The sequence below is a fragment of the Ipomoea nil genome, unplaced genomic scaffold (assembly GCF_001879475.1).
Source record: "Ipomoea nil cultivar Tokyo-kokei standard unplaced genomic scaffold, Asagao_1.1 scaffold2826, whole genome shotgun sequence".
Taxonomy (NCBI): Eukaryota; Viridiplantae; Streptophyta; class Magnoliopsida; order Solanales; family Convolvulaceae; genus Ipomoea; species Ipomoea nil.
The window spans coordinates 4,895,001-4,997,500 of NW_017619254.1; the positions used below are offsets into that span (position 1 = coordinate 4,895,001).

At 36.0% G+C, this 102,500-nt stretch overlaps 12 protein-coding genes across 18 annotated transcripts; 6 read left to right on the forward strand and 6 right to left on the reverse strand.

Annotated features, from left to right (window-relative positions):
* The first annotated feature begins 2,983 nt into the window (after positions 1–2,983).
* Positions 2,984–6,938, forward strand: LOC109158844 (glycosyltransferase-like At2g41451). Its single transcript, XM_019306736.1, has 11 exons — positions 2,984–3,423; positions 4,005–4,154; positions 4,281–4,333; positions 4,761–4,869; positions 4,962–5,096; positions 5,174–5,218; positions 5,319–5,506; positions 5,660–5,801; positions 5,895–5,941; positions 6,291–6,378; positions 6,497–6,938. Exons 1-11 carry the CDS (start codon positions 3,061–3,063, stop codon positions 6,761–6,763), a joined length of 1,587 nt encoding a protein of 528 aa, XP_019162281.1. The 5' UTR covers positions 2,984–3,060; the 3' UTR covers positions 6,764–6,938.
* A 332-nt stretch (positions 6,939–7,270) lies between these two features.
* LOC109159266 (deoxyuridine 5'-triphosphate nucleotidohydrolase-like) lies at positions 7,271–8,220 on the forward strand. The gene is made up of 3 exons (XM_019307364.1): positions 7,271–7,556; positions 7,648–7,739; positions 7,842–8,220. The coding sequence occupies exons 1-3, from the start codon at positions 7,375–7,377 to the stop codon at positions 8,084–8,086; spliced, it is 519 nt and encodes a 172-aa protein (XP_019162909.1). The 5' UTR covers positions 7,271–7,374; the 3' UTR covers positions 8,087–8,220.
* Positions 8,221–8,281: 61 nt separating this feature from the next.
* On the reverse strand, positions 8,282–11,388 carry LOC109159264. Of its 2 annotated transcripts, XM_019307363.1 has the most exons (3): positions 10,875–11,388; positions 8,843–9,500; positions 8,282–8,788 (listed from the first exon to the last, which is right to left on the reverse strand). In XM_019307363.1, exons 1-3 carry the CDS (start codon positions 10,969–10,971, stop codon positions 8,509–8,511), a joined length of 1,035 nt encoding a protein of 344 aa, XP_019162908.1. In that variant the 5' UTR covers positions 10,972–11,388; the 3' UTR covers positions 8,282–8,508. The 2 variants fall into 2 exon arrangements, with proteins under 2 accessions (XP_019162908.1, XP_019162907.1); XM_019307362.1 differs by having other exon boundaries at positions 8,282–9,500; positions 10,875–11,386.
* Positions 11,389–19,039: 7,651 nt separating this feature from the next.
* LOC109159324 (protein IQ-DOMAIN 14-like) lies at positions 19,040–21,680 on the forward strand. Of its 2 annotated transcripts, none has more exons than XM_019307454.1 (6): positions 19,040–19,285; positions 19,396–19,485; positions 19,589–19,864; positions 19,976–20,177; positions 20,265–20,392; positions 20,714–21,680. In XM_019307454.1, the coding sequence occupies exons 2-6, from the start codon at positions 19,408–19,410 to the stop codon at positions 21,224–21,226; spliced, it is 1,197 nt and encodes a 398-aa protein (XP_019162999.1). In that variant the 5' UTR covers positions 19,040–19,285; positions 19,396–19,407; the 3' UTR covers positions 21,227–21,680. The 2 variants fall into 2 exon arrangements, with proteins under 2 accessions (XP_019162999.1, XP_019163000.1); XM_019307455.1 differs by having other exon boundaries at positions 19,042–19,285; positions 19,386–19,485; positions 19,976–20,173; positions 20,267–20,392.
* Positions 21,681–21,742: 62 nt separating this feature from the next.
* Positions 21,743–24,009, reverse strand: LOC109159325 (glucan endo-1,3-beta-glucosidase, acidic-like). The gene is made up of 3 exons (XM_019307456.1): positions 23,843–24,009; positions 21,864–22,869; positions 21,743–21,777 (listed from the first exon to the last, which is right to left on the reverse strand). The coding sequence occupies exons 1-2, from the start codon at positions 23,919–23,921 to the stop codon at positions 21,911–21,913; spliced, it is 1,038 nt and encodes a 345-aa protein (XP_019163001.1). The 5' UTR covers positions 23,922–24,009; the 3' UTR covers positions 21,743–21,777; positions 21,864–21,910.
* Positions 24,010–34,762: 10,753 nt separating this feature from the next.
* On the forward strand, positions 34,763–38,099 carry LOC109159043 (cytokinin dehydrogenase 1-like). Its single transcript, XM_019307037.1, has 5 exons — positions 34,763–35,890; positions 36,329–36,456; positions 36,619–36,879; positions 36,972–37,234; positions 37,317–38,099. Exons 1-5 carry the CDS (start codon positions 35,230–35,232, stop codon positions 37,645–37,647), a joined length of 1,644 nt encoding a protein of 547 aa, XP_019162582.1. The 5' UTR covers positions 34,763–35,229; the 3' UTR covers positions 37,648–38,099.
* Positions 38,100–38,153: 54 nt separating this feature from the next.
* LOC109159042 lies at positions 38,154–42,714 on the reverse strand. 4 transcript variants are annotated; one of them, XM_019307036.1, is made up of 7 exons: positions 42,569–42,714; positions 41,146–41,201; positions 40,917–40,976; positions 40,386–40,723; positions 40,133–40,186; positions 39,492–39,698; positions 38,154–39,292 (listed from the first exon to the last, which is right to left on the reverse strand). In XM_019307036.1, the coding sequence occupies exons 2-7, from the start codon at positions 41,198–41,200 to the stop codon at positions 38,438–38,440; spliced, it is 1,569 nt and encodes a 522-aa protein (XP_019162581.1). In that variant the 5' UTR covers position 41,201; positions 42,569–42,714; the 3' UTR covers positions 38,154–38,437. The 4 variants fall into 4 exon arrangements, with proteins under 4 accessions (XP_019162581.1, XP_019162580.1, XP_019162579.1 ...); XM_019307035.1 differs by having other exon boundaries at positions 40,082–40,186; XM_019307034.1 differs by having other exon boundaries at positions 38,154–39,286; positions 40,004–40,186.
* Positions 42,715–44,410: 1,696 nt separating this feature from the next.
* LOC109159041 (calcium-transporting ATPase 4, plasma membrane-type-like) lies at positions 44,411–52,987 on the reverse strand. The gene is made up of 7 exons (XM_019307031.1): positions 52,448–52,987; positions 48,662–48,716; positions 46,537–48,530; positions 46,301–46,459; positions 45,664–45,835; positions 45,287–45,585; positions 44,411–44,998 (listed from the first exon to the last, which is right to left on the reverse strand). Exons 1-7 carry the CDS (start codon positions 52,616–52,618, stop codon positions 44,696–44,698), a joined length of 3,153 nt encoding a protein of 1,050 aa, XP_019162576.1. The 5' UTR covers positions 52,619–52,987; the 3' UTR covers positions 44,411–44,695.
* Positions 52,988–61,587: 8,600 nt separating this feature from the next.
* Positions 61,588–62,577, reverse strand: LOC109158785. Its single transcript, XM_019306677.1, has one exon. The coding sequence runs from the start codon at positions 62,575–62,577 to the stop codon at positions 61,588–61,590; it is 990 nt and encodes a 329-aa protein (XP_019162222.1).
* A 6,543-nt stretch (positions 62,578–69,120) lies between these two features.
* Positions 69,121–88,124, forward strand: LOC109159315 (coiled-coil domain-containing protein 94 homolog). 2 transcript variants are annotated; one of them, XM_019307442.1, is made up of 10 exons: positions 69,121–69,324; positions 69,614–69,931; positions 70,476–70,625; positions 70,769–70,903; positions 71,019–71,084; positions 71,443–71,493; positions 71,607–71,726; positions 71,978–72,062; positions 72,742–72,976; positions 88,115–88,124. In XM_019307442.1, exons 2-9 carry the CDS (start codon positions 69,734–69,736, stop codon positions 72,933–72,935), a joined length of 999 nt encoding a protein of 332 aa, XP_019162987.1. In that variant the 5' UTR covers positions 69,121–69,324; positions 69,614–69,733; the 3' UTR covers positions 72,936–72,976; positions 88,115–88,124. The 2 variants fall into 2 exon arrangements, with proteins under 2 accessions (XP_019162987.1, XP_019162986.1); XM_019307441.1 differs by lacking the exon at positions 88,115–88,124 and having other exon boundaries at positions 72,742–73,158.
* LOC109159314 (zeatin O-glucosyltransferase-like) lies at positions 73,062–75,003 on the reverse strand. Its single transcript, XM_019307440.1, has one exon. It carries the CDS (start codon positions 74,675–74,677, stop codon positions 73,247–73,249), a length of 1,431 nt encoding a protein of 476 aa, XP_019162985.1. The 5' UTR covers positions 74,678–75,003; the 3' UTR covers positions 73,062–73,246.
* Positions 88,125–94,867: 6,743 nt separating the features above from the next.
* LOC109158653 (zeatin O-glucosyltransferase-like) lies at positions 94,868–96,553 on the forward strand. The gene has a single exon (XM_019306545.1). The coding sequence runs from the start codon at positions 94,900–94,902 to the stop codon at positions 96,337–96,339; it is 1,440 nt and encodes a 479-aa protein (XP_019162090.1). The 5' UTR covers positions 94,868–94,899; the 3' UTR covers positions 96,340–96,553.
* Positions 96,554–102,500: the final 5,947 nt, after the last annotated feature.

Genomic DNA, 102,500 nt, shown 5'->3' on the forward strand with positions numbered 1-102,500 from the left:
TATTGATTGAATAGTTTTTAATATAATCTCATTATAATTTAATTATATAAAGTTACGTCATATAATACATTTTTTAATTAATATTGGTCATTAATTTAAGAGGAAATTAATTAATATTGGTCATTAATTTAAGAGGAAATAATATATTTGGCTATTGAGTATTTGAGTTATATATCTCTTGTATAGACCTAATCCCTTTATGCATTATTGATATGTTAATTATTCCCGAAGAAGTAATTTGACCATTTCCAATTTGTAGTAAGTTTATTTAACAAATTTAGAGTTCCAACATTGTGGTGATTATAGGATTTATAGTGTAGCCTAACTAACCTAATAATCAAAATAGTAGGCCTAAGAAATCAACATTTTGGAGAGCCAGTTTGATCCAAACTAGTTGAGAAATTAAGCTGGTTGGATGAGCCAAGTTACACTGCATGAATCATAATAGGGCGATTTTATTAATCATTAACTGAACTAAAATTTTTATTTTTTTTATTATTAATCAATCATTTAATTTAGTTAACCAAATTTTTGTTTCGAATTAACGATTAACTAAAATTCTTAAAATATTTAATCATTAATCGAACCAAAATATTTCGGTTAAAAATAGTTAATCAAATTTTGTCAATTTGGTTGAATAATCGATTTTTCACCAAATTATGCACATCTCTAGTGCCACCTAACTGAACAGGTATGTCCACAAACTATATATAACAATGTCAATCCTATTTGCAACTTGTTATTATGGTATAAATAAATGAGTTTTACAATAAATATATCTTTGACTCCATTCATTATCCATGAGTATCTTAATTTCACTATGCACCTCGCTACACTTTATAATAGTTTAGAATTGATTGAAACTGTCTGATCTCCTTGTATTTCTTCTTTTTTCAGTGCTTAATATATCGTTATCCGTTTTTTTATTTCTAAGTATTCTTCCGGTCACACTATAGATGCGTTATTATGCCTCAATATTATTTAATTATTTAATATATCAATAAGAAATTGTTTACTCTTTAATATGTTACTGTTTATTTTGATCAGCAACGGAAACTCGAATATTTAGCTTCAATATAATTTTTGCTATTGATGGAGTGAAAATAAAATCAAATTTTCATGTTTATCTCTATCACTATGTATTTTTGCGCACAATGTGCGAAGGCTTGAGCTCAATTTTAAAATTTATAAAAATATTGAAGAATATATGCAAAAAAATTATTAAGAAAAATATTTTAAATATATTATTTTTAATCCATCAAAGTTATATACTTATATACATGTAAAAATCCTATATTTTGAAAACAAATACAATTGTAAATATCATAAATTAATTATTATCGTGTTATTTTGTTTATGATGACAAATTAAGAGAAAAGTGTTACATAGACCACTGAACTTTATTTAAAAAGTCAATTAGACCCTTAAATAATTTTTTAAAAACTGCAATTAAACCAATAAACATGCTATTTTGAAACATTGAAGTCCAAAAATCATTTGGTAACCTATAATTACAAGTTACATATGGTTTCGACGACCCTTCCACTATTTTCCTACCAATTCGGTTGCGTTTGGAGGAGGCAACCGAATTGGTCGCTTGCTCCAATTGCCGAAGAAGGCGACCAACTTGGTCACCTCATCCAAACGCGATAAGCGGCCATCTGGTCGTTGATGATTGTTGTCGAAAAATTGTGGAAGGGTTGACAAAATCCTAGGTAACCTGTAATTATAGGTTACCAACCGATTTCTGAGCTTCAATGCTTCAAAATAACATGTTTATGAGTTTAATTGCAATTTTTGAAAATTTAATATCTTAATTAACTTTTTGAGTAAAGTTAATGAACCTGTTTGACCCTATTTCCAAAAAATAATAATAATAATTCAAAAATGTAAACCAAAGTATTGAGATAAAATTAATATAATGGCTAACAAATATGAAATGATTAATTAGGTTATCGTGATATTTGTTATAATTAGTTTTAATTTATGTAATACAATGACCAATAAATATACTTTAATTAGTTTTAACAAAAACAAATGAAATTATTATATTTAAGCGGGTGATTTTTTCAAGCTAAAATGTATGGAGTAACATTTTAATCATATACTACATTGTAACAAAATCGTGCTAAAAAAAACAAGGGTCCACACATAATATTTGTAGATTTAAACTTATTTTATTTTTTAATATAAATTTCATACAAGGAGAATATTAATAAAAGACCAAAAGCTTTACTTCAATAATTATTGAGAGACAAAAAATAGACAAAATAATAATAATAATAATAATAGAGAATGAGTTTATACTTTGATTTACAGGAAAGGCTCACAATCACTATCCAAATGTGTACTTCAAACAAAATTCGCATTGTGACCTTAATCGACAAAGGAAATAAGAAAATAAACAAATTTAATTTGTCTACATACTCAAATTGAGAAGGTCAATAAAACAATCTCATTTTATATAATTGTTCTATCGTGCACCAGGGCGCATAATGCATTGTGCGTCTTAAAAATTCACTGTTTCGTATGTATATAATTATAGAGTAGAATACACATAAACTCCTAACATAATACACATAATCTTAACCTAATACATAATACACGTAAACTCTTAACATAATATACATAAACTCTTAATATAATACATATAAATTTTTAGAGTGCACAATGCATTGTGGATCTTGTGCACGATATAATTTGCCCATTTTATACTCGAGATATAAGATAAAATTGGCCAATTTTCCAATTGCCAAACTGTAATGACACTTAAAAGCCGGCAAAGAAAAAAAGAATTAGAAAAAAGAAACAATAAGGTTGGGAGTAAAGGAGTATAAAATACATGGACAAAACGGCTCTTCCAAGTTCCAAGCTTTGTCATACGTCCGGACTGCAGTTTCAACCCTCTCTCTCTTCCTCTCTGGTTAATGGTTATGCATGCCCATACATACACACACACACACACACACACACACACACAAGAATATATGTAGAAATTCTATCATAAGACACAGCACATGAAAACATTATTCCTGCATTTTCTTTGATACTTCTTCATCAATGGCGGGTCTTTTCACTCTGAGACTGAGACCCAGACCCACCTCATCATTATCTTCCTCCCAGTCATCTTCCACCGCCTTGGCTTCTCGCCTTCTCTTATTCCTCACTCTTCTCTCCGTGTGCCTCGCCGCCTATGCATTCATGCTGCAATGGAGGGGCGGGTTGTCTGACCCGACAACCCAGTGGCTACCCTTCGATGATCACCTCGTCTTCACCCAAATGGGCATGTCCAGGCCCGCTCGCCGCTCTTCTTCCTCTGACTGCGACGGAATTCTCACCCCGACCCGGACGCTGTCGTTTCCTTACTTCAGGGATTGGAAATTCAACGTCGGGTCATCTTCCGCCCCGGATATTCGCCCCAAGGTTGCTCTTGCATTGCCGTTTCTTCAGCTTTCTTGAATTGATTTTTGATCTTGTGTAGGTTTTGATCACTTTTAACGTAAATTATGTGTTAAGTCATATATTTCTATGTATAGAATTTGGATTGATTTTTCGAGGGCTCATACTTGATGCCATAAAAATTCTGTCTTTTTTCTTTCTTTTTCATTTTACAGATCATTAGAGAAGCATGAATTGGGAATGCCGTCGGCTCTGTTGTATTTTTTCTCTTGTTTTTTTAGGCATTTCTTGTTGATTTTACATAATGTACTAATTTCATGCCACTATACATATTTGGTTAAAACAAAGCTGGAACTTTGTCTGTTGCATCATAGATTGATGACGCTTATAATTACTCATCTCTGGGGTCCACTCGAATTCTTGGCTTTCTACATAACTTTTGAAAGTTTTGGTAGCTTTTTGGTTATGACAACAGGCTTGCTAATTTTGGGTTAGATGAGTTGTTGTGTAATTTGTTTAAAAATCATTTCCTTTTCCCGGGGCGATGTATCAATGAATTTGTCCGTGTCAGGAAATCTTCTGTTCACTATGAATTTTGTTGTCAGGTATGCATCACTACGAGCACGTCTGCTGGCTTGGAGCAAACACTGCCCTGGATATATTATCATAAGGTTATTGGTGTTACGAGTTTTTTCCTGTTTGTGGAGGGCAAAGCTGCATCTCCCCATGTATCCAAAGTCCTAGAATCTATCCCGGTGAGTGTGAAATCTTAGCTCTCTAAAACATGCCATTCTGCCATGTTAATCTTAATGTTTCTGCTTCAATGTGTAAAGTTCTGTTCATGTCTACTTGACTTTGAAAAATTGCTCCACTTTTTGCAGGGAGTAAATGTCATATATAGAACAAGAAAACTACAGGAACAACAAGAAAAAAGGTTTAATTTGATTCTCTATTTGCGTTTACACGTATCATAAACTTGTGCTTTGTAATTTCATGATCAATACGGGTAAACCTCGCCTTGTGACCCTAGCCGGCTCCAAGAAAGCCAATAGGCCACTCCTGTTGGGAGTCGAACTTATAACATTCTGGTTACCAAGTCAACAGCTTAACCAACTTGGCTAGGGTTGCCTCCATCATGGTCAATACTTTTGTTTCTTTAATACATGGTAGTTGGTTACCTTTTAATTTCTCTATATGTTAGAAAGAATTAGTGTACACATTAGACCTTTTGGGCACTGAAACGAAAGGTTTCATTTCCTAGTTCTTCTTCATAATGAAACATTATGTGCTTCATAGATCATGCCACAAATCTCTACTAGTATTTATTCAAATTATTGATATATTCCTTTTGTTGGTTTTAGCCGGATTTGGAATGAAAGTTGGTTGTCGGGCTTTTTCTACAAACCTTGCAACTACGAGCTGTTTGTCAAGCAGTCCCTGAATATGGAAATGGCTATTGTCATGGCTAGGGTATGGTCATATGATTTTCTTAAGAATTTTGTTTAGATTTATTGCTTAATTTGATCTTGAGTTGAAGTTATTTTCCTCGTAAATCTATAAAGGAGGCCAATATGGATTGGATATTCCATTTGGACACAGATGAGCTAATATATCCGTCTGGAACACGTGAATTTTCTGTGCGAGAGCTCCTGTCAGCTATCCCTGCTGATACCGATCTTGTTATATTTCCAAATTACGTAAGTAAATTGCATGCTCTAACGTTTTTATTATTGCTTGTGGTTGATCTCTTAGCTAATGAGAGAAAGCTTTTCAGGAGAGCAGTGTCGAGAGGGACAATATAAAGGAACCATTTAGTGAAGTAAGAGTTCTTTCATTCATTTTCTCTCACTCGAGGTTTTATGCTATTTTCCTCTAGTACAAAATCATATTTTCTTCTTTTGGGCTGTATGCATCGACAGGTATCAATGTTCAAGAAGAATTTCGACCACCTTACAAAGGAAACATATTTTGGAAATTACAGGGAAGCAACCCACGGTAACCCGAATTACTTTTTGACTTATGGAAATGGGAAATCGGCTGCTCGTATCAAAGATCATCTTCGTCCTAATGGCGCTCACAGATGGCACAACTATAAGAAGATGCCGGTGTATGTTGATTCTTCAAAATTATATATTGATTATATATATCATATGCACTACTATACGATTTTCTTCCATTTAAATCGGACCTATCTGATAGTCTTCATTTGCTAATTATCTGAGATAGTCTTGGTAATATGTCGGTTTGCTTCATCTTGTAGTGAGGTGAAATTGGACGAGGCAGCTATTCTGCACTACACTTATTCCAAGTTCTCAGATTTGACCTCGAGACGAGATCGTTGTGGTTGTAAGCCTACGAAGGAAGATGTTAAAAGATGCTTCATGCTTGAATTTGACCGAGACGTAAGTTGTAGTGAATCATGTTTATATAGGCTATGATGCTACAGAGAACTCTTTCTATTCAAATTTGGATCCTTTACTTGTTTTATATTACAGGCATTTATAATAGCTTCGACTGCAACGGAAGAGGAAATGCGTTACTGGTAAATGATCATAACTATGTTTCTTCACTATCACGTTTCTAAATTAATCCATGGCTGAAGAAGTTTGGGTCCGTTTCCCGTTTTGACTGATCGAGATCACTGTATCAGGTTTACAGTTACCCGGTTAATACAATTGAAACATGTGCTCCATCTCGACTAAAAGCCTAAGCTGATAGTTGGATTGCACATTAATGGCTATATGCTCAACAAATACCCGGTGACGTTTAAGCTATCATATGATGAGCTGCAAATTCCTGATTTGCGTGATATCCTGTCTATATATCATATGAGATATAATTTCAAGATCACACACACACACACTTTTACATTTTGGATTTCTCCCTTTTAGGTACAATGAGCATGTTGTTTGGGCAAATGAAGAAGTTAAGCGTAAACTTGTAAAAAAGGGCATTTTGACACGAATATATGCTCCCATGGTAAGATCACACGTAAATTTCCAGGAGTCAATAGTTAGGCTGCTCGGGTCATTTATCCACGTCTAAATAGGAATGCGGGATCAATCTCTAACTGCCATTTATAAAATTGGTGCGACAGGTTATAATTCAGAACTTGAGAGAGTCTGGGGTTTTCAGTTCTGTGATTGCAGAGGCCCAGGGAGACATTGTGAAAGAATCTTTGTTGTCTACTGAGAAAAATGTGTCTGGAAATATGGGATCCAGGAAAATTGGCCATAGATTGGAATCTCAGGCAACTGCAAGGAAAGCTCTGGTTTTTGGAGAATCTGAATCTGAATTTGAATTTGGTGCAGTTCCACCAGAGTCACCTCCCACCATGGATGACATTCTTCTCCTTGACATATAGTTTTCTGGATTTGGAAAAAATACAACACTGAAGTGTGAAGAGTGTACATTTAATTTTACAGATTTTCAGGCTTAGATTATAGTCTTATTAGTGAGGTATAGACAAGTGTTCTAATTCGGGGCTTTACTATACACATTCTGCTTACACAGCACTTAGTGATCATACCATTTCTACATTTTTCCTTGTGAAAATTAATATATTTCACGCCAATTTCATAGTAAACCAAAGTTTTAAATCATGTTAATTTTTCGAAGGAAATACTATGTGTTCTCTTATTTTCTACTTTCAATTTTCACTTTCACACACAAAATCTCAATGTATACTTTTGTATTGAGACCCACATAAAAATAAGTAATTTATCATAGTCTATTACATCAGAGAGTAAGATTTGAGAGTTACAATAATTTGAGGAATACTGGGTAAAATTTGAAAAAAGAACCGGAATGATGGGAAGAAATGGCGGGAACATTTGGCGCCACTCCGATTTTTCTGGGCAAATCCTCCTACATAAAGAGGACGACTCTTATTATGGATTCATTTCCACGTCTCTGCAAACCCTAATTCCACTACTACTCTGCTCTTCAGCCACCCTCCCTCACGCACGAACAGTAATGGCCGAAAACAACTCTCCAGAGGCAGAGGTGGGAGAGCCGACGCCCAAGATTCCGAAGCTCGACCACCATCAAAACGGTGCCGTTGCAGGATCCTCATATTTCAGAGTCAAGAAGCTCTCTGAGAAAGCCGTCTTGCCCTCTAGAGGTTCACCTCTCTCCGCTGGCTACGATCTCTCCAGGTTCGTATTTTAAGTTAAAAATCTCTCGGATTTCAATTCAATTCTTCTGATTTTAAAATCTGATTTCAATTCAATTATTCTGATTTTACAGTGCTGCTGATACTAAGGTCCCTGGTAGGAGCAAGGCCTTGATTCCCACCGACCTCAGTATCGCCGTATCGCCGGGAACCTATGCTCGTATTGGTAAATCAATCTCATAAAGTTAAACATTTTCTATCATCGGAAACTGGATTATTTATAAAACATGAGAATACTGATTTGTTTTGTTTTGTTTGGGAATGATAGCGCCGCGATCTGGATTGGCGTGGAAGCACTCAATAGACGTGGGAGCAGGCGTGATTGATGCCGATTACAGAGGACCTGTTGGGGTGATATTGTTCAACCATTCTGATGCTGATTTTGAAGTCAAGGTGGGTGATAGAATTGCACAGCTCATCATTGAGAAGATTGTAACGCCGGAGGTTGAGGAGGTTGACGATCTTGATTCCACCGTTAGGGGATCCGGCGGCTTTGGATCCACCGGAGTTTAATGCTATGCTAGTAGCCTAGTAGTACTAATAATAATGTCTGTCAAACTATCACAACTATTGAATATCTTTTCCGGAATGTAATGGGAGACGATGGAGTTTTTCTATATATGAATGAAGGTAAAAAGTTATCCATCGTGAAGAAAATGAAACTCAGAATTGCATAAACTTGCATTGATGAGGACAGACCAAGCAATCTATAGCCATTTTGGCAAAACCAAGATGTTCATACTTTCATACATGGATGATGAAGAATTGAAGATAATAAGATGTCCTCTTATATAACTAGGATCAAAATGACAAAATCTCAAAACCAAAATTGCTAATATAGGGGGCAATAGCATGCATGCCTGCCTACGTCGAGACGCTCCAAAAAATTTGTATGAAGAAGATATAAAGAAATAAGAATATTTACTACTCCGTATTCACATAACTGGTTTCTTCCAGCTCCACGCTTGTCCAGTTTTTACCCAAGCATGGTGACTGGCATGTCCAAAATTGTTGGCGTCGGTCCACTCCCTTGAAGGACATCTTTTGCCTTTTCCGTTCCTATGATGCTCATTCCAAGAGTTTTTATACTTGGGGGGTATATATCTACCTCCATTACCTCTCTTAATGTCTGAAAAGCTGTTGTAATGAGCAATTCCCGCTTTCAAATCAGTACAATTTTCTTTCTGTCCCCATTCCCTCGACTCATCCCAATCACCTGCACATCCATTGCCCTTTCCTGAACCCCAATTTCTACCTTCTGAATTTTCAAATGTTTCCGTCTGATAATCACTGTTCCAACCGGATCCCCATCCGGTGTCTCCTGTGATAACACCATCTTTTTCCAGGTTTTGAGAATCTTCTTTTCGCTGTTCACCTCCCCACCCAGTGTATCCCATGACCCCTTCGTCTTCTTCCAAGCCCCATTCTCCATTCCATCCACTTTGTTTTGTAGTCTCGTTATTCTTCCACCCGTGCTCCCACTGATCTTCATGATTATTCAAAGAGGAATTAGTAGCTTTTCTAAAGTTCTCTTCTTCACCCCAACCAAAGGCTGAGAATGCATTGTTCGGGATGAGGGCATCGCCAAAAATGATCACCGGATCATGTTTTTCATCTGGACCAGTGTCCGCAGGTTTGCAATCAAGGTCCAACAGCATATCGGGATCAACTTTGCAATCCCAGTCTATTTCATCTATATAAAGATCAGGATCGGGCAAAGATATGTCACATGGAATGCCATGTAGTTGTGACCAGAATCGATTCTTCGCATTTTGAAATGCCTCTTCACCGGCAGATGAATCCCACTTTACCACATTGTCAAAGAGGAATGCGAACTTCTTCATCTCCAATACACTTTCCCAATCTAATAAACCAACAACTTTGCAGAATGATTTCTCCCATGAAGGTACAGTTCGTTGCCAGCTACCTGAAAAAAAAAAGTGTATATAAGCTTACCACTCAAAAAACATTATTAAAGAGAGAAAATACAGCAAATCACTACAATATATAAATGCCTTTAATGTACTATGACAACAACTATGTGATGGAAGTAAAGGGCAGAAGTAACAAAATATACAGATAGAGGAATGTTCTCAAGTATGGCTTTCTGCCTGCAAATTCAATGACATTCCCCACCCCACAGTTTTACGTTAAATCTCATCAATTGACATTGCAATTCTGAAATTAAACTTTAAATTCTTTGTCAAAATCATATTATCATCATCAAAACTTACAAAACGCATTCAAAACCCCCAATTCACTACCTTGATCACATACTTATGAAAAGACAGGCATGACCCATTCATGTAGCATATGAACCAGGCCAATTTACTGCTCTTGAAATTCAAGTAATAAGAATGACACAGAAGAATGCGACTTCAAGAACATTTCTGGTCACCTCTATGTTATGGAGAAGCCATTTGAGGAGACTTTAGAGTTGAATTTACAGAAGATGATTCCAAAATCCAAACCACTACTCTCTACTTTTGCAAATGGGTTTCAGAAACACTACTTTAATTAGTGTTCACTAAAAAAATATTAAGTAGAAAAGGCTTCAAGTATAAGATATTATAAAGTAGAAGAACAAACACAATTGTAGAGCATATTCAAAAAAGTAGTAACAAGTTTCAGTCTTTCAGATACAACCAAGAATTATCAAGAATATCCTGTTCCCCGTCAATCCCTGCAACATTTTCATTCACTTCCAACCTCCCTCTCCAGCCCTAAAATAAGGGTCAGGACACAAATCAAACAAGTTTCCGCATGTTCAAACTATTCAACAGATTACCTATGGCCTATCAATGTGATACCAGCAGATGCTAGTACAGTTTGGCAAACATGCAAATCCAACTTAACATAATTATAAGCTAAATCAAAGTTTAAAGAAAGACACATTATAGATCTTATATCTGCAAGCCATGATCCATCACCAGACCAATTAAAAGAAAACATTCAAAACTAAATAGGGGGACTTGAAGAAAATGACAAAGCAGGGTAAGACCAATTCAACACTGGGAAGTACAACTTACATTGGCTTAAAGAAGCATGTGAAAGAACTAACTGCACCCAGAACATTACACAAACAGGTAAACTACATCACAGTTGGGAAAATAATAGACAGAGCAAAAGAGAATTAACAAGAAATATTCGAAATACATAAACATTTCCCCAATCACCCACAAGATACCCATCATTTTGACCTAACCGGATTAATTAATGATGCAAAACATAATTGTGAAACACACAAGAACCGCGAATTGAGTAATCAAACCCAAAAAAAGACGAACCCTTTTCATCATACCTTGAGGTCCACGAGGCGGCCTTTTGCTCTGTGATTTTCTTGTGGAAACCTCACCCCACTGATCCTCACCCCTCTGCACTCTCCTCCTGTACTCCATAATCGCCCAACCAAACCATCAACCACCCAAAACCTAGTGAACCAAGAAAGGGTATTGGAGAATTCCCCTAAGAGCGAACCGGCCTGTATTATTCCAAGAAAATTAAGACCCAAACTACCAGTACAGAAACCGTGGCTCTCTCTCGAGTAAAACCCAAAAAAAAAAAAAAGAGGAATTTTTGGAGTGAAAGTAGAACAGAAGTTCCGTTCTTTTGTCGTCTGAACTGATCCGAATGTAGTGTGATCGCTCGCAGCGGAATAAGAACCGATAAAAATTACTAAAAAAAATAAAATAAAAGGAGAAAATTAAAAAGTAAAGGAAAAAAAAACGATTAGGAGTGTTGTGGTTATGCTTTTCTTTGTGCGTGTGTGCGTACTTGAGGAAAACATGGGACGAAGAAAAATCTAAAAGTGGATCACTGTTGTTGTGTTGACGGTACTTTACAAAGCTACATTTTAAAGCAAGAACAGAAGCATTTTTTATTTTCCTTCTTGGCCCCCGTTTTCGATCAAATTACGGTGGTTGCCCTCATCTGCCACGCCGTAGGTTGACTAGTATGCTCACAGGAACGAAACGCGCAATCAAACACCTTTTCGGCGCCAACTCGACGCGTGTGAGTACGCTCTCAATTTTTGCTTGAATCATAACCACAACGGAGAAAGAATTTTAAATTGAATTTTCAACATGAGAATGTTTTGCAAAGCGGATGAAAGAAGGTTATGTAATATTTTCCAAATAATATATATTATATATTATACACTAAGGTCTTAATTAAATTGTGTAAGTTGACTAGATTTATTAAGTGGGCTGATTGGACTGAATAACTAGAAGTTTTATTCAAACTCTGTGCCTAATATAAACTTGGATTGATGTTATACAACATTATTGATTAGATAGCACATACATACAAATACGGTACTCATACTACTCAGAGAAATCTCAATTGTGGCAAATAATATGGTCTACCGTTAAGAAGCAACACAAGAGGAACCTCAATTGTGGTTGGAGATCAACACGGCTACGCTTCCGCTCTTATACGAGGTCAGATCTCTCGTATACTATTGTTCAGTATAGTTAGATTATTCACATTTGGTATCAGAGCCTTCATAATCTCTGCCTGGTTGATTGTTATTGCCTAAAAATCAACATTAATTTCATATACATTAAGTGTTTTTTTTTTTTTTTTTTTTTTTTTTGGTATATGCTTTGGTTTACAATTACATTCATCTTAATTCTTCAAAATATGCATACATAATATGTCTATTTGGTTTTGATATAATTAAGCAAACTGTTATGTATATTATGAAATTATTTGTAATTGTTTTTTCATTCGGATAAAATTAATTGTGGTTGTTTTTTTGAAAACAGTAAGCACATAATTAATTACCATTGATTTTGGGATGTTGGAATTATTTTTTCTCTGATTGCTTGAGTTTGCCGGAGAATTGTCGGGATGGTTATCTTTGGTTTCAGGCGTTGGATCTTGGGCGGAAAAATGGAGGTCAGGGCACTGGTTCCGAGCGCACCTCGTCGGCGACCTCGGAGTTGGTTTCGGACGCCGCCGGTGCACCATTTTCCGGCAGCCACCATTAGTTCATGGTTTCAGCATGAGGAGACGACTGTGATTTTGCTTAAAGGCCACGATGGCTGCAATAAGCGTTGCGTGCGTCGCCGTGTTTTCGTTCGCGCTTTTCGGGTGATGACGAGACTTGCAGTTGCGGCGACGCACGATGGGCAACGTCGCGGCTGAGGGCGGTAGGCGGCGGACGTCGGCGCTGCGAAGAGGAGAATCGACGATGGTGAAACTAGATTCCCGGCGACGTCAATCATAACGGAAAGCACCCCGCCCTTTCAACCATGACAACGCTTCCTTACATGCGCCGCCAACGATTCCGTCATGAGGGGTGATAGGCAATCCGACAACTGAGAAATGAAGGCTGCAATGAAATTGCCGTCGTTAAGTACAAGTTAGTTTGGCGTAAATCAAAGTTGTCTTAATGACTATTATAAGAGTATAAGTGCATGAGTGAGTAAAAGGCAACCCATGAAGTGGGCAGGGAAGCCTATTTTTATTCTACAAGTGGCATCTTCAATAATAATGAGTTTTGCGTGATTTCTGAGAATTTGAGGTGTCAATTAGGAGAGAGAAAATGAAAAAAAATTAGGAGAGAGAGAATGAAAAAAAGAGAGAGAGAGAAGAACAAAAAAAAAAAAAAAGAATTTGACAATTTTTTTAAAAAAAAAACAAATAAACAACAGTCCATTATGTGCGCGATAATTGCGCGCCACATGTAAATTGTCTCTGTTTTTTTTTTTTTTGAGTTCTACCACATGTACTCCCTAATTTTACTCTCTGATGTGACAGATTCTGATAAGTTATTTTTTTATGTGGGTCACAATACAAATGTCTACATCAAATTTTGTGTGTGAAAATACAAAATAGGAGTACATGTAACATTTTTTTTTCTCTTATCTCACACATTGAGAGACCCACAAAAAATCAACTCAAAAAATAATCACCACATTTATTAAAAAATCAAACATCAATTTTTACTATTTTAAAAACCATGTAAAAGTCCTATTGGAAATGCCCTTAACCAAAGATATGATAATTGGTGGCAAGAGAATTTTACTTGGCATGTTTTCATTAAGGAGGACGGTAGCCGTCACGTAAAGCAACACGCATGCCTTATCACCGATTCACCGGCATGTCAATCCTAACTCCTAAGTCCCAACTACTTGGTAGTCCGACAATCCTATAGGTCCTCACGATTGACTAATCAAGGAATGAAGAATGATAAATCTGATAACTCTTTCTAGGTTCGTTAGCCCTCTGGGCTTGCTCTATTGGGCTTTATTGTGCATGTTATTGTTGTTGTATAAAGTTATAAACCCATTAAATTAAATACATAATGACCCTGTTTGGTAAAAAATTGGCCTATAAGTCAATTTTGACTTATTTGATCACTATTTTTTTTTTTGAAAATTATTTGATCACTATTGATTGTTTAATTTAGTTAAAATATCAATATAAATGTTTGATTAATTAACTTTTTGCAACTCCAAAAGGCTAAAATTCAAAAAGCTACTCTAAGTAACTTTTTCAATTAGCTTTTTGAGAAAAGAAATTATACCAAACAGCTATCAGCTAACAGCTAATTTACCAAACACTTTTCTACAATCAGTTAATATTATCAACTATTCATATCCTCTAATTAACACAATCAGCTAACAGCTATCAACTATCAGCAAACAGCCATTTTTCCAAACAGGGCCAATATATTTCATGATTTATTGATTATAATAATAAAAATAGTATTTGCATCAATTTTATTAAATACCCTAAGGGAAAAATGACATTTTTAAGGGGGAAATTGAGATAGCATAAGGACATGCAGTCTCAAGGCAATTATTATATTATTGATCACATTGTATTATGGACCCTTGTAGGCTAGTAATCTAGTATGAAACGACCTTTAGATTATGTGTATGTAGTTAATATATTATGTACTTTTAATTAATAAATTGTGTCTACTACAATTATCATATTATGTGCTTGAAGCTAAGTTAATAAATTATATACCCGTGAGTCCTGTGATTAACATAATATGTATTTTCAATTTATTTATAAGTACATAATATGTTAACTGCATGCACATAATTTAAATGTCATTGTTGAACCAAAATACACAATACAAGGTGAACTCTGATGTATCGTATAATTTGTCGTCTTATGGAGGTTGGGATGATGTGTCTCACATAATTACTAATGAAAATTCGGGCCAATATATAATGTAGTTAGCTTTTATATGGTATATAATTAGCTAGGGTATAGGTTCGTATCAACATGCATACATGTGTATATGTAGTGTTTAGATAATTTTAACTTAATAATAATTTTGAATTGATGAATAATGTGTATATATTTTAATAATATTTCTCATTTGAAAATTTAGTTTTATTTATTTTAATTTTTTAATATTAAAACTCACTTTTTAAAATTAAAATGAGTTAATACTAAATTCAGTATTCGACTATAATGAACTTTTTTTAAATTTAATTAGTCCTAAACAATTTTTTTTTTTTTTTCATACTTACAATCCATTGTCTTCACAAGGTTTGGGCCCACACAACAGTGAAATACATTACTATTCATGATTGGTAAGAAGGAGAGTGATGTTTTGAGTTATATCAAAGATAGAAATCCTAGTGTATACAAAGCTAGAGTTCTAGGTTTTTATCTCGGTGGGGAAGGTGGTATGTCACTTATTGAAGGCTAGAGTACGTGCTTTGATATAGTGGTGTAGGTGGGTGTTGATGTGTATATCAAAAAAGCTAGGGGGTATGTATGAGACTTAGGATATATATTGCAAGATTTTAGCTATGCTAGGTAAATGAGCTTGGAAGGCTCCACAAGGTAAGTGAGTGTACTAAGAAGTAAAAATTCTAATCCCCAAGCTAATTGGTGGATGTCTCTATTAATAGTGTTGGGGTAAGGAATACCCATCATAATCTTATTAGAGTTACCGACAAGTTTGAAGTGGCAGAATGCTACTGATGGCTTAGGTCAATCATGACACGTGATGAACACTAATGTGATGTCTAAAGTAATAGTGACAAAAGTGACTTATTTGTCAACGACATCTAATTCAATAACTATTCTCAGGAAACTCTCAGATTTAGCCCTCAAGTTAGGGTATCAATAGGCTTATTGTATAATCCATCAATATTTATTTTATTATTAGTTGTAGTAAAATGTATATTTATATAATTATATGAATCATATTGTATTATATGTAATCTTTTTTTTTTTTTTTTTTTTCGCCCAATTAATGGAGTTCGCGTGGTGAGCGCATACATTCCCGAATGTAAATATTTCTTAATTCTTCTATTATATTACTCTTTATTTTCCAATGCGTTAAACCATCAATTGATCAATTATTTTAGAGAGTAACTTTTTTAATTTTCTATTTTCTTTTATTACCATTCAATCAAGCTACATGACGTAAATATATGTTTCTGAGTGCAGAAATAATATTTTACTATTTATATGGTCCCAAAGGAACAAATTAAAAAATAGATTAGCATGCATAATAGCATACCTATAATTAATACAAGCACAAGAGCGGAATGATTGCATTGACTGTAGCTTTCTGCGCTCAAATCCATGCTTAGATATCCATCCAATGATTATTAGAGTTACCCTATTTGTTTAATAATTACATACGGAATTTGTTATACCCCCTTGAGTCTTTAGTTCAATGATATATATGTTATGTTCTGGTCCCCTCTTTGAGAGTTGAGATCAAAGTTTGTTGTTTCAAATTTACATATGCATTGTGTGTGTGGGGGTCTAACGTTGTGACACAATTTCAGTGATGAATGTACAGTGACACTACAACATCTGACATGGATCCTTGTCCTTGGGAAAGCACTCACTCAATATGTCAATTTAAGGATAAGGATGATATTGAATTATTGGTTTTCCATTCCAAGGTTTTATACCACTGTTTTGGCACGTTCTATAGTATTAATATAAGTTACTATATCTTTCTCAACCTACTGAAACACAAATTAAAGAGAGTCAATACTCATGACTTCCCATATGAAAGATCTGAACTACTTCTTGTCACTAGACCACAAGGTCATTAATTATTTACAAAAGATACATAATTAGTTATAAGTTAATACCACTAATAGGCTCCAAGTATTGTGCCAATTAATACCACCCATATGTGATGTGTCGTTCTCAACTATCAAAATGACTAATATCTCTTGAAGATCAATTTTTAATCAACGATAGTCTTCTATTACTTTTCTCCTGAAAGTAGTGTTAAAGACATGGGTAAATATAATTGATTTGAACATCTTTAATTTATTATGTCATCGTCAAATTTCTTATAGGGTTGAGTATCTCTGTAGTGGGTGTTACTGTTATGAGGGGTATATTGGAATGAATTCCTGAGAAGTGAAGTCAGACCCTACACCCCGCAAATGCACTTTAAATCATCATTGAATATTTGAATAGCCGCAACTTAACACGAGCCCGAGAGCGTCCGATCTACTACCACAGCTACCCGAGCCCATATACAATGGCCAATTTATATGTATTAGTAAATCCCGGTGTATTTACTACATCAGTGGGGCCAATCCTAGCAAACCTAGTTGGACAGTTGACATGGTAATTATAAGGTTTTAAGTCGCTGAGGATGTCTAATAGTCTCCTTGACAAAAAAAAACTTTAAAATCAAACAAGAAGCGTGTATGTACATACACCATAATTTCTTTTGAACTCGAGTTTTGATCAAAATCCCATAGGGAGAACCAATATAATAATGCTTTATCATGACAACAAAAAAACTATGAAAACTCATTGTGATTGATTAGTATGCACTATGTAGGGGGCCATAAAACAGCTCAAAGTTGAAGGTCCCTTGGTGTAGCAGTGATGGCATAATGAAAAAGATCAGAGGGGAGAGCCAATGAAAGAGGGTGCCCAATTTTCAGGCCATCTCTCTTTGAGATGGGTCCTGAAATGAAAGGAAAGGAAATTAAAGGGATTGCCAATTTAAATGCACAAATTAAAAGGCTTTTGCTTGAGATCAGAGTCAAAAGAATGGCCAGAAGCAAGGGGTCCTAAAAATATATTGGTTTGTCTAATCTCTTAACATGAAATGGGACCATACAATATAATGTGCATCACAACCACCTTAATTTTCAACTTATTATATGTATTTTTTAATTCTTCAGTCATTGATTCCCAATTTGTGGCTAAATTTATGGCATGCAATGCTGCGTTTTCATTCTTAGTAAATTTCAATTGCTTTATATTATGTTGGAATTGAAGTATATAAGAAGAGGGTTGTAACATCACCATGATGTGTTTGGTGAAGAAAAAGGGGAGATGTGTTGTTGACTATCATCCTTCCTCTCTATCTTTTTTATTTATTTATTTTTTTTTTGGGTTAACCAATAAATAATTAATAATATATAAAATATTGAAGTAATAAATTGAACTAAATATCTTTTATATAGAGAAAATATTTTACATAAGATTGCTTATTTTATGACTCCACCTATGATCTTAGGGAAATTTAAAGTGGACAATTGTGCATTTTAACAAAAGGGGAACGTACGTCTATAACTCCGAAGTAAAATCGCAGGGCTGAGTCTTTGACCTCAAATATATATTAAAAAAAAAAAACAAAAAATGAAGATAGGTCTACCTATATTAAATCTAATTCATGGCTATCATACTGTCATGTTATAATAATACATTCATATCCTCCCAAATGCTCTGTCGGGTCGAGGTGTGGGGCCCTTAGGGTTGGGGTTCAGCATTTGGAAGAATAATAATAAATTCATAAGTAATCAATAAAAAATAAAAGTAATGGCATAATGAAATTTGATACAAATAGCATAATTCATTTATAAACTTTCTTTAGAAAGAACTATTTGAGTCAATAGTATTCCAAAAAAAAAAAAAAAGACCATTAAAATTACTTCAATTTCTTAACAAGTGGACAGTAAGAAGAAGGAAATGGATGATGCCATGATTTGTTAGTCACCTTTTTTGACTTTCCATGAAAAAATTGTCAATGCATGCATGTGTTTCCAAGAAAACATATATGTAACTAAGTATATATGGTAGTGTGATGGTTAATAATAGCAAGTGGAGGAAAACAAGCTAAGAGGTTTAATTGAAACAGTCATGATCTGGCAGTTGGGGAAATGGACAGTTTAAAGAAGGGGATGGAGGGGCCTTTGAGTAGGACATTAGAGAGAAAAACATTAATAAAAGAGTTGGTCACAAGACACCACAAAAGTAATTTCAAAAATATCCAAAACAATTACAAGTTCAACTCACAGCGGGAGTAACCTATTAGTCTTTTTAAATTAGTTTGAACTGATCAATTATGACCATTTGCAGGCTAGGGTCATGTAGCGAGATTTACCCAGTGTACACATCGGTAGTGACAGTGAGTTTCTCTCGTCATCCAAAAGAAAATCCAAATAATTATATATTATATAAAACTATCTTAATTGTATTAATTGTGTATGCTTTTTGAAAAGCAAGACTTCACCCTTAGCTTTTGCTTTCATGATTGTCTATTCTCACTCAGAGCACATGGCGTGCTTTTGATGGCACTTCTCGCGACAGTCTCTTACATATAAGACATGAAGACTGGGGTTAGAGAGAGGCCACTTGGAGCATCATCATTCCAGAAAATGACTTCCCATTTCTTGTTGCATTTTTCCAGCACAAATTTGATGTTTTAGATTGCCCTCCTCCTCATCTTTTCACCTGTTCAAGGTATGACTTCAACTTTCCAGCTGGGCCATTAATCCCAATCTTGAGCTTCATTCATTTCTTGATGCCATCTTCTCTTCAAAACTGTTGTTTGTTTCTGCAGATCAGAGCAGAATGGTGAGTATATGATGGGAAAGAGAAGGAGCTGGTTTGCATTTGTGAAAAGACTGTTCATTCAAGAGGCAAAATCCAAGTCAGAAAAGGTTGGTTTTGATTCATTAGTTTCTTCATCTTTTCTATCAATTAGCTGGTCTAACCCATGACCTTATAAACTCATATGTTCTCTCTTATATTTTCGATGTTCAGAGACCGAGGAGGTGGAAATGGTTTTCTGGGAAGATTAAGCTGAGGCAACGGCCAGCAATTGAAGCGCCTATTCAGAAAACATTATGTGAGGCGGCGGAGGACCAAAGAAAGCACGCGCTGGCGGTGGCAGTTGCAACAGCAGCAGCCGCAGAGGCGGCTGTGGCTGCTGCCAATGCTGCAGCTGAGGTTGTGAGGCTAACCAATGCTCCTTATGAGTTTCAAAAGAGACAGACCTCTGCAGCCACCAAAATCCAGACTGCTTTTCGTGCTTACCTCGTTAGCATCTCATATTCAACGTTTTAATTTTTTCCTGGCCCGGCCCTTGGATTCATGATTACAGAAAGAAAGACTAATCTGAAGCATATATATACATGTTTTTGGTTGCAGGCCAGGAAGGCATTAAGTGCACTGAAGGGACTGGTGAAGCTGCAGGCAGTGATCCGAGGCGAAATTGTAAGGCGAAGATTGATAGCTAAGTTAAAGTGCATGCTCTCATTTCCCAAGTCACAACCACAAGTTCATCACAAGAGAGTTGCAGTTTTGGAACAGCCTATCAGCCAAAAGGAAATTCTGAAGCCTCATGAAGTAAAATTTCATCCTAGCAGTAAAATTTCATTCACTGTTTTGGCTTCTCAAGTTGTTATATATATAATACTAAACTGTGATTGGCAAATCTAGTGTCAGAGCCACAGGACCTGGGATTTCACCTTAGCATCAGTGGAAGATGCTGAAGCCTTGTGGTTCAGAAGGCAAGATGCAATAACCAAACGAGAGCGAATGATGAAATACTCGTTGTCACAACGGGTAATAAATTCGTTCACATTTTCTTGCTATGTGTTACGAAAGTGGTATGTGTTACGAAAGTGAAGAGAGAGAGTTTCTAATGTTCTGTCTATATTATCTCAAACTGTCATTTAGAATAGAGAATACAAAGCCCTATAAATAGGTACTAGAAGACTACGAATAGGAAACAAGTTTCAATATGTCCTACCTATCCAAAACCGTAAACTGCCTAATATATGTAAATTCTACATATCAAATATATATTCCATAACACTGATTGTATAATTAGCCCTCACCTTCTTGTCCTGTGAGAATCATAGGATTTGGATTAAATGTTTTCAGGAAAGGCGAAACGATGAGACTCTGCAGGAGCTGTTAACCAACAAGGAGAATCAAGGGAGCTGCAGATTCGATCAGTGGGGAGAATCTGGCACACCAAAGAGGACAACCTTAGCAGACAAGTTAAGGTCATTTGCACACTCAAATGTTCATGGAGGTGACATGAATCAGATGGCACAAGTCCAAGGAAGATACGAGGAGCTGAATTCCCCGTTGTCACTTCCCAGGAGATCATTTTCTCTTGTGAAACACAAATCCACAAGCGACGATAGCTCTTTACCAGATTCCCCTATGTTTCCACCTTACATGGCTGCCACAGAATCTGCAAAAGCAAAGATGAGGTCCATGAGCACCCCGAAGCAAAGGGTGAGGTTATACGACACTTGCTCGTGTCAGCATTCTCCCCACAAGCTCAGCCTTTCTTCATGGAGTTCATTCAATGATGAAACCTCTAGCACTGAAAGAAACTGGAACTTTTCAGCAAGCATCAGAGAACGCAAAAACGTTTTACCATGATCACAACGGTTATCAGATGATTCAAGATTCATGGCTGGCTGTCACTTGTCAGAAGATTTCAGCACTAGAAAAGTTGAAACCTTTGAAGAACTTCATGTTAATTTACTTTATACTCCTAACATGGTACAAAGTAAACAAAGTAACAAGATCATTGGAGGTGTTTTTCATCCAGGTTTGTCGATCTACAAATAACAAGAGAATGATTTCTTCTCCTGCTTAAGGTTCAAAAACATTACAGACTTCAGGTACATCTGTACATAGACCAAAAAAAAAAGTTTTTTTTTTTTTTTTCCCCTCTTGTGTGTTTTTAAGTGTGCTTTTAGAGGATTTGAGTCCTTGGAGGCAGTGAGGGTTGATTCTGCTGATTGGTCATTTGTTTGGAATGTGTTGTAAAATTTGCAAAAAGGGTTTTGTTTTTGTTGTCTGATATAACATCACATACTTATTTTTGGTCCTTTGAACAATGATTTGTCATCCATTTTATTTCTTATGATAAAGAAAAAGAAACACTGCATGAAATCTTCATAGCAACTCTTATTCAGGATAATACATTAGTACATTGTTGAGCATATAACCATTAATGTGCAATCCAACTATTAGCTTAAGCTTTTAGTTGAGATGGAGCACATGCTTCAATTTACATTACCATATTATTAGTTGCTTGATAAACTCGAGTCTCGATGACTAGTTAAAGCTGATGGGGTATTTTGGTTGCCTGTTTGGAAAGAACAGACCAAAATGCCTCTCAGTTTCAGGAGGATCCTTCTGGTCTTCATTAAACAAATCGAAAATGTAAGTCTCTATAGCTTTTTGAGGCCTCTTAGGGCTCCCTCCCTTCACATGGCGTATGAGATTGTTGTTGTATGTCCTGGCATTGTCAATGGAGGCTGCATCTCCCCCAAAAGAGGGCCAACCGCTCTCAGATACAACAATCTCCAGAGATGAGCCACCAGCCCTTTCGAGAGCCGAGTACATGGCATCTAAAAGAGCATCGAAGAGGTTTTGGTAGCCCGGGCCATCGTTAACTACAATTCCAGGTGATGTGAAAAGTGCATACTCAAGCTTAATATCCTTTGTGTTTTCTATGTATGCAATGTAGGGGTAAATGTTTACGAGTAGCGGGGCATTGTTGTTCACTAGGAATGTGATTATGGGGTTGATGAATGTCCTAACATCAGGCTTGAAATCTCCCTGAGAAGGAGGATAGCCAACTCCTAAAAGTCCTGTTTCCACAGCTGTGGAAACCTTAATCCTGGTCCCCAATCCAGCCCCAGAAATTGCAGCCTGGATGTTTCGAAGGGCCGGGAGGAGGAAAGCCACAAACCGAGAGTTACCATTTACTGGACTGACTTCATTTCCAACAGCTATGTACCTGAAGTTGACATTGGGATGGTTTCTTACATTGTTTTGGACCCATGTATCCGCATTGGCTTGGCTAGCAGCAATGTACTGAAGATCAGAGTTGGGGAGTCCTAGGATGAGTTGAATGTTGGATCCTCCTAGTCCTAGGGCTAGGAGAGTAGGCTGGTCTGGATCATAGATTCTCATTCTTTGGATGTTGTTCTGCTTGCACAGAGCCACAACATCTGCTGCAGATGGCAGTCCACTTCCAAGCCTTCCATAGCAGACTCCAGTCTGAGCACCTGCACCAGATCAAACATTTTTCCAGTTAATTTGGCATGGGCCCTTTGGTAAATGGCTGTTAGCTGATTGGGTTAAAGGGTATAACTAGTTGATAACATTAGGGCTCTCTTTGGCAAACCTAGCTGAAAAGCTATAAGCTCGGAGCTGAAAATTGAAGAGCTGTTAAGCTAGCTGTTATGATTGAAAGTGTTTGGTAACATTAGCTTTTTGATAAGCTGATAAATGTAAAAAGACTAAAAAAAACATCTTCATAAAATTTAAATTAGTTTGTTTATATATTAAAATTTAACATTTTGTCTTTAAAAAAATTAACATTTTGGAATAAAACTATTAGCATAATCATGATATAGCATCTCATAATGAAGTAGCAATATTGTTGCAAATATAATAATAATAATAATAATAATAATAATAATAATAATAATAATAATTGCGGTGAAAATTGCGGATGAAGGAGAAGAGAAAAGAATTTTAATTGGGAAAGGTAAATTATGTCATTTCTTTAAAATAATAAAGATAAAGATTGAAAAAAAGTTAGGAAGCTAGGAGCTTATTTTGAAACGCTACCTAAGGTAGGAGCTTATTTTGGGAACATTACTAAACAGAGTTTATAGCTTATTAGTAGCTTAAAATAAGCTATAAGCTCTGCCAAACAGAGCCCTAGGTGATTATAGAAATGTGTTTGGTAAATTAACTGTTAATTGATAGCTGTTTGGTATAATTTATTTTCGCAAAAAGTTAACTGAAAAAGTTGTTTTAAGCAGCTTTTTAAATTTTAGCATTTTGGAGTTACAAAAAGCTGATTAACCAAACATTTATACTGATTTTTTAACCAAGTCAAATAGCTAATAGTGATCAAATAAGCTAAAAATGGCTATAAACTAACTATTTTACCAAACAGGGCCATAAACAGCACAAGAATGAATACAGTATGAAATTTTGAAATATATCCCTACATAGAAAGAGAGGGACCTGAAAAATCCAGGATAGTTAAGACTAGCAGCGCGAAAAGAAGCATTCTGATGCAGGAATGGTTATGTGCAGAAGCCATTTCTGTGTGATGAGGAGAACTGCAGAGCTCCCTCTTTATAGTTGGGAATGAAGGTGAGGGATAATAAGATCAATTTCTTGGAAAATCCAGGCTAGAGTAGAGAATACTAGTCAAGCAAACATACTCCACATATTCTCCAGACATCATTAAATGATTTCTTGTACCCTACAACGTGGAAATTTGAAAAGTCCATTGGGTTGTCACTTGTGAGGATGACTTCCTGTACTGGAAATACAAAGTCGTCCCTCATAAGAAGTATTTTGCAGCAGCCAAACTTCACTCTTCAGATCACTGCAGATAAAATGTTCATTGTCCCATAATCACAGGACACTTGCACTAAACAAGTGTGTCCTTTTTGTTCATTATCTAATTAGCCTGTTTTAAGCACATATCTTCTGCTGTGGCAATTCAGATTTCCTGAGAATTGGGAAAACTAGTTATGACTGCTCTACTGCAAATTATGAGCATCAATGCTTTGGTCAAATAAACACATTTCAACAAGACTTTTTTAAATATTGGCTCATCATTTACACCCATAACTTAACTTTCAGCTTTTTAGCTTATAATCCTGTCAGAGCAGAGTGTGGCGGTCTTAGGGGCGAGAGACTTCACCTTGAGAGTAGGGTGAACTTTTAGCTTAGAGCATCCACAATAGAAGAGAAATTGGAGTTATTTCAGAATTAATTCTCCTAAGGTGAAGAGCAAAGCGGATGTAGGAAGGAAAGAATTGGGTTGCAAATGTAAAAATAATAAGATTTAAAAAAAAAAAGTAAGGTTGCAGAGCACGCACCCGGTGGCGCGTCAGGCGCGCCAGTGGGCGAGCCTGACAGCATTATTATTATTTTTTTAAAATTAGTTTTCTCTTTATTTTTTTTTCTCCCCTCCCACATTTTCTTTCCTAATCACTCTTACATTCTTTCCACATTCTTCCCCACTGATGCGGATGATCTTATAACTTTTCAATTTTAACTTAACTTTTCAGTTAGGTGTGACAAAACATAACCTAAATATCACAACAACTTTGTTAGCATTCACTATGAAACTTTTCACTCTTCATCATGGAAGATAAAGCCTGATGAGACCGTTCAAATTAAACCATTTGAGTTCAAACCCAACTAAAGAGCATGTCCCAACCCAAAAAACTAGGGAATTCAAACCCAACTAAAGAGGTTGGGCTTGAGAAGTTTTTTGGGTTGAGCATGTGCTTCTATATTTGTTAATTCCTATTGGGCAAATTATTCTGTGGAATCAAACGAGCTTTTACCCTTCTGTTCCACACGAGATTTCTGTTCTCGTTGAGCTCATCTTAGGACACCTGCGTTATCTTTTAACAGATGTGCCGCCACGTCTGACGCTAAGACAACGCCCGTTGCGCTTGGGCAGATTCATAGCGAGCGCACAAGCATCCTTCAACGAACAGCTTACTAGACGGGTGGACCCGGATCCACCAGTAAGGTGAAATTGGGTTAAAAAAGACGCTATTTATATATTGAATATTTACAATTTACATACTGAATGTTCATAATTTTATATACTAAATGTTCATTATTTACATACACTATTAACATACGAAACGTTCACAATTAAATTATAAACATTTAGTATGTAAATTGTGTATTTTGGACCCAGGTCTACCTTTTGGGTCCATGGTATAACTGTTGTTCTTATTGACATATAATAATCACCATTAAATATTAATATATTGCCACAAACGAAACATTTATCAAAAGTTTTACTAATATTAATATAACATGTTTGATTGTTTTCATTAAGCAATTCAAGAAAGAACTATTTTTAAATCAATTAATAGCAACACATCACATCAATGTTTCGTAAAAGTATTGATATGTTGAGTATTATTCTAAGAATAATCATTTATTGCCATTTGGTTCAAGTTATCTCACATAATCTGAAATGTGACTATTATAATATCACATTTCTTATATGCTCAAGGAAATGTGAGGTTGTAGTAGGGAATGTGAGATTCACACACTTTGTTTTTAGTTTTTTTTTTTTTTTTTTTTTTTTTTTTCTACATTCATTCTAATCGCATTCCTTTCTTAAGTTATGTGAGATTTTTATAAATGTTACAATATTCACGTACCAATTTTACCTATTTAAGCAACAATATTTGCTTAGTTCATATTATATTTGATTAATATGTAAATTCAATTTTAAATACGGGATGAGATGAATCAATTTTTTAAATGTAGAGATTCTAACAATTCTTTTATAGCCTAGTTTCGAGTTCACCGTACATATCCTAAACCTCATTAATCCATTCTTAGGCTTATGAAGAGGTAAATCAAATCAATTTATTAGTTTCAAAACTCAAAAACCAAATTATACACTTCTGCGCACAAGGAGCTCATCTCAAACCTAAATCCCCAACCATAGGAAGCAAGTCTTAGAGCATCCCTAATAATAATATTGGGTGCGTTTTTTGTGGGCTTTGTGTGAGGTGGAGGACAAAGATGGATTGGTGGTGGTGGTGGTGGGGAGAAAAGAGGATTTGGGTTCATGTAGAATTAGGGTTTTTTTGTCGGTCCCATCTAGTATTAAAAGAAAAAAAAAAAAAAAAAAAAAAAAAAAAAAAAAAAAAAACAGAGTAGTCGGTGTGCGCTTCACACAGCAGGCACTCAATGGGCATGTCAAGGTGACCACCGATTATTGGATTTGCTTTTAAGTAATTTTCGCATCCACTAGACCAATGATCTAAGATGATTCTAACAATTTTTTATCCAATAATCTTTGATTATGATTGGGAAAAAATATTTTTGTTTTTAAAATGAATACTTTTAACACCACTATGGCAATATCTATCCATCGCGTTAAAAAAAAATAGTAAAAATTTCATAGTATAACTTTCAAGTTAATTACCGAAATGGTCCCTTGACTATAGCAAAATTACCAATTTGGTCCTTGACTATTTTTTTGACCAATTAAGTCCCTCAACTTTAAAAATCTTCACCAATTTGGTCCTCCGTTTGTTTGACCGTTAGTCAACCGTTAACTTGGGACCAGACTGGTAATTCGCTAGAGTCAAGGGACCATTTTGGTAATTAACTTTAAGGGTCAGCAATTCGGTACAGTTTTCTCGAATCGAACCGTACCAAACTAGTTAGATTCGGTAATATACCGAACAACCAAACAGTAATAGATTATTGTATATCGAACGGTTTGGTAAAAACTCGAACCGAACTGAATTGTTTGGTAAAAACTGAACCGAACCAAATACCGTTTGAACTTTGGAGTGCTATTTTGTTATATATTAGACTTTGGATATGGACTATGTAAACATCACAACACATAATATATAACTTTTGATAACAAACCATAAAAAAAAATCAAATAAAATATTTACGAGAGATACCCGTAAGAATATGAGCTGAACGGCAGAGCAAGCAACAAGTGACTTGGATTTATTTTTTATTTTATTATTATTATTATTATTATTATTATTATTATTATTATTATTATTATTATTATATTTTAAAAAAAACAAACGGTATTTGATTCAGTTTAATTTTTTACCGAACAATTCGGATCGGATCGGGTTTTTTATCGAACTGTTCAGTATACAAGAATCCAATATCGTTAGGTTGTTCGGTATATTACTTCGGTTCGGTTCAGTACAGTTCGATTCGAGAAAACTAAACCGAATTGCCCGCCCCTAAATTTAATTACCAAAATGGTCCCTTGACTATAGCGAAATTACCAATTTGGTCCCAAGTTAACGGTTGACTAACGGTCAAACTAACGGAGGACCAAATTGGTTAAAATTTTTAAAATTGAGGAACTTAATTAGTTAAAAAAAATAGTCAAGGACCAAATTGATAATTTCACTATAGTCAAGGGACCATTTTGGTAATTAACTCTATAACTTTCACATCCATGTAGGCTGTAATGATATCGCACAATAGTTTTGAAACAAAGTATTATTGGTAAGAATAATTGGCAGGTAGTTTTCGAAAGTGACTTTTTCATACTCCCTCCGTCCCTAATTAATTAATTAATTTTCTCATTTGCTTTTTGCACGGTTTTTAATACAACAAAACAAATGTTACTAACTTTTTAATTTTACCCCTCAAAAGTAGGTGTTATTTGTACAAAGTACAATTGTACTTACCTCATTAATTGTCTAGAAATTTGAAAAGTCAAAAGGGTAAATTGGAAAATGTAGAATGATAATTATGTTCAATTTTGGAAAGAAGACACTATTTTGGGACAAACGAAAAAGGAAAGTAAGACGCATAAAATGGGACGAAGGGAGTATTATTTTTAACACATAATATATATAGAAGGAATCAGGTGCCAAAGTTTTCCCAGGTGAAATATGCGGATTAATTATAATCATTGATCTTGTCAAAATCAACAATCCAGAATGAAGATAAATTAAAAATAAAAAATAAAAACAGTGCTATTATAGTAATTTTGCGTATTATTGAAAGATTAAGGTGCATAATTGTAGAGCTTAAAGTGCATTAGCTCTACGCTTAATGTGAGTCATTTTAACATTTAAGGTGCGTTATTTTAGCACTTAAGGTACGTTAGTTCTACACTTAAGGTGCATAAATTTTACACTTAATGTGTATCATTTTAACACTTAAAGTGCGTTATTTTAACACCTAAGACACATCATTTTAACATTTACGGTGCATCATTTTAACACTAGTTTAAACCTTAAGATATATCAGTTCAACAATGGTAGGAGGAGATCATTCACATCTAGTTTCAAGGAAGCGCTTTTATTTTTTTATTTTTTAAATTTCTTTGATTTGAACCGTCGATCCAAATAGATCAAAGATATGACAATTGGGATGATAGAAAAAACTTGGGATGATAGGAAAAAAAAAAAAAAAAGACGCTTCCTTGGCCTATACTTTGGGCACCATAGAGCTCAACTGGTCAAGCACCCATTCGCTGCTACAACTAGGCCATCTGTGTGCCCCATACGAAATTTGATGCACCGATCATAGAGTTGATTGCTCCATTCCACAAAAGCCTCATTCATCAAAACAATCATAATTTTACTTGATCACAAAATTTTGCAGAGCAAGATACAATGCATGTCTTCACAGTAACACTGCATATGTATAAACTATGAAGTGAGACTACTCAAATTAGGTCTCCCGTCTCTACATCAGAAAAGACTTGGCAAGTGACTACATATGTGCATTACTATACCATACTTCATTAATACTCATCACCTTATTCAATCCCTTCAAAACACTGATGATTATGATACAAAATCCGAATCATCATTACATATTTAGATTAAACAATAGTCTTTCTCTTTTCTTTTTCAATGTACCAAAAATATCATCTTAATCTATGACTTTCTGAATTTTTCAAAAGATTTTATCTACATCAAAAGAAGGAATGAAATCATTAAAATCAGCCAAAAAAGAGTACTACATGTACTCTCCAATCTTATTCCCTCAAATTTACTCCATGATGTGGCGGATATTGAGAGGCTATTTTCTTCATGTGGGCCCAAGTGTGTGAGTAAAAATTGAGAGTAGAGAATAGGAATACATATAGTATTACTATTTTCCGCCAAAAAAGATACATAGTTTGATGCCTAATCAATTTTTATACCTTTTTGCTTTATTCATGCAAACCATGTTTCCTTAACGGTAATAAAAATAAAATTTTAGAGAAAGAGAAAAAAAATCTAATAAAAAAGGACAATTTTTTTTACCGGGGACTCTAACAGAACTGCCTCCATACCAAACCTGAAAAAAGAATCGAGGATAAATCACAATTACATACCAAGCAAGTCCTTAGACCATACTACCCTATACCCTAAACACTTGAGATAAATTTTGAATATGGTAGGGAGATAATGCATTCGAATTACTGGAACCATGAGCTTATGTCTGCCATTATTTTTTATTTTTTGGCTTTGAAGCATTATTGGTGATTAAGTTGGAGGGCTAAACCTGGCTAGCTACTTGCTAACAATCAAACCATGAAGAAATAGGGCAGCATCACATGGGATCTATGATTTGTAGGGAGTTGTATCTGATGTGGATAGAATGTGACTCTATTATCAACATTTTCTTGAACCAAAGCTGAAAATTCATATGGCATAGCACTCCTCTTGATACTGTCAAATCTTGATCTTAATGCTATGTGTCTTTCAATCTTAGCATAAATTGCACACAGTATCTATCACCTTGAAGTGAAGATTGTATTATAGTTGGAGACTTGGAGTATATTTAGTTCCAAAATTGAGAAAATATAATAAATGTCATCAATGATGTAACATAAGTACATAATGTAAAGATGCTGGGAAAGAATAAAAGGATTCATTGTATTCTCTGTAAAGAACACTACAGATATCTACTATTTATACATAAATAAACTATTAACCTAATGGGTCCATTCCTGGGAGAGTCACTTCATGCCGCTTGACCACAAGGTCTTTGGCAAACCCTAGGCATATATATCCTTCCCAGCATAGCTGTGAAAAGGTCATCGACTAATAAAAGCAAGTAATTCCAGTTTCTTCCAAAGATGAAGACATAGTGGTCAGATATAGATTGATGTAATCTCCTGGTCCCTTTCCCTTATCCTTTGGTGTTTAATGGATTAATAAACCCAAATCATTACCCATGCATTACAAATTACCCAAGCAGCTTTATACCAATGGGCTTTTCTGATGTGTACTTGTCTAGGAAAGGTTGTTATTGTGACAATACAACCTGTGTAAATGGGGGCTTTTCATCCTGTTTCTGTGGCAGAAAAGCCCAAACTCGAAGAGGAATATAGTAACTAGTCATTGGCTAAGTTGTGTGCAACAAAAAAAGGTTACACACAACTTAGCCAATGACTAGTTGAATATTTGGTGTTTGGAGACTATAAAGATCTCAATTAAAACGGTGGAAGCTAACCCCATCTAAACTAATTATCAATATTCCGTAAATCATACATAAGAAATATTTTTTCAATCATATAAAAATTGGGACTTTTGTTTTTTGGGTACAACAGAAAAGGATAAAGATTGGGGCATGGAAATGAATTGAGTAGCATATAAATTATAAACAGGTACACTTTAGGAAAATGGGTTCATACCTTAAGTTCAGACTATGGGCCAAAGCTTTATGAGGAAAACAACAGTCCTAGGTTAGCTTGTGGTGGGGTTGTCAAAATATTTGCTGAATCTCCATGATTGCAAGCACATGGTAGATGTGACAAGAATACGTAAAAATATTAGATAAGCAAAAGGCAACAAATGATAGCAGCAGTACTTGCTGGTTGACAACAACCTCCTTCTCTGTGCCAAAAATAATTTGAGAAAATAGTTTTTATGCTGGCATGAGCAATAAAGAAAAGAAAGCAAAAATTATTGTCGACACAACCATGAGCAAAACAAATACATATTTTGTATGAAAGTATAGCTAGGGACAAATAGACATGATTGGAATAGCATGTAAATAAAATGGGTAACAGAACAAGTGGCCAAAAGGACCGTTTATGCAGACCAAATTTGGTCATGTCCTGTTTGACATGGCTGGACTTGGAGCAAATTTGATCCGTGCAGCAATTTCCAAACAAAACGCTCATATGATATCATTATGATTATTTACTGAATATATGTTAAACTTGACCACATACTTATTTGCTGGTAAAACAGAGTATGCTCATAATCAATGTATATCTATCGAGTCACCAGCACTCTCATTCACTGCCTCTTCACGCCCATGGATCCAACCAAAAACAGTGAAATAAATACACCAATAATATTAAGAGCTAGGATTGATATGATCTTCTCTAAACCAGAACCCTACTCTTACAGATTACAACAAAAATTTTGTCATGTCATAAAAACCTTGCTCATTAACAGCATTAAAATAAGCAATCCCTCAAAGTTTTCATTTTTAACAACATGAAAATATGCTCACCACAATTTCATAAAGACAGGCATAGAAAGGATCACCCTATTGCATAGTTTGTCTTGTTCTGCAGAAAGTAATAATCATACCTATCCAATCTTTCAACTGGGTTGTCTCCTTTTAGACAGCAGAGGCCATAATACATTTCTCCCTTTGTTATTTATACAAAGTGCTGATATTTGAGCCACTAACAGAATATTATAATGAAAATTTCATCATGTTGCTTCTTAGTGAACAAGAAAATACTAAAATATAAATCCAGTTAGTATGAATGTCTCAAGGAATTCTACATGTGGGGTTCAAAGATCTCTAAGGCAGAACCAAACATAGCATTATGCAAAAGTAGAACAACGTTAGTGTGAATGTCTCAAGGAATTCTGAATGTGGGGTTCAATGATCTCTAAGGCAAGTCTAGCAGGGATAAACAAACTGCATTATGCTGTCCTAGAGAAAGTTCTTGTATATTGCTATTAGTAGATACTAGTATTCTGCTAACAGTATATAGCCTGTGTGCAGTCAAATTAAAAAACTGGAAAGTATACTCATCCAATAAATAAAAAAATTAATGATATCCACACAGTATTTCTGCAATATGCATATACGATATATCACAGTTCATCTCACAATAATGAAATAAATGAACAAGATACTAAAAATGAGGTGTGGGTTATGTTTATCATGACAACTTGAATGATGACTGAGATTTCAAGTTCTGAAAATGGAAAAGTTAATTGCCAAAAGTGGGTATGATAAATTAGGAGTGACTTCGAAACTAGTGGCTTAGTGAGTAGGCTGACACAACAATGTCACCTACTGCAAGCTGAAAGAAATATCATTGATGGAGATGTAAATGTCCATTGTTCATAAGAAGAAATTAAATAAAATTGTTTTAGCGCAGACAAATGCACGCGGATGATGTGACTTAATGTGACCTATACTATCTTATAGGCCAAAAAGATTATCAAGAACCATATTGCAATATGCAAGAGATCCACCAGTAGTAGAATGAAGATAAGATTATTTTCAAAAAGCTGCAGATAGGTGTCCATGAGTTACTCCAAAACCAAAAGAAAGGAGCAATAGTGGCTGGAAATTAGTTCATATTGCATATTGATCTTATTAGGAGCATCACATCCTCTTCTGTAATACAACAATTTGACAAGGTGCCTATAGATCTTACTCAGAACAAACTGATATCTCAATCAACAAATTTTTGTTCTTCAGTTTTTTTTTTCTAATGGTATGGGTTTGTAGCATAAGAAGATGATGGTTACAAATACAGTGCTTGATATAAATCTGGTCGTTATTGATGCTTTGTGTTTCTTCATTAAATTGAAATATATTAATGATCATTATCATACTACAGTCTTTAATGTGCACATGAAGTCATCTTTTACTACCAAAATAAATGGAAGAAGCACTAAAAATTATAAAATTTTCATTTAAGCAGGAATAAGTGGTGAAGCAACCTTTCAATGTACAGAAGAATGAAGTAATAATTTCCATAATAGTACCTTGTTTGGAGAAGAAGCAATAAAGCAGCTCTTAAATTTATTAATTAGAAAATCAATATGTTGTCTCAGTTCTGGGATCCAAAAATCTTGAGATGAAATTGTGTTGGCAGGTTTTGCTTTTCTTATGTTTCACATCCATGTACACTTTTTTTACTATAGGCTCATATACAGTCCCCAGGCTCCTACACAGATCAAATTTGTCATCAACGCAAATTGTTGCATAATGGTTCTCATGTACCTTGCAAGACTAACAAAAGAAGTTAATATACTTTAGGGGAAAAACCAAAGGAAGAGTACCCAAAAAAAGACTATGGAGCAGTTACCGGCTTTACATTATCATGGGGTGATGAGGGGAAGGAAGGTCTCCAACATTGCATTGCAGAGCATCACCCCTCCATTCTTTAGGACCATGCCTAGCATACATTGAGCTAATCTCATAATTAGCTTTCTAATTGTAGTGGTATTTCACTAATAGATATGGTAAAAAAATTGACCTTCATTGGGGTTTTATTAATTGAAGGACCATTCCATCCAATTTTCATTTGTTGGAATATATCTGGGAATCTGAGCTGTCTAATTTTCAATACCTGGGGCCTGGGGGACAGTTTGTATTCAGTTTTCAATAGTTGGGGGACTACTCTTAACAAAATTGATAATTAGGAACTACAAGTGAAATAACAACTTATTTTGGGACTTAAAATGCAATTAGTTCATAAACACTGGTTACTGGTTAGCAGTAATTGTTGATTAATGGACTAATCATGTTTTTGGTGCTTTGGTAAAAACTTAGCCACTTTGAACTTATTTTTAAAAAAATAATTAATTAAAAAAAAAAAAACATTCTTTTCGTGGGCAATTCAGCTGGACCCAATTATTACAAATCAACACTGCTTAACCATTTCCATGTTTCCTCAAGTTTTCTTTCATGCATGACATTTGCTGAAAAACAGCAAAGTGGATACTTATTTAGTCCAATCCCTTGGAAACAACTATTATTAGAACAACCAACCCTTTCAGAGTAATAATCACAGAACCTCTATGATCTGACTCCTGCTTCATCAGCTACACTTAAACCTAACAACATCGAACCTCACAAGGGCCATCCCAATTTTCATGCTCTGCCACTAAGAACTAAAAACCACCATAGAGAATTTACCATTATTACTGTAAGCAAGTAAATTCAATAAGTCATATTGAGGATGACAGGAAAGGAGAGATTCATTCACTGGGATGTGAAGAGGAATTACATTGCCAAGAATCACTTCTCACTGGGCTAACTCTGGATCCAATTTAAAGATCAACTATGAAAAAACATGAGTGAAGACTGCATTATAACCAAAAAGCTAGGTTCAATGAACACACTATAGAAATAGGGCAAATCACAGCATAGAGAATCACTTCAACCTTAATACAGGAAGTCATTGCTTCACCAGATGTCGAAAGGCAAGTGGTCGGCCCAGGTGCACTCATACATTTGCCCAAACTAGAACATAAATGGAAACATTAGAAGGTGCCTGAAACCATGCTAGAATGCAAGCAGTAGGTGACAGTTCAATTTGACCTTGGTTGCGAAGTCCTTGACAAAGCAAAGGACTAAAGTAGGGCTAAAATATATATTTTTTCTAAAACACCCCAAAATACACTAATAGGAACAGTACACTTATGCAATTCTAGACCATTAAATGACAATTGATGGTGACACTCCAATCCTTCCCTATATATTCTCTTCAGAAATCTTCATTCTAAGGCCATTCTACACCTCTCTATTTTCTTGGAAAAAGTTGAGAACAAAAGTAGTAACAAAAATCCCAAAAAATTCCCACAAGGAATTTCTTTTCCCAATTCATAGGCTAACCCTTTCCACATACAACCATCTTGTGAATACTTAGAAGAATGAAGTCACCACCAGTGGTATTCACCAAACAAAAGACTATGCTCCTCAAGTTCATTGTTGTTATATTAGCTGGTTGCAGTATTAAGAAAAGTAATTTTTGCTGTAACTATCCTTTTGCCACCCCTGAAGTCTCCCCTCATTCAAGTTTCTCAGTGATCCATTCATCACTCGAAGAGTTAAAACTGGATGGGTATCTTAACTTTACAAACATTGACCATGCAGCAAAGGACTTCGGAAATAGATATCATTTCCTTCCATCAGCAGTATTATACCCTATGTCAGTTTCCGATATCTCTTCCACCATAAAACTTATTTATGATATGGGTACCAGCTCAGAGATAACCGTTGCTGCAAGAGGTCATGGTCACTCTCTACAAGGCCAGGCACAAGCTTATCAAGGAATAGTGATTAACATGGAATCTCTTCGTGTACCAAGAATGAGTTTCCAAGCTGGGGAAAAGCCTCATGTTGATGTGTCTGCTGGAGAACTTTGGATAAATGTGCTGCATGAAAGTCTTAAATACAAACTAGCACCAAAATCATGGACTGATTATCTTCATCTAACAATTGGGGGCACTTTATCAAATGCTGGAATCAGTGGACAAGCGTTTCGTTATGGACCACAGATCAATAATGTTTATAACCTTGAGGTAGTCACAGGTATGTTCATGCATTAGAAAATAGCTTTATTTTTCCAGATTCACAATTATAATATACGTATGCTAAACACATACAAAAGAAACAGACACTAGTGCCATCGTGTCAGATGGGACTTTTTGTTCTATAAAATTGTTGATTTGCTGGTAGTTCGGTCCTCCGTTATTTTATTTCAGAAAGTGTTGTGTTTTCCCAACACTCAAAAAGTCAATAATGAAGTGATTTGAATTGTGGGCTGCAGTAGCTGCACACAACAGAATTTACAGCATAAATCAATGTCGTTATCAGATGTCACTTTCTCCTCTATTCTACAGTATCCTTTGATTACCCAAGAACATTTTTCAGACAAAAAGTAGGTATTAGGAGATGGTTTTTCACCACTACTTGTCATACTAAATATTTTATTAACAAAATTCATTAATAATAGTATTCTTCCTCTAGGAAAGGGAGAAGTAATTACATGCTCTGAGGATCAGAATGCTGACCTGTTTAATGGCGTACTTGGAGGTCTAGGACAATTTGGTATCATCACCCGAGCAAGGATTGCTCTTGAACCAGCACCCAAGATGGTAACTTAATGATTTTGAAATTTCCATTAACTGCAAAGGTCAAGTTACTACCCAAAAGGGAAAGTATGAAAATATTAATGCAAAAATAGATTACAAAAATCAAAAAAGAAAAGACAAGAAAAAACACAACTAAAGGTCAATAAGCAATGTACATACTGGCAGGTTAAGTGGATCAGAGTGCTATATTCAGATTTTCCCACATTTATCAGTGACCAAGAACACCTGATATCATCCGAGGATTCTTTTGACTATGTTGAAGGATTGGTGATAATAAACAGAGATGGTCTGCTAAATAACTGGAGATCTACTTTCACTCCTAAAGATCCAGTTCAAGCAAGCCAGTTCAACTCTGAAGGAAGGACACTCTTCTGCTTAGAGGTTGCCAAATACTTCAATCCAGAAGAGGCTGATACCATGGATCAGGTAGATATTCAAAGTTCAAAATGGCTTCCAAACCTTACTGTCTTTGAGCAATTGTTGACCTAAATTTTGGCCTTTGTTATCCAATCCTGCAGAAAATTGACAGTCTTCTATCAAAGTTGAACTACATTCATTCCACACTCCTCCTTTCAGAGGTTTCTTATGTGAACTTTCTGGATAGGGTGCACATCTCAGAGATGAAACTCCGGGAAAAAGGGTTGTGGGAAGTCCCTCATCCATGGCTAAATCTACTTATTCCGAAAAGCAAGATTCATGAATTTGCTACAGAAGTTTTTGGAAACATTCTTACAGACACCAGCCACGGACCCATTCTCATCTACCCACTCAATAAATCAAAGTATCATGGCTTGCTTGTCTGCTACTTATTTTTTTTATTTTTTATTTTTGGTCTGTAATCTCAATATACTTTCTTATTTCAGGTGGAAAAATGGGACATCCCTGGTCACTCCTAAAGAGAATGTTTTCTACATTGTAGCATTTTTAAATTCTGCAATACCATCATCACCCGGAGGTAAAGATGGAGTGGAAGACATTCTATCTCAAAACACGAAAATTTTAAATTTCTGCGAAAGGGCGAAGATTGGGATGAAACAGTACTTGCCCCATTACAGCACTCAGGAGGAGTGGAAAGCCCATTTTGGAAGCCAGTGGGAGGTGTTTGCTAAAAGGAAGTCCCTGTATGACCCTCTCGCCATCTTGGCTCCTGGTCACAGAATTTTCAACAGACTTGTAGCCCTTCAATCACCATAATGATCGGCTTCGATCAGAAATAATCACTTAATATGTATACCTCTTCACCTACATAGATGAACACTTCTTCGAAAGTGTGTATGGGCAGAGGTACAAAATAATAGAGTTAGAGAAATAGTAAAGCAAAGCACTACCACGTCAATGCATGTATCGATCATCGTTCTACCATATCGCACGAGAATAATGTCTTTCGATTTGAATATTCATTCATTCCAAGGGTTGAATCGTTCGTACCTTGAAACGAGAAGAAATTGCATGGATCCTGTACGTCCTGCCTTTCGCCTCGCCTCGTCTCGCCGCCCTTTCTGCGAAACGTGTAAGGTGAAACAATGAAGAGGAAGACACGTGTTGATTACACCGCACCGCCATGCCCGAGCCTGTGGTTATTGCCGCTTGGAGGGGATATCCTGTAAATCGTATTCGGACTTGGAAGACGGGAACGAATATGGTTTTCTAGGGAAGGTATAGTCTAGACTTTAGAGTGGTAACTGCGCTAAGTATGAGAATTTCTGAATTTGTTGATAAGTATGTTGGTAAGTATTTTCATATATGTTTATCATCTGTATCTTAATATATAATAGGAGTGGTCAATTATACATGCAAAATTAGCTAGAGTTTATAGAAAATATGCCTCAAAGGAGGAAGGCTAATAAACATTAAAGAGAAACAACGATTAGTAACTACACAAAAGCTATTTGCCTTCTTTCCCTGTTTCTTCCTAGTAACTTTTGGCAGGCCTTGCAAAAACTCCTTGTGCCTACAGATGTGCAAAAATAGTACCACATTGCTGTTACATATCGCCATCTTTACTTTGCAGACGAAGGTGGAGAAGTTGTTCCAGCTGCGCCTTTTTAAGACTGTACCATCTTTTCAACTTGTGTTGTTTTGCAATGGCCTGGAGTTGGGTCTTGGTCATATTCTTCAGGTCTGCAATACATCCGGATGGAGAAGAGGGGCAGCCTGTGTCTTGAACATCTTTAGAAGTTCCACGGGACTTGGTTAACCTCATTTGGTAGTCCCTCAAGTTTTCGTGCTCTTTCATGACTGGCAAGTCCAGGCATGTTTTACTTTGTGGAGTAGAATCAACGCTCTTGGACGCGACCAATGCTAGTGGGCTTTCGTACGAGTTCTTGTTTCCCAGGTCGGTGTTGGCAGGCTTGTAACCACTCCCAGGCTTGCGCAGCTGCTTTTTTAGTTTTTTAGGAGGAGGTGATTTTAATCCCAATTCCTCAGTAAGACATGGTTCCCTGACCATGTTTGCATATAATGTCCATTCTTTGTCCATCTGTTCCCAGCTTCTTAACTGCAGAGACAAACTTGAGTTGGACTCGGGCAGAGCTGTAACTCGAGTTTTGGGGGGATAGTACTCTGGCAGTTCTATTTTTATCTGTGTTTTTCTCTCATCCTTATCCTTCTGGTTGAACAGACCCAACAATGACTCCCCAACACTCTGATCAACTTCGCTGAGCAGAGCCCCTTGTCCCTTTACTCCCCAAGGAGATTCTTTGCTGACCATTTTTGTCTCCAACAATTGACTTTTGGTGTCTTTTTCGATATTCTGAGCAGTCGCCGCCTCCTTGTACTTCTGCTTCATGCTGAAGTCTTTCACTTCTTGTTTTATATCAACTACTTTGGATCCCTGAAACTGTTCATTTTTTAGTCAAAGTTTTAGCTCACAAACACAATACTTTTCATAAAGTAAAGGCTAGGCTCAGGAGACTGACTGAAGAAATTTTCAGGAATTCAGAATAGCATTGTTGAACAATTTGGTCTATTAAAGTATTAATCATAGTTAGAACTTAGACGGTTCTAACAAACAAAAGCAATAAGGATATATTCTCAACCTTAGATGTTTCTGACAAATCAACTCCTTTGACTTCTTCAGTTGTACTCGAGACAATGCATTCATGTGTGTTACTCAGCTCTTCAACTTTATCCTCACAGAAATCTTCCAAACCAATTTCGATCCTCTTTTTCGTTCGAAAGGAACAAGTAGAAGCTTCATCTTGTAAAGGCTCTGCACCTGAATCTTTTGAGATAGCATTTGTAACCTAATCATTGTCGGAGTAGCCAAAGTCACAATTGAGCTTACTACCCAAAAAAAAAAATTGATGAATTACAATTGAACATCATTCATGTGTGTAATTTGTATTCTCTCTACTGAAGGACTAAATCTCTAATTTTCGTATAGAAAAAGGACCGTGCCTACAACCTCCCACAGGATTTATGTGCATCTTAGGCAAAACATTAACAGAACAAATTAGAATGAAGTTTATGATCACCATTGGAAGTGCACGAAAGTCATTCTAATTACTAGAATTGGAAAGAATGAAATATGGTATTTGTTTTTCTTTACCCCCTCATCCACTGTTATTCCAGATCCTGAAGATTGAGAGTTAAGAGTCCTTTCAGCTGTAACAGATATCCCACATACTATATTAGAAGTTGAACCATTCAAAATCTTCTCCATGGGCTGGGTGCTTACCACTTTCTGAACATTTGAACAAGGACGGTTATGATCTGCCAGGGACACTTCATTCTGAAGGAGGAAAAGGATTTGAATCAGGGCAAAAGTAAGAAACAAATGAAATAAATCAATCTACATGAAATTAATGAGAGTATGCACAAAACAAAGAGAAAAATGCAGACCTAGTAAACAAATTACTAAAAAAAGTTGTCAGTTGATAATAACCCTAAACAAGCATGTATTATTTTTAATGAAGGTCCAAAAGGCAAACCTGCTCATCACTTTGGGAAAAGTGATCTTGTAACAGAGCACTTAATACTTCATGTACTCTTTCGGCAGGTTTTGGATGCATTTGCTCATTTCCTAAATGAAGCACACCATTCACATTTGCATTCTTCAAATCCTGTATTAATTTGTCAAGGCAAGTGATCTTTTGAATTAAAGTGGTAAAGCACATTGCATGCCACTTCTCATCAGCCAAGGCCAGTTCACTTTGCAACAACACTTTTTCTTCTTCAACTTCAAGTATCTCTGTGTCGGCTTTTGCAATCAACGCCTTTAGTACTTGAATACAAGATTTCTCATTTAATGCATCTTCCTCGATGACATCTACAACCAAAAAGGAATATACAGAGATGATATCATAATGCAATTGAAATGGTAAATCACAAGTTAATTATATGAATAAATAAATAAATAAATAAATATATATATATATATATATATATATATATATATATATATATATATATATATATTTTAAAAAAAAGATGAGTAAAAGGAAAGGGTGAATGTGAACTACCGAATTGAGGATTGAGGTACAAGTCATTAGGCCAACTATTTGCCACATAGAAGGTTTCATCTGAAATGTAAGAAAAATTAAACCAATAGATGAAGCTAAAGAAAATGGTCAGGACCAGCAGCATGCTAATTTAAGGACTTCTTGAAAGATCAAATTCACAGCCAAGGATTGGAAAAATTTTTATGATAAGAAGAACTCCAATATGTAATTAGAGAGAAGGTGAAACAACCTTGGCTGTATGGGCAATCCCAAATGGAAAAGTTCATATCCTCAGAAAATTTCATCCTGAAACATAGTCAGTCAAAATATTAGACAGGAGTTCCCTGAGACAGGCATCTGTCATGAACTTGCTAATTTTAAGGGCTAATGATAGTGAATATACTGACATTTGAACCCTAGTATGATGAAAAATAATACTGACAACTGAATATCTTTTGATAGTAAACTGCCAAAATCAAGAACTAGTGAGATCCAACTCGAAAATTCAAAAAACTCATGGCACTGATACATCAAAACCACAACGCATCCTAATTAATCCAAAATGGCAGTACAAAGAGAAAGAAGAGTTAATTAAGAATGCAATACAAGGAAGTATGTCTCGTGCAACATGCTCACGCCCATCATATGATACTGGAGGTTTTAATATTACATCCTGGAAAAACTCGAGGAAAAAAATGATTTCACCAAAGATGCTTCTCTAGTTAGAAACTTGTACTAACAGAGTTTAGAAGTGCATGCTACCTTGTGGTTTGCCTAGAGGAAAAGCAATGACTCAATGAGGGAGACCGTACTATTCAAGGATCAGAGGAGATGAAGTGAATGGTAACCTAACTTGGCAGCAATAAAGATTCAAGGATTTTATAGTGGCATTCAGGAACCTGGTGTATTTCTCAGAACAGCGGAATTCTCCAGTTCAGGATTATTTTATCAACTATGCCAAACCCCATTTCAGCAGCAACCAAAGAGTTGGCCAAAATTTTTACGAATTCCATATGAAATCAACACTTTCAGGATTAATCTAGTGGAAACTTCAATGGACTTTAAAATCCATTTAACCATGATTCCATCAAACTCCAGCCCCCGGCAGAGTCAACATATAAACAGAACTCGATGAATAAATAAAAATAGAGAAGAAAAAGAAAACAAACCACATTTCTACAAAAGTTGAGCCACAAAATAAAATAAAAAGATTTTGAAGTGCCTAAAATACATGAATATAAAGACCCAAACAGAAACATGTCCGTAAGTTCATGAAATAAATTGCACAAGATATCCCCGGCCCGAAAATACAAGCAAGCTAAGGAGAAGAAAAAAAAATTATGAAACAGTGCATTCCAACTTATAAAATTTATCAACGAAACAGAATAGTAGTAGAAAACAAAACTTGAAAATGCTTCCGAGATTAAGTTCCGGTTAACTCAAAATGTATTGTGTATATACGTGCATATATACCCACATACATGCATAGAAATGGGGGCTAAGCATATAAATGAATGAACAAGCTGAAATTAAGAGCTTTTGGAGCACATGCATAGAATCTAACAGAGGATCATACGGCTGAAATTCGGAAATGCAGCGTCTTAAGAGAACGCAAAGTGCAGAAAACAGCTGGAATTCAAGAGCTAGAGTGGTTCAGATTATAAACTCCGCACCTGGAAGCATAGAACCGGCGAGACTAGGGTTTGTGGCTGTGGCGGAGGAGGGCGGTTTTCCCGGATGAGAGCGGAGGAGGATGGCGAGAGCTAGACTGGTAGACTGGACTGAAGTGGGAGAGAGAGGGGTATAGACGTAAAGTTTGTACAAATATCAATCTGGGAAATCTTTTGCAGTTTGACGTGGAAGAATGGGGATAGTTTGGTCCCACAATCAGACCACCTATACGCTGACCTACTACTATTTTACTTTTCGAGGAGTAATATTTTTTTTGGATAAGAACTAAAATGTAAAAATCTTCTCTCAAATCAGTCGATCTCAATGGTTCTTCACATCCTGACCTGACACAGCATTAAAATGTAAAAATCTAATACGGTATTTGATTGAGATGAAGGAATTAGGAAGGAAAGAAATTGTAATTTGGTAGAAAAATAATGTGGAAATAAAATAGAAATTCAAATTACATTATTTGATATGAAAGAATAAAATTATTAAGAATGAAGAGGAAAAAAAAAGTGGTATAAATATTAAAATATCCTTATGTAATAATAATATTATTAACCAATGGTACTTTTGTCATTTAGTTTCTTTTTACCTTTTCCACAACCACCGAATTGCAATTCAGCAAAGTGAGATAATTGTTTTTTTTTGTTCCAAAGGAAGGGGTGAACCCCCAGAACACGAAAGACAAGCTCAGAAAAAAACCCCGTTATGACTGGGAGGTTCGTCGAATCACGGTGACTCGCAGTTTATCCAGACTACACCGTCCATCACCCACTGTGGGGCTTCACTGTAGATTTGAAGACCACTTTGGTGATTGAGCGCCACTGTTGCGAGGGTGTCGGCTACCGCGTTGCACTCTCTAAAGACGTGCACAAACTCAACTTAATTCCGGGATCTTTTTCACTTCTCGCATACCCCTTCTAATGATGTTGCATGTGGGGAGCTGCTTCTCCGACGTGCTGTTGAAAATATCCACGAGCTTTCTTGAGTCACACTCTATCACGAGCCTGCGCACTCCATACGTGATCGCCATACAGATGCCCTGCATGATCCCCCATGCTTCCGCCTCCATTGTGTGGCAACGTCCAATGTTGTATGTGAACCCGTTGCACCAATTCCCTTGCGAATCCCGTAGCACACCACCGCAGCCTGCCATGTCATTACTTTTGTTGCAACCATCTACGTTAAGTTTAAACCAGCCAGTGGCCGCCTTCGTCCAACCAACCGGAGTATCAACTGGAAGCACACGGCCCATAATCGACTTTCTTTGTTTTGCAAAGGCCGATTTGATCTCCTCATCGTATCAATTGAGCCACTCCAGTTTCTGCCTCGTCACCAAAGATTGCGACTGAAAGACCCCAAGCAAAATGAGAGAATTGTAATTCTCTCTAACCAAATACTGTAATTTATTTTTGCCATTAAATTACTTAGATTAACTCATCCTTCAATACTTGTGATAGAAATTGAAATTTTCTCTCATATATAGGGGGTGTTTGGAAAATGAATGTTAGCTTATTGAGTTAGTAGATTTGACCAATTATTGTTAGCTGATTACATACAAAATGACTTTTTAAAAAAATTGATAAAAAAAAAAAAAAAAAACTACTTTGAGCAATTTTTTGAATTTTAACATTTTGGAGCAATAAGTTATTACAAAAAGCTAATTAATCGAATTGTTTAAGTCAAACAGCTAACAGTGGCCAAATAAGCCAAAATTGACTGATAAGCGAGGCTAAGTATTTGACCAAACCCTAGTGTTTATTACATTAATGTTGATTATAGTTTTACTCAAGAAACCGACGATGAGAAGCAGAAACAGAAACAAGGACATGGTCACATGGTCAGTCAATAAAAGCAAAGGATACTTGGACAGAAAAACATTGATATACCCAATTTTTTTGTTTTGTTTAGGGCGGTTAGTTAGCTTCCAATATCTGAGTCTGATTGTACTCCAAAATTTGCTTCACACACACGTTTCCTGAGCCATATAGACACTGCCAAAGCAGATCAACAAAAATACAAAACAACCACAGCGCTGGTTTGTCTTTATCATCCTCTGAATTCTCAAGCCTGTCCGTCCGGGCCACCGGCCAAGCTCATGCCTGTCTTTATCCTCTCACTTCTCAAGCCTGGTCTGGACCGCCGGGCAGTAGGTCATAACCATTGTGGTGCTTGGCAGCCTCTTTTTTGACGGGAATCAACTTCAGAACTATGGAAATGATCATGCCCGCGGCTCCAATCAAGACGCTGAGCACCCAAAGTTGCCAGCTCAGTGGCACAGTGCTTGCGAACGTGCCCAGGAACTCGACGATGATGGCCTGGAAAACTGTAGTACAAGTCACGACGCCTAGGAATATCCAGCTTCCAAATAGGCCGCGGAACACATTCAACTTTTCAATGTCTCGGCTATTTACTTCATTGAAGAGCTGGAAGAAAATAACGATAGCCGTTAGGCAAATGTCATTCCAGATATGTCAGAATCTTTTATACCACTTGTTAGGATCAAACGATGGGTGCTGGACTTGGCCCGACCTTTAAGCCTTTTATAGGCCTCCACCCAATAATTCACAGTCACCGGGTGCTAGACTTGGCCTTTACTGGCCTCTGCCCAACAAGGTGTAAATTACCAATGGTACAAAAGCAATGAGTGTATTGAAGGATGTGAAATAAAAGTGGCAGAAAAATTAAAACTCAGCCTGAGAGTAGGAAAATACCTGACAGAACACAAAGGTATTGAATATGAAAGTATTGAGAACTGCATGGGCATCTGAACCTTCAAGTCTCAAAACTTGAATGCCATAGAAATTGAAGACTAGAAGGATAGCAAGCTGATAAATACTTTGGCCAATAATGTTTCTCCACATGGCTTTTGTGATGAAACTTACATCCCTTCCAACTGGAGGCCTATTCATCAGTCCCTCATGGGGTGGTTCTGTGGCCAATGCAAGTGCACCTAATGTATCCATTATCAAGTTCACCCACAGCAATTGCACAGCAGTAAGAGGAGCAGATCCTGTAATTAAAAAAAAAATCAAATCAAATCAAATAATTCGCTGAACCGGTATTCAAACCAAAAAGAACTAGCTAATACCTGAGATACACGCAGAAATAAAATTGATCATGAGAGCCACGACATTGACAGTAAGCTGGAATTGCACAAACTTTTGGATGTTTATATATACAGAACGCCCCCACTTAGCCACATTGACAATGGTGGTAAAGTTATCATCCAGGACAATTACATCAGCACTTTCTTTTGCCACCTAATAATGTCACTTATCAAGGATTAGGAAACATTGTAACTTCAATTTGTTGTTTGCAAACACAATCAAAATAAGATCTAACAAGAATGCAAGAATTTGTTGTTTGCAAACACAATCAAAATAAGATCTAACAAGAATGCAAGATAACCTTATTAAAAGTCACAGTAAAATACTTCCATTTTAATGAAGGCATTGGGTTCCAGGGTGATTGAGCTGGGCTATAAAGCACATGGGCCAAACCACATTAAAAGATTGAATTCAAACAATTAACTAGTCTAACCCATGGCCTTATAAACCCATATGTCCTCTCTTATTTTATCAATGTGGGATTCTTAACAGGAACAAATTCAGAATGCCAAAAGATACTAGCAAGAAGGAAAATTCATCAAGATTCGGGAGGCAAATGCATAGAAACAATACTGTGACAAGCAGCCTGAAAAAAGATATTCCACAACAATTACAGACCTCAGTTCCAGCGATGCCCATAGCAAGTCCAATATCAGCCTCGTGAAGGGCAGGGGCATCATTAGTACCATCACCGGTAACTGCAACCACCTCTCGAAACATGCCTCTTAAATTCTTCACAAGCACATGCTTATCCAAGGGAGATGATCGAGCCATGACCTGCATCCAAAATCTAAAATTTAGCAACGGTCTATGTACATCACACACAAAGTGAGATAACATAACCGATAGTTCACCTGAATTCTAGGTATTATTTGCCTCATCTCATCGGGAGTCTTGCTGCGAAATTCAGGTCCTTCAATGGCAAAGCCATCTTCAGTCAATATGCCACATTCTTTAGCAATGGCTTTGGCTGTGTGAATATTATCACCGGTGACCATTCTCACTCTAATTCCAGCTGCTAGACAGGTTTTTACTGCATCTTTGACCCCTGGGCGAACGGGATCCTTGATTCCTACCACCCCAATTAAAGTATAGCCACTACCTGGGATATTGTTTTCATGATTACCTTCAATGTCTTTGAAAGCCAAGCAAATAGTACGCAGAGCTTCACCAGCAAATTCATTGATGACACCCATAATATCTTCTGCCTGCCTTTCTGGCAAATCAACAATTTCACCATTGCCATCGAGGATGCTATTACACATTCTCAGCACAATCTCAGATGCCCCTTTGCAAAAAGCTCGGGCATTGCCATTTGGAAGTTCCACAAGAACAGACATCTTTTTCTTTTCGGAATTAAAAGGTTCAACTTTCAATACCTTGCATTCCTTGCGTTGAGTCTCTAACTCACCTCCCAGAAGCAACCCATATTCTACTATAGCTGATTCTGTTGGGGTACCCAAAATAGATCTATTTCCATCCTTATCCGTGACCACCTCAGCCCCTGTATTGTGAAAGATTGCCTGCAAAATAATGGCTAATACATTTTCTGATATTTCTGAACTTATGTTGTTGCTGCCACCTTCACCAGTTTCTATTGTTCTAACTTCTCCACAAATCCATGTTTTAGTGACCACCATATGGTTGGTTGTTAGTGTCCCGGTTTTATCAGTGCAAATGCAAGTAGCAGAACCCATTGTCTCGCATGCAGAAAGAGTTCTCACCAGTGCCTTGTTGTCCATTAACTGTTTCATCGCAAATGCAAGACTCAGTGTCACAGCCAAAGGCAATCCTTCTGGAACTGCAACAACGATTATAGTTACAGCAGTTGCAAAGTGATTTAAAAGTATAAGGGCATCAGCAGAAGACCAATTGGTAAATTCATGTTTAAGCGCTTTCTCGACAAGAAACCTGACAACCAACACCAGAAATGTCAATACAGCAAATCCCAGTCCTATTTTCCCGATAATTGTAGCTACACCATTCAGCTTAACCTGCAGTGGAGTCTCATCTTCTCCACTCTCACTAAGAGTTTCCATCAGTTTACCCCATTCAGTCCTCATACCAACAGTAGTAACCAGCATCGTAGCTGAACCATCCTGCACTTTGGTTCCTGATAAGAGAAAAGGCCTTTTTTCAGATATATTGACCGGCACACTCTCACCTGACAAGCTTGATTGATCAATCAACAAGCTATATCCTGATATGAATACTCCATCAGCTGGAACCAGATCCCCAATGTTTAAATGAACGACATCACCAACTACCAAGTCGTATATGGAGACCTTCTGCCTATATCCATCTCTAGTGACTTGGACAAATATCTTTTTCTTCTCCTTATCCAAATCTCTAAACTGCAATGACTGCCGGTAATCACTTATGGCTGTCACAAAGACTACAAGAATTATACTTAGAATAATTCCTAAGCCATCATATGTACCTTTTGGCCATCCTTCAGTAGCTAGTCCCACACCTATAGAGACAGCAGCACACACAATAAGAATGATGAGTGTTAAATCGTGCATGGCCTCCCAAACAAATGTCCAAAAGCTCCTAAAAGGTTTCTCGGTAAATTTATTGGATCCATACACATTTTGCCTTAAAGGCACATCACCGGTTTTGACCCCTTCATTCAAAGAGACTCCCAATCGAGCTGCAAGCCCTTCAACTCCTCTAATTTTCCTTAAGGTCTTGATATCATAAGAACCAACAATAGTTGCAAGTTTATCAGGGTGAAATCTGAAGCCTGCATTTTTTGCCTCTTCTGGCAAACCCCTTTCACATTCATCCTCCAAATCTTCAACAGGAGGAACTATCCTCTCCTTAGGATGCTTACCATGATCACCAGCTGTAAAAAGATTATATTAAAAAAGAAAAAGTAAAAATGAAGAAAAAGAAACAATTGGAGCATAGAGTAAGGATTTTTCCAGGATACTGATAGATTTTTAAAAACAACAACAAATCAAAACAAACCCTTACCATCAAGGAATTTGAGTGCAGCCAAATATGCCATAAAACCAACCCGTAATTTTTCCTGGGAAAAGACAGAGTAAATAGAGGTACAAGACTAGTGTAGAAGCTGAACTAGAAACTGACATAATTTTGTAACTATGAAAAGCTTTCAATCACATTAATTGCTTTCAAAAAAACACTACTATATATATATATATATATATATATATACACACACACACACACACACACACATATTAAATAAGCCCAAAACATATATTGAAGTCCAAATTCACCAAATAAAAAGAATTAAATGAAGTAATTAATTAGTAAGTTATTATGTGCTTTTATTATTTATTTACAACTTTTGTTGGAACGAATTTATTTACACTTTTAGCATGTACATTTGCTAATTTAAAAGACTAGTTTTGAAATTGGAAAAACTAATGCTAATATTGGTTCTTTAATTCGTAATTTTGAATTTCATCCTCATTCCTCAAATTTTGGAATAATAAGTTAATTAATAAAATGAATATTAGTTAATTATGTAAAGAAAAAAACAAATATTGCCAACAAAATAATTGACAACTTTTATTTGATAAAAGAATGACCAGTAAGATTATTATTGTATATATTTCGTATTATATGGAAAATTATAAAGTATCGATTGACATCGATGTCAATCATTAGTTCGTTACATAAAGTATCATTAAAAATTAAAATCAATCAATAATACACAATATAATTATGTATGGTATATATAATGATATCATGTATGATCGGTATTGATGTCGATTGACATTGTAAATTTTTGTAATAATTTTGGATCCCCTTACATGAATTTTCTGGCTCCACCCCTGATTGTACACAAAATATTTTTTGTCGACTTTATAACAATAAACATCTCTCAATAGTATTTGTTTATGCTGGGCTGGAGTAATTAACACCAACACTTCCCGACAATGCTATACACATGATTCATGTCAATGTTAACAGAAATTGAAGTAAATTTTATTGGATCACTAGTCATGGGACTAATACGTCTCAATTAGCACTTCATTGCTAACACTTCCATAACCTTTCTTACGGTATCTCCGGTGCCACAAAATGAGGGGAGAAAGGTTTTGGGGGAGGGAGAAATTGTCATCTCCAAAGGTTGTCTCCCACACGCGCCACATTCACTCGCAGAGAGTGAGGAACAATTGTTGTTGTTCGTCACCCTCTTTTCACATATTTAAAAAAACAAAACAAACAAAACAACAACCAAAATTTTTAATTCTATTTAGTTTTTTGTTTTGACCTCAACGGTACCATTGAGGTCAATTTTTTAATTCTATTTTTTAAATTTTATTTATATTTTTATTTTTAAATTTCAATTTAAAATTATTTTTAAAAAAAATTAATTGTATTAATTGTTGGTATAAAATTTTGCATTCGCTTCCGAATGTTAATTTGTTACGTAGACAATTTCGAATGCAAATTTTAATTTATGAAATTATATTTTGATATTTTGATTAGTTTATGAAATTATATTTTATAATTCAAAATTAATAAAATAATAGGTGATGTTATTTAAATTTATTTTTATTTTTATTTTAAATCAAAATTTGAAATTATAATTATAAAATTAAAATTATTGATTATAGAAAAGATAATAAAATAATAGGTGATGTGTAAGAGTGTAAGGTACACCAAAAGGGGAAGAAAATGGGGAAGGATTAGAGAAAAAATATGAAAGAAAATTATATGGTGATGTCGAAGAGATGGACCTACAAAAATGGAGAGAAGGGATGTGGATGCTTAATACCCTTAAGCATCCACAATGGTTCTCTCGTTATCTCCCCATTTTGTGGGCCAACTCTTCCACATCACCATATAATCTCCACTCTTATTTTCTCTCCAACTCTTTTCAATCGTTATGATGTACCTTGCAACGTGGACACAGTTCTATGTTCATAATTACTGAATTATATATATATATATATATATATATATATATAAAGAGCAGGGAGACGACTGTCCCCCACCACTGCAAGTGAATTGTGGCAGGTGAGCGCCACGCGTGGCTGCGATAATCTCCCCATTACCTCTGGAGACAACTTTGTCTTCGGAGGATAATATTTTCTCCCCTTTAATCTCCACCACTGGAGATGCCTTAATGAGAAGGTTTGGCATCTTTTGCAAATTCAAATTATTGTCAGCATAACAAATGATATGCACTGGATTAAAAATTATGCACCGTATGGCAACTAAACACAAAGTAAAACACGAAAAGCATGTTTGTGAATGAGGACAAAGGGGGGCACAGCAGTTAGATTAGGAACCCAACGGTTGCAATTGCAAAGAAAGAGGATATTTTCTACTAACTCAATTAATCACAGCTTGTACTTTTGTAATCCATAAAGCACTAGTTTCTACTTTTTATGTCAATGTCTCCGGAAGTTTCAAGGAAATTTCGTTAGTTATTATCAACAGATAAATGAATTTGTCATATTCAAGCTGGCACCGAACCAGTATTTAATACATATTAACATATAGCATGTCAGTATCCTAGCCACAACCGCACCGAATCCACCGGGGCCATACTGTTCAGATAAGCATATAGAAACAATTCTTATTTATATTCATCTGCCCCTTAAAATATCTCTTCCAGAGTCGAGGGGTCAAGCTGTATTAAATATTAATAACTCTAACCAAAATAAGAAAAGAACCAATCCAGATGCATTATGGTCCTTCACAAGGCCAAACAAACTTTTTTTTGAAAAGGGCCAAACAAACTTTTTGTTTTTACCGCAAATAGAAAAGCCATTGATGCGTTTGGGAAAATGTTTTATTTTTTAGAATACATGAAATGGAAAACTGAAAAAATAAATAAATAAATAATAATAATAATAATGGAATTAAATGCAACCCACTTTTTGTACCCATCAACAAGACCCTTTTCATTTAAAATGTCATCAATCCACTACTACGAATAATCTGTGATCACACGATATGCCCCTAGATTTAAGTTTAGATGCCACAAAGACTTTTCCGCAGCATCTAAAGCAAGGAGAACCACATGTTCATGGATTCTCTGGGTTGACATCAATCACAATGAAGACGCCAATAAATCTAATGAAAAGTGGAACAAATTTTTCCTTAAAAATCACCGCCCAGAGTGGATAGTGGATATTACTATGATTTTGAAAAAGATAAAACCAGATCACATAATACTTAAACTAGATCTCCTATGTTCCATTTCTTTCCTACCCACGAGTAATTCTCTCATCAATCTAAACCGGGAAAGGAATCTGTATGGATTTTGAATTTTGACAACACCTAAATATTTATTTCCATTTTCAATTTTAATATTTATCTTAAAAGAAAAATTAAAATAAAAAATAAAATAAAACTTCGGTAATGGTGCCAAACGAAAATGAAGTCCTCTGACTTTCAGAGGGAGAGAGTGGTCGGTCGATTTGGAGTGGGAAAATGACATTTACATTATTTTTTGATAAGATTTTGCAAAATATTTACACTATATAATTTTCTCTAATACAATAGGTATTGACTAATATTTATAAATTTATAAATAAAACAATGTCTGATGTCTCGTTATTGTAAATCTATTAATAAGTTAATAAAAAAAGGGAGAAGAATAAGTTGATTTTTAAATTTAGAAAAAAACGTTAAAAAATTTTGTAAATATAACGTCGACAAGGAAAAAGGTTCGGCACCGGAAATTTACAGAAATCATCCGGAAAAAGTGAAATATGGAGAGCAAAAGATCTAGAGATTTTTCATGTTTGTAAGGAGGAAGTGAGTGCTTACTCTGGTTTTATCCATAAGCTGTTTAGCCTCAGATCGCTTCTCGAAGTTGGCACCGTAACGGAAGCGGCGGCGGGGGTTTCTGACCAGAAAAAGAGCTTTCCTCCACCGCCTCTGAGCCTCCTCCGACGGATGCTTCGGCGGCACATCGAAGTCCGTCAAGTACGGCTCCATCTGCTTAGTCGGTTGCAATACTGCAGTGGATCCACGCAATGAACGGTGCCGAATATATAGGAGGAGGAGGAGGAGAGGAGTCTTAACAGAGGTGGTTTAATATCGCTGGAGCCGTACTGGTGGACGGTCGTGAGCCAGGCCTTGTGTGTTGTGTAGCCTTTTCCAATGACTCCGTTTATTACGCTGCAGACTTGAATCAATATAATAACGTACAAAATATTAGAGCAACCCAATAGGGGTTCTTTGATGGTTTTTCAAACACGACAAAACTGGTTAACTGATTTTTCATAAATGTAGAGGCTGATTTTTGGGTGCATATTTATTCTGCGAAAACAAAATTTTGCAGGTTTAAAACAAAACCAAAAAAAAAAAAAAAATTCTGTGAGACGCGCAATTGCCTCCAATGGGCGACTACTCTCAATCTTTATTTGTTTTTTGTTTTTAAATTCTTTTCTATTTTATTTTTCATGCGACACACAAGACACAACTGGCTCTTTTTTTTTTTTTTTTTTTTTTTACATTTAATTTATTTGTTTTTTATTGTTTTATTATTTTTGTTTTAAATGTTAAATGATTTTTTTTACATTTAATTTATTTGTTTTTTATTTTTTTGAATGATTTAATTAAATGTTAAATGATTTAATTACAATTAAAATTTAAAATAATTAAAATAAATAAAGCAACAAAAATTAATTTAAATGTTTATCATTATCTTTTAATTAAATGTATGTATGTTTATTTTAATTAATTTTCATTAGAATTATAAATTTATAATTAAAATATATGATAGTAAAATAGCGGGTCCACATAAAATTTGAAAAAAACTTCAAATTAATGGTGAGAATAATTTTTATGATTAAAGGAGATAGTAAATGATGATGTTGACGTTGGAGCTCACACAAAAGTGAGAAAAAAAAATCTTCAACTATTGAGGATGCTCTTATGTTGTGAAATCAGATGATCCTTGCGTGAATAGATAAAAATAATACACAATACGGAGTAGGAAGAAAATGAGAAATACACAGAGAACCATAAATTTTTATTAACCATCCTTCAATTCTATTATATACAATATATGCATAATTTTAGTATAACTACAATACTATCGATGAAGAAGTATTATCATAGTATAATACTTTTATGGCCCGTTTGGTTCACGGAATAGGCCGGGAATGACATAGCATTCCCAATAATAGGCTTATTCCTCGAATAATATTCCTGGTAATAGCCTATTACCTCAAATAAGGTAATAGTTATTATTAGGGCCCCCTGGTATTAGCCTATTACTGAACGCTCAGGAATAGATTTTAGAATCTATTTTCGTTTTTACCCATTTCTTTAACATAATTTTTTTATCATATATATAAATTTATCCTATTTCACCACCGTCGTCGCCACAACATCACCGCCGCCGCCGCCGCCACCATCACCACCATCGTCACAACTGTCGCCGCCCCCACCACCACCGCCGCCCCCACCACTGCCACCGCCACCACCACCATCACCACCACCATCACCACCACCGCCACCACCATCGCCGCCGCCGCCGTCACCACCACCCAGCAGCATCACCGCCGCCACCACCACCACCACCGCCACAACCGTCGTCGCCCCCACCACCACTGCCACAACCGTCACCGTTAACCGTCACCGTCACCGCCATCACCGTCGCCCCCACCACCACCACTACCACCACCACTACCACCCCAGCACCACCACCACCACCGCCACCACCATCACCACTACCACCATCGGCACCATCACATATTTTTATAAGGGTATTTATGTCTTTTAAAACATATTTCATTTCTATTCCTTAAATCAACCAAACACTATAATATAATTCCTACAGTCTATTCCTTCCGCGAACCAAACAATAGAATACAATTCCTATTTCATTCCTTATGGAATAGCATTCCTATTACCTCAAAATTCATTCCGTGAACCAAACGTGCTGTTAGTAATATCCACATATATTTATTTACAATACTCCCCTTAGACATTATTATATCATATTCATGCATTGTTAAAAACATCACTATAAAAACATAGTTGAGAAAAAAAATGATATGTATGAATCCATGCATTGCACTAGCTGCCTCATTAAAAAAAAAAAAAACAAAAAACAAAAAAAAAAAAAAAACAATTATGACGAGAAAATAACATCAAAACTTAATCAAAAGGAAAAAAATTACAATTGTTGATCTTTAAGATCCAATCTTTAAGATTTATTCAAGTCCAATCTTCATGATTGATTGAAGAGTTACAATTAGAATTTTAAATTCAATGTTGGATGCCATGAATGATAATGCATCCCTAATTCAATTCATATAAATATATAGGTATCATATTTTCAACTTTTAGCACACCTAAAAATTATATATTTCAATCCTACGAACTCTCTTTACTTACCTATCATTTCTACCAACACTTCCTATAAAATTTCAAAGTGCTAAAGTTTTTATTTATTTATTTATTTTGTTTGATAAGTTCGCTGCCGTGTTTATTTAAGTGCTTGAATAAATCATAGTAATCCATTGTATCTTGAAAATTTATCATTTCAATGATTCTAATACTATTAGAAAGAAGTGAATCGATTTTAAGAAAATTATATATAGTACAATCTTTCGATTAATTTTGTGAAATATTATGACTAAATTTTTGAGAATATAATTTTGAATTGAAATTTCCTACTACCAAACAGGCTTTGTATCGAGAGATGGGTGATTTGTTTATTCTTAAATAGTATTTATTGGGTTAATTATAAAACATCATGTTCTTGATTATAACTTGCTCCTGTAAGAAATCTCTCTATCCACCATGATTCCTCAACATTGTATGAAATATTAAAGAGTGGTGGTGATCTGGATACGTATGGTCAATGTATTTAAATTTGTTGAAGAGATCCGATCCCTTCATAGAAAAGACGATCATACAAGACTAATGCATCTATATAAAAGAATATCAAACATGGTATACAATGACCAATATGAATCAATTTAAAATAAAAGCATTATACACCATACTTTTTGAATCAAATAAAGAATAAAAAAAATGAATTTAATTGACTAAATTAATTTACTCCAGATTCATATATAGTATTATCTTGGGTTGGATCTCAAAAATATATTAAATATTGTTGTATGCTTGTCGAACAAATTTGATTTGATTATCTCCACTCTTGGGTGATGGAGTTTAATATTCTTAAAAAAAAAAAAAAAAAAAAAAAAAAAAAAAAAAGAAGAAGAAGTTCATATTTAAAGAAATAAAATAAAGTTGTAAGGGGCAAATTATTACGTGGATCTGGGTAAAAATATACAATTACATACTGAATGTTCACAATTTTGTAAAAATTAAATTGTATACATTTAGTAGGTAAATTATGAACGTTCAATATGTAAATTGTATATTTTGGATTCGAGTCCACATTACAAAATGAATCCAAGTCCATGGTATAACAATTGGTTATATGGGCAGCAGGCATTATAGGAAAGTTTGTAAAATTGCATTAACCTACTTTTGAATTTCGCAAGTTGCCCATTATGACTTCAACCCATGCTCCCACGCCATTAACGTCATGGATGGTCTGCAGATCGAATATTTTGATTTTTGACTATAAAATTAGTAATTGGCTGGCACACGCGTAAGGTCTAAAGCTTATTATTCTATTTTTTTTTTTTTTTTTTTTTTTAGTGCTACTGACTCTATTACATTGTAGTATATATTTAAACATATTTCTCAATCTAATAAAGTACAAAGAGTCAACAACGCCTCCATTGAGGTTCAATCTCATGACCTCCTACATGAGAAAGGTCACTACATGTCATCTGAGCAGTGAGCACAAGGTGTATGGCTTATTATTTTGGTATTTACAATAAATTTCAAAAGTTATTATTATAATAATAAGAATGTGTAATTGTGTATTATTATAAAAATAATAATTATATATATTTTATAAACAAAAAAAAAAGTTTATTTATATTATTCACGAAAATATTATGATCATTTTTTCATTTATAATAATTGACATTTAAACTATTTGATATTATATAATTTTTCTTTATATATCTATATCTATGAAATTGGTTGGGGTCAAACATAATTGTATACCATTAACTACTTTTGTTGGCATTTTCAAAGCTATAATAATTACAAAAAAAAAAAAAATGGGTGTGCAATAAACAATTTTATTACTTAATAGGTGTTATTATTATTCGATATATAATTGACTTATCACTTATGGACCAATACTCCCAGCATTCTCCCAATAGCCCAATAGCCAATATAATTAGAGTAAATACCTAAAATAGTCCCTCGACTATAGCTAAATTCACAAATTGGTCCTCAACTTTCAATTTCAACCAATTAAGTCTTTAACTTTGCAATTTTGACACGATTTGGTCCTCCATCTATTTGACCGTTTGTTGATCGTGATCGATGATCTCCAAAAGAACCTTCAGCTCTCGTCAGAGCACGTGGAGCCTTCCAGGATGACGTTGCACCGGTTCGGAAATACGTCGTCTTCTTCGCTCTGGTACGAACTCAACTACATTGAATCCAAAGGGAGGATGAAGAAAGGCGACCGGATTTGGTAGATTGCTTTCGGCAGTGGATTCGAATGTAAGAGTGCGGTCTGGAAATGCAATCGGAATCTTAAAAAACCGATGATGGACCATGAAATTACATATATATCCTCAAAAACACAGTCAACAAACGGTCCAATAGACAGAGGACTAAATTGTGTTAAAATTACAAAGTTAAGGACTTAATTGGTTGAAATTGAAAGTCGAGGACCAATTTGTGAATTTAGCTATAGTCGGGGGACCATTTTAGGTATTTACTCATATAATTATACAAAACACAAGTACACCGTGCAAACACAAATCTGAAAATTAAAATCACTAATCTTTTTTTTTTTGAAAGCCAGAAAAGATACTTCATTAATAGCTCACAAGAGCAGCAATACATGAGGGCGGGTTTGTGAACCATGACCCTAGGACAGATGAAGAATCCGTCGCCCGTGCCAGAACATGAGCTACGTGATTCACTGACCTCCTGACATGGCGAACCTGAATGGCCCCTATGTCATTAGCAATTTGAAGACATTGCTTTACAACTGAACCAACATATGAAAAATCAGAATGACGAGAATTAAAAACAGTAGAAAACAATAAACAATCAGTTTCTATAATGATATTATTATAAGCTAAGCTACGCATCCATTCCATTGCTTGCGCAACCACTGAAGCTTCTGCTAATAACGGGTCTTGAATGCGTCCTAACCTTCCTCCTTTAGCCGCAACGAAACGACCATCATGATTTCGAATAACGACACCATAGCCTGCACCATCAGTGAACAGAGCTGCATCCACATTACATTTCAACCAGTTAAGTGGTGGTGGATTCCAGAGAGAATTTGGAACTGTATTAGATGAGGCCTCCCCCGCTGCATGCCTACTAGGTGTCCACAAGGTTTGTAAAGTTTGTACCTGAAACGATAACGAGGATGAAGAAACTGAGGCATCCCGCCATACTCTGTCGTTTCTGGCCTTCCACAATACCCAGAATATAGCTGCCGCATGGATCATCTGTTGTTTAGGGGCGCTGTTGAGTAGCGTTTCCAAAAACTCCACCACCGAACCTCCACGTAAAATATCGTCATTTTCCCAAAGACGTCTGGCTATCATGCATTGACCGAAAATATGCTCCACCGTCTCTGATTGACACTCGCACAGCGCACATCCACCGCCGATCCATACGTGTCGTTGCTTTAAGACCTCCTTCACTGGAATTATGCCCCTTATGTACCGCCATAACAGATTCCTCACTTTAGGAGGAATGGACAACTTCCATAGTCGCTCCCAAGCCGTGAAGCTGCTGCCCTCATCCACTGCTGAGATGTTGTCCGTCAACATGGTATAACCTTGCCGAACGGAGTACATCCCTCGGGCATCCCCAAGCCATCGCCAAGAGTCTGCTTTCGTGGGTGATAGAGGCGTGGCTAAAATCCGCGGAACATCATCGGCATTAAAAAGGTCATAAAGAATTTCTTCGTCCCACGTACCTTGAGGAGTAAGAAGCCCCGCTACCGGCGCGTCTTTCAAATGATCAATGCATGGCGTGGATAATTGTGGTAAGTTCTTATCTGCTAGCCATGACCAGTCCCAGATTTTAGAGTCCTTCCCATTACCAATGCGTCGCGCCGCACCTCTTTTAAGCAAGTCTTGACTCTTGACCCGCCATAATACTTCTCCACAAATAGCTCGGGTTGTGGCCGACTTGCGCATTTAAAAATGAGTCGTGCGGATAATATTTCGCACGTAAAAGTCGACTTACCAATGAGTTGGGATAAATTAGAAGACGCCATCCTTGTTTTGCAAGGAGCGCGAAATTGAATTCGTGAAGCCGTTTGAATCCTAGACCGCCCTTTGCCTTTGGTAAACAAAGTCTGGACCAACTAAGCCAATGGATTCCTCTATTGCTTGTCCCGCCGCCGCCCCACCAATAACGGTTGAACAATTGCTCCAAAGTGTCACAAACCCGTTGAGGGAGATAGAAGACTGACATTGTGAATATTGGTAATGCCTGAGCAATGCTTTTTAGCAATACTTCCTTACCTGCTCTCGAAAGTAACCTTTGTTACCAGCCTCCAATCCGTTCCCGGATTTTCTGTTCAATATAACAAAACGTGGCTGTTTTGTTACGTCCCAAGACCGATGGTAGACCAAGGTAACGGCCCAGATCATTGGACTCATTGACTCCCACGCAACCCGTCACAAGACAGCGGGCTTCCGGAGTGGTATTTACACTGAAAATAATGTTCGATTTCTCATAATTGATTACCTGGCCTGAAGCTGCACTGTAAGTATCGAGACAATATCTGATTTTCTGTGCTTCAGTTAGTGTTGCCCTGAAGAATAGGAGGCTATCATCGGCGAAAAATAAATGTGTCACCGTCGGGGCACCACGAGCAATACGTATCCCATGAATATCACCCTGCCTCTCAGCCTGTTGCAACAATATAGACAGTCCTTCAGCGCATAATATGAATAGGTAGGGAGACAAAGGGTCTCCCTGACAGATACCACGAGTCGGATTGATAGTCCCTGCAGTCTCGCTATTTACCTGAATGTAATAAACCACTGACTTCACACCCATCAAGAGCAAGCTGATCCAGTCATTGTCAAAACCCAGTGCCCTGAGCATACCTTCCAGGAAATCCCATTCCATTCGGTCGTAGGCCTTGGCCATGTCGAGTTTCAATGCAGTCCAGCCCATTGCCCCACTGGTCTTTCTTCTCAGATAGTGACCGACCTCCCCGGCTATGATGACATTGTCAGTTAACAACCGATTAGGCACAAAAGCACTCTGTGACTCCGAAACCACCGCTTGGAGCCTACTTTTCATTCTGTTCGCCAGTGCCTTAGCGAGAACCTTGTACACTACATTGCAAAGGGCAATCGGTCGAAGGTCAGAGACCTTCTCGGGACACTTTTTCTTGGGAATAAGAACTATATTCGAGTCATTTAGACCCGGTGGCAGCCTTCTTTCCGTAAGACAATGAGAGATAAACATGAATAAATCGTGACCCAAAACAGGCCAGAAGTGCTGGTAGAAAGCGGGAGACATACCGTCTGGGCCTGGGGCCTTCTCCGGGGCCATCGAAAAAAGTGCCTCTTTGATTTCAGCAATAGTGAAAGGTAACGCTAGTGTTGCGTTCATCTCGGCGGAGACCCAGTTCGGAACCAGATTATAAATATTTGCGTTGATGCCGGTGGATTGGAAAATATCTGAATAGTAGCGTAATACCTCGACATTCAATTCCGGACCTTCTACCCATTGACCCTCGGGATTCTTAATCCGATGTAAACAATTTCTGCGTCGTCTTGCCGTGGCTGATTTATGAAAATATTTTGTATTCAGATCGCCATGTTTGAGCCAGAGTTGTTTCGCCCGTTGTTTCCAATAAAGTTCTTCTTGTTTTAAAAGCCCATGTAACGTACCTTCGGCTTCAATGTATTCCGCCACATCTGACTGATGCCGTGAATCTCGCAAGGTTTCCAGTCTGCGATGAAGGCATGTAATTTGCTTGCCACTTCGACGAAAATATTCATCACCCCATTTGCCCAGCTGACGCCCACATTCAAGAATCCGATGTTGAAAATCCATGCCAAGCGTCAAACTCCATATTTGGTCGACCACTTTGTGACAACCTTCATCATGTAGCCATGCGGATTCGAACCTGAACCTTTTCCTAGCCCTCTGAACCGCTCTTGTTTCCACATCCAAAATAATCGCACTATGATCCGATTCCAAAGTTAACAGATTACGGACTTCGGCCGATTCATAGATGTCGAGCCAGCTTTGAGTTGCCACCGCTCTGTCTAGGCGTTCTTCGACCCAAGCCTCTGTACCGCGCCCCTTTTCCCAAGTGAATCGACTCCCTTCCATGCCCAGATCAAATAATTGGCAATCCATTAGCGCATAATTAAATCCCTCGATGAGAGCCGTGGGTTGAGGATGAGGTCCCCTTTTCTCTGACTGGCACGTGACATCATTGAAGTCCCCGATGGTAACCCATGGGAGGGATGATTGATCCCGGAGCTCGCGAAGGAGGTCCCAGGTCTCATGCCGTCTACTTTGGTCCGGGTTCCCGTAAAAACAAGTTAATCACCAATCTGGTTTCTCTGGTAATGAAATGCTCACATCGATATGGTTTGCTGAGTAGTTGATCAGAGTTGCCATTGCCGCATCTCTCCATAGAAGTGCTAAACCACCTCCTCTGCCATTTCTCTCCACACACAGTAGGCCTTCAAATCCCATGCGAATTTTTAAACGTTCGACTTGTGACTTCGTTGCTTTCGTTTCCATGAGGAAAACGAAACTGGGTTGCTGGCTGGACACGAGGCCCAGCAATTCCTGAACTGTCCGGTCGCTACCCAACCCCCGGCAGTTCCAGCTCAAGATGCTCATTGCAAAGGGCGAGCCTGGGCTGCCAGAATCGCCGATCCCGCATTTTTTGAATGATCAACCATGATAACATCCTCCTCTGCATTGCCTTCCCTGCGACGCTTCAAGTCCCCATGCAAACCAGTAGATGGCTCTACTGCCTCCACCTCTTGAATCGTCGATCCCGAATTTTGTGTTGGCGCAGGAGACGCAGCGCTTGGGAGGTCCTGTAACAGCCATTTCGCACCGATCGGCCGCACCTGACGGCGAGCTCCTACCCGCATCCACGCCCCATAGGGATATATGTCCGGTTCCAAGCCTTCGTCATAGGCTTTCTTGCAGAACTTTTCGGAGTGCCCTAACACCCCGCAGCAGAAACCAAACGTGCCCAAGCGCTCGTATTTGAAATTCACCCAATGCGCCGATCCATCCCTGCGGAACAGTCGCATCCTCCTTTTCAAAGGTTGCCGAATATCGACTTGGACACGAATGCGAAAGAAACTTCTCCATGTGCCGCCAAAGTTATGCGGATCTGTTGCCTTAAACGTGCCAATATGATTCCCGATACGGGGGATGAAATCTGCGGAAGCGAAGACTATTGGCAGATCGTGTACCTGGATCCAGAAGTCGACAAACTCAAGGGTGATATCCGCTGGGTTCGCGCCGATCGGAACTTTGTCTAAAGCCAGAGTATGATTTTCAAAGGTCCAGGGTCCATCATCAATAACTCGTTGCATGTCCTTTAGGTGCGGGAATTGGAACAGAAACAGATTCTCCTCAATCGGAAGGATGCGCATGCCCATGACTGGTCTCCAAACCGAGGCCAACACCTGCTGCATGTGCTCATGTTTGATCGGTCGATCAGTCAAAAAACGCCCTACCAGCTCGTGGTGGACGATCTCCGGCGGGATGACCTGTTCTTCCGGAGCCTCCAAGCCGCCAATTTCCTCCTCCGTCAATTTCATGACCGCGCAAGCCTCCTCAATTCCTCGAGTGTCCATGGTAGCCATGTGCAGTCCGCTTGGGTGGCAGATAGGTTGATCGGACGGGTGTTGATGAGATCTGCTAGCCCGATCTAAACGATCGTGATTGGACGGTCGACGACGTTGATCTCTGTCGGCGACAAGCGGTTGCAACAAACGATCGTAAGGGAGATCGCGAATAATGGAAAAAATCATAAGAGCGTAACTCGGTGTAGCGATGCGATTGAAACCGGGGAAGATCGCATACATAAATAGCATGAGAAGATGATCGTGGATGAAAGCATAGTGGGAGAGAATGAAATGCCATAACAGGAAACCATCAGCCATAATGGGGTAGTGGCCCTAGAAAACTAGGGAGATACTCTCTAAAGGAAATTCAGAGAGAGACCGCTTTTGTGAGATTATCGACAGTAATAAATTGTGTTTGAAATCACTAATCTAAGTACTCCGTAAGTTGTAAGTATTAGGACTTTATGTATTTTAGTCAATTTATGATTTACAATACTAGTCTCTACTTATATATATACTTAGAATCTGTACTCTTGTAATAATCATTGTTAATACAATCAATAAACGTTCTCATCTGGTATCAGCTAGATAGGATTTCTTCCCAATAGCTGACGAATCTGTCATTTTCTCTGAACGGACCATTTCCGATGCTACTCTCTCATAGGTTGCTTCATCCATGACTACTTTCTCCACCGATCATCACTTTATCAGTGTCAAACTGACTTATCGGAACTTCTTATTTTGGAGAGCTCAAGTTGTTCATTTTCTCAACAAGCATGACCTAATGGGTTTCATCGACGGATCAAATCCTTGCCCGTCGGCCATGATCTCGTCCGGCGAGGAGGGGGTGTTACCACTGCCGAATCCCGCTCGTCCATCGTGGGTTCGTTAGGATCAGGCGCTCATTTCTATGCTCATGTCATCGTTGTCTGATGAAGTTATGCCCTTGGCAATCGGGCATCACACCAGTCGTGCAGTGTGGACTGCCGTCACCTCTGCCCTCGTCTCGATCTCGCTCGTTGAACTTCCTCGGGCAGCTCTAACGCTTCAACAGGGTGACGCCTCCGTCGCCGATTACATCGGCCGAGCCCAGGTTCTGATAGAGGACCTTACCCTCGCTGGCCGGCATGTTCCTCTCGAGGAGCAAAATCTATATGTCTTCCGGGGGTTGAGGCCCGAGTTTCATAGTCTTGTATCTTCTCTCAACGTCCGGGGAACGCCAGTCATGCTTCATGAGCTCTTGGGTCTCCTCGGTGCCAAGGAGTTCGTCGCCGGCAGTGGACCGAATGCATCGCCGACGGCTTTTGCTGTGAAGAAAAGCGGACAACAGCGAGGTAAGGGGAGCCAATCACGTGGTGGTGGCGGTCGTGGCTCCGAACTGAACGACGGGCAGTCCCATGGCGGTGCAGGAGGCCGTCGCGACAATGGTAGCTGTGGCCGTGGCGGTAGGAACTGCAATCACCAATCTAAATGTCAACTTTGTGGGATACTATGGCACACTGCGGTCACTTATGGTTTATCAGGGTGCTCCTTCAGATTCCTCACAATCTTCTCATACTTGGTTCCTAGACACGGGTGCGACAAATCATGCTACCCAGATATAACGACTCTCCCTATCTTGGATGAGTATAATGGTAATGACACACTCCGTGTCGGTGATGGTACATGTTTGCCTATTAGTCATATTGGTCATGCTTCTTTTCATACCACCTCTAGGTCGTTTCATTTGTCTAATATGCTTCATGTTCCCACAATATCTAATTCTTTATTATTCGTTCAGAAATTTGCGTATGATTATAAAGTATTCTTTGAGTTTCACCCATCCTTTTTTGTTGTGAAGGATACCAACACCAAGGAGATTCTTATTCGAGGCAATAGTTCTGGTGGGTTATACACACTACCAGTTCCAAGTTTGTCACCTTCCACGTTTCTTTCGGCTCGTGCGTCTCCATCTATTTGGCATGATCGTTTGGGTCATCCACACTATTGTGTCCTTAGTCGTGTTATTCCTTTTTATTCTGTTAGTGGGTCTAGTAGTACTATTCGTTGTAATTCAAGTTTATGTCATGCGTGTCAATTGGGTAAATCTGCTCGTTTTTCATTGCCACGTGTTGAAACCTCTAGTTCAAACATTATTGATTTAATCTATACTGATATTTGGGGTCCAGCTCCTATCTTGTCTGCTGATGGTTATAGATATTTTGTTATCTTTGTTGATGACTTCTCTCGTTTTACTTGGTATTTTTCCATGAAACAAAAATATGATCTCTATGATATTTTTGAGAAATTTTGTGCTCTTATTGAACGACTTTTCAATCGTAAGATCAAATCTATCCAATATAATTTAGGTGCCGAGTACAAAAAGTTGCATTCATCTCTCACAAAATTAGGGATGTATCAGACAGTCATGTGCTTATACTCACGAACAAAATGGTCGTGTGGAGCGAAAACATAAACGTATCGTCGAAATCGGTCTTACTCTCATTGCTCGTGCTTCTATTCCATATAGGTTTCGGGATTTTGCATTTGAAAATGCAATTTATTTATTTAACAGAATGTCATCTGCTGTATTAAATAATTTCAGTCCTCATTCATTATTGCATAAATCTCCTACATCCTACCCTTTTCTTCGTGTCGTTGGTTGCCTGTGTTATCCTCACCTACGACCCTATAATCGTCACAAAATGTCTTACAGATCCTCTCTGTGTGTCTTTCTTGGTTATCATAAGTCTTTTAGGGGGTATAGATGCATGGACTTACAACTAATAAGGTGTTTATATGCAGGCATGTCAAATTTGATGAAGCAGTTTTTCATTTTGCTACTAAGAATTCTGTGCAGAAAATTTTAGATTCACATTCTAAACCATGGGTTGCATCTATTCTTCACCTCGTGGTGACCGAGTCTGTTGCCCGCGTTCATTCCGAACTAGCGCAGCCGCTTGCACCAGTTCGGACCGAACCAACACTATCGGCAGAGCCATATCGGACCGACACTGCACTGCCTCTTGAGGCTGTGATAGCATAACAGGCTGTCTCGGTGGCAGCCATTTGTCCGCGAGGGCGTCCACAGGGCTGGTCCACTCGGCCGAATGTTTGCACGCACAATATGGAGACACGGAGCCAGTCGTGCGCACCACCTACAGTTTTGACATCTAAGGTTTGCACCATTGATCATAGTTGTTACACACAGGCTGTCAAACACTTGGAATGGTACCAGGCCATGGATGAGGAATTTAATGCTCTACTACAGAACCATACTTGGTGTTTGGTTCCGTCTCAATCTAATCAGAATGTGATTGCTGTAAATGGGTCTTTCGAACCAAGAGAAAGGCGGGTGGTTCAACTGAGAGATACAATGCCAGGTTAGTAGCAAAGAGATTCAATCAGGTTCATGATCAGGACTTTTTTGACACATTCAGTCCAGTTGTAAAACCTACCACTGTCAGGTTACTTCTTTCTTTAGCTATATCCTCTGGTTGGACTGTGAGACAACTAGATGTTCATAATGCTTTTATCAATGATAATTTGACTGAAACTGTTTATATGCGAACATCCACCTGGATACATTGCCGTTTAATTTCATAATCATATCTGTTTGTTGAAGAGATCCTTGTATGGGTTGAAACAAGCTCTGAGAGTTTGGTTTAACCGTCTTCATGCGTTTTTATTGTCTGTTGGATTCCAGGCATAAAAACACAGATGTGTCACTATTTTATTACTCCCAGAATTCTACTTATGTTTATCTTCTAGTTTATGTTGATGACATTTTGGTGATGGGAAAGTGATCCGAATCTTGTTAGTTATTTTTTGCCAAAATTGTCTACTACTTTCAAGATTAGGGGTCTTGGTGAACCAGGTTTCTTTCTTGGTATTGAAACCGTTAAGTGCAGTGATGAGATCCTTCTATCTCAACAACGGTATATGCTTGATATTTTAAAACGTGCTGGTATGACTGATTGCAAACCTCTGTCCACCCCAATACTTGTTTCGAAATCTCTTTTTAACTCGTCAGATTTATATGATGATCCTACGCAATATTAGAGCTTGGCTGGAGCTCTTCAGTATCTTACTGTCACTAGAACAGATTTATCCTTTGCAGTTAATCAACTTTGTCAACATATTCATGCTCCTACGATCACTCATTGGGAACAAGTCAAGCATGTGTTGAGGTATGTCAAAGGAACTCTATCTTATGGTTTACGTATTCGAAAATTTGAGTCCAGAGAATTACATATCTTCTCTGACTCAGATTGGGCTGGTTGTTCTGAGGATTGTAAGTCAACCAGCGATTATGTTGTTTTTCTTGGATCAAATCTTGTGTCTTGGGTGTTGATTGCGGTAATTTGGGCAAACAAATAATACCCGGAGTATTCGGGTTATCGAACCACATGGAAGTGGGGTACTAAGCACTAGCTACTTTGTTACTCATATGGAACTAATCTAAACGAAACTTGAAAATTGAATAATTGTAGAAAATAAAAGGCAGAATAAATAAATTAACAAGGTGTTGTAAGCAATAGAGCAAAATAGGATTCTTGGGATCACAATGTTTAATCACCTAGTGCCAATTAAAGTTGTAATATTTAGTTTGGAATTAAGACTTGTGTGAGAATGCAAGGTGGAATCGAATTACTATCATAATCTCTATCCCTAGTGAATTTCTACTCTCGTGGCTTAAACACTCATTAAGAACAAAGAACATCATTCATTTATTCCCAATTACTACCACCTCTCGATGCGCAACAATCTAGAATAAATTCCCCAACCAATTTGCTCTTTCTCAAGGTGCAACAGTCAAGTGCAATCGTGTGTGCCCTAATTTATGCCTGACTCTCGTTATGACATGAACATGGCTATGAAGCAAGTAATTTAGGCCTTTAATTACTAGCAACAACAGATTAAAACAAGATTGCAACGCAAATCATAAAACCAAACATAAATATATTAAGGAATTAAAGAACCAGGCACATAGGTTCATAAACAAATTCACCCAAAAATCCTTAAGGGTTTTAGCCACTCATGACCATAATAGCACTCAATACAATCTTGGAAGATAAACAATCAACAATAGGAATAAAAGAAAAAGTGAAAGAATTCTCCCGAATCTTCCTAGCCAATTCTCTACTCCAAAGCTAATTGTCTATCTTGAAGTTGGTCCTCTTGGTTTTTGCTCCTTCTTGCCTTCCAAAACCAAAATCTGGGAAAAAGAAGAATCCTAGGGTTGATGGAAGATGATCCTTTTATAGTGGAAACTCAATGGAATTATTTTAGGAAAGTTTCAATCTTCTAAAAAATTCAGCAATGCGCGTTCTCGACTCGTCGAGCCTCTGGTCTGGCACGATCTATAGCTACTGGAAATTCTCGACGCGTCGAGCCTGTGATGCCTTGACTTCAACCTCTTTTTGATCCATTCGTGCTTTAAAATCCCCCCTTGCTTTTGCACTTAGCCTGTAATGGTTAAAAAACACTACCAAACACTGTAAAACATTCAAAACAAGTGTAAAATCATATCCTAATGAGAAAGCAAGGAAAACATGTATTAAATAGGCAAAATTAAAGATCTTAGTTACTAAAATGATTCAAAATAACAACAAAAACATGCACAAATGTGATAACATCAGGTGTGCAAGAAGTAAAGAACTGTGGTCAGATCTTCTCCAGAGGCTGAATACAAATGTTTAATTAATGTTTGTATTAAGGTAATCTGGGTTCTCTCCCTCTTACGAGAGATTGAGGTGATTGGGATCTCTGTTCCCAAGCTGTGGTGTGATGATATTGGTACTATCTATCTATGTGCTAATCCCAATTTTCATGCTCGCACTAAACATGTTGAGATTGACTATCATTTTGTGAGGGACAGAGTTGTAAAGGGAGTGATTCAAGTCAACTTTATCTCCACCAAAGATTAACTTGTTGTTGATATATTTACAAAAGCTTTAGCAGATTCTAAGTTTTCTTTTCTTAGAGACAAACTACAGATCACGTCTGCATCCTTTGCTTGAGGGAAATATTGAAACTCTATGTATTTGAGTCAATTTATGATTCATAATCCTAATCTTCCTATAATTCAAAATCCGGTTAAAGTACCTACGAGGTCCCTGTACTATAACGTTTTGTTCAATTTAGTCCTTATACTTTTATTTTGTTTAATTTAGTCCCTATACTTTCAAAAGTAGTGCAATTAAGGACAATAGTTAACGATGTTAATATTATCGTTAACTTAGGTTACGTGGCACTAATGATATTTATATTCCTACTCATATATTACTTTATAAATATTTAAAATCTATCATTTTACCACCAATATATTAAATTAGTATGTCCAAAATAAATAATTACGACCATGTTTGTAATGAGATTTAGACAATTGTCCTTAGTTTTACCAATTTTTTAAAGTAGAGGGACTAAATTGAACAGAATAAAGGTACAAAGACTAAATTGAACAAAACACTATAGTACAGGGACTTCATAGGTACTTTGACCTCAAAATCCTAATTTCCTTATATATATATATATATATATATATATATATATATATATACTCTCGTAATAATCACTGTTAATACAACCAATAACGGTTGTCGTACTAAGCCCCTCAACCCTTTCCAGGCTTCCCTAATTCCTCTCGGCCTCATTCTCTTCTTCTCCAAATTTCCAATCTTCACGAGACCACAGCCGACTCCAATCTCCGACGCCCTCCATCCAAATCTTCCTCTCACGCCCTCCGGCTGTCCGGCCGACGCCCTCGCTGCTCAAGGAGTCAAGGTAAATTTTTATTTGTTTTGGTTGCAGAATTTATGTGTTTGTTGATGTGCAACTCTAACTTCTCTTAATATAGAATTTATTCCGTGTACCTGATGAATTAGTGTCTGGATAGCCACTGGACAGTATGTCTAATTAAGTGGAATAATTTGGTAATTTGTCGGTTTTTCGGTAAACGAAAATAATCATTAGGTTTTCGGTGGGTGCGTTATGTAAGTGAGTTCTTTCTATTTTTGGGTTTTCGGCCGATCGACCTTTTGCTCACCTCCAGGCGTGGCGGTGATTTTTGCAGGAGACAAGTAGGAACTTGCTCGATAAGGACTTTTCTGTTTTGTTTGGAAGTATTTTGAGCTGGTGTTTACTAAATTCCGTTTGATTTGATCCGATTGAGAGGGAGGACTGATAAGCCACCATGGGAGAGAGAAAGGTTTTGAACAAGTACTATCCGCCGGATTTCGATCCGGCGAAGATACCGCGCCGGAGGCAGCCGAAGAACCAGCAAATGAAGGTTCGAATGATGCTTCCAATGAGCGTTAGATGCAATACCTGCGGGAACTATATCTACAAGGGCACCAAATTCAACTCCCGCAAAGAAGACGCCGTAGGCGAGGTATGTAGTTACTTATCAATTATTTTCACGCTGTTACTATCTTAATTTCACCCGCTCTATTCATCTTGGAATTGATGGAAACTATGCAATTTAGGGTTTAAGCCAAAATATACTGCTGGTATATTTTGCTGCTTTGAAACATCATGCACAAAGCTAATTCACGTGTTGAGTGTTGAACGAATGTGTAAACTATTCTTGATAATGAACTGAATAAGGAGAGGAATAATTAATGCTACTATAAGCCCTTGTATGCATTTAGGTATTTCTAGTTTGATAAAAGAGTCATTTTGTGTCATGATATATTGATTAAGGATTGGCTTTCTTTTGCTGAAGGTTATCCTTTGGATTAAGTGTAAAACTCACTGGAGACGAAGTTAGCATAATGTTATCCCTCTGTGGTTTGTATGTATAAGTAATGTGCTGTATTAACATTCAGCTATATTCAAGAGTTTGTTGTGTTCTTATAATTATAATTACTGAGGCATATAATGTGGATTCTCAAGTATTTATCTGACTTCTTTTCATGCAATGGGATCATTTGCAGAACTATTTGGGTATTCAAATATTCAGATTCTACTTCAAGTGCACAAAGTGCTCTGCAGAGATCACGTACAAAACGGATCCAAAAAATTCTGATTATATTGTTGAGTCGGGTGCAACAAGGAATTTTGAACCTTGGCGTGAACAAGATGAGGTACGGGGCTGTTGATTTACTTTCTATTTCTCCTTGTATTTATTAATATAGTTTTGGTGGGGTATGGGTTATATATCCGCTATAATGTTACTACAGAGTAGAATTTTTGGACATGGTTGATTTATTATTATTATTTTTTGCAGGAAATTGAGAAACTGAAACAGAAAAGAGATGCTGAAGAAATGGGTGATGCTATGAAGTCATTGGAAAATAGGACGTTGGATTCAAAAAGAGAAATGGATATTCTTGCTGCTTTGGATGAAATGAAATCCATGAAGGTGATTTTTTGAACTGCTTATTTTAGGACATGAGTGTTCTAGTGCAATATTTATGTCAATACCATTTATCTTTACTATTTTTTTAAATACCTTTTTCTTATGATGATTATTTCAGTCAAGACAAGCAACCGTGAGTGTGGAAGCAATGCTTGAGGCTCTTACACACTCTGCTGAGGAAAAGGTAAGTCTCTAATCCTGTATTATATAGTATAATGTTAATAATATTTTGTTTGCAACAAAATTGTCAGTTTTTGAATGCTAGCACCAATCTTTTGTATTTCTGAATATATTTCTCAAGCTTGCAATTTGATTTGGTTATCCTTTCAAGGCTGGGTGGATACACTTATCTGGATGTTGTAGTACAATTTAGTGTCCTAGATAGTCCATTTTTGTAGCCATTCATGATTACAAGTCGCCTAAATCAGTTAAGAACTCGCGGTTAATGCCTGAGCCATTCTCCCTGAAATGAGAAATTTGCAAGTTCTGCCAATAACATCAAAATTGAGATCTAAAAAAATTTATGATTTTTATGTTGGCAGGAAAGGAAAATGCTGGAAGAAGAGGAAGCTCTTATTAAATCTTTATTCAAAGTGCGTATTGCAGTTGTTGAAGTTTTGTTATTTGGCTTTGGCATCTTTTATTTCCGTTTTGCTTAAGTGTTTGTTTCTCATATAGTTTTCTTTGCTTCATGGTTCTAATTCAGGGAGAGCGAGAGAAGTTTGTAAAAAGAATCCGTGATGATGAAATTGAAGATGACGATGATGATGAAGAAGATTTGGATATACCACAAAAGAGTGGAGAATCATCAACCAATTCTGTTAAGGTACAATTGTACATCAATTGCCAATTTCCTCGTATTAGAGTGTATTAGTAACTTACTTCATAGATTTTTGAATAAACTGAAAATATAAGGTTTGAGTGCTTATAATATAGTTTAGGACTCATCTCATTTTCGAATATCAGATATTGCAAACTAAGGTTTAATTCATATTGATAAGCTAAAATTACCGTTACTTAAACGTATTGAGGTTTCTTGAATTTGCTTATACTGAGTTGCTTGTTCATTTGATGCAGAGGAGAAAGCTACCTGAGGAACTATGTAGTAACCCTACAGATGTCTTGACAAAATCCAATGCCACTGACAACTCTAGTGACAAAGGTTAGTTTAGCTCTGTCCTTCAATTAAACTGTTGTTGAATTAGAATTTATTTTCTACATAAACATTTGTCGCAATAGTTTGTATAATATTAATGTGATGTGTGAATAGAAGTTTATGTAGTGGTTGATATTTTTTTGTTTCACATCTTTGTTAAATACTTAAACACTGGCACACTGCAAATTGTCTATTTTAAATGGTCTTTCATTAATAGATTGGAGATATACTTATAAAGGAAAACCAAGGATACAAAAATAGATAAAAATTAATTAAAAATAAAAGAAGAGAGAATATTTTGGAGTTTAAAAGGAATGCACCCTCTCAATCATTCATATCTTTGTAGCATAAAATTAGGGTTCTTTCCTGTCCCTACTTTGTAGGGAGGGCCACATTAGGGCAAAAAACTTTGTCATACACGGCTTTGTGTACATTTTTCTTTCTTGTGGTTCTTTGAGCAGTATTAGTGAGCTTCCCCCTCCCCTTGTGGATTGAGAATGTTAACTTACCCATGTGTATTATTTTCCACATTTTTGTTTATTAGATATCTTTTAAGTTTTCTAATTTTCTGTAAAAAGAAATGTCAGCTAACAAAAACCACCTTTTTTTTTATTCTTGAAGAAAAGATATGTGCAACATGCATTGCTGATGTACTGACTTATTTCTTGTTGCACTTTTTTCACAGATAAAGCGGCGGGGAAGAGGGATTCTGGTAATGAAAAATTCATTTTTATAGTCAAGAAGAAATCTTTGCCTTCTAGTAGCAAGGAGATTGTAGAGGAAGAAAAGCCCAAGCAGGAGGAAGAGGCAAGCCTGAAAAGCAATGGATTACTATCATTATGTCAACAATATGAGAGTGATGATGATGATGATGATTAGTTTGAGTATTTATGAATCTTAATTGTGTAAGATATGTGTACACTGTCGATTTGAGTTCAGCTCAGGCCCAGCTCTTGGAGGATTAGAAAGTGCTGCATATGGGAAAATATTTTACATTTTTTGTGTACTCAAACCAGCTCTTGGAGGATTAGAAAGTGGTGCATATGGGAAAATATTTTACATTTTTTTTGCAAAAATTTATCGGTGATAAGCATTGTTAATAGTTCCGTTTGGTAACATAGTTAGCTAACCTTGTTAAGTTGGGGTTGGCTGATTACTTCCATTTTGTAATAGAAATAGAACAACCAAGTTTATCTCATTACATGTGAAATGAAAGATTGAAGCTCCATCCTAGAAACACCTCCTTCCTCTGCTGAATGCCTAACAGCATTGCCTACTTCCCCTGCTCTCTTTCTGATCTTATTCCCTTCCTCCGAAGCCATCAATCTTCTCACAATGTCTTTAATGGTTGATGAACTTACCAGTTCGTTGCGTTTCTCCCATTCCCTTATAAGCAAGCCTGTTTTGAGCATTTCTGTCACTAGGAAACTGTTTCTTGGTTGGTCTGAATGCATAGGCCAGCAAGCAATTGGCACTCCCATGCTAATGCTTTCTATGCAAGAATTCCAACCGCAATGGCTCATGAAGGCACCAATGGATGAATGAGCCAAGATTTCGCGCTGAGGCGCCCAGTCTCTGATCACTAGTCCAATGCCTTCCACTCTCTCTTCCAACCCTTCTGGTAGCTCAACTCTTCTGTCATCCCCGTCGAAGATATCTCCTTTATCAGCATCTCTTAGTACCCATAAGAACTTATGTCGGCTTTGTTCTAGTCCTTCTGCAAGCTCCCTGACCTGTTTATCTGACAGCGAAACTGTTGTTCCAAACGACATGTACAGTACAGATTTTGGAGCTTGTTTATTGAGCCACTCTAAGCACTCATGTTTCCTGCTTAAGCCATCATGGTTGCCTAATTTTAGTGGCAGTATTGGACCAATTGCCCACTGCCGTTTGTTCAAGCTTGGTTCTTGACTTGAAAGGAGATCCAAGAAAGGACCTTCAATTACTCTGGATGTATTATGCAGATCTCCTTCTCTAATCCTCATATATTCATACTGTGCAGCTGCAAATCTCCAGCCTTCATCCGTCGTGACTCCCTCGATGGAGGGCAGCCCTTTTGCTGATTCTTGAAATGGGAATGGTTTTCCCAGCCCTTCAACCACCATGATGAGAAGAGTGAAAACAGATATGCAGTTGAAGGCATAGCATTCTGCATTGGCAATTGAGACAGCATCTTGAACAACCATTGACATTGAAGGGTCATGAACTATCACAACCCTTCTTGCTTTGGAGGACATCTGCTGTAACAATGCAGCAACGGGGTGGCGCAGATGAACAGAAGCGAACCAGGACGGCTGCAGCTGAACCGGGAACTTAACCGAGGCGTTGGGGTCCGGGGGAGGTGAATCAAACTCTGGAGTTGGGAGATCATGGAAATGGATTTTGGCTATTTGTGAAGGGCTTAGGCCGTTGGCTCGGAGCCTGGCCTGCCGGTTGTGGATGGCAGAGCCAACATAGTGAACTGGTAATCCATAGGATGATGATATTAGGCAGGAAAGCTGCAGAAGCTGATTGAGATGGCCTTGAGCTGGAAAAGGCACCATTACTACTGCAATTCCATTCCGGTTCGAGTCAGAAAGTTGATGACTTTGGAGAAGATGATGATCATTGGAGCTACCCATTGCCCTCTTTTTCCTGTCTCTTCTGCAATAAAATGAAAGCTTGAAAACTGGAATTTGCCCTTATATATATAGTGGCCTGGTTTGTCATCATTGGCTCAAATCTTTTCCAAAAGTACACTGAGGTTCCATCCAAGAATGTTTTAGCTGCTTGTTCTTGACAAGTAGCAAACATACAAAAAAAAGCCGGCAGGGCGAGAAATGCATTGTCTAGCTTTGGTTTAAACATGCCAATACAAGTAGTTAAACACTAACAACAGAAACTGGCCTTGATGGGAACTTGGGAATGATTCATTGAGAGGCAAATGGCAATGAAATAACAAGTAATTCCGGACATAAACTAGACTACATTAGTTTCATATGGCAAAAGGCAATACTAAGCAAAAAAAGAGGTCTACTTGGTGCAGTGCTCTTGCTGCCATAGCACCAACAAATTATATTGTGCACACCGGCTCTACAAGGTGGACTTTGATATATGTAAATTACTTTTAATAAACTACATGTTGGGTTTTAGTATATTTGCAAGTCAAAATTAATCTGCATTAAGAGTTCATCTTGCTACATGGACCCTGGTCTAAGAGTATAAGTATAGCTAACATCGCACGGCAAATTATGCTGTGGAACCTTGCAAGGTAAACACGGTTCCAAAACTGTCCAAAGTAGTGGTCCACTGTAATGCTACATTGCTATGGCATTACAGTACAGTAATAATGGCATTGTATTATTATAGTGTAATGCCGTAGCAATGTAGCATTAGTGGCCATTACTTATATATATATATAAAATTTATTTATAATAATTATTCGGAGACGGAGCGGGGAGGGGTATCCCCGTCCCCAACGGGGAATTACCTAGATTTTCCGTCCCCGTCCCCATTCCCTGACAATCCTCCCAATCACCGTCTACATAGGAGCATGGATTGAAAATTTTCATCGGGGACGGGACAAATTGCCATCTCTACCCACCGCATCTCAGTGGACTGAGAGATGAGGAAGATATCGGTTTGGGCTTCAACAAGTCCACTTGCACTAAGCGGGCTTCCCTATTGGTTTGGCAACCCACCATAGGATTGGAACACATTCACAAAATTTCAAAGGAAAAAAAGCTTGATAACCCAAGAAATAGATGCTCAGACCGGAATATTGTGTAAATTATGCCGTGCAACCGTGTGCACTATGCATGGTGTACACTGTTGTAAAATGATGCCGTTTCAAATTAAAAAAAAAATTCCTTTTTCATTGCCGTTAATGGTGTTAGGCGGTTTCCATTCGTATTCAAACATTTCATTCTTTCTTCGCAATCGCGCAGTTTAGAAATTATGAATCTACTATATTTGAATTATGAATCTGTAGAATAGAAATTATGAATCTACAGTATTAGATTTGTGAACATGTGATAGAGCTATATATTCATAATTTTATAAATATATGTTCATAATTTTCGATGTTCATATTCCCAATTGTTGAACTCTGTATTCACAAATCACAGAATTATATATGTTTATAATTTGATAACTATACAGTTTTAGAAATTATGAATCTACAGTACGTATATTATGAATCTGCAGTATAGAAATTATGAATCTACTGTATTTAAATTATGAATATACGGTTTAGAAATTATGAATTTACATTATAGATTTTATGAATCTACAGTATAGAAATTATGAATTGGAACCGTGCGCACCGTACATGGTGCACACGGTTGCACAACATAACGTTCCAGAATATGGCGTGGAGTCTTGGATCGTAGTCCAACTAGCTACGTGAACCACGATCTAAAAACACATAAAATACATTATTCTAATTTATAAAATATATTATTTTTAGTTTTAACTAGGGGTGACCACGGTTCCGGTTCCGGTTCGGAACCGCCGATTCCGGTTCCGTGGATGGTGAAACCGGAACCGGAACCTTATAGTAAGGTTCCGGTTCCGGTTCTAACCGGAATTATTAAAAAAAAATTAAAAAAAACACTATAATATTTGTTTTTTTTTTTTCGGTTTGGAACCGGAATAGGTTCCGGTTTAGAACCGGAATCGGAACCGTACGGACGGTTCCGATTTGCACAGTCCCGGAACCGTGGTCATCTCTAGTTTTAACACATAAAATGCAAAATTCTAGCTCATAAAAATATTTGTCTTGTTTGGTAAAATAGTTAGCATATCAGTCAATTTTAGTTTATTTGACCACTATTAATTGTTTGACTTTGGTTAAACAATCAATATGAGTGTTTTATTAATTAACTTTTTGTAACAACTTATTGCTCCAAAATGCTAAAATTCAAAAAGCTACTCAAAACAACTTTTTAAGAAAGTGATTTTGTATGTAATTAGCTAACAACTAATTTACCAAACACTTTTCAACAATCAATTAATGCTATTAACTAGTTAAACCCACAAACCCAATCAACTAATAACCATTTACCAAACACCACCATTATCTTATCTCAAAAAATTTATTATTCTAATACATAAAGTACATTATACATTATTTTAACTAATAAAACATTATTTTAATACATAAAGTACATTATTCTAACTCATAAAATACATTATCTTATTCCAAAATATTCATTATTCTAACATACACACATAAAAAAAAAAATTTTTTTTTTTTAACATCAAAACAACGTTGTTTTAGACCGTGGTCCTCACAACATTGTGAATTACAGTCTACGCAATAATTGTGTGCGAGCCGCGTCATCTCTTACGTAGTTCTTCAATTATTGTGACGCAGGAGTGGAGAACGTACGTAAACATACATTTGGATATCGTAAGGATTTGACAGAGAAGTGTATGGGCGGCCAGGCCACACTATAAGTCTATAATAATTCATCTTTCTTCACTTCTATACCGTACGTACATCACTTCCTCCACTTGCAACTTGCAACCCATCCGATCGAGTAAATGCTCTATTTTTATTCTAATTTCATTTATTTTTGGTTGATACGGCATGTGCCAATTGACTTATAAATGATGGAACATAAATCGATAACATAGTTAGTTTATCAGTTAATTTTAGTTTATTTAATCATTATTATCTATTTGAATTGGTTAAACAATCAATATGAGTATTTGATTAATTAGTTTTTTGTAATAGATTATTGTTCTAAAATATTAAAATTCAAAAAGTTGTTCATAGTAGCTTTTTACGATAAGCTTTTTGCATGTGATTGTGGGTTCGATTCCCACAAACGGCGCCAAAATGATACGATTAATCACCCGATATATGCGTAGTGTATACAGTATGTAATGAATCAAGAGTAGGCATGGTAGAATATTAGCTCTAAGACCTTTTTATTCATTGTTCTTATGTGTTTTATAGTACATATTCTAGAGAGAGGAGAGAGTTGTGCGTGCTTTGTGTAGAGAAAGTGGAGAGGGGAAGAGAGGGCCTTTTAAATGAAGGCTTGAGGCTCTCTTATATAGGCCTAAGGGTTGACAGGTTTGACTTCAACCCATTGACTATGATCACGACCCGAATCGTTTGATCACAACTCGACTTTAAACGAGAGCATGGACGTATAGGGAGTTACAACTTGGGGTATATATTCTATCAAATTATAAATTAACAGTTAATTTATCAAATACTTGTCTACAATCAGTTAATACTATCAATTAGTCAAGTCCACTAACACAATTAATTAACAGTTATTTATCAATTTTTTTTTTGAAGTACATTGAATGTTTTCCAAGGTATGCAGTTGACGTGTCGGGATACCACATGTGCACACAGCTTAGCTTGTGTGGTAGTATTTTACGTGTACGTAAGTCGACGACGCATCATATTCTCGTATGCTCAAAAAAAAAAAAAAAAAAAAAAAAAAAAAAAAAAAAAAAAAACATTCATATGAGGAATAGAATTATAGAAAGCAGTAGAATTGCATTATAATGACAAGTTCGTTGTATCTTACGGGGTGTGAATATGTCTAAAATTGAATAATAATTTGGATGATAGACATATTCTAATATTTATTAATAATACTTCAAAAGAGTATGATGAACATCAATATTATTAGTGATGGGGAATATACACCGGCCATACGGGTCGTCCTTCTGACCCGACCGTCCTGCCCGGTCGTGTACGCAAACGGGCACTTGCCCGTTTGCGCGATCAGTCCCTTAGTAGGGGCGCCTCCGGAAGGCCCCCGAGCTCTCGACCGGGAACCGGGATGTACAGCCGCCCGGGATATGAGCCTGACAGCAGCAGAAGCCTCGCACCACGTGGACGGTCGCATGCCTGCCTCCCCTCCACCCGGTGCATGCGCGCCACGTGTCCGACATGCCGGGGGACCGGGCGCAGCTCCCTAGGACCCTTATAAATACTGCATTAAATGCTAGAGAAAAGGACTTTTGTTTGGATTAGGTGACTTACTAGATTAGAGAGGATCCCGATCATCATATACGATCGGTCCGTCTGTAACTCTACTGTAACCTACACGTATCAATACACAGCGATTTTATCCACATCAATTAGTTATTGAGTTAATATCCAAAATGATCATCGATTATAATGATTTTTCTCAATTTCGTTCAAAACGACTTTGGTGACGTAATAGTTCCAGACTTTTATGTTTTTGCTCAATTTAGTCATCCGTTTGTTATTTTGTTCATTTGGTGTTAAATAGATGGACAATTCAATAAGAGTGAATTCCATTTTTGGTCCTATTGTTATAGGGGTCTGACGGTAAATATGTTACCGGTAATAATAATATCATAATAACGGATTGTAACAATAGTTGTATTGCTTTAGTTTCAGTATAGAAAATACAGTGTGTCTTTGTCCCGAGTCTTGAACGTCCCATTTGCTAGCTGAGGAGAGCCCCATTTATACTAGAGTCCTAACGGTAACAACATGGGACATAAATGGGGGAGTCTAAGCCTTTAATTCCCTCTCATCAATGGTGGCTTCAATGCTGGCTTCAATGATAGTACAAAAGTGATTGCACTTATATTCAATATAAGAGTGAATTCCATTTTTGGTCCTATTGTTATAGGGGTCTGACAGTAAATATGTTACCGGTAATAATAATATCATAATAACGGATTGTAACAATAGTTGTATCGCTTTAGTTTCAGTATAGAAAATACAGTGTGTCTTTGTCCCGAGTCTTGAACGTCCCATTTGCTAGCTGAGGAGAGCCCCATTTATACTAGAGTCATAACGGTAACAACATGGGACATAAATGGGGGAGTCTAAGCCTTTAATTCCCTCTCATCAATTGTGGCTTCAATGCTGGCTTCAATGATAGTAAAGGTGACACCTATTGGAATTCCTAACCGTTGGAGTTTTGTCCGTTGGGGTCTTGCCCGTTGGGTTCCCATGTGATGTCGGGTCAGATGCCCACTTATGATCCTGGTCGAGTGCCAGCCCTATTATCCTGTCAGGGTCATTCCAATTTTAGTCCACCATAATTATTTTTGCCACATTGCGTCCACTATTATTAAAATTGTTCCAATTTTAGTCCACGAAAAATCTTAAAGTGGACTAAAATTTGATCACTTTTAATAATAGTGGACGCAATGTGGCAAAAATAATTATGATGGACTAAAATTGAAAAACGCCCTATAACAATAGGACCAAAAATGGAATTCACTCATTCAATAATTTCAATATTGACATCTCTTTACTCCTAGACTAGCTTGCAAAGTGCGAAATCCCTTTTTCTTTTACGAATTACTTCCAAATCATAAAATTTGATTCATAGGTCTGGGAGTAATTCGTAAAAGAAAGAGGGATTTCGCACTTCACATGACTAAATTGAGCAAAAACACAAAAGCCTTGGACTACATTAGGTTACTAAAGTCATTTATGACGAAATTGAAAAAAAATCACTGTTGGTTTTCAGACTCTCGGACGGTCTACCGGGGGTCCAAAACAACCGGTTTAAGTAATTAAAATGGAAATAATAGAAAGAAAAGAGACACAATATTTTTACGTGGAAACTGAAAAAAGAGAAATCACGGACCTTTTTAGACAATGCCAAGCCAAAAATTCATTATATTTGTAGGTGATTTGTACATGATATATAAGGATGAAGCTGTCTCTCTTTCAAATGCTAGAGCTTTTTTTCTGGTAAAAAACGGAGCCCTCTCGTGAAGATGAACCAGATGAATCCCCTTCTTGTTCTTGACCCTTATTTTATAGCAGGAGAGTGAGTGGTGTAGACTCTCTACCATAATGGGGTTTAAATGGGATTAAATCGGAAGAATAAACGGGATTAAGGATTCTGATTAATGGGATTGGAGGTTATGGAAATTAAAGATAGTTGGGGAAATTTATGGGTATTTAATTGGAAAATTTAATTAGTGCTAGCGGGTCTAATTTTAATGGATGATAATGGGAAATAATGACTATTATAGGTAATTAGTAGGGTAATTAATGGATAATAAAGGGATAATTTATTTGGTGGGTTACGGTGGGGTACGGTATTGGGTAATTTAGTTTTAGGGAGCTAAGAACGTTAGTCGATCACGTCTCGATTTGTTGCTAGGTGGTCCGATCGAGTTCTCATTGCATGTTGTGTATTCATCACCAGTCCTTTACTTTCCTGTGTTTCGCGAAGCATGACATAGGAAAGTACATTTTCTCGCCTCAAAATCAACTTAACAACCGAATAAAAATTTGCCGACTCTTTTTACAAGAAGGCACGGTTGACAGAATGTCGACTCCTTTTTCAGGACTCCAATCAAACCATCCGACTTCCTTCCTTACACCTTTTGTCCACTCCTTTTTCGGGGAGGAACAGTTGACTGAATGCCGACTCCGTTTTTAGGAAGGCACAGTTAGCTAAATGCCAACTCCTTTTTCAGGATTCCATACAACTCATCTTACTCCAACCTTAAGCGAGCCACTCCTTTTTCAAAGAGACACGATTGACCAAGAAAAGTATAAGGAAAACAATATTATAGAATATTACTCATGTTTTTTTCCATTCATTTTTACACTAAAATATTCCCATTTTTCATTTGAGGAATGAGATATCAAAGTAGGGGACCCATTTTTTTTATTTGTATTTTTTAATTAAGTGTATATGTATGAAATTTTGCAATGCTATGTTTATAAAATTGTACATCAATGCAATAAAAGAGTGTACATTTTTTTATTTGTTAAATGAAATAGACATCAAATGAAAGAACGGATATACCCAAAATAAAGTCATATATTATGATTGGACACCACCCATTAACGATTAACACATCAAACCCCCATCGTGTAACACCAAAACATGTGAAATATACCCAAAAATAATCAAGAAATAGGATTGAAAAGCATTTTGGGACAACGAACCCCTAAAATACGGATAACCACCATAAGCATAACGAATGCGATAGCCATAGAAAACCAACTTACTCTAACAAATGGAGAAAACGTACAAACACTTAAAAGGAAACCAAAAAAAAATTGAAACTCTCTTCTCTTGCGGCTAAGAAAAGCCAGAAAACCATGTCGACAGCTACGACGTTGTACTATAGATCGACTAGACGTACATATCTAAGTTGGACAGAACTTTCCGAAATTTGACAACTTTCCTTATAGAGCGCCCAATACATGTTTGGTTCACGTGACTCCCTCCCGATAAACCACACTCGCCACATGGGTTTTGTTAGGATTACTAAATCTAGAATTGACAACTTAAGTGTTTATTAATAAAATGCCATTTATATCAATCAATTATTGTATTATATTAATTAAAATACGAAAGACCTTCTGATCAAGCGACATAATTGTAATTTCTCAAATGAGAGGTTTCAGGTTCGACCCCAGTGAGACATTGATTCTATCGCTAACGATGAACGTCGTAATCCTTGTCTTTGTTACTTATTTTACTCTTTAGGTGGCAAATCACATCTAAATTGAATAGAGAAAATTATTATTATTATTATTATTATTATTATTATTATAGTTGGACACTGTTACACACTCCTAATTTTATCATTCATAAACCAACCCAATTATGATGTGTCAAAGTATTAGACATTAGTAAAATTAAAATTAAGAAAGAAAAATTAATTCAGACATCATTATTATTATTTTCGTGACTAGAGAAATTCACAATTACTTATTTAAAGGTATGCATTCACAAATTACACACGATATAAATTGTATTAAAAAATTCTTGTGTCACGGAATTAATTAAAAAAATATTGATAATAATTAAATAATATTATTATTACGGAGTATATTCAACAATATAGTACTATACGTCAATACTTTACGTACAGATGGCGTGGTGTATCTATCCTTGAAAGTAATATCGGGACAGGGCATTGACTATAATGTCTAGCAAGTGTCATGCCCACTCTCTTTGTGTGATAAATTGATAATACCCATACAAAAAAAAAAAAAAAAAAAAAAACTTTTCACTATGTGTATCGACATGATTATTGCTCAATAATTGAGTTTGATTTTTTTTTTTCTTTTAGAATACTATTGACTCTATTACAAGTTAGTATCTGTTCTATACTTTTTCTAACTATTACAATTCAACGAGTCAATACTTCACTATCGTTGTTCGATCTTGTGACTTTCTTTTAAACAGAGTCATAAAAATGTCATTTGAGTACAAGATACTTGACTAATCAGTTGTTTTTTTAATGCTCTGAAATTAGATCTTGCTAATATTGTGGAGGTTGCCCATTCTAAGTACATGTAGGAGAAGTTATGTATGTGTGTTGTTTCCCATGTATACAAAACAAAAAATGGAGTTATTTTGCCTTCTTAAATTTAGTTTGAATCATTTTTGTGTTAAACCGTAACACATATCTTAATTCGTAAAACAAATCGAATATAAGATAATTGTTACTCCGTATTACTTATGATATAAATCATAATATATACTTATTACAGAAAATTTAATGTCAATCTAAAATAAATATAAACTGTTACTTATAATAGATATTGTAATATTTATGTGTGAAATTGTGATACTATATAAGATAAAATGGTTGTTACTAATGATAAATAATGTAATACTTATAACTGAAATTATGATGATGATACATACAAAGAGTAATTCTAAGGTAAATATTGTATTACTTATATGTGAAATGTTACTTACTGTAGAAAATTTAATACCAATTTGTATTAAAAATTAATCGTTACTTACTTAAGGTGTGTTTGTTTCGCACAAGGGAATCAGAATTGGAATGAGAATCAAATACTTGGTAATGGTAATGAGTTTTGGTGAAAGTATTTTGCATGTTTGGTAGTATGGTGAAATTGGAATGATTACCAATATTGATGTTTGGTTATGTATGGTCCTACAATGAAAATAAATGTTTTAAAAAGACAAAAATAAAAAATTAAGGCAATTGGTCTTAATATAATGAAATTCAAAGCACCAATATGAATAATAATAAAAAATCAAAACAAAAATCTAAAAGCACTAAACCAAACTTAAAAATCATATTACCAATAAAATGGAATGATACCCCTTTTTAATTAGGGAATGAAGTTTTTAATTGAAGGGGTAATCAAATCCCATAGTTGTGTTTTAAAAAGTTGTCAACCAAACACTAACTATGATTTTGATCCGAGTTAATTCCAGCAATGGTCCTCTGACTATATTGATTTTCCAAAATTAGTCATCGACTTTTAATTTGGACACTTTAGGTCCCCTAACTTTCAATTTCTTTCCAATTAAGGTCCTTTCGTCAGAATACGGTTAATTAGACTTTAAATGAAGGGGTAAACTCGTCATTTCACCTGCCTATGTATTATTCTTCGTATTTCTCTCTTGTATACGCGATATATATATGAAGATAATCTCAGTCGAATTGAAGTCCTAGAATGTTCCTTGTCGTTCCCCATTTGCTGACTGCTCGTGGGTGCGTTCCTCTGTTATTGAGATGTTTACAAGGTATAGCAGCGAAATACGAAGAATAATACATAGGCAGGTGAAAGGACGAGTTTACTCCTTCATTTAAAGCCCAATATTAACCGTATTATAACGAAAGGACCTCAATTGGAATTTAGAAAGAAATTGAAGTCAAGGGACCTAAAGTGTCCAAATTAAAAATCAGGGACTAATTTTAAAAAATCAATATAGTCAGAGGACCATTGAACTCATTTTGATTCCTATTCCTGGTGTGTAAATCCATGAACTAAACACACCGTTACTTATTATGATATATATATATATATATATATATATATATATATATATATATATATATATATATATTGTAATACGTATTTGTAAAATTGTGATACTATTTAAGGTAAAATTGATTGTTACTAATAATATATTGTAATACAATTCGACTCGTTTCACGAACAAAGATATGTAAGATGTTCTCACACAAATGTCTGTCATTTACTTTATAATATAATAATAAAATTCTTTATATTCTTGATTGCTTGCGGATTGATTGACTTACTACCAATTAATAAATTTCACTTAATAATTAAATAGAGCGGTCTTGTTTAAATGACCCAAGCCCTTCTAAATTATCAATCGTTATATCACTGTACACCCCGTGCCTCCCAAAACAACGTTGTTTTGTTAAGTTGTTAAAAAAATAATCATCTGTTTTAAATGCACATAAACTCATAACAAAATACACATAATCTACATAATACATAATACACATAAACTTTTAACTGAATACACATAATGGGGTTTGGTTAACATAATACACATAAACTCTTACTGAGTATACATAAACTCATTACACAATACACATAAACTTTTGACTGAATACACATAATGGGATTTGGTTAACATAATACACATAAACTCTTAACTTAATACACATAAACTCATAACACAATACACATAAATTTTTAACTGAATACACATAATGGGGTTTGATCTGTTCGGATGGTCGGAGTGACGTCAGTATGACATCAGCATGAAACGTGCGCATTTTGTGCCTGGGCACACATTGCTATGTGCGTCGTGATGCATAATATAAATTACCGTGCACCAGGGCGCACATAGCACTGTGCGCCCCGCGCCTCCCAAAAAAACGTCGTTTTGTTAAGTTGTTAAATAAAAAATACCCTGTTTCAAAAAATACCCTGTTTCAAATGCACATAAACTCATAACAGAATACACATAAACTCATAATAGAATACACATAATCTAACATAATACATAATACACATAAACTCATAACACAATACACATAAACTTTTAACTGAATACACATAATGATTTTGGTTAACATAATACACATAAACTCTTAACTGAATACACATAAACTCATAACACAATACACATAAAATTTTAACTGAATACACATAATGAGGTTTGGTCTGTTCGGATGGATGGAGTGATGTCAAATAAAGTCAATATGAAATGCGCGTGTTTTGTGTCTGGACGCACATTGATATGTGTGACGTGGTGCACGATATAAATTGCCCTGCCCTAAATTATAGTCAACACCGTTTAACAATAAATTAATTGAATATGATATATTTTATTCCATTCCACGCCACCTAACTTCGTCAAATACCCATTCAACCATTTGACATTAAATCTGTTGTACATTTTTTTCGTTTTAAACGGTGAATCATATTTAATGTAAACAAATAATCAGTCAAGTAATAGGTTTTGACCTGTTCGCATATAGAGGAAGACTACTCGTCTTCTTGTATGTCGAAAGCTTCCATTATTAATGTGCATATTGTTTAAATCGTGCATTTGGCAAAATGAAATAACAACCTATGAAATAGTTTATTTTATTTTTGCGGAATTAGTTATTTTTAAAAGGAATAATCATTCTTAATGCTCTACTAAAAAAATAACTTTTTTTTTTCTTCATAATATCAAATAAATGTACATGAATGTCAACTCATCATATACTACAATATCATTCTTTCATAATTCTAGTTATCATTATTCTATCTATAAAGTAAAAAAGGAATAGTATTCTTATTCAATTATGCTCATATATCATTAGTTTTATTTGAAATATTATTCTTATTCTTATTCTTTTTATTCTGTATACCAAACATTGCATGTGTATGATGGAATTGAGTTTCAAATTAAACTAACTCCACATATTTGATCAGGCGGCCACACATGATGGGTTCGACTGGTTTGTAGTAGTCCTCTAACTCTTTGTGTTGACCTGAAATAATGATCAAAGGAGACTTGTGCGCTCCTACTATTCTATTCTTTCTTTTCTAAGTAAAGCTAAGGAACTTCAATTCTATAACTATTTCGGACTGTTTTAAAGACACATTGAAGTATTATCATTATATCATTGACTTATTATTATTATTATTATTATTATTATTATTGGATCACGCAGAAAATTCTTCACCTCTATCCAGGATGTGTATTGGGTAAATCTCACCTTGTGACCCTAATCGACAAAGGCCAAGAAGGTTGATAGGCTGCTCCCACTGGGAGTCGAACTTGAAACCTTACAATTTTTAAGTCAACAACCCGATCAACTTGGGGATTACCCCACATAGACCTTTTTTGTTGTCAAAATTAATCATTCATTTAAAATTTTGTCATTTTACTTTTAATGAAGATGGTCACACACACACAACACACACACGCGCACACGCGCGCACACACCGTTAGAATTAATATGAATCACATGCAACCTATAATATGTGATAACAAGATTGCACTAACCTCCGACCATTAGTTCTTGTGTTGATGGTGATTGAACGATCCGGACTGCTACAGATTTTACATGAATGTTGTGTTTCTTACTTCTACTCAACTCTCTCTAGATAGATGGTGTATGAGGTATGTAATGTGAGCAGTGAGAGGACTAATGACCTTATATAACCACTTGCTATCATTGTAGTTCTATGTCTTTAATTAGGTCTCTTAACTTAAATAGACTCCTAATCATAATGGTAATCTAGCTATTAGATTATTAGTGTTGCACCACATATCAAATACTTAATATTATCATAACTTAATTATTCTAATTAGGGATGACAATTTCTATCCGCCCCGCGGATATCCACCCCTCATGGATCGGGTTTTTTTGGGTGGTGGTGAGTCGGATTGGATTCGAATTTTATGTAAAAGACCCGCTTAAAACCCGACCCGACCCACCATGTGTTTATATATATATATATATATATATATATATATATATATATATATATAGTTATTTATAAAAGTTTATATAACTCTGTATATCTTTACTATTTTTTATATCTAAACTACTATGTTTATTTTTAAAAATTAATTATTATATTTAAATATTTTTATTATTTTATGTTTTAGTATCACTAATGAATTTTATTATTTTATTATGTGTAAGTAATTTAAATATTATTTTTTTAAAAAAATAATAAGATGATAAGTGGTGGGTACCTGTAGTGGGCACCCGCGCCCGGTGGGTTGGGGGTGGATTTTGAAAATGTTCGCTCGATTCGGGTTGAAGGTGGAAGTGGGTGTAGAAAATATAAGGTGAATCGGATGATGGATGTAGCCCTCCCCGATCCCTAATTTTAATGTTATAACTGTAGGGACGGAGCCATGATTATGTGATGCGGGGGGCCAATCACGATTCAAGAGTGAACAATTAAATACATTAATATACATTTAATATATACCAAAATAGATTATTACATTACAAATGTACTAAAATTTAGAACGTCTCTCTTGCATATCACGAAAATCATCTATAATTCTTCCAAAAGGTTGAACCCCAACCCCAAGGGCCCCCCACACCCCGGCCCGACAGAGCGGTGGGAGGATGTAAATCATGGTGACTCAACTGAACATTAATCACAGAGGCTAGACCGGTGCTCACTGCGCACAAGGAACCCCCCTCACTTTGAGAGGTTGCTCCCACACTGCCGCTGGTGAGACTCGATCCCTGGTCATTGAAAATCATCTATAATTGAATTTATATTAAATTGCTTTTGCAAATTTTCTTTTCAATGTACACTAACAAACAATCATTTAGAAATTGATCATCCATCTTGTTGAGATGTTGAATCTTCAGAATTCTTTCTTTTTAAAAAAGTATCAATTTTTTGAATATTTTTCATTATAGCTCAATCTTCCTATATATATATTCACAATTAATCATAATGTTAGTAATATTTTGATAAGTCAATTAAACATTTAAACTAAGTCAATTAAACATTTAAAATAATGAGTAATGATATAAAAATATAATATAACATAATTAACATAATATGCAACAAGACATAATTTTTCATAATCTATCAAATCTGGTCTTCTAAAATCAAGAATATATTAGTGCATATAATATTCTTAAATCTAAATTAGTTAATTAAACTCAATTCTCTGTGTGAATGTATTTCTCAACCTCTACTAATTTTTTAAACTAAGTCAATTAAACATTTAAAATAATGAGTAATGATATAAAAATATAATATAACATAATTAACCTAATATGCAACAAGACATAATTTTTCATAATCTATCAAATCTGGTCTTCTAAAATCAAGAATATATTAGTGCATATAATATTCTTAAATCTAAATTAGTTAATTAAACTCAATTCTCTGTGTGAATGTATTTCTCAACCTCTACTAATTTTTTGTTAGGAGAAAATTACCGATTTAGTCCCTCAACTATGAAGATTTCACCAATTTGATCCTCGACTATCAAAATTACTCAATTTGGTCCTCGACTATGGAATTTTTACCTGATTTGGTCCTAAGTGTTATTTGCAAGTCAAACCTAGGGGCAATTTTGAGATTTAAAAAAGTATCTTCCTTCTTCTTCCCTGAATCTAAGTCGTTTGTTTTATATAGATAGGTTATTTGGTTTCGATAGCAGTCGCAGCTTCAATATGCAACCAAAGTGCCGTGAATCATCTTCATCCAGCTATAATAATCGAATGATGTTCAAAAATTTGCCTGCTTTGTGCCAACATCATTTTCATCCAGCTATAAGCATATTTATATAAAACAAATGACTTAGATTTAGGGAATAAGAAGGAAGATACTTGTTTTAAATCCCAAAATTGCCTTTTAGGTTTGACCTGCAAATAACACTTAGGACCAAATCAGGTAAAAATGTCATAGTCAAGGACCAAATTGAGTAATTTTGGTAGTCGAGGACTAAATTGGTGAAATCCTCATAGTCGAGGGACCAAATCGGTAATTTTCTCTTTTTGTTAGCCATTAATGAAAGAAAACTAAAAGCATAAACTTAAGGAAATAAATTTTAAATATTTATGGGAGTTAATAATAATACAAATTTACAAAGTAATTATTCAAAGCTTTAAAGAAAAATGAAAAAATTAACAAAATAATTGTTGAAGGAGAATGGAGGATTGAAGAAGATGAAAACTTGCCTTTTTCCTCAAAAAGAAAAAGACTTTATTGCCTTTATTAGAATTTGGGAGTTGGAAGACTTAGCAACCGGCATAGGCAAATGTTTTGGGGGGGCCAAAAATTATATATATTATGATACTATAAAAATAAAAAAAAATTGGTGAGGGGGGCCAGGGCCCCTGCATCCATAACATACCTCAAATTTAGGGAAACGTTACAACACACACATATGGTTTGCAGCGTTGAAACTTAGGTTGGTGCCAGCAAAAGCGTACCAATTCCACGTGTTGGCAGTTTATAATCCTTATATGTACGTGTATCATCATCATATATGATCTTGATCTTGGATATAATTATATATATATATATATATGATATGATATGATAACCAGATGGGTGAAATTGAAGCGGCAGATAATAACAACACTTGTTGAATTTATTAAATTAGTACGTCCAACAACGTAATTTTGCTGTCGTCTGCTAGCTGTTCGTTACTTTAATTTGTTTGCTGCGGGGGCTGTCAGTGACATTATATTTGTGTCTATCCACAAATTTATGCACACCATCACAGCAGTAAAGTATGGCTTGTGTGTCGTTTGTTTGTGTCCGCTCCAATATCTCTTTTATCTATTTTAATTTAATAGATAAAGTTGGCATTGGCATGCACATCAAACTCAAGCTTACGTGATCCATGACCATATTCTCAATTTTTTTTTTTTTTTTCATAATTCTTATAGTCGACATAAACATCAAATATAACGCTATTTCCAAACACATACAACTCTTTTTTATTCTATTTTATTATTGAGGTACAGAATTTATGCCTTGAAAGTGTTGAAACATTACTTCGTCATGATTCTTCTGGTAAAAGCAAGGTTGTAAAAATCGCGCCTAGGTGCCGATTAATCGGCGCCTAGGCGCTAGGCGGTAGGAGGCCGCCGCGAGAAATGGTCTCGACGGTCTCCTCCGCGGCCAGTCGGCCGGCTAGGCGGTCTAGGCGACCGCCTAACCGGCCGGTTCGGCGAATTTTTTTTTTTTGAAAATGTCGGAAAACTTTCGGAAGACATAACTTTTGACTCGGTTGTCTGATTTGGTCCACTAATTTCTCAAAAAAATGCTTCTTTAGCTCTTAATTTTAGTTTTTTTTTTTTTAGTTTTTTTTTTTTTTTTTTTTTTTTTTTTTTTTTTTTTTATGTATTTAGATGGTTTAAACAATCTTTTGAACAATTTTACAATCACTTTTGTAAATAGTTTCTAAGAAATAACTATGGAAACCTTATATTTTAGTACTAAATTTTGAAAATTTTTAATTAATTTTTTTTAATTAAAAAAAATAAAAAAAATAAAAATAAAAATAAAAAAATCGGCGCCCTAGGCGCTAGGCGCCCCCTTGGCGCCTAACGGTTTTTGCAACATTGGGTAAAAGTTAAACATACATTAAGCATAAAAAAATATTCATTACTATTGACCATCATACTGAAAATAAATATACTGTAAGTCTAACAATCAATTTAACATTTTAGATCGATGAAACAAATTATTCCCTTCTCTTATTACAATTGTGGTAAATGATGGATAAATCAAATTTTGACTGGTTTGACTAAATTTGGCTGGTTTGATTGGTAAAATAAGTTACTTTATATGTTTGGTAAAATGGTTTATTGCAAATCGTGCTATCCATGCTATTGCTCGGAAAACCGTTTCTTTGTCAGGTTGCGGAGAGTCTCCTCCTCAATTTATTGGGAACAGTCTTGCTTATGATATAATGCATTAAGCTTTTATCTTCAACTAAAAAGTAGCATTTTTAGTTAGCTTATTGACTTTAATTATGAAATGACTATTTTTCCTTGTCATCTGTGACATTTATATCTCTCTTGTTGATGTCCATCTGTCTTGCCCCTTTTCTTTTTGTTTTCATAACAACAACAATAATGTTTTTCATTCTTTATAATAATAATAATAATAATAATAATAATAATAATAATTATTATTATTATTATTAAAGTAATTTAAGAGTTAATAAATTAGCACTTTATGTTATGCTCTTATAAGTCATTTTACACACACATAGTTAAAAGTAAACAGTTAATTTACCAAACGTTTTTTCACAACCAGCTAAACTAATTTATTAGCCAAATCAACTAACTCAATCATTTATCAGTCATTTGCTAAACATCCCAATATCAATTGTTTGACAGATACTTCTAATATTATACAATCAATAAACTTATAAACTATAACAGATATTACATCTTTTCATGATTTACGTTATGATGAATTGTTTCATTGTTTAATTTAAATATTTAATTATATATTGTGGAAATTGATGATTCTTCTATACAGGGAAAAGTTTAATATGAGATCAACATATAAAATGTCCAATATATTATATCATATTATATGCAATCTATACAAGTTGCTGAGAGGGTTTCCTCATATGGAAAAAATGTTTCCCCATTACAATCATCAGCTTTGTTTGCCGGTCTGCCGTTGTATTGATTTTTCCATTAATTAAACCGAGCATGAGAACATATATAGTTGCCAGTATTATTCAATTCAGTTAATTGTTACTAACAAAGTGTCGTTAGTTCATTACGTAACATTGTAACATTTTTATTGTTTTATTTTAAATTATGCGTGTATTGCACGTATATTTGAACTATTATAATATATTAACCTTTAATTGGTATCTTTTTATTAATTAGAAAAAAATGAGACAGTTCTGTTGTACTAATCAGATTTAATTTAAAAAAGGACAAACAATGACATGTGATAAGAACGACCCTATTGCATTTTTGTTATATGACTGTACAACATGGATGATGGATAGGCTGAAGTGATTCTAGAAGATTCTCTACTTCATCACACTAAATAAATAAATAAATAAATAAATAAACACAGACATATATATAGAGTAGGGTTCCAATGAGAATACCTACTTAGGTGAGAACGTGAAAACAAATCATGTGCATTTATTCAATATTTTTAATGGTCTAGATTAGATTAAGTATGTGTGAACACGAATTAAATGTGTGTCTGATGGTATGCATCATATATGTTAAAAGAAAACACTGAAAATGGGAATAAGTAACATTTAAGAAAAATCTTACATACTTGCACATCATAAACAATATCAAGAAAAGCTTGTATTCCATTTCTATCAAACATAAAATTAATGTTATTTGGCAAATTAAAATGATAAGAATTGGACATGATTCCAATAGGAAGCTTTTTTTGTTTTTGGAATAAAATAGGAAGCTTTAATTAAAGAGTTAGTTGTGGGTACAATGTACTTAGGAGTTATTGTGCAATTTGTAAGGCTGATAACACAAAAAAACAAAAATAAACACATTTAAAGGTTAATAATCTAATTTGAAGTGATAATAACATTTCACAATAAAGATATAAAAAAGACACACATAACGATGTCATTATCATTTTATGATATTGTCAAAATGATTTCTTATGTGGTTAAATATTGTACACTAGTGCAATTTAATAGCAACGTTTTTGGAATATCAAAAGAAGGTTACACATTAACACAAAATATAAAATATATACCTACTGATGATCGAAAATTAGCAGTACGTGGCCTATAAATAAAAGTTGACGGCCGCCGCATTAGTGGCAATGATGTTCAGATATACACAAACTTAACTTCTTCTATTTGCCCTGTTTCCCCAGTGATTCCTTATCCACCACTCTCACTCAGACACTCACATATACATACAAATATGTATGTAAATATTTCGGTTTTGTCCATCTCGATGTTTTTTTTTTTTTTTTTTTCCTGATTTGATTAATAAAGGTTAACTGGAGTTATTTTAATTTTTTTTTTAAAAAATAAATAAAAAAGAGTTGATTTGACCATTGTCCAATGAATAGTAAATAGGCTCTCTTTAGCAAATCTAGTTGAAAAGCTATAAGTTAGAAGCTGAAAGTTGAAAAGTTATAAGCTCGGAGCTGAAAACTGAAGAGCTGTTAGGATTGAAAGTGTTTGGTAAAATTAATTTTTTGATAAGCTGATAAATGTAAAAGGACTAAAAAGGACATCTTCATAAAATTTAAATTAGTTTGTTTACATATTAAAATTTAGCATTTTGTCTTTAAAAAAAATTAACATTTTGAAATAAAACTATTAGTATAATCATGATCTAGCATATCATAATGAAGTAGCAATATTGTTACAAATCTCCTAATAATAATAATAATAATAATAATAATAATAATAATAATAATAATAATAATAATATTTGCGGTGAAAGTTGCGGATAAAGGAGAAAAGAAAGAGTTTTAATTGGGAAGGGTAAATTATGTAATTTATCTTTAAAATAATAAGGATAAAGATGAAAAAAAAGTTAGGGAGCTATGAGCTTATTTTGAAACGCTACCTAAAGAAGCGTTCCAAAATAAGCTCTTATTTTAAGCTAGGAGCTTATTTTGGGAACATTACCAAACAGAGCTTATAGCTTATTAGGAGCTTAAAATAAGCTATAAGCTTCTAAATAAGCTCTGTCAAATAGAGCCATAGAATAGGTAAAATGGAATAGCAAGAGTACAATTCTTTCTTATTTGGTTCATGGAATTTATTTTTTCAATTTAGTAGTAAACGATTTTTTTTGCTTAATTAGGTTATTGACTTTAATTGTTTTACCCAATTCAGTAATCAACGGTTAGAATCAATAACTAAATAAAAAAAATTACTGTAGTCGATTACTAAATTAGGTAAAATCACTATAGTCAAATATTAATTTGAGTTATACTCCTATAGTTAATAGAGAAAAAATTATCAAGTTATTTTAACATAGGACTCAATTGGATAAAATCATCAAAATTCGAGAACCTGATTAAACATAATAATAATAATAATAATAATAATAATAATAATAATAATAATAATATTGTGTTCCATCTTGATTCTTGATGGGCACCCCATTATAAAACCTTAAGCCCACAAGGATAGTTACGTAGTAGTCGTCCTTCATGGCAAGCACAAAGTATGGCCTACGAGGGAGCTGCGGCGGAGGAGGAAAAGTGGTGGTTGTCATGGTTCCTTTTCCGGCACAAGGCCATCTCAACCAACTCCTCCAGCTATCCCGTCTCATTTCCTCCTACAACATTCCCGTCCACTTCGTCGGAACCGCAACCCACAACCGTCAGGCCAGATTACGAGTCCACGGCTGGAACCCCTTGTCCGCCGCCAACATCCACTTTCACGAATTTCCCACCGCTAACGCCGCCGCCGCCGTTTCTCTCCATCCCAACCCCCCTGCCGAATCCAGGTTCCCCGCGCACCTCCTCTCTTCCTACCAAGCCACCTCTCTCCTCCGCGACCCCGTCGGGAAGCTCCTCCGGGCGCTCGCCGCCAATAACTCCCGAGTCGTCGTCATCCACGACTCGCTAATGGGGTCCGTGGTTCAAGACGCGGCGTCGATTCCCAATGCGGAGTCTTACATATTCCACAGCGTCTCCGCCTTCACTATCTTCCTCTTCATTTGGGAGAAGATGGGGAAGCCCTTCGCCGTCGACGCCGACATCCTCAGAGACCTTCCTTCCCTCGAAGGATGTTTCAGCCCCGAGTTCGAGCGTTTCCTCAAGGCCCAATACGATTTCTTGAAGTTCAATTCCGGCAGGATTTACAACACATGCAGAGCACTGGAAGCCCCTTTTCTTGAACTCCTTTCCAGAGAAGAAATCAGTGGGAAGAAGAAACAGTGGGCCCTTGGACCTTTCAACCCTGTCCACGTCAGCAATGGCGGCGCCTCCAAAACCACCCACCAACAACGCCACAAATGTCTGGCCTGGCTAGACAACCACACAAAAAACTCTGTCATATTCGTTTCATTCGGAACCACCACCTCTTTCTCCGACGAACAAATCCGAGAAATCGCCACCGGCTTGGAGAGGAGCGAGCAGAAGTTCGTCTGGGTTCTGAGAGACGCCGATAAAACAGATATCTTCTCCAAAGAACATCGGAAAATAGAGCTGCCGAGAGGGTTCGAAGAGAGAGTGCGAAAGAGGGGATTGGTGGTGAGAGACTGGGCCCCGCAGCTGGAGGTGCTGGCCCACACTTCCACCGGCGGATTTCTGAGCCACTGCGGATGGAACTCTTGCATGGAGAGCATATCCATGGGTGTCCCCATGGCGGCCTGGCCAATGCATTCCGACCAGCCCAGGAACACGGTGCTCGTCACTAAGGTCCTCAGGATCGGGATCGTGGTTAAGGATTGGGATCGCCGGGACCAGATTGTGACGTCATCGGCGGTGGAACATGCGGTCAAGCGGCTGATGGCGACGGAGGAAGGGGAGCGGATGAGACAGAGGGCGGCGGATTTTGGCTGCGCTATGAAGAAGGCGGTGGCGGACGGCGGCGTTAGCCGCATGGAGTTGGATGGCTTTGTTGATCACATAGCCCGGAGTTGATGGGCGGCCACATTAAAAAAAAAATAAAAAAAAAATCGATTATTCATTTACTCTATTAACCGATTTTATCGAACAATTATTATTATTACTATTTTAAAAGAAAAACTCAATTTGAGAAATTTACTACTCATATTATATGTGTGGTTGTACGGGCAAGCATGAAAAAATATATTTGTACTGAATTTTTTTTAAAAAACAAATTGCAGCTTCCTAATGCGTACGTATACCATGGATATCAAGTAAAGATGCAATAAAAAAACATGAAAAATGTTATTTACTATGTATACTAAATGTTTTGTGTGATTACACATGTTTTGTTAAGTTAGTTGATAAAAATGTGTTCTTGAGTATTAAAAAATAAAATTATTTGTCATTAACTTTGATTAGAGTTTTAATCAAGCATAATAATATGATGTGTACTTTTGATTATTATACATTCTCAAATTAAGGTATATTTTATAGAAAATGCTATGCGTACTCTCATTTTTTACTCCCAACTTTTACTTTCACACACAAAACCTTGTTATAGACATTTGTATCGGGACCCACATGAAAAAATAGCTTATCAGAGCCGCCACATCAGAAAGTAAAATTGAGAGAGTAAGATTTGGAAGTACATGTAGCAGAACTCATATTTTATACTAGAGTTAATTCCAGCAATGGTCCTCCGACTATATTGATTTTCCAAAATTAGTCATCGAGTTTTAATTTGGACATTTTACATCCATTGATTTTCAATTTCTTTCCAATTGAGGTCCTTTCGTCAAATTACGGTAAATTAGACTTTAAATGAAAGGGTAAAGTAGTCATTCCATCTACCTAACGTACAATTCTTCGTATTTCTCCCTTGTATGCATGACTTCAGATATCAGATTTACTTAATTGCTTAATCTCTAAATCCACTCGAAGAACAAAATTTCATTAGGGATTAAGCAATTAAGTGAATTTGATGTCTGAAGTCGCGTATACAAGGAAGAAATACAAAGAATTATACATTAGGCAAATAAAATAATTACTTTACCCTTTCATTTAAAATCCACTTTACAGTAATCTGACAAAAGGACCTCAATTGGAAACAAATTGAAAGTCAAGGGACGTAAAGTGTCCAAATTAAAAGTCGGGGATTAATTTTGAAAAGTCAATATAGTCGGAGGACCATTACTGGAATTAACTCTTTTATACTATAAAAATCTGATTGTCACAAAAAAAGATAAATATTGTATCATTATTTTCAGCAACATGTGTATTTAATTGGATAGTTTATAACCCAACTGCCAAAATTTGAGATAACTTGAGTTCAATTTTCACAAGTGATGATTATTCTTGGAGCATTTCCTTACGAAAATTATACTGGTGGACCTAAGGACCACAAGTTGTTAACCAAAATCTTTTCAGAAGATGGAATTCCCAATCTTAAAGATTTTTACATCCCACCTATATAATATTTGGAAAGATGTAAGATCTGATGTGCACCCTTTGTAGTTATACATATGCTATTTGTTTGTCGTTAGGGACATGTGTACACGTTGGTGCACAGTCAAAAAGTAACGTTGTTGAAGTGTATCTTTTTAAACTTAGTGAAAAAAAGGGAAAACAACACAACTCAATTCAACTACTCTGCAGCCTTTGTAGGGCACAAAATGGGTTAATATTAATTGATGAACACATGCATTCTAATGAAAATTAGAGTATATAATCGTTGCACAATAAATACTTGAACTTAAATAGGTGAACACAATAAATACTTGAACTTAAATAGGTGAACAATTTTCGGATTAGTCCAAGTTAAAATTTTGCAAGATTTTTCTCTAGGTCGGTAAACCCCGTCTAGGATATAGATGACCAGCTCAAACTAACAAAGTAAATAAACAGGTCATACAGGGAGTCCAAGCCAACTGTTTGATCAACTTGGCTGTGTTTGCTCTCTAAGTTTTGCTATATTGTAATGGTGATACAGTGTACAATGAGAGTGACGAGTGCCTCGTTAGTGGAATGTTAGTCTATATATATATATATATATATATATATATATATATATATACAATTGTAATAATGGAACCCTTTTTTAGTGTTGTGTGACTTACCTTTTTAAAAGATATGTGGTAAAAATGTGACATGCAACCTTAGCTTACGTGTCACAAGCTAATTAATTTCCACATCTCATATTCTTATAAAATTTTTCAGATAAGTATTCTTTTGTATTTGTAAACGATTTTTAGTATTATATATATATCATCTGTAGGTTGTTACAATTTTAAAATCTGAACTCGACTTACTATCAATCACGGGTGAAATTTTTACATTAATTCGAATTTGACTCGAGTAAAACGAATGAGAGTGAGTTGTACCTAGTAGGCGGATTTGCAAATTGATGCCCCTATTCCTATTTATGTGTGTGTAACTAGGAAAGCGTGGCAACTTGTTATGTGTAATATATGTGCACTGAAATGGCTTGGACTCATGGTGCCATTTTGGGAAAATTGGTGGTCGGCAGATATATCCATCGCTGCAAGTGGCTAAGTGGGCACAACTACTAAACAAACGATGCGTACAACGTTTGGTTGGTGTGGGCATATATGCAGGCATTATTATGTCTTTAAAGCTTTTATTTGTCAAAAAAGGTAAATATATAGATATCCATACACTCCAACTATATATATATATATATATATATATATATATATATATATATATATATATATATATATATATATATATATATATATATTTGTTGATCCTTGCAGCTGGCAATTTATGCATGTTACCACTCACCCTACACAACTTATAAATTGGGGACAAAGGAAATTCGGTGATAGTGAAAATTTAAATTGGCAAAATTAATTATTATAGTGTGTTCGCTTGTCAAGTAAGTTGGGATTGTGAAAGAAATAAAGAAACGCTTTAACTATTGAGGAGGTGTTTGTACAACCTATCGAAGGCTCTTTAGACAATGTGATAGTTGTGCGAATAGAGTGTAATAAATGTAGTATTGAATAGTCTCTTTTATTAACACTATTGGGGTGTATATACACATGGGCAAAGGATGGGAAGAGTACAATGTATCTCCCATCATTTTGTGGTTATTGATGATTGCCTTATTATTGGCTAGTATGTGTGATAGTGAAATTGATTGTTAGATTAGGTGGTTTAATTTGTGTGCTTTACCATTTATTTCATGGTTTTATGACTTAAGACTAATTAGTTAGATATGATTTAACTCAGTACGATAGGCTTTTTGAATTGGTTAAACTGAACTTTCAATGTTGGGTGTGAAGTAAGGCTATATGCTCGACTATAAACATTAAAAATTGTTTATACCCTTCTTCTTTTATATCATTAGTATAGGACACCTTATGAATTTTCAATCTAATAATTTTTGAACTAGCACTTCGTTGAATATTATTTTCTCATGAAATTGAATGCCTTTATTTGAGATAGTTGGAGGGAGTAAATAATGTAGGATTTATATTATCAAGTTTATTGGGATTGACCAATAAGATTAGCTTACTAGTATTAGGATTCAAGGATATGGGTTTGTTAAATCGAGGATATGCTTCACAACTTGATCATTCAATTGGGTACTACTCTACTCCTGTACTCTACATCAAGAAACGTATTAACAAATGTGTCAGCTACAACTACTTTTAAAACTCATTCTCTAAGATAATTTTAAAAACATGTCTTGTACACATACATTTTATTATCAATAATGAGTGGTTGTATGTGAATAGTAAAAATCTGAGTGTGTTGCATGTTCCTTTATTATTTTGTTAGTTAGTGGACAAGTATGACTCATTTAATCTTATATAAATAGGACAACCCTATCCACCTATATATACTTATTGGGAGGGGTTTATAGGACCATTATATTTATATCACTTGAGAGAGGTTTCACTTTTCTATTATATAATACAACTTAATTTGCTCCCCAATTCACTTTAGGTGATTCAAATTGACTTATTTTCATCTTACCTACTATTAAACTACATGTGTTCTTAACCTTATACGTATTTTCTTGATTCATATCCTGCATAATTTGCAAGTAATAAATCACTTGTATGTTTATATTAATTATGGTGGACCAATAATCCAAGCACCAACAAATAATTTTAGTATATATAACATATTCATTACCGGAGAATCCTAGATTGTGTCCAATGACGTTCCAGACAACCTAGAATATACCAAAATATATAATTAATATAAAATAACATAAACAGAATCGCAGTCCTATTATATTCTACAAGATAGCACGCATGCATGGATGACCAATCACCAACTAGGCTAGTTTTATATGTTGCTCTTTTCCACGTTATCGATCACATGGTTTATTATGGTTGTGATTTGAGGTTTAGGATAGCGTGTGGGCTGTGGCAGTGAGGATATGGAGAAGGGTATTGCCCATTAGTTGGTGTCTGTCCTAAGGCGTGCATATGATATGATGGGACAATTATGTCAATGTAGCAGACCACATGGGTCGAGAGTTTCTTTAATGTGGGTGACATGAGTTCATCTTGCTCTATGCAATGCATCTTCACAGAGTTAATTCCAGCAATGGTCCTCTGACTATAGTGATTTTCCAAAATTAGTCCTCGACTTTTAATTTGGACACTTTAGGTCCCTTGACTTTCAATTTCTTTCCAATTGAGGTCCTTTCGTTAGAATACGGTTCATTAGACTTTAAATGAAGGGGTAAACTCGTCCTTTCACCTGCCTATATATTATTTTTCGTATTTCTCCCTTCGTATTTCGCTGTTATACCTTGTAAACATCTCAATAATAGAGGAACGCACACACGAGTAGTCAGCAAATGGGGAACGACGAGGAACATTTTAGGGTTTCGACTAAGATTATCTTCATATATATCACGTATACAATGGAGAAATACTAAGAATAATACATAGGCAGGTGAAATGATGAGTTTACCCCTTCATTTAAAATTCAATTAACCGTATTCTAACGAAAGGACCTCAATTGGAAAGAAATTGAAAGTCAAGGGACCTAAAGTGTCCAAATTAAAAGTCAAGGACTAATTTTGGAAAATCAATATAGTCGGAGGACCATTGCTGGAATTAACTCCATCTTCACATGTACTTTAATTTAAACCCCGGCACTTTCTGATATGCGTATATTATTAGATTATAATGATGATTAATTTTGTTTTGGGGTACAACCTCCCCTAACTGATTATTAATATGAACATACACTGATACACTAAGAGACATAGGGGTTGATGGGGAGACGGAGGTTGGCTGATAGCGCAACAAAGAGGACGGATGAAGGGATTTGGCGGAGTAAAGTAAAGGGCAAACAACCAAGTCAACTAAAGGGACAGGAAACGGTATGACCGAAGGAGTCGCACTAGCAGTGGCAGGGCTCGACTAAGTAGAGGAGTCGGACTAGGGTTAGCCCGTCAACCAGAGGGAGCCGCAGAGCCAGTCGGATAAGGAGAAGAACGGGAGCACTAATCGGCCTTCGCGAAGCCTGCTAAATGGTTGAGAAAATAGTGACGGAAGCCAATTAACTTAGAGAGACAATTGACAACAGGTGAGGCGGATGGTAGAAGAAGCCGGCACGCCCAGGGTTGGATGATTGACTAAGTTAACTGGTCGGCGCGGAGTCAAGTAGGACCGACTGCGTAAAGGAGTGGAGTTGCCTGGAGGGGCAATAAGAAGAGTAATCTGAGCACTCAGTAGGAGCAGAGTAATGAGGATAATCCGTGCGGAGTTAATAGCAATGATGTGGCCAACCATTGTGGAAGGCGGTTCGACGTGGAGGAAGCAGCGGGAAACCGACACGAACACTCATGATTAATTCAATTATTGTATGATTTATGACTTCATTAGTTAGCATTGATGATAGAATGAGCGTTTCATTCTTCCTAGATTGTATAAAAGGCCTCCAAAGACTCTGAAAAAGGGGTTAAACACTTTGAATATACACGAGAATTGAGAGAACAGTCAAACTATTAACTTTTCTGGTAGTGTTGGCCGGCCAGCTGACTGCTTTGGTAGTCACAAAACCAACAAGGATGTCTGGTAATAGCTGTTAGTTGATAGCTGTTAGTGGGTTTGACTAGCTTATAGCAATAGCTAGTTGTAGAAAGATGTTTGGTAATTAGTTGTTAGGTGATAACTGATTACATGCAAAATGAACTTTAA

Excerpts from the sequence above, each read along its gene's own strand:
- LOC109159266 (XM_019307364.1), top strand. The coding sequence starts at position 7,375 with ATGGCCGAAAACAACTCTCCAGAGGCAGAGGTGGGAGAGCCGACGCCC. Across the intron at positions 7,557-7,647 it reads GCTGGCTACGATCTCTCCAG|TGCTGCTGATACTAAGGTCC; the intron begins GTTCGTATTTTA and ends CTGATTTTACAG. Across the intron at positions 7,740-7,841 it reads GGGAACCTATGCTCGTATTG|CGCCGCGATCTGGATTGGCG; the intron begins GTAAATCAATCT and ends TGGGAATGATAG.
- LOC109159041 (XM_019307031.1), bottom strand. The coding sequence starts at position 52,618 with ATGGAGCCGTACTTGACGGACTTCGATGTGCCGCCGAAGCATCCGTCG. Across the intron at positions 48,531-48,661 it reads TGCACTCAAATTCCTTGATG|CTGGTGATCATGGTAAGCAT; the intron begins GTAAGGGTTTGT and ends ATCTTTTTACAG. Across the intron at positions 45,836-46,300 it reads TGGGCATCGCTGGAACTGAG|GTGGCAAAAGAAAGTGCTGA; the intron begins GTCTGTAATTGT and ends TGACATTATTAG.
- LOC109159042 (XM_019307032.1), bottom strand. The coding sequence starts at position 41,200 with ATGAAATTTTCTGAGGATATGAACTTTTCCATTTGGGATTGCCCATAC. Across the intron at positions 40,724-40,916 it reads GTACCTCAATCCTCAATTCG|ATGTCATCGAGGAAGATGCA; the intron begins GTAGTTCACATT and ends TTTTGGTTGTAG. Across the intron at positions 39,699-40,003 it reads GAATAACAGTGGATGAGGGG|GTTACAAATGCTATCTCAAA; the intron begins GTAAAGAAAAAC and ends GACAATGATTAG.
- LOC109158785 (XM_019306677.1), bottom strand. The coding sequence starts at position 62,577 with ATGGCTACCATGGACACTCGAGGAATTGAGGAGGCTTGCGCGGTCATG.
- LOC109159315 (XM_019307442.1), top strand. The coding sequence starts at position 69,734 with ATGGGAGAGAGAAAGGTTTTGAACAAGTACTATCCGCCGGATTTCGAT. Across the intron at positions 71,727-71,977 it reads CATCAACCAATTCTGTTAAG|AGGAGAAAGCTACCTGAGGA; the intron begins GTACAATTGTAC and ends CATTTGATGCAG. Across the intron at positions 72,063-72,741 it reads TGACAACTCTAGTGACAAAG|ATAAAGCGGCGGGGAAGAGG; the intron begins GTTAGTTTAGCT and ends CTTTTTTCACAG.
- LOC109159324 (XM_019307454.1), top strand. The coding sequence starts at position 19,408 with ATGATGGGAAAGAGAAGGAGCTGGTTTGCATTTGTGAAAAGACTGTTC. Across the intron at positions 19,486-19,588 it reads CAAAATCCAAGTCAGAAAAG|AGACCGAGGAGGTGGAAATG; the intron begins GTTGGTTTTGAT and ends TTCGATGTTCAG. Across the intron at positions 19,865-19,975 it reads CTGCTTTTCGTGCTTACCTC|GCCAGGAAGGCATTAAGTGC; the intron begins GTTAGCATCTCA and ends TTTTGGTTGCAG.
- LOC109158653 (XM_019306545.1), top strand. The coding sequence starts at position 94,900 with ATGGCAAGCACAAAGTATGGCCTACGAGGGAGCTGCGGCGGAGGAGGA.
- LOC109159264 (XM_019307362.1), bottom strand. The coding sequence starts at position 10,971 with ATGGAGTACAGGAGGAGAGTGCAGAGGGGTGAGGATCAGTGGGGTGAG. Across the intron at positions 9,501-10,874 it reads GCCGCCTCGTGGACCTCAAG|GTAGCTGGCAACGAACTGTA; the intron begins GTATGATGAAAA and ends TTTTTTTTTCAG.
- LOC109158844 (XM_019306736.1), top strand. The coding sequence starts at position 3,061 with ATGGCGGGTCTTTTCACTCTGAGACTGAGACCCAGACCCACCTCATCA. Across the intron at positions 5,097-5,173 it reads TTGTTATATTTCCAAATTAC|GAGAGCAGTGTCGAGAGGGA; the intron begins GTAAGTAAATTG and ends AAAGCTTTTCAG. Across the intron at positions 5,942-6,290 it reads GAAGAGGAAATGCGTTACTG|GTACAATGAGCATGTTGTTT; the intron begins GTAAATGATCAT and ends TCTCCCTTTTAG.
- LOC109159314 (XM_019307440.1), bottom strand. The coding sequence starts at position 74,677 with ATGGGTAGCTCCAATGATCATCATCTTCTCCAAAGTCATCAACTTTCT.
- LOC109159325 (XM_019307456.1), bottom strand. The coding sequence starts at position 23,921 with ATGGCTTCTGCACATAACCATTCCTGCATCAGAATGCTTCTTTTCGCG. Across the intron at positions 22,870-23,842 it reads AACTATCCTGGATTTTTCAG|GTGCTCAGACTGGAGTCTGC; the intron begins GTCCCTCTCTTT and ends GATCTGGTGCAG.
- LOC109159043 (XM_019307037.1), top strand. The coding sequence starts at position 35,230 with ATGAAGTCACCACCAGTGGTATTCACCAAACAAAAGACTATGCTCCTC. Across the intron at positions 36,457-36,618 it reads TTGAACCAGCACCCAAGATG|GTTAAGTGGATCAGAGTGCT; the intron begins GTAACTTAATGA and ends ACATACTGGCAG. Across the intron at positions 36,880-36,971 it reads AGGCTGATACCATGGATCAG|AAAATTGACAGTCTTCTATC; the intron begins GTAGATATTCAA and ends CCAATCCTGCAG.